This window comes from Lutjanus erythropterus, chromosome 10 (genome assembly GCF_056507025.1).
Source record: "Lutjanus erythropterus isolate fLutEry1 chromosome 10, fLutEry1.hap2, whole genome shotgun sequence".
In the NCBI taxonomy this organism is placed as follows: domain Eukaryota; kingdom Metazoa; phylum Chordata; class Actinopteri; order Lutjaniformes; family Lutjanidae; genus Lutjanus; species Lutjanus erythropterus.
The window spans coordinates 6,619,203-6,763,381 of record NC_139326.1 but is presented as its reverse complement, the minus strand read 5'-3'; the positions used below and the strand labels follow the sequence as shown (position 1 = coordinate 6,763,381).

The window sequence follows — 144,179 nt, the reverse complement described above, 5'->3', positions numbered from 1 at the left end:
ATGCATACATACATACATACATACATACATACATACATACATACATACATACATACATATGAGCATACATACATACATACATACATACATACATATGACCATACATACATATGAGCATACATTCATATATATGGCCAAACATATGACCATGCATACAAACATACATACATATGACCATACATACATACATACATACATATGACCATACATACATATGACCATGCATACATACATACATACATATGACCATACATACATATGACCATACATACATACATACATACATACTTATGACCATACATGCATACATATGACCATACATACATACATACATACATACATACATACATATGACCATACATACATATGACCATGCATACATTCATATGACCATACATACATACACACATACATACATACATACATATGGTCATACATGTGACCATGCATACATACATACATACATATGAGCATACATGCATACATACATACATACATATGACCATGCATACATACATACATACATATGACCATGCATACATACATACATACATATGAGAATACATACATATACATATGACCATGCATACATACATATGAGCATACATACATACATATGACTATGCATACATACATATGAGCATACATACATACATATGACCATACATACATACATACATACATACATATATATATAAATTCTTTTAATAATTCTTTTTAATTTAAAATTTAAAATGAATTGTGACTTCTTGATGTTATTGAATATTTTTGCATATGTTTATGAAATAAACAATGTTCAAATTGGAAAAGGAACGTTCTTTTTCACTTACGCACCATTATGGTACAATGTTGCCTACAGGCAACGAACCCCAAAAACTTCCAAAATTAAAATTAAAATAAAAATAAAATTTCTTCACATTATGTTTATTTAGTCTATTTTGAGACATAAAAACAAATTTCCCTCACTGGCATCATAATGTGTACCATAGAGGGATATGACCATACATACATACATACATACATACATACATACATACATACATACATATGACCGTACATACATACATACACATACATACATATGAGCATACATACATACGTACATACATATGACCATACATACATACATACATACATACATACATAAATACATATGACCATACATACATATATACATATGAGCATACATTCATACATATGGCCAAACATATGACCATGCATACAAACATACATATAACCATACATACATATGACCATGCATACATACATACATATGACCATACATACATACATACATACATACATACATACATACATACATACAAACATACTTATGACCATAGATGCATACATATGACCATACATACATACATACATACATACATACATATGACCATGCATACATTCATATGACCATACATACATACACACATACATACATACATATGGTCATACATATGACCATGCATACATACATATGAGCATACATACATACATATGACTATGCATACATTCATATGACCACACATACATACACACATACATACATACATATGGTCATACATATGACCATGCATACATACACACATACATACATATGAGCATACATGCATACATACATACATACATATTACCATGCATACATACATACATGTGACCATACATACATACATACATACATACATACATACGTATGAGCATACATACATATGAGCATATATACATACATACATATGACCATACATACATACATACATACATACATATGAGAATACAGACATACACATGACCATGCATACATACATATGAGCATACATACATACATATGACCATGCATACATACATATGAGCATACATACATACATACATATATATGATCATACATACATACATACATATATACATATATATATAAATTATTTTTATAATTCTTTTTAATTTAAAATTTAAAATGAATTGTGACTTCTTGATGTTATTGAATATTTTTGCATATGTTTATGAAATAAACAATGTTCAAATTGGAAAAGGAACGCTCTTTTTCACTTATGCACCATTATGGTACAATGTTGCCTACAGGCAACGAACCCCAAAAACTTCCAAAAATAAAAATAAAAATAAAAACAAAATTTCTTCAGATTATCTTTATTTAGTCTATTTTGAGACATAAAAACACATTTCCCCCACTGGCATCATAATGTGTACCATAGAGGGATATGACCATACATACATATATACATACATACATACATACATATGACCATACATACATACATACATACACATACATACATATGAGCATACATACATATGAGCATACATACATACATACATACGTACATACATACATATGAGCATACATACATATGAGCATACATACATATGAGCATACATTCATACATGTGGCCAAACATATGACCATGCATACAAACATACATACATATGACCATACATACATACATATGACCATACATACATATATACATATGACCATACATACATACATACATACATACATACATACATACATACTTATGACCATACATGCATACATATGACTATACATACATACATACATACATACATACATACATACATATGACCATACATACATATTACCATGCATACATTCATATGACTATACATACATACACACATACATACATACATATGGTCATACATATGACCATGCATACATACATACATACATACATATGAGCATACATGCATACATGCATACATACATACATACATACATATGATCGTGCATACATACATACATGTGACCATACGTACATGCATACATACATACATACATACATATGACCATGCATACATAGATACATGTGACCATACATGCATACATACATACATATGACCATACATACATACATACATGCACACAGACATACATACATATGAGAATACATACATACATACATATGACCATGCATACATACATATGACCATACATACATACATATGACCATGCATACATACATATGACCATACATACATACATACATACATACATATGACCATACATACATACATATATATGACCATACATACATACATACATATATATAAAAAATCTTTTTATATTATTATATAAATAAACAATGTTCAAATTGGAAAAGGAAGGTTCTTTTTCACTTAAGCACCATTATGGTACAATGTTGCCTACAGGCAACGAACCCCAAAAACTTCCAAAAATAAAAATAAAATTTCTTCAGATTATGTTTATTTAGTCAATTTTGAGACATAAAAAAACATTTCCCTCACTGGCATCATAATGTGCACCATAGAGGGATATGACCATACATGCATACATACATGCATATGACCATACATACATACATACATACATACTTATGACCATACATGCATACATATGACCATACATACATACATACATACATACATACATACATACCTACATACATATGACCATACATACATACATGCATACATGCATACATACATATGACCATACATACATACATACCTACATACATATGACCATACATACATATATGCATACATGCATACATACATATGACCATACATACATACATACATACACACATACATACATACATACATACATATGACCATACATACATACATACATGCATACATCCATATGACCATACATACATACACACATACATACATACATACATATGGTCATACATATGACCATGCATACATACATACATACATACATACATACACACATACATACATACATACATACATATGACCATACATACATACATACATGCATACATCCATATGACCATACATACATACACACATACATACATACATACATATGGTCATACATATGACCATGCATACATACATACATACATACATACATACATGTGACCATACATACATACATACATACATACATACATACATATGAGCATACATAGATATGAGCATAAATACATACACACATATGACCATACATACATACATACATACATACATACATACATACATACATATGAGAATACATACATACATATGACCATGCATACATACATATGAGCATACATACATACATATGACCATGCATACATACGTATGACCATACATACATACATATGACCATACATACATACATACATACATACATACATACATACATACATACATACATACATGCATACATATATACACATGACCATACATGCATGCATACATACATACATGTGACCATGCATACATATATATGAGCATACATACATACATACATACATACATACATACATACATATGACCATACATACATACATAGATACATATAACTATACATACATATGACCATGCATACATACATACATATGACCATACATACATACATACATACATACATACTTATGACCATACCTGCATACATATGACCATATATACATATGACCATGCATACATTCATATGACCATACATACATATACACATACATACATACATATGGTCATACATATGAGCATACATGCATACATACATACATAAATATGACCATGCATACATACATACATACATACATATATACATATGAGCATATATACATACATACATATGACCATACATACATACATACATACATACATACATACATACATACATATGACCATACCTACATACATACATACATACATACATACATACATACATATGAGAATACATACATACATATGACCATGCATACATACATATGAGCATACATACATACATATGACCATGCATACATACATATGACCATACATACATACATATGACCATACATACATACATACATACATATATATATAAATTGTTTTTATAATTCTTTTTAATTTAAAATTTAAAATGGATTGTGACTTTATGATGTTATTGAATATTTTTGCATATGTTTATGAAATAAACAATGTTCAAATTGGAAAAGGAATGTTCTTTTTCACTTATGCACCCTTATGGTACAATGTTGCTTACAGGCAACGAACCCCAAAAACTTCCAAAAATAAAAATAAAAATAAAATTTCTTCAGATTATGTTTATTTAGTCTATTTTGAGACATAAAAACACATTTCCCTCACTGGCATCATAATGTGTACCATAGAGGGATATGACCATACATACATACATACATACATATGACCGTACATACATACATACACATACATACATACATACATACATATGAGCATACATACATACATACATATGAGCATACATGCATGCATACATACATACATACATACATACATACATATGAGCATACATACATACATACATATGAGCATAAATACATACATACATACATACATACATACATACATACTTATGACCATACCTGCATACATATGACCATATATACATATGACCATGCATACATTCATATGACCATACATACATATACACATACATACATACATATGGTCATACATATGACCATGCATACATACATACATACATACATATGAGCATACATGCATACATACATACATAAATATGACCATGCATACATACATACATACATACATACATACATACATACATATGAGCATACATACATATGAGCATATATACATACATACATATGACCATACATACATACATATGACCATGCATACATACATATGACCATACATACATACATATGACCATACATACATACATACATACATACATATATAAATTCTTTTTATAATTCTTTTTAATTTAAAATTTAAAATGGATTGTGACTTCTTGATGTTATTGAATATTTTTGCATATGTTTATGAAATAAACAATGTTCAAATTGGAAAAGGAACGTTCTTTTTCACTTATGCACCATTATGGTACAATGTTGCTTACAGGCAACGAACCCCAAAAACTTCCAAAAATAAAAATAAAAATAAAATTTCTTCAGTTTATATTTATTTAGTCTATTTTGAGACATAAAAACACATTTCCCTCACTGGCATCATAATGTGTACCATAGAGGGATATGACCATACATACATACATACATATGACCGTACATACATACATACACATACATATGTACATACATACATACATATGAGCATACATACATACATACATATGACCATACATGCATGCATACATACATACATACATACATACATACATACATATGAGCATACATACATACATACATATGAGCATAAATACATACATACATACATACATACATACATACATATGAGCATACATACATACATACATATGAGCATACATACATATGAGCATACATACATACATACATACGTACATACATATGTAGCTCAGCGTAAGTTCAGTCAGGAAGACCTTCTATTACGCTGCCTTCATTCACAACTTTCCTTTACTCCGCCTCTCTCCTCCTATTCCCTGTAATCAGCTGTTTGTGGGCGTTCACCTTCGTCTTTACCATCCATTCAGATTTTGCCACGGTCGCAATAGCCAGTCAATTTGCTGCTGCCAAATCTTTAAATCGCCTCTGTCTTTGCTCCATCAGTTGTCATTCAGTCAATCACGCGACCCTCCTCCACCCCTCTCTCCTCCAGTCACTGGACCCAGGTAGCAGAAGATGTTCACCTCGATCCTCCCTGACGCCCTCTCCTCCAGCCTTCAGGTCCAGGCAGCAGGAGTCCAGAGCCACTTCACCTCACCAGTCTCTGCTTTGGATCTCATCATCACCACCACCACCAGTGTCTAGACCCCGGGGGGTTTCTCTTCACTACAGCTTCATCACCCCTATTTATATATATATATTGTTTCACCTCATTGGGGTCTAACCGCCAAAGACTGTTCATGTTTCATATATCATGCATGTGCCAATAAACCATTTCTCTTTTACTCTTAGTCTCTCCTGATTGAAATGAGCATACATACATATAAGCATACATTCATACATATGGCCAAACATATGACCATGCATACAAACATACATACATATGACCATACATACATACATATGACCATACATACACATATACATATGGCCATACATACATACATACATACATACATACATACATACTTATGACCATACATGCATACATATGACCATACATACATACATAAATACATACATACATACATACATATGACCATACATACATATTACCATGCATACATTCATATGACTATACATACATACACACATACATACATACATATGGTCATACATATGACCATGCATACATACATACATACATACATATGAGCATACATGCATACATGCATACATACATACATACATACATATGATCGTGCATACATACATACATGTGACCATACATACATACATACATACATACATACATACATACATATGACCATGCATACATAGATACATTTGACCATACATGCATACATACATACATATGACCATACATACATACATACATGCACACATACATACATACATATGAGAATACATACATACATACATATGACCATGCATACATACATATGAGCATACATACATAAATATGACCATGCATACATACATATGACCATACATACATACATACATACATACATATATATATAAAAAAAAATTTTATATTATTATATCAATGAACAATGTTCAAATTTCTTCAGATTATGTTTATTTAGTCAATTTTGAGACATAAAAACACATTTCCCTCACTGGCATCATAATGTGCACCATAGAAGGATATGACCATACATGCATACACACATGCATATGACCATACATACATACGTACATACATACATACATACTTATGACCATACATGCATACATATGACCATACATACATACATACATACATATGACCATACATACATACATGCATGCATACATTCATATGACCATACATACATACACACATACATACATACATACATACATATGGTCATACATATGACCATGCATACATACATACATACATACATACATACATGTGACCATACATACATACATACATACATACATATGAGCATACATAGATATGAGCATAAATACATACACACATTTAACCATACATACATACATACATACATACATACATACATATGAGAATACATACATACATATGACCATGCATACATACATATGAGCATACATACATACATACATATGACCATGCATACATACATATGACCATACATACATACATATGACCATACATACATACATACATACATACATACATACATACATATGACCATACATACATACATACATACATACATACATACATATATACACATGACCATACATGCATACATACATACATACATACATACATGTGACCATGCATACATACATATGAGCATACATACATACATACATACATACATACATATGAGCATACATACATACATACATACATATGACCATACATACATATGACCATGCATCCATACATACATATGACCATACATACATACATACATACATACATACATACATACTTATGACCATACCTGCATACATATGAACATATATACATATGACCATGCATACATACATACATACATACATACATACATACATATGAGCATACATGCATACATACATACATAAATATGACCATGCATACATACATACATACATACATACATACATACATACATACATACATACATACATACATATGAGCATACATACATATGAGCATATATACATACATACATATGACCATACATACATACATACATACATACATACATATGAGAAAACATACATACATATGACCATGCATACATACATATGAGCATACATACATACATATGACCATGCATACATACATATGACCATACATACATACATACATACATATATATATAAATTCTTTTTATAATTCTTTTTAACTTAAAATTTAAAATGGATTGTGACTTCTTGATGTTATTGAATATTTTTGCATATGTTTATGAAATAAACAATGTTCAAATTGGAAAAGGAACGTTCTTTTTCACTTATGCACCATTATGGTACAATGTTGCTTACAGGCAACGAACCCCAAAAACTTCCAAAAATAAAAATAAAAATAAAATTTCTTCAGATTATGTTTATTTAGTCTATTTTGAGACATAAAAACACATTTCCCTCACTGGCATCATAATGTGTACCATAGAGGGATATGACCATACATACATACATACATACATATGACCGTACATACATACATACACATACATACGTACATACATACATACATATGAGCATACATACATACATACATATGACCATACATGCATGCATACATACATACATACATACATACATATGAGCATACATACATACATACATATGAGCATAAATACATACATAAATACATACATACATACATATGAGCATACATACATACATACATATGAGCATACATACATATGAGCATACATACATACATACATACGTACATACATATGTAGCTCAGCGTAAGTTCAATCAGGAAGACCTTCTATTACGCTGCCTTCATTCACAACTTTCCTTTACTCCGCCTCTCTCCTCCTATTCCCTGTAATCAGCTGTTTGTGGGCGTTCACCTTCGTCTTTACCATCCATTCAGATTTTGCCACGGTCGCGATAGCCACTCAATTTGCTGCTGCCAAATCTTTAAATCGCCTCTGTCTTTGCTCCATCAGTTGTCATTCAGTCAATCGCGCGACCCTCCTCCACCCCTCTCTCCTCCAGTCACTGGACCCAGGTAGCAGAAGATGTTCACCTCGATCCTCCCTGACGCCCTCTCCTCCAGCCTTCAGGTCCAGGCAGCAGGAGTCCAGAGCCACTTCACCTCACCAGTCTCTGCTTTGGATCTCATCATCACCACCACCACCAGTGTCTAGACCCCGGGGGGTTTCTCTTCACTACAGCTTCATCACCCCTATTTATATATATATATTGTTTCACCTCATTGGGGTCTAACCGCCAAAGACTGTTCATGTTTCATATATCATGCATGTGCCAATAAACCATTTCTCTTTTACTCTTAGTCTCTCCTGATTGAAATGAGCATACATACATATAAGCATACATTCATACATATGGCCAAACATATGACCATGCATACAAACATACATACATATGACCATACATACATACATATGACCATACATACACATATACATATGGCCATACATACATACATACATACATACATACATACATACTTATGACCATACATGCATACATATGACCATACATACATACATAAATACATACATACATACATACATATGACCATACATACATATTACCATGCATACATTCATATGACTATACATACATACACACATACATACATACATATGGTCATACATATGACCATGCATACATACATACATACATACATATGAGCATACATGCATACATGCATACATACATACATACATACATACATATGATCGTGCATACATACATACATGTGACCATACATACATACATACATACATACATATGACCATGCATACATAGATACATTTGACCATACATGCATACATACATACATATGACCATACATACATACATACATGCACACATACATACATACATATGAGAATACATACATACATACATATGACCATGCATACATACATATGAGCATACATACATACATATGACCATGCATACATACATATGACCATACATACATACATACATACATATGACCATACATACATACATATATATGACCATACATACATACATACATACATACATATATATATATAAAAAAAAATTATATTATTATATCAATGAACAATGTTCAAATTTCTTCAGATTATGTTTATTTAGTCAATTTTGAGGCATAAAAACACATTTCCCTCACTGGCATCATAATGTGCACCATAGAAGGATATGACCATACATGCATACATACATGCATATGACCATACATACATACGTACATACATACATACATACTTATGACCATACATGCATACATATGACCATACATACATACATACATACATATGACCATACATACATACATGCATGCATACATTCATATGACCATACATACATACACACATACATACATACATACATACATATGGTCATACATATGACCATGCATACATACATACATACATACATACATACATACATGTGACCATACATACATACATACATACATACATACATATGAGCATACATAGATATGAGCATAAATACATACACACATTTAACCATACATACATACATACATACATACATACATACATACATACATATGAGAATACATACATACATATGACCATGCATACATACATATGAGCATACATACATACATACATATGACCATGCATACATACATATGACCATACATACATACATATGACCATACATACATACATACATACATACATACATACATACATATGACCATACATACATACATACATACATATATACACATGACCATACATGCATACATACATACATACATACATGTGACCATGCATACATACATATGAGCATACATACATACATACATACATACATACATATGAGCATACATACATACATACATACATACATATGACCATACATACATATGACCATGCATCCATACATACATATGACCATACATACATACATACATACATACATACATACATACATACATACTTATGACCATACCTGCATACATATGACCATATATACATATGACCATGCATACATACATACATACATACATACATACATACATACATATGAGCATACATGCATACATACATACATAAATATGACCATGCATACATACATACATACATACATACATACATACATATGAGCATACATACATATGAGCATATATACATACATACATATGACCATACATACATACATACATACATACATACATATGAGAAAACATACATACATATGACCATGCATACATACATATGAGCATACATACATACATATGACCATGCATACATACATATGACCATACATACATACATACATACATATATATATAAATTCTTTTTATAATTCTTTTTAACTTAAAATTTAAAATGGATTGTGACTTCTTGATGTTATTGAATATTTTTGCATATGTTTATGAAATAAACAATGTTCAAATTGGAAAAGGAACGTTCTTTTTCACTTATGCACCATTATGGTACAATGTTGCTTACAGGCAACGAACCCCAAAAACTTCCAAAAATAAAAATAAAAATAAAATTTCTTCAGATTATGTTTATTTAGTCTATTTTGAGACATAAAAACACATTTCCCTCACTGGCATCATAATGTGTACCATAGAGGGATATGACCATACATACATACATACATACATATGACCGTACATACATACATACACATACATACGTACATACATACATACATATGAGCATACATACATACATACATATGACCATACATGCATGCATACATACATACATACATACATACATATGAGCATACATAGTACATACATACATATGAGCATAAATACATACATAAATACATACATACTGTACATACATATGAGCATACAGACATACATACATACATATGAGCATACATACATATGAGCATACATACATACATACATACGTACATACATATGTAGCTCAGCGTAAGTTCAATCAGGAAGACCTTCTATTACGCTGCCTTCATTCACAACTTTCCTTTACTCCGCCTCTCTCCTCCTATTCCCTGTAATCAGCTGTTTGTGGGCGTTCACCTTCGTCTTTACCATCCATTCAGATTTTGCCACGGTCGCGATAGCCAGTCAATTTGCTGCTGCCAAATCTTTAAATCGCCTCTGTCTTTGCTCCATCAGTTGTCATTCAGTCAATCGCGCGACCCTCCTCCACCCCTCTCTCCTCCAGTCACTGGACCCAGGTAGCAGAAGATGTTCACCTCGATCCTCCCTGACGCCCTCTCCTCCAGCCTTCAGGTCCAGGCAGCAGGAGTCCAGAGCCACTTCACCTCACCAGTCTCTGCTTTGGATCTCATCATCACCACCACCACCAGTGTCTAGACCCCGGGGGGTTTCTCTTCACTACAGCTTCATCACCCCTATTTATATATATATATTGTTTCACCTCATTGGGGTCTAACCGCCAAAGACTGTTCATGTTTCATATATCATGCATGTGCCAATAAACCATTTCTCTTTTACTCTTAGTCTCTCCTGATTGAAATGAGCATACATACATATAAGTATACATTCATACATATGGCCAAACATATGACCATGCATACAAACATACATACATATGACCATACATACATACATACATACATTCATACATACATACATATGACCATATATACATATAACCATGCATACATACATACATATGACCATACATACATACATACATACATACATACATATGACCATACATACATATGACCATGCATACATTCATATGAGCATACATACATACCCACATACATACATACATATGAGCATACATGCATAAATGCATACATACATATGACCATACATACATACATACATATGATCATACATACATATGAGCATACATACATATGAGCATACATACATACATATGACCATACATACATACATACATACATACATACATACATACATACATATATATATAAATTCTTTTTATAATTCTTTTTAATTTAAAATTTAAAATGAATTGTGACTTTTTGATGTTATTGAATATTTTTGCATATGTTTATGAAATAAACAATGTTCAAATTGGAAAAGGAACGTTCTTTTTCACTTATGCACCATTATGGTACAATGTTGCCTATAGGCAACGAACCCCAAAAACTTCTAAAAATAAAAATAAAAATAAAATTTCTTCACATTATGTTTATTTAGTCTATTTTGAGACATAAAAACACATTTCCCTCACTGGCATCATAATGTGTACCATAGAGGGATATGACCATACATACATACATACATACATACATGCATACATATGACCGTACGTACATACATACACATATATACATATGAGCATACATACATACATACATACATATGAGCATACATACATACATATATACATACATACATACATACATACATAGATATGAGCATACATACATACATACACATGAGCATAAATACATACATACATACATATGACCATACATACATATGACCATACATTCATCCATATGGCCAAACATATGACCATGCATACAAACATACATACATATGACCATACATACATACAGACATACATATGACCATGCATACATACATACATATGACCATACATACATACATACATACATACATACATACTTATGACCATACATGCTTACATATGACCATACATACATACATACATACATACATACATACATACATACATACATATGACCATACATACATATGACCATGCATAAATTCATATGACCATACATACATACACACATACATACATACATATGGTCATACATATGACCATGCATACATACATACATACATACATATGAGCATATATACATACATACATATGACCATGCATACATACATACATGTGACCATACATACATACATACATATGAGCATACATACATATGAGCATATATACATACATACATATGACCATACATACATTCATACATACATACATACATATGACTATACATACATACATACATACATATATATGACCATACATACATACATACATACATACATGTGACCATGCATACATACATACATATGAGCATACATACATACATACATACATACATACATACATACATACATACATACATATGACCATACATACATACATACATACAAACATACATACATACATATGACCATACATACATACATACATACATACATACATACATACATATGAGCATACATGCATACATACATACATACATACATATGACCATGCATACATACATACATGTGACCATACATACATACATACATATGTGCATACATACATATGAGCATATATACATACATACATATGACCATACATACATACATACATACATACATATGAGAATACATACATACGTATGACCATGCATACATACATATGAGCTTACATACATACATATGACCATGCATACATACATATGAGCATACATACATTCATATGACCATACATACATACATACATACATACGACCATACATACATACATACATACATACATACATACATATATATATAAATTCTTTTCATAATTCTTTTTAATTTAAAATTTAAAATGAATTGTGACTTCTTGATGTTATTGAATATTTTTGCATATGTTTATGAAATAAACAATGTTCAAATTGGAAAGGGAACGTTCTTTTTCACTTATGCACCATTATGGTACAATGTTGCCTACAGGCAACGAACCCCAAAAACTTCCAAAAATAAAAATAAAAATAAAATTTCTTCACATTATGTTTATTTAGTCTATTTTGAGACATAAAAACACATTTCCCTCACTGGCATCATAATGTGTACCATAGAGGGATATGACCATACATACATACATACATACGTACATACATACATACATACATACATATGACCGTACATACATACATACACATACATACATATGAGCATACTTACATACATACATACATACATATGAGCATACATACATACATACATACATACATACATACATATGAGCATACATACATACATACATACATATGACCATACATACATATGACCATGCATACATACATACATATGACCATACATATATACATACATAATTATGACCATACATGCATACATATGACCATACATACATACATACATACATACATATGACCATACATACATATGACCATGCATACATTCATATGACCATACATACATACATACACACATACATACATACATATGGTCATACATATGACCATGCATGCATGCATACATACATACATACATACATATGAGCATGCATACATACATATGAGCATACATACATTCATATGACCATACATACATACATACATACATACGACCATACATACATACATACATACATACATACATACATACATATATATATAAATTCTTTTTATAATTCTTTTTAATTTAAAATTTAAAATGAATTGTGACTTCTTGATGTTATTGAATATTTTGCATATGTTTATGAAATAAACAATGTTCAAATTGGAAAGGGAACGTTCTTTTTCACTTATGCACCATTATGGTACAATGTTGCCTACAGGCAACGAACCCCAAAAACTTCCAAAAATAAAAATAAAAATAAAATTTCTTCACATTATGTTTATTTAGTCTATTTTGAGACATAAAAACACATTTCCCTCACTGGCATCATAATGTGTACCATAGAGGGATATGACCATACATACATACATACATACATACATACATACATACATACATACATATGACCGTACATACATACATACATACACATACATACATATGAGCATACATACATACATCCATACATACATATGAGCATACATACATACATACATACATACATACATACATACATATGAGCATACATACATACATACATACATATGACCATACATACATATGACCATGCATACATACATACATATGACCATACATACATACATACATAATTATGACCATACATGCATACATATGACCATACATACATACATACATACATACATACATATGACCATACATACATATGACCATGCATACATTCATATGACCATACATACATACATACACACATACATACATACATATGGTCATACATATGACCATGCATGCATACATACATACATACATACATACATATGAGCATACATGCATACCTACATATGACCATGCATACATAGATACATGTGACCATACATACATACATACATACATACATACATACATACATACATATGAGCATACATACATACATATAAGCATACATACATACATACACATGAGCATAAATACATACATACATACATATGAGCATACATACATAAGAGCATACATTCATCCATATGGCCAAACCTATGACCATGCATACAAACATATGAACATACATACATACATACATGACCATACATACAAATGACCATACATACATACATACGTACATACATATATACCTATGACCATGCATACATACATACATATGAGTATAAATACATACATATATACTTATGACCATATATACATACATATGACCATACATACATACATACATATGACCATACATACCTATGACCATACATACATATGACCATACATACATATGACCATGCATACATACATACATATGAACATGCATACATACATACTTATGACCATACATACATACATACATATGACCATACATACATATGAGTATACATACATATATATGGCCATACATATGACCATACATACATACATACGTACATATGAGCATATTAACTTGCTCTGGAAGTAGGAAAAATAATGATAAGCAGACATGTGTACAACTTTTATGCAAAGTAAAACCATGTGTAGCCTTGGTGTTACATGCAAAATGTATATTTGCTTAAAAATAAAATGCAGACATTTTGCTTGGCTAATGCTATCAGTATTACAACCTCTCAGTGTAAGTGCCACTGCTGAACATGGCCATGATTTTGAGATGATATCTAGCGTATACTGACATGTAACAACAAGACACTGTCAGTGCAGGATGTATTCTGGGACATGTAGTTTGTGGACACCATACTTAATTCCAATGTGGAATTGTATTGCACAAAGCATTTTCTTTGCAAACTCTTGCAGGCCGCATAAAATGTGGTGGCCCCAGGCCTTGAGTTTGACACATGCAGGCTAACCTAACTGGCTGCTGGCTGTAGCGTCATATTGAGCAGAAAAAAAATGAGAGTGGTATCAACCCTCTCATCTAATTCTCTGCAAGGAGCTAAAAGTGTATTTCCCAAATGTCAAACTATCCCTTTAATATGGCAGAGTATTAAATAAATGGACTAAAAGCCTTAATGGAGACACGGGATGACAGCAGTTCCCACAGGCCTGGAGAAGTGAGTAGTTCTGAAACTAAATATCACATTCATTAGTAAAGCCATCAGAAATTGTGAATGCTATGATGTGATGCATGTGTAATAGCCTATTAGTGTTAAATGCAAACCTGTGGGAACTCTAAAAGTGTTAAACTATGTGAACCTGTGCAGAAACTCATTCAGGAGTGTTTTAGTTTCTAAATGAAGTATTTCATATTTCCACAGTGCTAATGACAGTGCAACTAATTCTCTCCATTTCCATCTCATCAGTGCACGGTATCACTTATCAATGAGTTTGTGTAAATTGCAGTGTGTGGGAGCAAAAGTGGTGCAGCCCAACTATTCATCCTCAGAAGAGTTTCTCCCATCCTCCCCCTCTCTCCCTCTCCTCTCGCTCTCATATTGTGTCTCTAACGAGTCACGTCCATCTAGCAATTATTATGAAATTAAAGCTATTTTCCATGGCCGATGTTTGCCCCGGTAATAACCACACCGAGATAGGCTTCATTCATTTAGCATTTTAGTTCAGCTCAATTCCTGTCGCATTAGCAAGAGGAGCAAAATCAGAGTGTCACTCAGATATTCTGCTTAATGGTTTGGCGATGGCCTGGCCTTTTTTTTCTCTCCTTTTCCTCTTGCGATCCTCCTAACCCTATCTCCCTGCCAATTACGCTGTTTAATCTATATGTAGATAATGGTGTCCAGGACCTCCCTGTTGAAATGTCAGGTGTGAAGAGGTTATTAGCTAACTTTTAATTACTGTCCATCATTCACCAGCCAGCAGGACAGATTGGCCCTCGCCGACTGTCCACTTATCTAGTCTCTGAATGTTGGCTGCAGGCGGGGGAAAAGAAAGACATTTAGGAAGCACCAGGTCTCTGACTTAATATCACCATTTTCACACTATTAACAGGGACGTAGTGTTTGGAAGAAAGGCGTGCAGAAAGAGAGGAGGAAATGGTGTGACCAAGTAGATCATGTGTCAAATAGTTTAATGGAAGCAGATCATGTGTCAAATAGTTAAATGGAAGCAGATCATGTGTCGAATAGTTTAATGGAGGATGATTTAAAAGTTTAGAAGCAGAAAGAGGAGGAAGTTGAAAGAAAATAGGCAAAGAAGAAAGTGATTGTGGGATAACACTGCAGAAAACTCTGCTGGAAGAATGTAAGGCATTTTGCGTCAACATAAACCAGAACAAGAATCTCTCAGATTTTCCAAAATACTTGAACCACAATATGTTTTGTGGTTCTCAGACGTTGAGTCATGTCAGTCCTCAGATGCTTTGTTGATCTGAAGAACCTGCAGCCTGGTCAAAGCAGACATTGCCCTGTTCATAGCGATTAGCTGGATTTTCCTCTTGTTCAAATATTTAAAAAGTCTGCAAACCATTTTCGTGAACTCCCCCTGCCCTTGTGTTAAAGCCCCTATTGTACATTTAAAGACCTGCGACCCCTGACCCAAATTCTGCTGCTCTCCACTTCCATTCTCGCTCTCCAGTACTTGTACTGGGGCCCAAAATAATATGAGCGGCGGCCATGAGCTCTGAGCTCAGCTTGTGTCTGCTGTGCAGCAGATTGCAAAGACTAATTTCATGATACATAAAGAAATATGCAGCTATTCAAAATAAGACAAATGTGGTAACTATGTGGTCATGTCTATAATGCAGGGGTCTTCAACAGGAGGTCCGGGACTCCTTGGGGAACCACAGAGTTGCTGCAGAGGGTAAGTCATATGTGACTCTGTACTGTGTAACTTGTGGAACTGAAACTTCACACCGTCACTCCACACCCAGAGCAGACGGTGTGTGTGTACACATGGAAGTGGCTCCAAGCTAAAGATCTACAGTGAAGATTCGGGCTAAAAACATGATGTAAATAACATTTTTCACATCAATGTTGGGGCTTCAGGAGACTTGGATTAAACCAGACCAGCAGTATGGAAGCATTTTATGTTTTTTTCTGTTGTTTTTTTTACGTTTCAAAGCTGGTCACCATTCACTTCCATTGTTCGGGAGATTCTGGAATGCTGTTTTCCTGTGAAATTCCAGCATGAGGATGAGCAGAAGATGACTGAATTTTCTTTTTTTGGGTGAACTATCTGGTCCCGTGGGATCTAAACTGGCTTCCTTCATCAGCGGTTAAGCGCACACAATTTTGTACAGATCTGGTACAACCTCAAAGGTCAGGGAGTAGTCGATGATGGTCACTGGAACAGGGCCGATTGATTCCATTGATTTACTTAACAGCTTTGTTGGAATAACGTCAAGAGGACTCAGTGAGGCTCTCATGAGCGACACTTCCTAACATCCTGCAATGATATCCGTCCAAGGCAATTTAACACATCCAATGAGGGACAACCCTCATGATAAGAAAAACTATTTAATACACAGAATCTACACAAAACCCACTAGTTTCGCTATTTGATTACTACTGAGATGTGTGGCAAACTAGTTGTAATTTGTGTAGTAATTTCAGTAGTAATAAGCACAGTTTTGGTGCGTATGCCTACTGATGATTACTACATGATGTCTATTTAAATCACCACATGATTATTACTTAATTACTTCTGTCTCACTATTAGCTTCTGGGAAATTGCTCATATTCACTCCCTCACACTTATTACTGAATTATTACACAATGCCTACACATTTACTGCAGGACGCCTTCACAACCCCTGATGAATAACTGCTTCCTTCTGTATGTGTAGTGTTGCATCACTACTGATCACCTTTGAATTTCTTTTCATTTCTGCAAAAAACCTCTTAAATTTCTATTGAAAACAGCAACATTTACTACTATTTACCTTGTCAGTATCAGCTATAGTGTATGTTTATAGAAACAGAATCTCACCACGAAATTTCACTGAATTATGTGTATTTTGCAAACATGGGCAGTGTGGATTGTTTAAGCTTGAATAACACAGTCAATAACCGTGAACACAGAGCAGGCCTAAATAAGACTTGTACTCTAAAAATAGAAAACTTCAACATGATAACCAGATTCACACGTCTTCATTCGCAGAGACACACAGACATATAAACACACATACCTGCAGGGAGAGCAATCTATATTCAGCCCTTGAACTGTCTTTGAGCGGATTTACTATTTTAAACTCTGCAGGGTCGAGCGCTGCTGATTACAGCGCCACAGAGAGAAATACTTCCCCAGCTCACTTTTTCTCCTTCCTCCTCTCCCTCCTCGCCATCTTTTACAGCTTACAGACAAATTCCGTTGGAGGCAGTGAGCTGTTATTTCAGCAGACATCCTCCCTGTGATGGAGGCTCTGGTTACAGAGAGCTGCTTCTGGATCACACGCACGCACACACACACACACACACACACACACACACACACACACACACACGCACTGTGCACAGACATTCCTCCTTTTACTCAGGGAAAAAGAGTAAAACGGAAATAGATGATTGGTAAAACCTCCAGAAATTCTGAAACGATGAGATAATTCTGGAATTATTTCTCGCCAGCTCGCACTGTTTCTTCTCCATGACTCTCTCTGGGCCACAGATGCCTCCGTGGCCTCCAAGTCCCTGTAAACTGGAGCATTAAGTGTGTTTTCCCTCAAGACTGGCAAAACTAACCATTCGCTAGAGAACATCATTAAGCCGATTAATGTTTTTCATCCCAACATACCTGCCTTTGAACTGCAGTTTGTGTGATATTTAAGACTTTAAGTGGAGCCTCGCTGTTCTGCGAGGGGTTTTGTGTGTGTTCAGACTCTGCTCTCGGAGCTCTGTGGTGAATTACGGCTGACCCATGAAGACCCCGGGCCCCGCTGCTCCTACCTTTTGGAAAACCCCGTCATCTGGATCACATCGGGCTCAAATGGGGGGCAGAGCGGAGCAGAGCCCCCTCTGTCTGAAAGAAGTGAAGGAAGAGGACAATGGAATGAAGGTCCACTGAGGTGTGTGTTTGTGAGCCAGAGATGAGATGTAACTAAATACATTTACTCAAGTACCAAAGATACATGCTCATGTACATGTTCTTCACTCAAGCAGAAGTACTGGTGTAAAAGATGCCAGTAAAAGTACTGATTCAACTTCTTCACTCAAGTAAAAGTGAAAAAGTACAGTACAAGTACAACACTCAGCCTCTGAAGGACATTTCTACTAACTGAACCTCACCTTTTCTCTACAGTCACGTCGCCTTCGTTTGTCGCTCTCATCTTGTTACAGCTGTTTCATCTTGTTCGATATGCACAAAGTATTTTCCACCACCGTCAACTACTATATTTAAGTACAAATATGAAGTACTTGTACTTAAGGCTTTATACTTCTACTCCACTACATCTCAGAGGGATATATTGTTAAGGATTTTTTGCAAACCAAACAATCACTCAATTAATTAAGAATATAATCACCAGATTAATCCATAACTAAAATAATTAGTTGGAGTTCTTGTTCAAAATGAGTTCCACACCGACGACCTACAACAGTCAAATGTTTACTTTTCTGCTTGAGTAATAATCATCTAATGATAGAATAACAGTTATAGAGGCCTGTGGTTTGTGTTGTTATGAATATATGAATAAAAATAAATAAACTGATTACACTGATCATGGATGTTCACATTGAGTCGGATATAGAGAGGGGTGACCTTTGACCTTTGTATCCTGACCAACAAGAAATCTGACAGAATTTGATTTTGCCTGTCTCACAAGGGCAATTTCTGTCCTCCACATCACGCAGTAGAAAAGCAGTTTGATAACAGTCACAATATAAACATCTGTCACATGTATCAGAGAGAAGTCTTACATATTTAGAGCAGGAATCCAGGGTTGGGTACTAATGGATGGTTTACATTGTAATTGGGACTAGTAATCTTTGATTCTGATTCGCTGTGTTGTTTAACCAAAATACTACAGTAAACACACAGTGTATCATCAAAATAAAAGCCACTGCACCATCACGAACATTTGTCCAGTAGCTGCAAATATAAGCAGAACATCCAGTAAGCTGATGGTGGAACTTTGACACTGCAGCAAAAACCATCAAATCCTCTAAAGTGAGGAGCTGCTGCCCCCTGCTGTAACATTGCAGTCATGAACGTCTTGAAACCAAAGTGTGGCAACATGAAGCAGGACAACATTATGCATGTATTAATTCAGGAGTGACACATGGTCATGTAAGTCTAAGTCTTAAATCCAAACTCATACAGGATTGAAGCTAAGAAAAACATGAAACCCTCTCATCTATTGGTAAATTACACAGAGTCTATGGACTTTTTAAAATAAAACGGATACTTCAGGATGTGCTGAACATACTGCAGCAGTAAGCATGCTTCAGTATGATTATAGCAATCAAAAGAGCAATATGTTATTTCAGGTAATGGCACTCCTGGAGCTGGCACTCCAAATCACCATAGAAATAAAAATACCTTGTCATTTCCTCATTGCTGTACCTTTTATTGTTGTTTTTCTTGTTGTGGACAATTTGAAGACTTGTCTGAATGGGATCATTTGTATTAGACTCAGTAGACATGACATTTTTTTTCATATAAATAGTTGAGAAAAGAGCCAAAACATGTTTAATTTATGAGTGGAAATTGTTTATTACAAAAATATGCAACTGATCTATTAGCAATAAAGTACAAAAATAGTTTTAATATCTACATTTAATGTATTTTTCTTCACATGCATGATACTTTTACACAGTGTATTGTGTGATGTTCAAGGCTGATAGCTGTGTTTTATAGTAACCTGGTGCTCTGCTCGGCTGAAAGAGCGACTGTGGGTACATTTGGATTCCTCTGCTCTAATGAATATAATCTGCATTAATGTTTTAGAGAATAAAATCAGGCTTGTTTTGCTTGCATTTGCACACATTCTTACCAAACACACACACACACACACGCTGTGCTCTCTCTCACATACACATACACAGACAGGCACATTTGAATCACGTCCGTAACTCTTCAGAAATATCTGTTAGTACGTTCGATACGTGATGCAACGCCTCAAAATCAGGGTGCTTCACCAGTTCTGCCACTCAGCACACAGTTAGTGATTCTTAGTTAGTTTTGTTAGATTATTAGTTTATTAGTAGGTTAGTTTGTTAGTTTGCGCAGAGCTCTTTGGTCAGTCTGTTAATTTAACTTTAGGAGATGTTAGTAGCTTGTTTAGCAAACGAATGTGTCGAGTATCAGCGACACAGCTGGAGTTTAGATCCAGGTCAAGGTACTGCGAGCACTGCATGAGTAATATCTTGAAACAGCTCCAGTATGACATACCAGTCAGTGGGGTCAAAACAGTCACTTAAAGGACCAGTGTGTAGAGTTTAGTTGCATCAGCGGTGAGCTTCCAGATTATAAACACCCATGCCTGCCAACCATCCCGATTTTCACAGGAGACTGATGTTTTTCATTGTCCTCGCTCTATATTCTCCTGTATTTCTCCCAATTTCTGACAAATAATTTTAATTATCACAACCTGTTTCTGGCACAGTACAGTGTGTAAAAGCCCAATGACTTTAAAGGAAAGAGACACTTTGTAAAATCAAATTTCTCTTAGGGGCAGGGGGCAAAAAAAATAATAATAATGAAAGAAATCCTTCCTATTTTTGAGGTCTCAAGTTTGCCAAAAATGCAAAAGTCTGCATCTTGAGCCAGTGTTTGGTTTGTCTGTTCTGGGCTACTGTAGAAACATGGCAGTGTGACATGGTGACCTCTGTGGAAGAAGACCTGTGCACTCTGTAGATATAAACGGCTCACTTTTAGGTAACAAAAACACAACAATTATTATTTTTAGGTAATAATACACTAATGAAAACGAAAATATTACAAATAATTTCTGCCATATTCTGCCAATTACACCCTCTAAATCTTACACACTGGACCTTTAAGGCAGTGGTCGCCTCCCTGATCCTGTAATTGAATTCCATAAGAACTAAATAAGGACTGATCATCACTAAAAAGCATATACTCTTGGCACTGGAAAATGTTTTGGATAAACGCTTACATGTAAAGTCATTTAATAAACATCTCTAGTGCCACAAGGCATGCTTTGATTCAATTAAGATTAACAAAGAGACGGAATAATTTGATTTCAGACCACAGGATTGATATTCAGTCGGAAAGAGCAGAGATGTTAGTAAGAGCAACATGTGGAGCTTCACAGCGTCACCACTGTTAGTATCAGCACCAGAATAAGTTAGTAGTGGAGTTGAGGTTTGCTTGGCTGGTGAGAACAAGTCAGGCACTCACCTGCGAAGGTTGACCACACAGTGAACACGGCCAGAGAGACAGAGACACTGAAGATGTGAATTTAGCCTGTGAAGTGCAACACAGACAGTATGTGAATATCATTTGGAATCGGATCGGAATCGGTTTTGTGAGGGTTCTTCCAAAGTATGTGGTCAACCCAGTTTGGTATCAGCAGCTCCTCTTTTCATCAAGGGATTAATAACGTTTCCCTTCCCAAGTCCTGACACCCTTCATCACTTGCTTACATTTGATTTTTGTCTTTAAAGGAGAAATATGTAAGACCCTAGCGTTCAAAAATGAGTGCTGCAGTCCAAGTAGTGACTGCATCCAAATTAAGACGGTATATTTCCATTAAAAAGCTCACTGCAACCGAATCACAGGACATTACAATTAAAGATGAGCAGCAATATTTGGAGATAATTTTAGATGCTCTGTTAAATTTTGTAAGTCACGCTTAAAAGATCTGTGAAAGCTGACCTGTGCAAAACTTTAAAGCGATACAAAATTATCTGTCATTTTGCTGTTTCTAAATTCAGTGGTATTCACATATTTGTCCACCTGATCACTTGAAATCTGCTGCAGACTTTGCCACTTTTAGGAAAGCTACCAAATACAGCAACAAACATGCACTCATGTCTAGTTTATAATGTCTTTAAATGTGTGCTTTATTGCTTTTTCCTATATTCAGCATGTTTTTATCTCAATGTTCCAATCTCTTTCTTTTCATAAAACTTCTTCTAGTGTTGCAAATTAGCATTCACAGTAAACACTATGATGGCTTTTTTCAGTTTGTGTAAATATACTGTATCTATTTCTGTCAAATCAACCATAAATAAACAGGATGAAATCATATTTAATATGCAATCTGTGGTTGAGGTCAGTTGATGCTGCAGAGGACTGATAGCCTCAGTAAATGGGGCGCCTTCTAAAAGGTTATTTAGGATTTCTTATTACTCATAAACAGACTCTTACTTATTTGGTGAACATTCAGCAATAATTTTAATTCTAATAACTGTAAAATGGGGCAAACAACGATAGATTTTCTGGACCAGAATGGAAATTTCAAAGAGAACATGCTGGCATTGTTGTGTGTTTTCTTAATCTCTTATTAAATGTCATGGTCATTTTATGACTTAGCACAGCGAAAATATTACATATTTCTCCTTTAATAATCAATCCAAAGTTGGTCATTTCTAGAAGAAGGATTGCAGGATCATGAGAGAGGAGTGTGTGCATCAGACTGCGGGCATAAAGCAGAGGGGTTAGTCAGTGGGTTAGAAAGAACAAGGCCAGCCATCAGCATTCAGAGGACAGGTTAGTAATCGTCCGACTGTTAGCAGACATTAGTATTGTTAGATATTAGTGAGATACTGTTAGTAGAATCCAGACCTGGGCGAAAAGCTATTTGCACATAATTATTAGCATTTGCTGTAATTTGCTTAAGTATCAGATGGTGGGGCTGTAGGCATCATGACAGTTTAATTAATGCCAGCAGGCATCATTTAGAAAACTACACACCGTTAATTTCCAGCGACATTCCTGTGATTATCTAAATCACAAGAATCCCCACCTAACTGGTACTTCAGAGAGGTCGAAACAAATGCTAAGAATCATTTGTAAATAATTTTTAACCCTTTCTCTGGTACATCCAGTGGCTAAAAGAAAAGCTTCAGGCAGTTTTTTTAAATTTTGCAGCTATGAGAAAATCACTGAAAAGCAGCTAGTAGCTTCGGGACCATTACACGTGTCTGTTTTATCAGACAGATGTGACACACATGCACAAACACACACACAAACAGAGCACATGCACACAAACACATGCACTCAGACACACGGGCGCCCACACGCCTCAGTGACGATACACAGAGTTTGCACTGTACATTAAAAAATAGGTGGTATCACATCCAAATTAAGACAAACAAAGAACATACTGTGTGAATTACACATTGTCATAATGTGAGAAATCTAGTCATTCTCACACATTTAAGCAGATTTTTTTTTTTTTTTTTTTTTTTTTAACATTTGCAGGATTAAAATATCAGAGCTCTCCAGTTCTGGAAATACTAGCCTTGGTGAGATTTCGACACACAGGACACCATCATTAAAATGCTGCTTCTGGTGAATTTGAAGTGTCGTGTACAGAGAGAAGTGACCGAATGCTAAACAGAGTAACCAAGGTAACGGACAGAGGAGGTCACTGCACACAGCAGCTGAAATAAACAAGCGTGAGAGGTGCGATGGCTGCAGTGTCAGTGTTCTTTATCAGCCAAAAAAAAAAAAGAAGAGAGTGTGGGCAGGTGAAGCTGTATTAAGATAACTCACAGCCAGGAAAACACACACATTTGAAGAAAATGTCAGGAAAGAACTCTGCAGCGGATTATTTTGGAACTCTAAACACCACCCGAGAAATACCCTCCTGCTAAATCTGATCGTGCAAAGCAGAGGTGGCATTTTTAACTCTTAAAAGCCCTTTTCGGGGAGACACAAAAGCAGCAGAAATCGTCTCTCAGTGGGGAAGCATTTGATCACGAGTCGTCTTCTTCTGAAGGAATGGGACAGCAGCGATGGCACCGTGCCTCCAACCCTGCAGGAGAAGTGATATGACAGCTGTTACAGTCAAAAAGTGAATGCTGATGTGCACCGTAAAAAGAATCGGAATCAACTTATGTTTTCATATTTACTTAAAACTACTACAAAGAGTTTTTAACTGGTTATGGTCTTAAACGTTGTTGATGAGACCATCCACAAGAAGACTGCTTGTTTCTATATAGTTATTCTTAATGGCTGCAGATTCTGCTTGAAATTAGACAAAACTACGGAGTTAAGGGCCGTCCACACCAAGGACTACAACTATAACTATAAATGTAGGGACGCCTGCGAGCTGCACTGCAATCACACGTGACACGCCTCACACTCCAATCTGGCGGTCTATTTAAACTTCTAAAACCTCCCATCTCTCCCTCTGCCTGTCAATGCCATCACTGCCCTGCATCAGCATAACTGCCTGTTCATTCAGCCCCACCACCGCCCCAGCATCCACCTGCAGGCTCCGACAGGGCATCCAAGATACGTGTTCATCACTCCTCTATACCTCTGTGTAAACATACTCTTTTACTATGTTCTGCTGCTGCAATAAACATTCTTAAACGTGGGCTGTATGACTGAACTTAACTATAAAAAATATAGTTTTAAAATTGTTCTAACTCAAGTAGACAGGGGGATCCGGACCACCACTTTATCGTTGTGTTGTATAACTATAGTTGTAGTTATAGTTGGTGTGGACGACCCTGGAGAATTGTGTGATTTACTCCAAAGAAAAACCTTCCTCTTGACCCTGTTTTCTGGCATATAAAGCAAACAATTCAAGGTCAAACATTAAAACAAATAGTTAAAAGTTAAGTTAAATGATTTGGGGGGTTTTTTACAGTGTAATTTTCTGATTTTTCTGCTTCCTAACAAAATTAACACATTCCTGCTGGCCTCTTTTACATGACATGCTTTTAAAGACATATTTGTGTCCTGGTCTAACAAACATTTTTCTCCAGGATAATCCTGCATAATGTTGAATAATGAATGTGAAAAGCTGATTATACTAATCTGATTTGGTCGTGGTCTCCACTTTCAGGTTGGTTTATCTCCTCTCTTAACCATAATCCTGGAAAGGATAGTAGCATATAGTGGGAAATATGGCAGCGATTTAACACATAACTAATCTCCCATGTTCTATCTGTTCCACATTTATCTGCACTCTCAGCCAGCGCTGAGGCTTAGCAGGGACACATCCTGTATGTGGGCAAAAAGCAAGATAGAAGAATTGGCTCTGCAGTTTATATTCATCTAGACCTATATAACAAGTCACAGAGGAGAGTGTAAAGCGAATATGAGGGAAATAAACGTCACCGTGGTGTAAATCTACTGACGGGTCCTGTACCCGTCTGTGAGGCAGTGGCACAGCAGAGGGCGACGGAGCGATGTGGGGTCCTGTGCGAGCCGCAACCTGCTTTTCCATCAGTGTAACTGGAGAGGAAACACACAACACAAAGCAGTAGAAAAGTGGGACGCCACCCAGCTGTCCACCCAAGATACCCAAGAGATCACTTCTTCTTCGGTTTTATTGTTTCTCATGACTGCAAATGAAATACACCCACTGCTAAAAGATATATGTCATTTGAGATAGGCTGTGACTGGTATTGTGTGCCAGTGAAAATAAACCTCCTTCATATCTTTAGCAAAGATAAACCAGCCGGTACACATAACCTGTCCTGTTGCTGATGGTTCCCAGTTGGATCCTCCTCCTCCCAGCGTCCTGACTGGTGACACATGAGCAGCTCTGTAGATGAATCCAGTACAACACTGACCACAAGATCACCTACAAAATAAAAGCATAAGGGTGTGTAATATAGTTGATCTTACAGCAGATGATTGTGATGACCCGTGTCATCTAGAGGATAATTACAAATACCAATATGAAACTTTATTGTCCACAATGTGGAGATTTGCTTCAGTTTCACTATAAAACATGCCATAAAACCACAGTCATTAAAAATAATAATTCCCACATCATCTCAGCATACATATTCATAAAAATACAACTCACAGTACACGCATTTACACTATACACCATACCACATTATCCACTGCAGCAAAGTCACCCTGTGTCCTAGTCCACCAAATCCTAATTTCATTAATTAGGTGATTGGGAACACGGTTTTATATTCTATTTCTGATGCTAAGAGCTCCTCTTCCCATGCAACTGGGGATGACAACAAATGATCGACGAACGATTAATCAGTCTTTAAGAATTTGATGGATCAAGTAAAATTTAATCAATCTACTATCAAATAAAAATCTATAACAGAGATTATTATGAGTGTGATCTGCATGTTACCTGATATTCAATTTAATGTTTTTCATATGCAGGCTTTTACATCTTTATATGTTTGATAGGGTAAGTATCACTGTCAGAAAATACACAATATGTTGTGAGGAGGATTGTTCGGTATAAGCCAAATTTTATGTTTTTTTTAATAATGATTAATCGATTAATTGATCATTAATCTTACCAATAATTTATTAAGGTAAGTGATAATAATTTGCAACCATATTAGCAACAAAATTTTATTAATAATTTAACCTATCTTTCGCTCAGCCTCCACAGGCACCCCTTGGCTTGGTTTTGGTTTATGTACCCACCACTGTTAACTCATTCACACCACTGATTTACACACCTAACACCTAACACAATTATTTAACTGGGGGCTCGTCCAGGAAATACCCCCACCTTTCTTTGTCTGCCCCTGTCCTCCCTCTTCATACGCATTTCTCCAGGGTCCTGGTTGCAGAGGGTGGCCTGGGGGCAGACCAGGAAGCTGTGGAGATTTTCATTTGGGTCGGTATGATTTTTGTTTTCTTGTCATTTTTATGGTGGTCCTACCTGGGCAGCGTGCTTTTGTTGCAGACTCAACAAGAACATAAATGCAACACTTTTGTTTTTGCTCCCATTTTTCATAAGTTGAAGTAAAAGATTGAAGACGTTGTCAGTGCACCCAAAAGGTTTATGTCTTTCAAATTTTGCTCCCAAATCTGTATTATGAGAACTTCTCCTTTGCCAAGACAATCCATCCATCTGACAGGTGTGGCAGAGAAAGATGCTGATTATTGCACAGGAGTGTCACAATAAAAGTCCAGTCTAAAATGTGCAGTTTTATCCTGAAAAGGGGCTTTTATTTGGTGCAGAACAATGACTATTTCACATAGGGCCACAGATACCAAATTATTTTCCCTGGAGGGCAAAGTCATGATCTGCCCTGCTTGGCCTCTTGGTTAATATTCAATGCCAGTGTTGATTGGATTGGTTACGTTTAGGCATGAAGAGTGATTGGTTAGGGTTAGAGTATGAATATCACGGTAAGCCAATCAGAGGCAGGGTAGAGCAGGTCATGATTTTGCCCTCTTGGGAAAAAGTTTGGCATCCATATCCCTATGAAACACCCATAGTTCAGTGACTAATAAACATAATTTTTCAAGATAAAACTGTATTTTAGCATGAGCTTTTATTGTGACCAGTCTAAAGCTCTCCTGCTGCTTAATCAGCATCTCTATATGCCACATATGTCACATGGATGGATTGTCTTGCTCACTAACATGGATTTTAACAAATATGTGCTAAAAATTTGACACGTAAAGCTTTTGTGTGCACAGAAGAAGTTAGCTAAGACTAAAGTTAAATTTGTTGAGTTGAGTTTGTTTATACTCATGGCCACAGTCGACGTTTGCATTAAAGTAGAATTTTACATTTAAAAATAGAAATATCTATACTTGATGTCGGGCCTGTACATACACGTTTAAAAATACAGCTGTGGGCCAAAGTGGCTGCAGCTCGTGTTCTAGATACTTGAGCTACAACAATTACTTGAATAATTGATTTGTGGTCAACTTAATCGCCAACTATTTTGATAGTCAATTAATCAGTTTGAGTCTTTCTTTAAAGAAAAGAAAAGAAAATTCTCTGATTCTAGCTTCTTAAATGTGAATGTTTTATGGTTTCCTTCTCTCTCCAAGACAATACATTGAATATACTTAGGTTGTGGACAAAACAAGACAGTTGAGGACACCATCTTGACCTTTCGGAAAGAGTGATCGACATTTTTTACCATTTTCTGACATTTTTGGGACCAAGCAACAAATGGATTAATTGAGAAAATAATCAACAGTTTAATTGACCATGAAAATAAATGTTGGTTGCAGCCCAATAGGTTATACTGTATATACTGTACTTACCTACAGTAACATATTGCACAAGATTAAATAAACTTGCTAAAATGCTAATCTGGCATTTGTCCACCAGAAACAGCATGTGTGTACAAGTATTGTCATTATACTGTGTTTTTGTTGAGTACATTTAAAGGCCCACTTTGCTCTATATCTACCAAAACCTAAAGAAATACTTACAGCCATAACTTCATCATAGTTCAGGTTTCACTTAAATTTGTTTAACGTTTGCTCATACATACACATTTACAAAAACAGCCATACACTTACATACAAACAATGCATACGCTGCATTTCTGTTGGTCAATCCAAAATACTGTATAGTGGCTGCAGCTCATGCAATGTCTAAAATCATGTAGACTGTACTGTATGCTGTGTCCATAGCAACCAAGAGGTTAAAAAAACTGAAATCTAATTTGGCATTTCTCCACCAGAAATATCTTTTCTATAAATAACCAATAAATATTCATGAACCCTGAAGGATGTCAGATCAGAGACAGACTAGGCCCTCCTCTGCAGGAAATTAAACGAGTCAGTGTTTATCTTATCAAACAGATAAACAGATTAAACCAATTTAACCTGTTTGATTAGTGCAATAAAAACGTTTACTGTAAAACAAGAGCAGAATAATGGGAAGTACATTGTCTTTTTTTCTTACCGGTGATTTCCAGGTTCCACATGCACCTGCCCCACAGCGTCAAACGGTGCGAAAAGATCACATCTTCCTCCTCTTCTTCCTCTTCTTCTTCCTCTTTTTTCCATGTTGAGGGCGGCCGCATAACCTCCAAACCCTCGCCGTGTGTGTGCGCAGCGATCCTGCCTGCAGTGAACGGCTGCTCGCCCTCTAGACCTACATTACGCACCAACATGAGCCGCGTCGGAGCGTCGGTTATATGGCTGCCGAGCCGAGCAGAGGCGAGCAGATGTGGGAGTGCCGAGAACAGCTGCGCACTGACGGGAGACCAGTCCGGAGGAGAAACCGGAGAAAAGTGGAGACGGAAGCCCCGGGACAAAGGAGATGGATGGAGGCATTGTAGAGAACAGCGACGTCTTTGACTGGAGCAGGACTGCACAGGCGTGAATTAATCAGCGGTCTCGGTCTCCAGCTGCTGCCACAGGTTTATGGTCTTTTGTATGCGCGCCCTTCATCCACCATCTGTGTTTCCCGGGCAACCGAGGAGGAGGACTGGCTGCAGGCTCCAGCAGCTAATACAGTACCACACATCAACCACCTCCAACCAAACAACACTACTGTATCATGCTATGCTTAAACGTACAAATACATGACTTAATTATTAACAGATTTCTGCACGTGCACAAGGATAAACACATTTATTTTAAAGGGACAGTTGACCTCAAATTCAAAGCTACATATTTTTTCTCTCACCTGTTGTGCTTTTTATCCATTTAGATTGTTTTGGTGTGGGCTGCCGAGTTTTCGAGATATCGGCAGTGTTAGAAAAATTAATGAAAATCTGTACTCAAGCAGAAGTACTGTTGCCACATGTTAAACAAGTGCCCTTGTGGATGCTCCTGTGATAGATAAAACATGAAAACTGTCCATGTCAGTGTGATAAAGTGCCCTCTAAGGTGCCTTTACAGTGGACAAAACATGACAAAGTGTCCTTTAAGATGCCTTTCCATTGGTCAAAACATGATAAAGTGCCCACTAGGTGTCCTTCCAGCGGACAAAACATGATAAAGCGCCCTCAAGAGTGCCTTTACAGTGGAAAAGACATGATAATGTGCCCTCTAGGTATCCTTTCATTGGACAAAATATGATAAAAGTGCCCCCTAGGTGTCCTTCCAGTGGACAAAAGATGACGAAGTGCTCTCTAGGATGCCTTCACAGTGGGCATAACATGACAAAGTGTCCTCTGAGATGCCTTTTCATTTGACAAAACATGATAAAGTCCCCTCTAGTTGTCCGTCCAGTGGACAAAATGTGATAAAGTGAAGAGCAAATGCTAATCGAAAAGATCTCTTTTCTGGTGAGTTTGAAATGAGATTTGAATGGTGCACTTTTGGACCTGAGGGTGGTGCTAGAGGGCCACTGCAAAGAGATACTCGTGATTTTTGGGGAACATAAAAATAAAGACATGGAGGTACAAATGATTTCAAAATATACTAAATTAGATTCCTCATCAAAGCTGAGAAACTGTGAGGCTACTGACTTTTGACATAGATCATCATGTTCTGTATTAATTCATATCTGCACTGACAACTGAATTGAGAGTTTGCAGTACATAGTGAGGCTCCTGGATCCTGTTCGCGTGCCATCAGTCTCCATCATCACCTCTCTCAGCCACACCTGCCGTCATTATCACCTCTCCTACATATCAGCCCATGTTCTCGGTTGCTGTGCTAGTTCCACATAGCAAATCCAGCTTAGTCAGTTTTCTCTACCGACTATTCCCTGTGCTTTGTTTGTATTTGTGATTAATGTGTTTGTTTCCTGTGCCACGGGATCATCACCAGCCTGTCTGTCTCATCTGCAGTCCTCACACCTGGCTGCAACTTATCATCTCCTCGCCTTCATTCCCCAGGTTCTTATTATGAAACTTCATAATTTCACCTGAAGAAATATCCTTTTCCACTGCATTATTTGTGCTTTCCTGAATAGTAAATTCAGATTCAGGTGCATTCCTACTACCTCCCAATAATCATCTCTTGTCTTTAGCTCTTTTAAAAGGAGAAGTTTATAGATGTAGATTTATATAATAGTCTAGAGTGTGTATTTTCAGAGCAGAGGGCCTGTTTTTATAAAGCTGATCAATGTACAGTGGAGGACTTGTACTTGCTTGTTATTGTCAATTTATTGTTATATTGCACTTGTCTTGCACTCCTGCAGTGTTCCTGCAGCCCGCCTGAGCTTCCCTGACTCTGGGCTTCAACCATAGATTTTATGTTATTTAACCTATTTAATATAGAGTATATACCTCCAACTCACTAACTGGACTACTGTACTAATTTTTGCACATGCAATTTCTACGTATTGCTCCTTTAAATATTTTTCTATATCTTTGTTTTTCATTTTATAGCTAAAAAATAATATTGCTTAAGTTTATTTGCAGTTAAGTACTGAAAAATCACATTTGTTAAACATTAAAATAGGAATTAAGCAAAAGTAATATCTAAAAATATTTTCATTTGTGGGTTAACTATCCCTTTAATAAGTTAGATTAAATAGGTCAGTTAATTTGAAATTTTAGATTTTCAAAGAAAGATGAGTTATGGGTCTTTTAATGTTTATTAATGTCACCTGATAAATTATTAATGTTTTTTTATTAACTGTCATCTGGTCATTTTGCAAAAGTGGCCCCGGGCAAGGCAAGTTGAGTTTCCCTGGACGAGGGTAAATTGGTTTATAATTAAAATAAATAAGAAATGAAAAGGACTGTATGTGTGTTATGTGTGCTTCATGAAAACTCCATCCAGCTGGGGGCGACAGCGTTCTTGTTCATACATATTTGGCCCTCCTGAGTTGCCTTACAATTTGCAGCGACTGTCCCGCGGTGGATGAGCAACCCTGATATTTGCAGCGTCTTTGGTCAGAATCGAATTTTGGTGCGACGGGAAATTCAACGCCGTTTATGCATCCGTCAGCTCCTGCAGGTCTCTCAGGCCTGTGCCGAGTCACCGACCATCTTTACATCAGCAATGGCAGAGCAGCTGGTGACTCCTCTCAGCTGATTCGCTGCAACATAAACTGCATCATCAACGTTAGTGAGACCAGGAGCAGCCTCCTTCCTCCTCCCGGGGTGGAGTACATCCACATCCCGGTGACCGACTCCCCGCTGACTCCCCTCTGCGATCACTTCGAGGGGGTGGCGGATAAAATAGAGCTGACCGCAGAGCGCGGAGGACGCACGCTGGTGCACTGTAACGCCGGGGTGAGCCGCTCCGCCACCCTGTGCATCGCTTACCTGATGAAGCACCGCGGGGTGAACCTGCTGGACGCCCACAGGTGGGTGAAGACCCGCCGGCCCATCGTGAGGCCGAACACGGGCTTCTGGAAGCAGCTCATCCGGTACGAGATGACGCTTCGTGGGAGCAACTCGGTCCGCATGGTGTCCTCCTCCATGGGAGAGATCCCTGATATTTATGAGCAGGAGGCCACAAATATGATGCCACTATGAGGAGAAGAAATCACTGCATTAATCTGTGAGGACATGACAATGAAAGCATGTTTGGGCATTTATATACTGCACTGTGTGTCACATACCTACACAGATAAAATATGTAAAGAAAAGTCACAACACATTTATCTGACTGATGTACTTTCCAATAACTTGTTTCAGATAAATATTTTAGCTTGCATTAAACAGGAAACATGCATGGAGTCATAGGGTAAGTGATACATATGTTAAATATTAAGAAAATGTGGAAATATAAAGACAAATAACAAAATACAAAAGAATAACCATAAACATTTTTGATTTATTTGTTCTTTTAAGGGCCGACCGATGCTTGAGTTTTGGGGCTAATATGTTGATATTGGCTGATATTCTTTATGCAAAATATAGAATATATGAATAAACACACATTTCTTTGCAATATCTCTCAAATGTGAATATTAGTTTAACAAAAAGACTTTAGTAATACTCAAGTTTAACAATAAACTTTATTGCCTCGGATGATATCAGGGCACTGACACTGTAAACTTTCACTGGTATTTTTTAAATAATGATAAATAAATATAAATAGAACAAAATATCTGTATCTGTAAAACCTGAATTAAGAAAAAGGAAATACATAGATAAAACTGCTGCATATAAAGCTAATAAAAGTAAACAAATTTGAGTAATTCATATGGAAAAAATAAACATAAAAAAATATATAAATAAATATACACAGGAATAAATGAGCAAAATAAATGACAATGTTGATAATTCTTTTATACTTAACACTCATTTTTTCATGTCTCTTCATATTTCCAAATTTTAAGCTATTTTATTCTTGTGTATATCTTTTTATATTTCCACATTTATTTTCTTATTGTGTTACATATTTATAATTTATTTATAATTTCCTGTGACTCCATACATAAGAGCTTGTATTCATGATGCGGTGTTAAAGTTTGTACCAGTGGTTCACAACTTTTTTAGTCACATTTCTGAGTCTGAATTGTTCTACCAAAGAGTTATTTCCACTCTTGGTGGTTTGAAGGAGCTAAAATAATACAATATTTCACCTAAAAGCACAAGTAGAGAAAAATGAATGTTTCTGCCTTAATTATCTCATGACCCTTTGAATTAATCTTGTGACCCTTTCCCTACAGCCCCAGAGGTTGGGAACCACTGGATTAAACAACCTAACTGCATGTAAAGTAGATCAACTTAGCTCCGTGTGCACCAGCTACAGCAGTTAAATGGCATGTACACATTGTTGCATTAATGTAAACTATTATAGCTTTAAAGGGACATTTCACCACAAAATCAAAAATAAAAATGTTTCCTCTTGGGAAATGGACGAGAGTTCACAGCTTAGCTCATCTGGACAAGATAAACGTTTACGCCCCCACTGTCACAAGCACAAGTCTCTGGTCCACGAGTAGATGCACGCTTCCTTCTGTGTGGCGTCACGGTTGGTGGGTGTATTTCTGTAGGAAGAAAATAGTTCCTACGTGAAGCTATTCACAACAAGGTTTGTGGATTGTTTTGAGTAATCAGGCCGTCTAGTTCCATTACATTAGAGAGAAGTCAGACATCTCTACTTCTCCCAAACTCTGCAACTTGGACCAAAACAAGCTAGACGGAATAAATAGCACCGTAGATAAAAGGAAAAAGCACACTTCCGATTTTTGAGGTGAACTCTCCCTTTAACCGTTACATAAATCTATATATCAGTCGTGGTTGCCTTTTTTCTGCCCAACAAGAACTTATACTTTTGATACTAAAGATTTTGACGTTCACTCTGTAGTATTTTGAATGCAGGACTTTTTACCTTGTTGTGTTGGCGCTTGTACGTATGTAAATAGAAAGTACTTATAAGGCTTGAATATGACAAGCCCTTACTCACTACAGTGGGGGTGTCAAACACATGACCCGCTGGCCAGAGCCGGCTCGCCAAAGACTCTAATCTGACCTTCTGGATGACTTTTCAAAGCATTAAAAAAAAAATACAGAAAAAGACATCGAATACTTGTCGTGGTCATATTAAAGTTATTGAACATTGTGCAAAATATCATCAATCAGCAGCTCCAGTAGAAAATAATGTAAGACGTCTGTCTTAAAAAATACTGTTGAAACCTGCTGCAAAGGCACCGCTAAAACTTTTGATTTGTAGATATTTGTAAGGCGGTGGAGAAAATAACCTTGCTCCTCATTGACTTCCACTTTAATGTGGCGGTGTGTGGTGATGCAGCATTACTACACAGGAGTACATATTGATAAGATGTTTGAATCATAAAAAAGTAAAATGCTATATTATTGTTCAGTTCCTAAGGACATAAATGTGTTGTGCATTTGACATTGCAATGCACATAACATTCATGAGAGTAGACTAACTGAATGTCGAAGAAAGTGAAACATTCTTTCCTGTGATGTCTCAGGTTGTTTGTCGCTAAAAGTTTGAAAAATTTGGAGGCGCAGTGGTTTTGTTGGTCTGGCCCACTTCAGGTCAGGGACATTTTTTTGTTTGCAGAGCTAGAGCATGCAGCTGTGACAGTGAATGCAGTCAATCCAACTCATCTGAGGCTAGAAGGTACAAAAAGCTTTTATTTTAGAATCACTCTTCTTCATTGGTTCAGTACACACATTTACGCAGTCATACATCTGAAGGATAGCAGGATGTTTTTTATGGACAGCCATTCCTAACAAAGTCAAATAAATATCTTATACGCTACTCAATAATTTAGTTAGATGATTGTTAAACATCTAAAAACATGCTGATCTCATGCTAATTTCAGCCTCACTGTATGACAAACTGACTCCCGGTGTTTTCTGACTCTTACCCATGAAAAGAGAGCTGTTGTAAACTAATTTGCTTATAAAAAATTCTTCATTTTCTTTGCAGATTTCACAATAAAAATATACTTTCTGGAACATAATATGGACTTTGATTCTGCCAAGAAACAATTGGGTTAGATTTCTTTTCATTTTTACAGAAAGTGCTTTCCATGTATTTCGACCACGGCCCAGTAGAAACAGAGTGTTAATTCAGAAGACAGGCACAACACAAGAATCACACATTGAATCACAGTAATATCATGACACTCACAATTTGGCACAAGTCTGTCATATCTGAACATAAACACATCTACTGTAGAGGAAGGGTTTAATCTAATGTACTAGTGGTCAAACTGTCCCCAGAAACACATTTAATCCAATATTGCAGCCCCAACAGTCAAAACAATGCCGCTGCTGGCCAGTTTCCTCTTACAAAACATTAAAATATCCATATTTCAGGCCAGAGTTTGAATGCAACACAACAAGTTTCACAAGCTAGAAATGTTTAACCTAAAAGAGGAATAGTGTAACTAGCCACAGAGGTGTTAGGCCACCGTACATAAACCAGAAACTGACAGTTTTCAGATAACAACATACACCACACAGATTGTTTTGCATTGACATTGAGTCTGGATAAGTACAAAGTAATTTACACGTGTACCCAACACCCTGACAGCAGGTATTCAGTGTTTTAGTTGTAATTTGAAGGATTAGTTCCACATTTTGGGAAATATTCACAGTCTTTCTTGCTGAGGGTAAGATAACAAGACTGATGCCATTGTCATGCCTGTATGCTAAATATGAAGCTAGTTAGTTTAGCTTGGCATAAAACTCTCCTGCTGTAGAAATAAAATGGAAACATATCATTTTTATTAGCAGCTTCCCTCTCTTTTTTCTGCTAGGCTAGGCTAACCGGCAGCTACCTGCAGCCTTAAAGGCGTAATATTAGCCACTGCATGTGCAGAAATGAGTACTGCAGTCCAAATAGTGAGCTGGCGCCAAAGACTATACATGAAATAGGTTGTAAAACTGGTTAATATAAGATCTATGGTCAAAATGAGTTGTTTACCCAGACAGAATTTTCAAGAGCAGGACACAGCGGCTGTAGTGTGTCAGAGAATCAAGAATTTCAACTGAACACGTTTCCTTGATCTCTGATGACACATCATGGACATTTTATGATTTATTACAGTAAACACGTTTATCCTTTATTGAAATATCTACCAGAAAGATATGAGGGTGATCTTGATCGTCTCATCTAACTCTCAGCAAGAAAGCAAATAACTGTATTTTCCAAAATTCCAAACCATTTCTTTGAAAGACTTTATCTGTTCAGCCCAGTGACTGTATGTAAAGATGAACGATGAGTCTGTACTTCCTCCCACTGTACAAATATAAATCCAGAATATCCTGAATACAAGCCAGTTGGAATCAGAGTCTGAGCAGTATTGATCGGGGTCAAATTCCCGCCGATACACCCGTCCAAGACAAGGCACCTCTCCATCTTTATATACAGTCAGTATTCAGCTTTTTGAAACCTTAGCCTTCAACAGGTGAAAGTGGATGACCACTGTGCGAATTCCTCATTTGGAAAAGGCTGCCATTACATTCATTTGGACAACACTATATTGTTGTGAACACACGCAGAAATCCCACACATCTAAATGGACTCATGACACATTTTATCCAACGGACATTTTAAACAACCTCAAAGAAATTGTACATAGCCTGCTGGCTCTTTACAAAGATTCATATGGCTTATTTTGTACACAGTGCAATCACTAGTACACCGTACAAACAAGACTGTAATCCACACAGCTGACATTGTCATTGCTACTGAAATATCCTGAGTCAGAACCTTAGATTGCTTCAAAAGTGGAATAACAACACAAGTGCAAAAACAGCATGCTTATTTCACCTTCACTGCATTTCACTAATTTCCTCAATAAGGCAACAGTGTCATCTGCATAGTCATACAATAAGCATCTAAAAGTTACGTAATAGCGGAAAGTCCATTTTACACATGGTGAAATCAATGCAGAGTACACCAGGAAATAATCTAACACCACTATCCACTTGCCTGCTTCTCAAACAAAACCCAGTGTATTCACCTGTTCGAGGCAATGGCTTCAGTGGCTTCACATCTGAAAGAAAAGAGAGAAGTTAAACACTCACAAATGATTTTTTTTTTTTTTTTTTTTTTTTAAAAAAGCAAGGGTGTGTATTTCTGTATATTAACAACTTACCTGCTGTTCCAGCTTCTGGTATTCTGTGGATTTAGGTCGGCGTGTGGATCTGGTTTTCTTTCCTTCCAAAACAAAAGCAATTATCTGGGGAAACAAGAGAAAGAGATGTTGGAGAGTTTCCAACCGACTTCAACTGATGTATGAAGGCATAATTCAACCAGCAGCCTTTAAAAGGCATATGGTAGAACTGAGAGAAATCACAGAGGATTAATCTTTCTGTTGTTGTGTTTCTACCACATGGTACAGCTTGGCTCGATTCTGTCTTTTCTGGTTTTCCATGGTCAATGCCAAATTATTCCTATAACATTGTTCATTTCAGTTCTCATTTGCCTGTCAGGAAAAAGAAATGTCTGCATTTACAAGCTAGCTACATATTCATCTGTGAGCAAATAACGTTGAGTGAATTGTTTCCAACACAGCCATGAGTACACAGACAGTCAGTTAAACTGAGCAACAAATATTCACCCGAATTAAACTATGGTGGAATTATTGCACTGCATATAGTGGAGACCTGGATGAGTATAAAGTAAAGGTAAGAACTAGCTGAGTAATTTCTGGCTTACAAAAAATTCCATTTCCATCTTCATATGTTGCAACAAGAACTGAGACTGAATCTACAGCTAAAATCTGGGTCAGTACAAACACAGGAGGGAAGCCACAGAGAAGTCTGAGTGGGAAAGAAAATACCCAGGTACCTTGCGCTTGTTATGGTAAGTGATGTAAAGCACTGCCACCAGCACAGCTGTACAGACAAGGTAGGCGAAGAAATGACTGCTTTCTGCCTCATCCTTTACACCAGATGGAATATACTGAGTTTCCTTTTCCAGGCTGGTGTCCTTTCCGTCCTCCTTTTCCAGGCTGGTGTCCTTTCCGTCCTCCTTTGCCTCACCGGTGCCCTTTCCGTCCTCCTTTGCCTCACCGGAGCCCTTTCCGTCCTCCTTTGCCTCACCGGTGCTTTTTCCGTCCTCCTTTGCCTCACCAGTGCTTTTTCCATCCCCCTTTGCCTCACCGGTGACCTTTCCGTCTGTCTTTGCCTCACCGGAGCCCTTTCCATCCTCCTTTGCCTCACCGGTGCTTTTTCCGTCCTCCTTTGCCTCACCGGTGCCCTTTCCGTCCTCCTTTGCCTTACCGGTGCCCTCTCCGACCGTCTTTGCCTCACCAGAGCCCTTGCTGTCCATCTTTGCCTCACCGGTGCCCTTTGTGTCCTCCTTTGCCTCACCGGTGCTTTTTCCGTCCTCCTTTGCCTCACCGGTGACCTTTCCATCTGTCTTTGCCTCACCGGAGCCCTTTCCGTCCTCCTTTGCCTCACCGGTGCTTTTTCCATCCTCCTTTGCCTCACCGGTGCTTTTTCCATCCCCCTTTGCCTCACCGGTGACCTTTCCGTCCCCCTTTGCCTCACCGGTGACCTTTCCGTCCCCCTTTGCCTCACCGGTGACCTTTCCATCCCCCTTTGCCTTACCGGTGCCCGTTTCGTCCTCCTTTGCCTCACCAGTGCCAGAGTCCTCTCCTTTCGGCTTTCCCTCATTGCCATTCTGCGCATGCTCATTTCCCGGGCTGTCTTCAGGTTCTTGTCCTTGCTTTTTCCCATTTTGTTTGTTTGTTTCGTCTCCTTGCGATGCACTGTCCTGTTCCCCCTGATTTGTCTTGGTCTTGGACTGTTCCTTTTCTTGGTCCTTTCCTGACTCTCCATGGGTTACGTCTACCACAAGCTTTCCACCATTTCCTATTGCTTGGTCATTATTTGCTGCTTCGGCAGTACTTTGTTCACCTCCTCCTTCTTTAGTAACAGATGTGCTTGGGTCGCTCCCAGGTGCACTGGATTGTGGCTTTGTTTTGCTCTCCTCTGTAAGCCCTGGAGGTTTTCCTGCGGGGGCCCCTGTAAATAAGGAAAAAAAAAGAAAATACAGTTTTGATAGCAATGGTGACAGTAACAGAAAACAGAGAATGCCATCTAATAACAACCTAAATGCCATGAATGCTGCCATTCTGAGTTCTCCAATAGTGACCTTGGCACATCTGCTTGCTTGTCCTTATTACTTTTCCATCTTTTCCACCGCACGCTTTTGAATATTTGTACCTTGTTAGTAATGTCCACTGTCTTCTTCTTGTCAGCTTTTCCAGCCTGAATTAAGATGGTTTTATTATGCTTGATGATTAGATTATATGCTGTTAAAAGCGTAGCAGAAAGGCCACAACATTATGATTGAGGAAGCAGCCTCTGCACACTGGAAAATGACTTGGAAACATGAGAACTAATTTAGTTTACAGGATGAAGAAGAACAAATGAAAGATGAATCATCATCATATCACTCATCAATTTTTATGTTTACATTAACTGCTATGCATGTATAAGAGAGAAAATGGCTTAAACTGATGTTACAAACTGTTCATACAGTCTGCAATTGTTTCAGTTTTTTTCCTTGGCCCACACTGATGCAAAAATACATTTGCCAGTGGTGATCTTAACTTAATATGACTATGCAATAAGCAGAAAATATCGATTCTCTAGCTCTAAGGAAAGGGCTACTATGACATACAATGATTTAATTAATCTTTGTGTCTGAGGCATCCTGGTAATATACTTGGTAGAACATGTTGTTCCCGCTCCGTCTCCTCCTCTTCCTGTCTACTTTTGCCTGTATTATCAAATAAAGGCACAATAAGCACCCAAACAAAATAATATATTGTTTTTAAACTACAGCAATCCTCCTTTTTCTGATAACATTTCTGACAAATAGGTCCTGTTATTACTATCATCGTCGTCATTATAATTGTTATTATTATTAATACTACTGCTACCATCATAACACAACAGTGGTGTGGAAATTAGATGATGATTAGGTGATTAAAATAAAATGCTGACATATTAACATTGATTCTGGGTTATTCATTTTTATCCCATATTAGTGAAGTAATTAAAAATAATCTCTAGAATAATCAAGAAATTAGTCAATAGATTATTCAACAATTTAAAAAAAAATTAAGAGTAGTTAGATTAATCAAAAAAAGTTAGGTACAGCCCTCGACTTAATACCCAGAGGCATGTAGAGGGAGGGTTAGAGTTAACCCTCTCTCTCAACAGTGCTGTTTATTAGGAGCTAATCCAAGTTTTAATATTAATGCTCTGATAACGTTACACAGTCAGTGTCGAGTGTGAAGTGTTTGGATGAGCGATGAGCTATACCAGAGGCCAAGCAATCGTCAGGTTCTAAATGGACACGTTCTGAACCGGCCTTGCACCAGTTAAAAATCCTACGAGTCCTAACAGAACCAGGATAAGAGTGCTGATTGCCTGGGTGATTAATTAATTAAGTTGCTATATATAGTCTCTTGAGTAAAGTGTATCTTGGTGACGGGGGCCATAAACAACAGATGGAGAGAAATAACTGATGTGGGATGAGGTTTGGCTGTCAACATCAGTGTGGGGGAGTAGTTAACTACATGTAATTAATTTAGCTACTTTTTACAGTAGTTTGCCAGGAATTCAACTACATTCATATTTGTATATTGATTTGAACAGTTAAATTACTTTTCAAAAGATTTTTGTGTAGTAAATTGAAAAAATTTGGGTTACAAGAGAAAACGAATGATTTTTTATTGTTATTTTATTATTGCTTCTCTACCGACTAATAGAAATTGTATACAAAACTAAAGCTGACATCATTTGCACTTTCTAAAAGTGTGCATCTTTGCAAAAAAAAAAAACAATGAGGGATCCCTTTGCTGCAGTCTTTACACCAATGACTATATAAGCCATCACAGGGACAGACGCATCCTGAAACTCGCTGACACTTGTCATGATATCATCAGCTTGCTAAGATAAATCTAAGCGTGAGCCAGCGGTTGATGAGTGTGTCAAATGGTGTGATGATGCCTTCTTCTAATTCATCAATATCATCACTGCTCTCAGACGAAAATCATCTCACCCACCATGTCAGAGCTTCATCAAAGGAGTTGGCATTATATTCGTAGAATTCGATGACCGAGATAGCTGAGATCTTCTGCTGCAAAACCTGCCCTGCGATAAGTAGTTTCACTACGCCTCACCAACTTACTCAGCTGCTGGCATGATGTAACAGGACACACCGCACAGAGGCTACTTGGAGAGCAGGGGGAAAGTGAGCAGGGCAGGAGTGGTGGATTTTAACAGAACACACTTCCCCTTGTATACTTTAAGCCCTACCTATCATGGATCAACCGCCAGTTGTAGGCATTTAGTGCTATACTGCTTTTTAAAAATGATTAAAATACCATTTAAATGAGGCACAAGCATCTCCTGCACTTGGTAATGAGCTGCATTAGTCACTGATTTAGAAATATCTGTTCAAAACTATTATTTATGCGATTATGTTATCTTGAAAAACAGCATTTTTCCCCCATACATTTCCAAATAATGTTGAGAATAAAATAGAAGGAATAATGCCTTGTTTGACATTCTCTGTCGGGTGGAGCCATTGGTTGAATAAGGAAACTTGAAATGAGAAAGAAAAAAAATGTGTTCTGTATCTTATATATAATAATTAAGTGATTGATAGCATTTTCACCTACTAGTAAAGGAAAATGCACAAAATTTGAAACCCTAGGCCTAATTGTTGTCTTTTACTGGTTTTAAAAGCTGCAATACAGTGAAATGATGCAATGTCCTGAAAAAACAGACTGTTCTATCAGTTGTCTTTACCCGTTTAGGAATTAACTTGTATTACTCACATACCTGACAATGACTCATGAAGCATCAGGCACCAATAGTCATCCTTTGAATATTGTTGCAATATTAATGGAGTTTTAGTCGAAAATATTGTGATATTTGGTTTCAAATGTTCAAATATCCATCAAATTTTGTCACAAAGTCCCGCTATCCGATTTTCATTCAATCCAACAATGACACTCAGAAACTGGTCGAAGTGATCAATTCTCCTTGTCTCAGCTATAACAAGTTATACTTGTCAGGCTGTCTACACGTATCATCAAGTTTAATGTAAAACTTTTAAATGCCACCATTTGATTAAATTTAGGCCCAATTTTGCAATAAAAATAAGCACCAAATGTGTAGATTTTGGCGTACTCTCCTCAGTAAATAGATATATTGTCAGATCATAAAGGACTCATCCTAGAGGCATTCAAATTCAACTCTTGCGCTTGGAGTGAACTTTAGACCTTTTCATCATTCAGTAATTCAGAGGCAAGACTGTGTAGCACTTTTTAAGGCCTTTTATTAGTTAAGGCGATTTTAAGACATTTTAATGGCCTGTAGCCACCTTGTTTGTGATTTAACAGTGGCACAAACAACTAGCTTAATTGGCTGACAGGGATCATGTGTGACGCTAACATTTTTTGGCACTGCTCTCTGAATGGGTTTCGTAGCAAAACGAAACAAAAGTCCACTCACCTCTGACCGAGCAGCAGCACACAAACACCGCGAGTACGAGGAGAGACGTCCTCATTGTGTCCACACGACGACGAAAAGACGAAGAAAGTCTGTCTGTTAATCTGTCTCTCCTCCTGTGTCGCACCAGAATCCGCGTTGACAAATACAAGTCGACAGTTTGGGGGGGTTGATGTGTCCTGTTCCTGCTTCCGTGTACAAACGAGCCTGTTGTTCTTCTTCTACGGTTTTAAACACAGAGGAGGAGTTTGCTGCCATCTACAGGCGGACTGCTGCCACGACAGAGAACAGCACTCAGCATGGTTACATTTACCATCAGCGGAGTTATCATAGTTTTGTATTTTTCAACAGTTTTTAATTTTTTATCTCATTTAAAATTATATATTTTGAACTCAGTTTAGGTTCAGAGTGGGGTTGCTTGTTTCCATTTAGTTTTTTTTTTTTGTTTAAAAATGTTTAGTTTTTATTTTCAGTGTTTAATTTCAGTATTAGTTTTTAGTTTTGCAACTTTTTCAGTTAGTTTTAGTCTTTTATTATAATGAGGAAGATTCAAGAAGTTCTAATATGCTAAGACATTTTTTCCCTGATTTTTGTTTGTTTGTTTTAATTCAGTGAACATTTTTTTCACACCTGTTTTCTAGTTTTAACTTAAACTATAATAACATTGGTGGAAAGTAACTAAGTACCTCTACTCAAGTACTGTATTTGAGTACATTTTGAGGTCTTTGTACACCCATTTCCAATGGTGAAATGTAACTGTTAGTAAGTATATTTACCCCAGTATTGATTTTGAGGTACTTGTAGTCTGCTTTACTTCAGGCTTTTCTTGTCAATTACTTCAATCCACTACATTTCAGGGGCGAATATTGTACTTTTTATCACAGTTACTACAATTGTTTGATATCTTTAGCTACTCAGGCAAGTTAAGATTTCTGCATACAAAACATAGGCTACAAAGAGTTTATAAAATGGGTATGTTATATTTTATATAAGTACAGCTGGAAAAAAGTCAATAATCAATTAGTCTATTGACAGAAAATTATTTGACAACAATTTTGATAATAGTTAAGTTCACTTAATTCATTGACAGGGCTTTTTAGATGGTTTGATTTAAATAAGTTTTCAGATCCCAGAAAGATCCATCCAATATGTCACTAAAAACATTATTTCTTTCCTGCAGTATTTATCATCTCATGACCTCACAGATATACTTTGTGACACTTTGGAACTTCCAAATTGTATAAAGTAGTTCAAACTGGCTCCACTGGAAACAACTTGCACAATACTTTATCAGCATTAACAATCAAACACTGTAAAATATAATAATATATAATTTCCATAATCATGTTTTTAATATAATACTTATGTAATTTTACTTAAGATTTTAAATGCACGACTTTTACCTGTAAGAGAGTACTTTTATATGGTATTGTTTCTTTTACTTTGGTGAAAGATCTGAGTACTTCTTCTACCACTGTTAAACAAATGCAGTTTCATTCTCAGGAGTTACCATATTGTCACTCCCGCTGTCTTACACAATAAATATGGACTATCACCTTTCTTTGCAGGCATCTGTTTGCTTGCTGAAGGCATAGCAATCTATTCATCACACCTTTGTTTTCTGTAAATGTGTGATGTTTCACTGAGAACAATGGTATAAGTAGGTAAATGTATTGCTGCATAAAAAAAGATGCTTGTGTGTCTTTTACAGTAAAAGGAAACTTCACATTTTTTTGCTTAAACAGACATTTGTCCTTTCAACTTGTTTTTTTTAAGCAGTTTTCAGTTCATGATGAAATTTAATTTAAGTACCAATATTCACTGTCATTTATCACACTTAAGTACATTCAAATTCAGTCGTTTGGTGGTGCAGCTCTCGAATCTAAATCTGGAAAATCGGGTGTAACAAGTTGAACTCCCTGGATCTGAAACTCTGCAGGATCAACCTGTTGAGCAACAAGATTTATTCTGACCACACACAACTAAACCAGTCACAGTCCTTTATGTGAAAACCTCATCTCATGTTGAAACACTTTTTCTGAAAATCTGGAAAACATTGGATTCACATTAATAAATGAGCAAAGTTTTTTTTTTATTGTTTAATGTACTTTATTTATACTTTATTTAGTATTTATATGTCTGGTATTGTGTATTTCGGTTTATATACTGTTCAACTGATATAAGATAGGGTGTAAAATGCACTGATAAATATTTTACTTTATTTTATTTTACTTATAATCAGTGAGCCAAAGATGGCAGCAACACAACAACTGGTTGTAACATTGTGAATGTCAAGAGACTCAGGAGACTGAAAACAAGAATTTAAATGTAACACAAATGATCAAACACTGAAATGTGACTCACTGTCTTGTTATGAGGAGGGTTATGATAGTTTGGTGCAATAAACTGTTGATATAAAGCTTGCTGAAATATGCTGAGTGCCAAGAGAATATTTCCATGACTACTTAAATACGTTTTAGTCAGATTTTAAGCAGTAACTCTCTTTTTTTATTCCTTATCATTATGGTACATGTTGCTTTAAGGTAACACACCGTAAAGTGAGCTCTTGGTAGTTGTTAGGGACCAATTAAAAAGGCAAAGGTGTAAAGAAAAAGCAAAATTTATTGTGATGAAGTCAAAAAATGTTGATTAAAAAACGACTGGGTCCTAAATGCAACTTAACACAAAGTAGCAACAGAAAAATAAGACCCAAAACTGAAAGGAGGTCAAGTAACCAACAAGGAAACTAAAGCGTCAACATCACTGAACAGGCCTGACCTACAAACGACACATGAGGGGGGGTTTATACAATCAGACGTGTCCTTAAACACACACACAGGGGCAGACTGACAAAGACTAACATTAAACAAATGTCAAACTTAAAGACAAAAGGAGACTTTCTTCAGTCTTTCGTCCAGTGAAGACCATCTTTTTCAGGCTTCAGGCCTTTTGCCAGTGAAGCTCAGGAACAAAAAGGAAAGGTAAGCATTACTACAAACTAGAAGGCCATGTGTCAAACTAAACTAAACTAAACTAAACTAAACTAAACTAAACTAAACTAAACTAAACTAAACTAAATTGTGTGCATCCAATATAGAAAACAAACTGTCCTAAATAAAGTGTGCAATGTGAAAACAAAAGACTATGTGTTGTGGCATTCAGTCAAAGAAAAAAAAATGTATGGGTGTAAAACAAACGTAATTATATTTACTTAGTCTATTTTATGACAAACAAATATGACAGTTTTTTTTAAATAACTGGCATCATAATGTGTATCCTCATAATCCAAAACAGATTAAACCTGTAACGCCATTTGCATAATATTTGAGTCAATCAATATGATCAAAACTTGTTTTATTCAGTCTAAGACATGTCTTCTGCCCTCTGGTGGATTATCAATGAACTGCAGGCAGCAGCCAACCTGTGAGAGCAAGATCCAACATGGCTGCCTCCATGTTTGACAGTGAAGTCTTTGCTGATTTTGAAAAAGTTACTAATATTTCAATATTTACTTCAGTGAAACAATCAATATTGATATTTTGTACTTTATTTCAGAGCAAACTTGTGTTGAAAATATGTATAATATAATGCAGCCATTTGTGAATCCTGCAATCATCATTCTATTGAATTTCATGCTGCTGTCTGCATTATTTCACCCACAATCACAATAATCTTTTCAACAAACTAATTTAAGACTAAAATGTCATCGAAAGATAAATTTAGAGTGGAAATTTAGATATTCATGTGTGTTTTTTACATATGTAACTTGCTCTGATCATAATTACTGCTGTGTTACAAACAGTTATGAGAAAATGAGCACTTACTAATAATTAATAATTATATTTTTAATTGATTTTCACTACAACAATTTCTGGGCTATTGTAATTTTATGAAATATTGACCAATTCACTTTATGTGAATGTGTCAGGCTTTACTGGGTTAAAAATATATTGATTCAACAATTCTATTTATTATAACACAAGATTTTTTTCCTAATGATCCACCACATGAGGAGTGGAGGAGGTAAAACTTGTGTTATTGCTGCCACCCAAAGGTTAGGTGCTGACATGATGTGGATGTTCACTCCACATGAGACGGCTGTGTCAGTATTTGACCTAATCAGCAGATGGCAGTATTGACATACCGTGCAAAAAGAAAAAGTGACAAAAGCACACCATGACACCAGATTACTTGACGTGTGTGCGTGATTAAATTACTCCCTAATAACTTTGACAGGTAATAAAATAATGTTAATTCAATAATAATTCAAATAAAGTCACTAAACATGACTTTATGTGGCGCATTTCAGCACCGCAGGTACTCTGCAACAATATTACAGGGTTTACAAATGAAGGTGTGCAGCAGCTTTGGAGATGAGATAATCATCAAAATGTTAATTGGAGGTGTTTTACATCTCAGCTGGGTGTGGGGGACCTGTGGGTTCTTGTAATGAATATGTCTTAATTGTGGCAGGCTGTTTGACATTTGAAAAGTCCGATGATCCCTCTCATTCTTGACACTCATTTGCATTTCCATCTTTAAGGTCAAATGGGTATGAATAATACATTAAGGAGCTTCTTAAGCTCACAGCCAGCCATACCTACCTTCACAAAGGCACCAGCTGAGTCTGGCTAAGCTCGGTGAATGTTACCGAAACAATCAATTAATATCACTTTAGGGGCATCCTGTTATTAATGGGAATATAAGGTCAGGAGTCAATAGAAGATATAGGATCAGTCTTTTGTGATTAGTTTTATGTAATCTATGTCTTCATCTGACATGATATGATATTATCAGGGTCAGTTATTGTGTGCGTTCAGACTGCACGGTGCCATTGTGTGTGTGTTTCTGTGGTTTTATTTAAAGTGATGCATTTTAAAAATGATTTTTTGTGACTTTCCTCTCGGTGTAATATTATTACGCGTGATGTGAACTATCAAAGGGTTAACCTGGAATAATTTCAAGATCAAAGGAAGGCCCAAAAAAGAACCTTGGCAGGAGATTGGAAGAATTTAATGAGCAAAAATTAACATGTATTAAATCTGACCTCGTGCTTACATGGCAGATGTTGAGCGGAGCAGCAACCAGATACGTTATTAGAGATAAACAGTGGCGTGTTACATTTGGAGTGGAGCATGGGAATTTTTACAATCACACACCATTTATTCTATTTCAAATGGATATTTTGTTTGAGGCTGAGCAAAATACCTTTGCTTTAAAATCCTACGTGTTCATGTTAAATTTATCTGTCAAAATTTGTTGTAGTAATCATATTTTAATAGATTTAATAGGATTTCCTCCAATATAATAAAACTAGAAGATAAAAATGAGTGGTACTTCTTCAAGCCTGTAATTTTACTTGTACCTAAGTGTGCGTCACACTATTTAATCTACTTACTTTTAAAATCATAATTAAGTATTTAGTACAAACTGAATATGAGAAGGCAATTTCTGAAGAAAATATGTGTGAATGCTGGCTGTTGAAAAGCTGACACTGATGCATTGCTGGTTTTAAAAGGTACCGGGTTACTTCTTCTCATCCCTACAAAATCTGCTGCAACTACGTTCTCTGCCGTACATCCTGTGTGTTGTCTATTTGTCGTAAACTTTCAGAGTGGCAGAGACACCATCATAAGACAGAAAAAAACGTGAGTCTCCTGCCTGAGGTGCGGTGCGAGGGGAAACCGAAGAGAGACGCTGTGCAGCTGCCAGAGGAGAGCTGACTAAGATTACGGCATGCACGGGAATAAACTACAAAATAATAGATTTGTATATGTTACTCTCTGTCCCACTGTAATACAGATGAAAAAAAATTATGCTGAAGCAGGTTTGTAGAGGTGAGCATCACCACTGAGCAGAACACAGCAGGAGTTGGGAGTAATTTAGACTGCAGATTTGGAGAAACAGAAACATTTTTGAGTGAATGTTGCAACTGATAATATATTAAAAACCAACAGTCAGGAAGAACGTATCACTCTGAGTAGTGTTTGAGAAGAATTTGAGAGGTATTTTTAACACCAGTAGTTTTACTTGTAGTTGAGTAATATTTCAGTAGTGTAACAGTACTTGTAGTTGAGTCTAGATTTTCAGTGCTCTATAGAGAAATGTGATCAGAATTGGGGAGTAATGGATTTGGGATTACACAATTAGGATACCAAAAATAAGTTAATTGTAATCCTTTACAGTTACAAATAAATGAGACAGATTACAGATACATTATTAAAAATGTACATTTTTGGCAGAATTACAATTTTAAAATGGATTTAAAATGGACAGTACACCGACTGCTCTGCCTTCAGCTGTGAAAATACTGTCATGATCCAAAATCTCAGCATCTAATTTAAGGACACATTTACAGGTTAGACGAAACCACAAACATTAGCTACACAGACCAACCACTGATGTTAGCTGCAGAGAAATAGTACACTTAAAAGGGTATAATTACCACTACTAATCTAAACGTGCATTTGCGCCTGAGAAACAATGAATAAACCTACAACAAACATTGAACATTATATTAGGATAAAAAGAATTTGTAAAGTAACAGAAAGTAATGAAGTTACATTACTTTAATATTGATTTCTAACAGGTAATTAGTAACTGTATCAGAATTCATTTTTAAAATAACCGTCCCATCCCTGTATGTAACACAAGAACAACCTGGTATAAGCAGCACATTTGAAGTCGTTCACTTTGGGACTGAGTTTCATAATAAGGCTACTGTCTTAGGAGAATTGAACATTGCACTGGATGTATGGCCTTGAGGAGACAGATTTGCTGGCTGTTTTGACAACTCATTACCTGTAATTTCACTGACGGATCGGTGAGGTGGCTCGGAGCAGGCAGGCGGCCATGGCACAGGAGACTGTGTGGTGGTTTGTGCCTGGAATGATGTAAGATAGAACGGCAAACAAGCAAAGACTTATTATGGCTAATGATTGCTTAAAACATAGCGCGTGGGGGGGTGGGGGTGGGGGGGCTTGACAGCTTTTTCTCACCCGGGGGGGAGGAAACACATCTATTGTCCAGCTTGTTTGAAATAAAAAAAGATCTGTCTTATGATGCTGGTTTGATTCAATCAGACAATTAGCAGTAAATTGATGATAAATAATATACATCTGCTGAGTAAATCTCTAACATTCTAGATATTTCTAGAAATGTTAAAGGGACAGTTCACCTCACACTTAGAAACACATTTTCCTCTTATCTCTAATGATTTATCCATCTAGATATTTTGGGTGTGATCTGCCGAATTCAGGAGATTCTCTCAAACATAATGGACCTTGATGGCACTTACCTGTATCACTGTGAAGTCTGAAGAAGTGTGCATCTACTCATGGATGAGAAGCTTGTGTTTGTGACAGTGTGGGATGTAAACATTAATGGCATCTTCCTCAGCTGAGCTGTAACATTGAGCTGGGTAGCACAGCGATACAGTTTGGGGGGGGGTGTACTTTAGTGGAAAGAAAATCAGAAATAAATATTTTTCCTCTTACCTGTAGTGACATTTATCTGTTTAGACTGTTTTGTTGAGAGGTGCAGAGTTTTGGAGATATCAGCCACAGAGATGTCTGCATTCTGTTGGATACAATTACAACAACAATTAATGTAATAACTGCCAATAACATAACAATTTTGCCATTCCTATTGTAACAAAAGTCGATAATGCAATAACTGGCCAATAATGTAATAAGATTTCTAAACCAGTAACTTTTTGCACATAATGTGATGCTGGTAGGTATTACATTATTAGCTAGGGTCAACAAAATGACTTTTGTGATATATTATTGTCAATGGTAATCATACGAAAACACAATATTCTGCCAATACTGGTTTAATAAATTCCACATTATGTCACACAGTGAAGGCCTTTTACTTTGAATATTAAAGTGTAAATTAACAGCAGACCAGTTCTGTGAGTTTTTTAAGATTAAAAAATCAAATCAGATTCTGCTTAGGTCCCCATAAAGGCTTGGGTCCGCCCGGCACTTAACCCTTACTGTTGCTTCTTTCAAATAAGCTTGCTGCTCAGAAACTAGTCAATGATGTAACAATTTATTACATTATGTGCAAAAATTATTATTTTATTAGTTCATAAATTTTATTATTGACTATTATTTTGGCAGTTAATATATTAATGGTAGCTATTACACGTTTACACCCAGTGCTGCCATGAGCACAAGCCTCTCATCCATGAGTAGATGCACTCCTCCTTCTGTGTTGTGACGTCAAGCAAAGCCAGACATCTCCACGGCTGATATCTCAAAAACTCTGCGCCATATATCAAAAGAGTCTAGATGGATAAATAGCACCACAGGTAAGAGGAAAAATATGTATATTAGATTTTGGGGTGTCCCTTTCAGATGCATCATTGCATCATGTGGAAACTGATCTTTATTGGTAAAATGCACCTGCCGAATGGTCCAGTGGTTGTGTGGATCTCTCTCTGTAGGTAAGATCTTGATTAAGTCTCTGAGTCAGTAGGTGGTGGTTGGTGGGAGGGGGGCGTCAGTGGGCTCGTCCAAGCCAGTCCTTCCTCTCTCTGCCCCCCCTCAGCTCCAACATAATTGGTCCATCCCTGGCATTACTCCTCATCTCCAAAGCCACCAAAAACTGTAACCTACCTTGTGTATTTTTCACTAATTGAAATGCCTAATGAGGTCCCAGGGGCTCCATCCCATTACCTCTGAGTTAATTAAAGCCTAAGCAGCGTGCCAAACGGTGAATAAAGATGCAGTAAAAGTGCACGAGGAACAGGGAACCCGAGCAGGGTTCGTTGTGCTGGGATGGAGCTGACCTGCTTTTCTGTCATTGTTGTGGGACGCTGTACGCCGAGAAGGAGCAGATGTCTATTATTTTTTTATTTGTATTTTATTTCAGGCTCCAAATTTTGTTACCCTGGTTCAGGCACTCATTTTCCAGTGTGGTTAGCCTAATTCTGCTTTATTAAACATTAAAATCCATGCCAGCATCAGTGAGCTTTTTATGAAGATGTTCCCTGTTTAGAACTAAAGCGAAACACCAAAAAAAAAGTGACAGGTGTGTTAATTCCATTCGTGTGGCTGTAATAAAATTATACTGCTCATTAAATCTACATTCTCCACACCTACAAGAGGCAGTTATCAGCTTGTTATGTACTGTGGTCGCTATTATGAGAATATTAATCTAAACCACATAACATTGTTAAAGAAACTTCTCCATATTAAACAATATGTAGCAAACGGCATGTGCTAAAATGTGTACAGCAGACTGAGTAGCGAGTTGGAGCCACAGACTGTGTATGAAATCCTATTTATTATACAATTTATGGTTGAAGCGAGTTGTTTCTCCCAACCCCCTCCTGCCCAGACTCAGGGAATCTCGTGCTGGCTGCAGAGACACTGCAGGAGCTCAAGAAGCACGAGACATCGTAAATTAACAACAACAACTGAGGAGGAGTCCTCCACTGTAAGCTGATCAGCTGTTTATAACTGTCAGTTGTCTGTCAATGTAAAGCTAAGCCCATTATCCTGAAAACAAAAGCCCACTGCTCTGAAAATACACACTCTAGACTTAAGTTAGACTTAAGCCTGGAGTTAAGCGACTGCCTGCCAGACTCCACTAACATATTGCTCAATTTAACCATTATAAACATCTACGCCTTCTACAAGATTATTAATGATTTCTCATGACTCATAAACAGACATTTACTCATTCGGCAAACATTCTGCAGTAATCTGAACTCTATTTAACAAATTATTCTATTTAACAGTTCGTCTGGCCCTGAGTAGAAATTTTTAAAGGGGCACAGAGAGTCTGTTTTCCATTGCTCTGTCCTGGTTTCCTCCTGGGGTCAAAATTCTCTTGTATTTCTCCCAATTTAAATTTACGACAAAATTTTTACCTCTTTTCCCCTTTTTCGTTCAATTCTTGCACCATAATGCAAGTATAAGCCCTTTTATAATACAGTTACACCAAATGTCCATTAGTGATGCAGAAGAAATCTGCTTGCGCCCGCCGTTACTGTCCGGTTCTCCTTAATGCGTCAGTGGTTGCGCCTTAGTCCGTTTGTTAGCTTTAACAAGAGAAGAGAACACTTCAGTCCAGTTTTAGCATCTTGTAACATTTATAATTGATTTTAAGGTCCTCCTTCTTACATACAGAGCCCTTAATGAGCTAGCAACAAGCTACATTGCTAACGTCCATGTCCCCCACTTGTCTTCAAGAACGCTTTGATCGTCTGCTGCTGGTTTGTTGGAGGTTTTCCAGAAACGGCTGAAAGAAAATCAAGGATGCAGCCTTTGTCAGTTAAACCCCAAAGCTCTGCAACACACTACCAATAGATGTCAGAGGAGCCAGATCGCTAAATGTTTTTAAACGAAAGCTAAAAACTGATCTCTTCACTTCAGCATTTAACTATGATCATGCTTTGCTTTGCATTTTCTCACTGCTGCATTTCTTTTATTTTTCTTGTTTTGATGTATTCTATATGCTCTATTTTAACTTGAATTTTGTTATTGATATCTCAAAGCGTTTTATTTCTCATCTTGTGTTATGCATTCCATGCATTCTCATCTTATTTTATTTTTACGTGTCTTCCATTTTCATCTTATTTTACATTAATTATTGCATTATATTCCTTTTTAATTCAATGCCTTTTAATGTGAGGCACTTGGTGCACTTAATTTCTTTGCTGTGAAACACTTTTGGCTGCATTTCTTGTATGAAAGGATCTATACAAACTCAGTAGTTAAAATCTGAGTAGGTTTAGGGAGAAAAAACACTTGGTTAGGATTAGAATAAGATCATGGTTTTGCAGTCTCAGCATTGGCAAGTTTCCTTGAGCTCTGATCATGGTCATTTCAAACTTTCTTACAGTAAATATATTCCTCCCTTAAATGACAAAAAAGAATGTGCAAACACAAAACAGACATTTCTTTTAAGAAACAATTTCAAATGTTTATTTAACATGTCAAAGAAGGGGCACACACTCGTGAATTGAAAAGGGGGGGCTGCAATTATTGGCCAGTACTATGACTTAAACTTAATACTAACATTAATCAGGTTTTGGCTAAAAAGAAAACATGTTTTTTGTTCCTTTTTGTTTTTATAAAGAAACTTTATGTACATTGGTTCTTTTATACAAGAAGTTCATTGGATAAATGCATCAAAAAAGAAACCAGTTCTGCAGTAAACTTTACAAAAAATACATTTTGTTTTCATTGAGAGATGTAGAAAAGGAGACAGTCAAATATTGACCAATAATATTTCTTCCTTTTCATTATTTAGAAAAAAAGTTGTTCTAATAACTATTTAAAAGAAAAGCAATATACAGCACAATAAATGAGAGAAAATTGCCTTTGTGGATTCATTCAGTTGGTTTGGTGACCAAGGAGAGAGGCTGTGACTGGAACAAGGCATGATGGGAGTGAAGGGCTGCCTGATGGAAAGGAGAAGGAGGGGAGAGCATGGAGTGGTGCAGAGAGGTGAAGGGGATTGGCCGGCTGAGGATGGGTGTGGTCGGCTGGCTACCTGAAGTACCAATTGGGATGGAGATGGGTTGGGAGGTGGAGGAGGAAGAAGAGGAGGAGGAAGAAGAGGATGTGGATCCAGAGGCCTTCCCAGGTAGGGAGAAGTGGTGGTGCATGCGTCCCTCCGGTTTTGTAGTGAGCGATAGCGGCTGGGCCTGCTCCGAGTGGGTGGCGGCGGGAGCGGCCGGGGATGCCAAGGCAGCGGAGGGGGTGGCGGGGGAGTCCAGCATGCTGCCGTGGGACGACGCGGGGCTGTCGCACATCTTCTCCGAGGGCAGGTACTGCACACACTGCTTCTTGTTTCTTATCGAGAAGTCTGGGGGAAGAAAAGGAGAAGAGGAGGAGCTGAATTATGGATCCGCTGCTGGCTTCAAATCTGGTTCATGTCCCACAATGCCGCCGGTGACGGAGTGAACGAGTGATTATTAAAACAGTGGAGATGGTGGCAGTGAAGCTCTGAAACATGACACATTCAAATCAACTTGGAAAATATTATAATGGAGTGAGTGAAACTGGGGATGCACGATAAATATCAGGGCAGATAATGGGAAACTGTGGCATCAGTAACAATAAATACTGGCTGCAGATTTTGTCCAAGCATTTAATTTGAATTCTTAGACAATCTGCTCTATAAAAGCTGTATATTTCAAAAGATTTTTGATGATCCTTACTAGAGAAACAAATGAACATTTTAAGAGTCAGAACTGTTCTTTGTTTTTGTTGTAACAATGTCAGTTCAATGTCAGAGCTGTGAAATATTAAATCATCCATCTTTGCTCACTATTACAGCCTGACTGATTAATCTGTTGGCCGATATTATCAGCCCGACATCACAGCTATATCAGTCTATATGGGTATCAGCATATATGTTAACTTAATGCAGATTGTTTTTATTTTTTAGTTTCATAAGAAGCATTTTATGTTTCTTTGAGCCTTTTTCTTAATTCAGGTGTAATATGTAAGGGATAATGTGTAGCACTTTAGGATGATTATATGCAATTATGACCTGCTCATAGTACATTATCCTGCTTATTACAAAAACAAATAAGTTGACACAAAATATGATTTTTTAAAATAACTGTATTAAAAATTATTTTATTATTTTAGTACAGCCATAGCAACAGTTTGTTCTTCATAGTGGCATCTACAATGCTGTAACTGACCAATGGGAATTCATACTTATAATTATTAAAAATACTGTTGAAAGTTCACAGTGTTTGTGCCTGGATATCACTGGATAATAAAGATTATTGTTAAACTGTAAAATATATCCTGTATTTTATATTCAGCATCGCTGAATATAATATCAGCTGGAATATTAAATCCTCCATCTTTGCTCACTACGTCTGAGACTTTCTTACCGTCTGGTGTGCAGTTACACATACCTCTTTTAAAAATACAAAAGAAAGTTATCTTTTCTGTATCGGCACTGAGCAGCAGGTAATATTTAAAAAAAAAAAAAGATTACCGTGCATCCCTGAGTGAAACAGGATGTTAAACATTCAGATGGTATGTTTATGATGCAAAGAAAGAACACGACACACTACATTAAAATGTGCACTGAAGTGTGGAAAGCATTCTTATTTTGGGCAAAATACAGCGATCACTTGGTTGCACAACAGCAGACATACCTGCCACTATTAGCACTGAACCTCATAAGCTGCTTGTCAAAGTACAGAGGCAGGGAAAGAAGTTAGTAAGTGTTAGTGAAGATAAGAGTCCATGCAACAAAAAAATTAATAAAAATAACAGAATAAAGGTGCTTGAAAATAAATAGTTGTTTCTTTCTTAGTCTGGTTTCTGAAGAAAAAAGAACAAACGGAGGCGATCAGGAGGAAGAGGCCTCTTACCTTCTGGTTTTGAGTCAGGTTTGTTGTCTCTCTTCCTCTTTTTCCGCTTTCCCTGCACAGATAAAAGAAAACCGTTAAAAACTGCTTTTCATAGTGAGAGTAAACCACTTCAGCCAACTTTGGTTTGTAAGGACAAAAGTGTGGTTTTTATTCTCCAGCATCTAGACCCGCAACAAATAATCTATTATTAAATCAAGTACCAAATATTCTGATAATTTCAGCTTCTGAAATGTGAATATTTTGTGGTTTCTTTACTGTGACAGTAAACTGAATATCTTTGGGTTGTGGACAAATCAAGACATTTGAGGGCGTCATCTTGGGCAAACAGTGATCAACATTTTTCACCATTTTCTTACATTTTATGGACCAAACAACTGATCGATTAATCAAGAAAACAAAATAACTGTTAGCTGTAGCCCTGCTAACATCTCTTCCTCATTAACATAAGAGCTGATGATGTCGCTCACGTAGTTATCTCGTGCTGACCATCCTGGATAGAGCTGCGAGTGGAGTTGCCTCTCTTTTCTGGCCAGCTCGTAGTATTTGGCTTGTTCCTCTCTTGACAGGGAATGCCACTGTGAACAAAGACAGAAGATATCAAAGGACCGCTCTAAACACACACAAACACACACACACACACACACACACAGACATACATAGTTATAAACTCACACACAAGCCTGTGTCGGTACTACTTACCCGTCTTCCAAGGATCTGGTTGATGGCAGCGCTCTCTTTCAGAGTGCACTCTGCCACTACTTTGGCTCTCATCTCCTTCATATAAAGCATGAAAGCATTCAGAGGTTTCTTGATATGAGGCCTCTTGTCCTCTTCTTTCTTGGGAGGAACGGGGGATTTCCTGCTAATCCGAAACATTAAAAAAGATGCCGTTAATAAAGCGTGAATGACGAAGAGGTGCTGGTGAATTACAGCAAACAAGAGGATATATTGTGCGGGGACAAAAGCAAGTTTTGATACAGTTAAAAGACTATTTGTGCTTACGCATGCATGGAGGGGCTGATGTTGTCACCGCTGGGCTCCTGCTTGATGGCCGGAGAGACGATGGCCGGATGGGGAATGCCGGTCTGGTGGAGGCTGTGCGGAGGCGGAGTCACCATGTGAGGGGAGAAACGGCTGGACACCAAGCTGAGAGGGCAGAGGACGGCAAAATTTTAACAGTCGGGTTTAACAGCGAACCTCTGTCAACCTGGCTCGAAAAGGCTGCGCTAACTTGGCACATAAGTGCCCTGCCTTAGCCTGCGGGTGAAATCCACTGTGCCTACTGCGCCTGTCTAGACTAAATTCATACACACAATGAGTGAAATGCTTGCTTTCTGTCCAAATAAAGACTTTTTCAAAAGCCCCTTTATTCTGCGATGGCTGGAGAAAAGTGGAGTGTGTTGTTACCATGGTGACAGCATGGCCGTGACACCTGAAACCACTTTCCTTACCATGTTCCAGACCATGGAGAGTGTCCTGACAGCCGTCCACACGAACACCTTTACAAAGTGTCTCTCTCAATTACCAATTGTTCATACAATGGAGGATTGTAATGAACAACTGGGGAAATTAAGCTCCATATCCCCGTATCACTCTTTCTGGTTCATATTAGAGTGGAAAGTACCACCATTTTAACTCTTTTAAAGGGTGATTCCTGTATTTTTAAACATGGGGCCCTAACTTTATTTCCCCTTCACTGGGGTGTAAATGACTAATAGGTATAAAAAGTTTTGGAATTGGTCCAGTAGATCAAAACGGGCTGCAACTTAATCCTTGGGGACAAAGTGCCTGTCACAGTCGCTCCAGAAAAAGTTGCTCAGATAAGAATATAATAAATAATAAGATAATAAGAATAATAAACCTTTTTTGTTCAGCCAGAAATAGCTGTTAGGTGGCTCTTTTCAAAACCACAAAACTCCATTAACAAAAACAAAAACAAAAACACCACAATTCAAACTCTTTTAAAGGGTAATTCCAGTATTTTTAATCCTGAGCCCTATTTTTGTATTGTATTTTGGGGTTTAGATGACTAAAAGGTACAAAAAGGTTTGGAACTGGTCCAGTAGGTCAACTCAGCCACAAATTGGGCTGCAACATAATAACTGGGGAGACAAATGAGTACATCCACCAGAAGTGTTTTTGTTAAAGAATAAAAAAATGTTTTTTATTTAGAGTTGCTGGTCTGTCTCCTGGACCAATTCCAAACCTTTTTGTCCCCTATTTTTACATGTTTTTAGACCCCAAAATATGTAAAAAAACAAAATGTGGCCCTGGTTTAAAAATACCAGGATTAACTTTTAGTCATACACTTGCATAAAGTGAGCCTAGAGTCTCCATTACCTTATGATCCACTCAGCCCAGTGTTAACTCTGCTTTTCTAACTATTTCTAACCATCAAACACAACAACATTTGAGTCCAGGTTACAAATACTCACACAGAAACTTAAGTTAAAAGCTTGTTTTGACTCCTCGATCAATATTCACTATCTGACTGAATATAAAATATGAGCAAAAAAAAAAAAGTACATGAAGTCTAATAAAATATCTGTGATTAAGGACTGATATTTTGCTTTATTTTCTATTTTTCCTTTGAAACGCTTAATAATTTATGCTGTATAAACAAGGAGGTGCCATATCATTCCCTCAGCAATAAACCTATACTGAGTATCTCTGTAAACATCCCAGTTAGTCCCAGATGAATAACTCGATGCTCGATGCTCCAAGTGATGGCACGCAGTCAAGCTCCGCATTTTGAAAATAATGCTCCCATTAGCATTCACGTACTGAAGTCGTATTTATGTAAGCTGTTGCCATAAGCTTTCACTTGAACTTTAACTGTTGCTTACCAAAAGGGATGATTTGTATAATTTGAAGTAGGGTTGTATGATGTACTGTACTTCTCCATAGTCAGCATATAGAAATTTTTCACAGCAGCCATTTGTGACATGAAACTTTGGTGTACTAATGAAGATTCTGTTACATGCAGGTCAAACAGAGTCAAGGTGCTGCTATTCTGCATGCTGGCTGCTACACTATACAGAACAGGACCTTAATTAGTATCACTGGTAACACCTGTGTTTACCCTACTATTTCAGCTATATTCAAATATCAATATGGCTGCCATCTATTACTACAGTAGATGCCCCAAGCTGGAAGAACCAGAGAGGAGCACCAGCAGTGAAGCTAAGACATGTACTGCTGTGGAAAGTTGCAGCAACAAAAACATGTTAGCCGCCTAAAAGTTAAAAAATCAATTTCAGTTTAAGTGTACGCTATGTTTAGAACATTTTCAACGCTTTCAGACAGCCTTTTCCTACAGGAAACCTTTATTATGTGAGACAAATATTGCTCAGCCAGAGTCCATTTGCAAAAACAGTCATTTTTACCTTCCAGGGCATATGAGTTAAGATGAGCTAAGATCAATTAGTGGTAGACCAGAAACTCCTGTTTTCTGCAAGGTGAAATTATTGTTTTTGCCAGCAGAGTTTGGTTAGTTTGGAGAAAGTGATATTTGACTTATTGAACGGCAGTTTTACTGGCGGAAAAGGCTGTCTGCCAGCAAAGTAAAGCTGTAAAAATATTCTAAATATAGTGTACATTTAAACTGAGATGGATTTTTTTAGTTGCCTAAAATGTTTTACTGCTGACCCTGTAGCTTCCTACACCTGTACTCCTGCTGCCTTCCTAACCTGGGGAAGAATCTGAGGCATCCCTTCAATTTTTAGTTCATAGTCACAACTTTTAACAAATAATGTCAAAAATATTACACGTTATGAGATTCACTCCAAAACTTCTGGATTTGGCCATAGTAAGCCATGAAATCGTGCAGACTGGTGCAATATTTGGCATGACCAACATGTGGTGCATCAAGCGGTACAAAAAGTTGCGTGAGGTACGTTCTGATCGTTGAGTCCATCTCAGGTCGGAGCTGCACATGCTATTGATCACAGAGACCCTTCTGAATATTTCCTCTCATACTAACACCGGAAGGCTCGCTACAAATCTGTCCAATTTTGAGAGAAGGTGAGAGAGTTAAGTCTGATGGGACGTGTAGGTTCAGATGAGCTTTGATTTGTCCTAATCGATTCTCAGCCCTTTCATCTCCGCTGCATGTGTGTGTGTGTGTGCTGTGGAGGGGCTCAGAACATTGGCCTGACCACAGAAGTTTAGCTCTGAGAGAAAAGACAGGAGAGGAGCTCTGAATGCTAATAATGCCTCCACTCTGTTTAAGAAGCTGAACTTGTCTGTGATGGACTTAGACCTCACATCCCTTTGTAGTCCTGACACTGCTGCCCGTCTGTGATCTGACCATGTTTGTCAGAAGTGGAAAGCATGTTAGTCAAAGTAAGATTTCTGCTGTTTCTGTAAAACGTTGCCTAAACATTGCAAACAATGGAAGTTTAAACCTGCACACCAGGCATTTGTTTGACCGAGTGTTTAAAAAACTGGCAAAGAAAGCAGCAGAAATGTGATTACAGCATGTCAGAGAAGCAGCAGATATTAGGTGTCTCCCTTTGGGAGGGTTAGGGGTGTTTCTGAACTTGATCCGCTCACCTGGACATGGATGCATTCATTGCTAGCGCTGGATAGGGGTGACGGAATCCCCCCGGAGGGATGGAGTACATGGGCTGGCCCTGCCTGAGAGACAGAGGGAGACAGAGGGAGACAGAGAGAGACAGAGGGAGACGGAGTGAGCGAAAGCTCCAGTGTGAGGTGGATCAAACACAGCTGACAGCTAACCCACCAGCACTAATCCTCTACTCATCAACTCAAATCCCCTGCTTGTGGAACAGCACCGTTGCAATTGATTAGGAGAGCCGTAGCAAAACCCATAAATGTTCATAAATTCCTCCTGGTAAACTCGAATGTTTTCATTTATTATTATGCTGACTTGGTGCACCTGCATGTAGACAACAGAGCATAAAAATATGATGAAAATTTAAACAAATGTTGCAAAAAATGTAACTTTTTTTGCTTTTTGCGTCTTAACTCATCAAAAACAACTTGTTGTGTCTCTGTATTCTGGTCAGTTCACCCCCAAATCAGAAATACATATTTTTAGGGGTGGGAGAAAAAAAAGATCAATTCTCTTGAAGGACCGGTGTGTAGGATTTAGCGGCATCTAGCAGTGAGCTTGCAGATTGCAAACACCTCACCTCACCCTCTCCTTCCAATCATTTTTGATAAAATACCACGAAACACTCTATCTAGAGCCGGTGTTTGGTTTGTCTATTCTGGGCTCCAGTAGAGACATGAAGGTGAAGGTGAAAACATGATTCTTATTTTCAGACAACTATACACCAAATAAAACATACTTATTACCATATACACTCCATTTCTGCAACATTATTCCCATAAACCCCCCAGATCACACACTGGACCTTAAAGTATCATGATTCTTTTTTTTTCTTGTTTTTATTCCTGAATTGATTTTATAAATACAATCATCTGTTAACTCAATGCTAACACATAATGGTAATTACTATGGCCATGCTAATGAAAATGTGCATCACAATCTCTGTAATATTATCTCCACAAACTGATTCATTTTACTCTACATGCTTAACATGTGCACCTGCACTCAGACAACAGCAACAACAGCAATATTGCAAAATCACCTTTTTTCACATGTTGTGCTTTCTTAAATCTCAGTTCACCAAAAGTAGTTGGTTGGATTTAGCCAATGAATCAGTCAGTACCTGTACAATTGTAGTGTGTTAACATGCAGGCAAAGTTTCAAGTTTTGTATCTGTTCAGAACAAAATAAGTCTATCTGTGTGCACAGCTGAAAATAAAACTTACTGTGGCATGAGCCAGCCCAGGGGGTGCGCGATCGAACCGACAGCCCCGGGAGAGAGCGGGTAGTATGGAGAGAGCTCTGATGGGTGAGGCGTCCGAGGAATACCTGCAGGTGGCACAGAGAAGAGAAAGACAAGAAACAAGCTTTTAAAACGCAGCAAATACTTGCCGAGGTGACATGTCACTGTCATAGAGTATTTCTTCAAAACAACATTTACCATCTCTTAAAACATCTGCTATTGACACTCCACCCGAAATCGATCTTTTGAGGTAGCTGCAGTTTCGTCCTTCAGAGACTACAGCAGCTGCAGCTTCACTTAGGTGATTCCAAAGTTTTCAAGGTGGAAAAAAATGGACCAAAATGTCCAAAGAAACTTGCTCAGTACATTCCAAACAGAAACAGTTTGGCCAAAATGTGTCTGAACACACTGTTTCAATTTCAGACTTCATGACCCTGTCAAGTTCACTGGTGTGCATTCGTCTGTGCACATTAGAGCCCCTGCCTCCTGGTTTCTGTGGATGATTCAATACTTTTTTCCCCTCTGTGACAATCGATCACTCGTGTTGCAAACATTGTGCATTTTTTTTTCTCATTTTAACTGTTTTCTTGTTTCAATTTTTGTGCCAGATTACTCCAAAAACTACAGTAACACAAGAATAACAACAATATAACATTAAATATGAAGTGAACTGCCCTAGTGGCCACTATTTGAATAATATTATATATCAGTATTGGAATATCCCTTTAATCCGCATCTCCAGCGTTCGTCCATGAGACTTTACCTGTCTTTGGGTCGAGGATCTCTGGAGAGAGGTGTGATGGCGGCGTGCCAGGGGAGAAGTGTTCATTGCTGTATGTGATGAGGGGCGTCAGTGGGTGGACGTGGTGGGCGTGCTGCACCACAGGGACTTTATTGGACTGTTGACGAAGACAGAAACAAGAGAAAAAGATACACAAATGGTTAATAAGCAGGATGCAACAAGTGTCTGACACTTAGCATCCAAAACAGAGTGAATCCATCAGAGGTTGTATCTAAAACAAGATGATTACGATCCCATACTGTCTACATGCACATGATTTGTGTTGGCCATTGTTCAAAACAAATGCACTGTAAAGAGGCCATCATGTGTGAATGCCCTCCATGGTAAACATCACAGTCTGTGCGTGTGACCGGTCCTGTGATGCAATCTGGACCAGCACCAGGAAACACTAAAAAGGCTCGCAGACACATGCCAAGACCATTACGGTCATTTAGCTGAGGAGAGAACTGTTTGTTCAGTCCAACAAGAAAAACAACGGTGCCACCGAGTCCAAAAGTCACACCAGCAAGCCACAAACAAACACAATCAGGCGAAGGTAAACTCAACACCCATAAACAAGTGAAGACATCATCCCCCACTCTGTCTGACAGCAGCCACTTGATTGGACTTAAGCACACACCCATGGGTGGATTACACTGCCATGTTATGCTACAGATGGAGCTAATGTTAGAAAAACACTTCAAATTCTCGATAACTTAAAGGGACAGTTCACCTCTAAAGTTGTGTTTTTTAGTGGTGGGAGAAAAACAAATCAATTTTCTTAATGCACCAGTCTATAGGATTTATTGGCATCGAGTGGTGTGCTTGCAGAATTCAAACACCTTACCTCGCCTTCCCCTTCCAAGCCTGAGGGAGAGCCTACGGTTAATAATGAAAATATACCTATGAATATTACACTTACGTTTCTGTTCATTTCATTCTTAAGAATTGTGATTCTTTTTTTTTATGATTCCTACAAACACTTAGCCTGTTAGCTTGATGCTAACACATAATGGGAATTGCCATTAAGGCGCTAAAGGAATTCAGCATCTCGATCGAGGTAATAATATCTTTACAAACGGATCCTTTTTAGAGGTATATATTTCCAGTTTTGTACGGAAGCAAACTAACAGCTGCTGACTTCACATTCTAACTCAGTCTGTTCCTCTGGCTTCAACAGTCTGCACTGACCAGCTACACAAACCTCCAAAGGTCAACTCAGTCTCAGATTTTCTTGCGTTGTTAGTTTGACGAGTGGCAACAGTCAAATGCAGCCATTTACTTCAAAAACTATTTTATTTCTTCCTTTTTAAGCAGTATAGCAATGACACTACTGAAATAAAACTGACTGACATGTGATCTGCGTGGTTTTTGGTAATAAGACTCATGATAAACAGTCTCTACAAGTGTATGATTCAACTTTTTTCCAGTGGACTAGTGTTAAGAAGCAAACAAAATCAATAAATCATAATACGCAATTGCAATATGTGCAGAATCACAAAATATCACATCAGCAACTGTATATCATGATTGTATTAAATTGGAAGGTAAGCATATTGTCCCAGGCCTACTGAATGATGATTTCTGGAAAGAGCTGCTGCTGTTGAGTTTTTCAAAATATTTTTTTGGCACTCTGGGCATCAGAGGCTGTGGGCCGTCTAGTTCCATTATACTGAAGAGAAGGCAGACATCTCTACAGCCAATATCTCAAAACTCTGAAACTCACTCCAGAACAACTTAGATGGATAAACAGCACAACAGGCCAGAGGAAAAATATATATTTTTTGATTCTGGATAAGATAATTTAAGAACAGAAAGTCTGGAGATGAAACTTCCTTCTTTTAGCTCTCTTAACAACACTTCACACACGTTGAGAAAGTGCAGATCCTTCGGCCGAGGCCTGACCGGCGTTACGTCTGTGACGAGGATGAAGAAGACAATAATAATAACCAGCGTCTCTACTTTCATTAGGCATCGCTCAGCCTCGCAGTCATTTCCCCTGGCTGCCTGGCTGAATAGAGCACTTGTTGGCTCAACTTGTCACATGGGAGGGTCAAGGGGTGGGTGGGGTGGGGGTAGCGGGAGAGGGTGGGGGGAGAAAGGAGTCTTGTTCCTCCAGGCTAACCTTTCTTCAATATCCCTCCCCACCCCCCTCCTCAACCTCTCGTCTCTCTCCAACGTGGTCTGCGAGGGAACAAGGTTTGCATTGAGACTTCTGTACACTCTCCTGCTTCACGCTGCTTTGGATTGTTCCAAATCGTAGCTTTTTTTTTCTCCCCCCCTCTCTCTCTCTCCACTTTTATTTAAAGGAAGGTCCAACCTTTTCCTCCTTTTAAATCTTTAGCAAATTGGTTTCTGCCTCGTCTAAAGCACGCTTTGATTCTGGTAATGCCAGATGGAGTGAGGAAAATATTTACTGGTGTTAAACATGGCTATATTAAGATCACTTTGCTTGGGGTTGGTTTCTCCACAGTTGGAGCATATAAGGTCAATGCATATGATGATATGCAGAGGACACGAGTTGACACAACACACAGAAGGCTTTGATAAAGCTTCATGGCAGAAATAGTGTTGACTTGCTGGGTTGAAACCCCAGGTCCCACATGTCATGTATATTTGAGTTGTGCTTTGTTGTTCTACTTCATGTACAATATGCCTGAATTTTCCCTATATTGTGAGGGCTGTTCGAGACCTCTAGACCTGGGTGCCAACACATTTTGGGAAGCACTTCAGTGAGAATTCGAAATGATGCCCATTAATTATTCATATCCTGGAATACACCAATCGTGTGCTCTAAACATATTTCTAAGTTTGAAGGCACTAGTTTCAACTCCAGCGCTGCTTTTCAGCTCAGAAAAATGTGGAGAAAAATGGAGTGTGCAGGACGCACACATGCAAAACTATTCTGACCTGCGTCCTACCTGCCAGAGCTTCTCCTTTGAGAATAAAGATTGCTACTTCATCGTGCAAATTCCTCTCTTTAAATCAGGATCTTTTTTAATCAAATCGATAAAAATCAATACTGCTAAATATTCCCTCCTTTCCTTTCCTTCCCTTTCCTCTGGAATTAAGACAGCTACTTTATCAAGCCTCTCTTAAAATCAGGATATTTTTGAATTACTGTAAATCGATCAAAATCAACATATTGTATATTTCTTGAACTAATTTAAATCTCCTCCTCTGCTCGTCTAGGAGCATAACATGTGGTTTCATGAAATTGAAAAACCAGACTAATGGCTCAATCGTGACTTAAAACCAAACACTAATGTATCAATGCCTTCTTTCACTTGCTTTATGTGCAGTGGTAATATTCCACAGCTTTATACGTCTGGCTGCGTGGTCCACAAGCAAAGCGTAATAAGGAAACCACAAGGAACATGAGCCGTGTTTTAAATATAAACAACATCTACGTGATAGGACAGATAGAGAGCAACCTGGAACCAGATGGTATCTGCATCGACAGGCAGACATCATGCTCTTTACATAGACGAGCTCGCTGCAAACAGGTCTTGAGTGGCGCATATCTCTCAGCGAGCGAGCAAAAACACACAGAGCTGGTCTGAGAGTGATCGGACATAGTAACAGGAAGGTTTAGAGGAAAGTAAAAACACAGCAGAAAGTTGCTGAGCCGGTGCAGAGAAAAGATGTCTGTCTCTTAAGAGGGTTTGAAACTAAAAAGGCCGAGGTGGCAGTACCTCGCTTGGCTGTCCAACTTGGAACGGCGCTAAGAAAAGCATAGTCCTTGGTCAATGTGGGTGGAGGGGTGGATTTCATTCAAGCAAACATGTTTTTGGATCCTGCACATCTGAATTGAATTACTAGGCAAACAGCCGATGGGGAAGAGAGCTTAGAACAAACTGAATAACCCCGCAGCTTTGTGTGTCTTTATGCTCGGTGATTCTGGGTGGGAGGCTCAGAGGCCTTTCAAAACTCCAGGAAAGACAGGGTGAAAAGAATGCCTGGCATGCTGAGAAATCCAAGCCTTGTTTGTCAACGCCAACAGGAAGCGGACGTGAGAGGGGACTGACCGTGTCATATGTCTTTAAAATCAACTATGCCAAAACTATGCCATTCATCACAGACAACGTGTGCGTTTACGTCTGGTCATCGCCTCTGAAAAGGTCAATGGCAGTAATATTCTAGCTTAAAATAATATGGCGCGGAGTGGCGTCATATTGCTGGAGTTTATATCCCCAGCGGTCATTAAATAAATTGACGGAGCTCTAACAAAACACAGCGTATATGGACACAAACATGGACAAATCTTTGGGGATCATGAGAGGTAATAAATATTTATATATTGACAGATAAACAGATAAATCTGCTGCTAATAAACAGCATCAGAGCTGCAACAATTAATGAATCAAGTTAGCTGTCACATATTTAATTAATCGCCAACAATTTTGATAATCCACAGCTTAAAGATATTCAATTTACTATCTTGGAGGACTAAAGAAACCATAAAATATTCACATTTGAGAAGTTTAAATCAGAGAATTTGGACAGTTTTTCCCACAAAATGGCCTAAAACAATTAGAGCAACTATTTTTATAATCCACAACCCAAAGATATTCAGTTAACTGTCATTTAGGACTACAGAAACCAGAAAATATTCACATTTGAGAAGCTGAAATCAGAGAATTGAAGACGTAATCTTGGGCTTTGGGGCAGTTCTGCTATGGCTGAGCTTTGCATACAGATTCTACGGCCAGTAGCTCCTTCAAACTTTGCTGCTTCTCTCTTTTAATCTTTTACTTTTTTTTGGCTTTATTGCTGAAACACTAATCACCTACGTATCTATACAGAAATGCATTGGATGATTGATTGAGACAATTAACAATGCATCAGCTGGATGCAACACCGCAAACCACCCCAGGAGGGGAGGAAGAGAGCAGGGATAAGAGCCATGCTAACCCAGCTTGGATTTAAGGCTGCTCCTGACTAATGTCCAATCAGGAAAATGAAACAGACAAAAAAGGACACAGAACAGCTAGACAACAGGAAATCAGACTTTTTGGCCACATCTTACAGAGACCTTCTCCTCAACATCTTGACAGGCGGACTGTCCTTACAGTGATGATGTTTCATGCACAAACACAATCAAAGTTTATGGACAACGTTTCCCAGATGTCGTAACTTTTCATGTGAAGTAGGGCTGCAACTAACAAGTACCAACCCAACCCAACGTGACGTTGAGTTAAATAAAACAGAAATTATTCACCTTTGAGAAGCTGAAATCAGAGAATTTGGACATTTTTTATTAAAAAATAACTTGATTAATCGTTGCAGCTCCAATATGAAGATCCATGTTGCTGCTGTTTATTTTCAACATAAAATGTACTACAGAATTATTTCCTAGGTGTACACATGTACACGTACATATATATGTAAATAACTGCATATATTATATTTTATTTTGCTTTAATCCTATTCTAATCTGAACTGAATTTATTATATATATGTGTTGTATTGTTGTGTTGCATGAAGGAACTACAACTTTTATTTTGCTGGACAACCCTGTGTTGTGTAATGACAATAAATGACCTCGATACCTTAATGGACAAGACAACTAGTCGATTAATTGAGAAAATTATCAAAAACCAGTAAGTAAAGTAGTGCTATCATGTGTAGTTCCACTCATTCTGTATTCCTAAATCTGACTTTGACTGGAATCAAAGCGCCGGTTCCTTATTCCATTTCTGAAGAGGATCTCGTCTCTGCAGTGGCCCAGCAGGACTGCAGACCTTTAGATCAGTATTCAGTTCAGTCCTCCCAAAGCCTTTGATTTCATGATGGATCCCGGTTGTTCACTGCCTAATGCAAAACGAGAAAATCTCCCCGGACTCCCAGTCAAAGGTCTGTTGAAAGAATATGGGTCGAAAGCAAGTATATGTATCGCTCTGAGAGACAGAGAAAAAACCAGCACATTTTCAGTTAATATCTTTACTTAAACTGTCGTACAGCCCCGAGGGTTGAAGATTGCACCGGACACATGCAGGGAGACAAAAGGCATCTCTGGAATGCTGCTCTAGACCTTGCCACTTCAATTCACTTAAACAATTCGGTGACTAAGTGACTTATGACACGCTGACAGGACCAGGTCCCTCCATGCCTCGATTGCTCTGGACACTAATACAATATTGAAACAAAGGGGACGATTCTTGCACCGCTGTCAAGTGGAGATCAGCCCATATTTGAGCACTGAGTGTGCCGTGAGCTGGTAACTGACGGACAGGCACTGTGGTCAGTTCCGCCTCATTAGAGAGTCACCGCTCCGTCTAATCCGGAATAACAGGACTAGTCGGTGTAGTCGGTAAATGACACGGAGAATCGTCCTTATGGACAAATTACTGCGAGTGACTGAATGACCTCAGAGGGGGAAGCGAGCAGCCTTGACATCATTATCAGTAGAGTGTTAATGACTGTGAATCAGTATGTTGTGAGCAGGAGACGTACATGATTCATACAGCAGTGACAACTCTACTTCCTTTCCTTTCTTTTCCTCATTTTTCCTTTCATTTCATTTGCTTATCTTTCCTGTCTCTTCCGCATTTCTTTTTGTGTCCTTTCCTTTGTTTGTTTCCTTACATTTCCTTTTCTTTCTTCATCTATCCTTTCCTCTCCTTTACTTATCTTTCCTGTCTTTCTCTTTCACTTTCCTTTCATTTAATTTCCTTCCTCTCCTTTCTCTTCAGTTTATTTTCCTATTTATCTCCTCTCCTCTCCTCTCCTCTCCTCTCCTCTCCTCTCCTCTCCTCTCCTCTCTGGTCACTGCTGATGGGCTGACAGGTTCCTGTACAGCATCACCTGGCCCTGCAGCTCCTTTGATGTATAATTCATGAAGAGGCAGCCCTCTGAACACAGTAGCTTATATGGGGGTTTCGGGGTGCTGGACGTATGTGTGTGTGTGTGTGTGTGTATATGCATGATGGGGCGCGGTATGTTCATGGAAAAAAGCTTGTTCCCTTCTTCCCAGTCCTCCCACGGCACCCCTGACCCCCCCACAACCACCATCACCAGCACCATTACTACCAAAAGCAATACCAACTGAATGCTAAACAAACCTGTGTGTTGAATAATTGAGGATCTCAGGCCAGAGCAGCCTCCGATTAGCATACAGGCCTTATGGACCCAATCTGCACAGTGACAGGACGGTCTTTCCCTGGACTTCCATACCAACTGAATGCTCTGATTTCCTCTCATCTTGTTCCACATCACCAGAATTAGCAGAAATGTCAAAGCAATTTCAGTTCGAGCAACAATAATTGCATTGATCTCTGCAGGAATGTGAGATGATATCATTCACAAAAAATCCAGATATCAACGTTCTGAGTCTGATGTCGATATTAGACAGTAATAAATTCTGATATCAATATATCAGACGTTCTTTACTTTTTTACATATATCTATATGTGTGTGTGTATATGATCCAAAATGATATCAGGGCAAAAAAGTAAACTTTCACTTGCATGTTTAATAATTAAAAATAACTATATTTTTTAAAACACACAAATAGAGGATCTTGAGTTAAGAAAAAGTATCAAATATACATAAATTGCTGCCTACACTGTAAATGCAAACCTGTCCTTACTTCAATTAAATAGTGCCTTTAACTTAATATACACTAATCTTTTAATTTTTCTGACTTACTTATCTTTCCAGTACTTTTTGCCCTCATGCTCAACTTGACACTTAACTTTTTCCAAGGTAATCGGTTTCTTATTTTTTTAAAATGTTCTATACTTGCTTTTCCTGCTTTTTAAAGGCTGTGATGTAATTTTCCGAACTTAGATTGTTCTAGCTGTTCTATTTTTTGTCTTTTGTGATATTAGATCTTGTCCATTTTTCCCAGCATTAACAGTATCTTCTTTTAGCGAAAATGTATATACCATATATATTAGAGATGAAACAATTTTAATATTAAATCTAAAATCAATTTAAAATAACTAATTTGAATTGAAATTAAAGGCAGAATTGCAACTCAATTTGATCTTTTTCTATCTTATTGTCTCTTTTGCTTTGTGCTTATTTTACCTCAGTTTTAGCAGCTTTTTTCCATTAAAGCACTAAAACTCTGTTTTTAAAGGTGCTGGATAAATAAAGTTAAATATAAAATTATTATCGTGGCCTCCGCCACATCTCTAGAGGAAAATAACAACACTTAAAAGACAGCGTAGCATATTTTACCAGACATTATATCACACACATCACACACTATCCTCTTAAAGAAGAATCTGGAAATGTTAAACCGTGATCTGAAAATCAAGAAATCTCTGCTGTATATATCGAAAATATTGAGATATTATTTATAAGCCATGTAGCCCAGCTCTACTGCAAAGACTGAGTAGACTTCTCAACTGATAGACTGTATAAGCCCTCTCAGTAAAACTGAAATTATGCATGAATGACATGCATTTAAAATATGATGTATACACCTACAGGCAGATGTTGACAGATATTCTGATCCATGCAAAAACACAACAACACTGTCAGATTTAACACATGCTTGCAGTATGACTGCAGGAGTCCCTGCTGGTGTCTCCTCACCTCCTCTCCTCAGGTCTCTTTCTCTGGCTCCTCTTGGCCCTGGGCAGTAATCCCTGGCCCCCCATGTGTGCCCATCCGCTCCCCCTGCTCTCATTAGTGCAGTGTTGGGGCCTGGGGAGCCTGCAGGCCTGGGGAGCCAGCCTGCTGCTCCCCTCCCACTCTCCGTCTCTCTCCTCGGCTGGAGTAATGAGCACATAATCAGCCTGGCTCCCTGTCAGCAGCAGCACACCAGAGGGGCATGTGGGCTCCTGGCCCAGAGTGGGGGGTAAGGCCACAGCGGGGTGTTTCACTTTCTCTCGTCAGTGCCCAGGGTACGCCGTACCCGGTTTCAGAGCTTCCCACACACCGCACATCAAATGACCCTCTGGTCGCAGGTCACCAGATCAAGCATGGCGACTTCCTCTTTTAGCTCACATACTGAAAGCTGTTAGACTTTCAATGAACTTCCCCACCTTTTACTCTGCTTTAAAATGAAACTGTTCTAAGACAGTAAGTTTATCTCTTGTGCCTTTTCTTCTGATTTAATGTTTTATTTGATGTGTTTGGACTTGGACTTCCCATTCATTAGAGCTGAGCCATTCAACTGCAATAGAAATAGTAAAAATCATCATGATAAATTTAAGTCTTTTCTCCCTTAAAAGGTCAGAGTATCGATTTTAAATTAAAAACAAGAGAGAAAGAAACATCTCAGCAATGTAGGACATTTAGTAGGAATCAACCAATGTTTAGGGCCAATAACGATTAATAGTAATAAAGATAATTGATATCTGGAACCGATATAGACCTACATGTGAAGTAAAATGAAAATCTTAGTGTCAAAATTTAGGCTGCATTTATTTGATAACTTTATACTTAGCAACTTTGCAGATTCAGATAATAATACAAAATATATACCAACTATTATGAACAATTATGCTGAACTAAATATTACGAAAGAAGAAGCAACCTAGCAATATATAAAGTAGCCTAATTAAAGGAGCAATACGCAGCAATTGCACATGCAAAAATGAGTACAGCAGTCCAAATAATGAGTTGGAGCCATAGATGGTATATTAAATAGGCTGAAATTCTATTTAACATATGATCTATGGTTGAGGCGAGTCGTTTGCACCTGCAACCTCCTCCCAAGACTCGAGGAAGCTCAGGCAGGCTGCAGGATCACACATGGCAAATTTACAATAACAAGCAAGGATGAGACCAACACTGTAAGGTGATCAGCTGTTTATAGCTGTCAACAGTCTGTCAATGTAAAATTAAGCCCGTCAACCTGAAAACAAAAGCCCACCGCTCTGAAAATGCACACTCTGGACTTTGAGCTCACTACCTGCCAGACTCCATTAACATATTGCTCAATTTTACTGTTATAAACATCTACGCCCTCTACAAGATTATTAATGATTTCTTATGACTCATAAACAGACATTTAAGTCATTCAGCGAACATTCGGCATTAATTTGAACTCCGATTAACATGAAACATGCAGGATAGAATTGTCAAATTTCAAAGGAGACGCCACGGCTGTAGGGTCGTTGTCATGTTTTCTTCATCTCTGATGAATTATGAGTCACAGTTTTTACAGTCAGATTGTACTGTAGGAAGGACACTGAGCAAGACTAGAGTGGACTACAGACAGAGAGGCGGCTGCATCGTCATGCTGAATATCGGAGCAGGTAGATAATCTGTCGACAAGCGTTTCACTAAAGTTTGAATGCAATCGGCAGAAGGACAAACGTCACAAACTTATGGAAAGTAAATATTTCCATACACAGAGTGATGGATACTTATTACTCAGACAATGACGTTCAAAGAGACAAAGGCCAGACTAAAAGAAAAAAGCACCAATACGGAGCCACATGAAAAGTAACAGCAACCGCTGAAGGACAGAACAGAAACAAACAGAGCAGAGAACTCAACCTCACTCAAAGCGCTTTCATTTCCTTTAAGCTCAGTTGCTATCATCGGTCTCATTGTTTTGACCTTTTGTCTTAATTCTGTCCCCCCCTCGTACGCTTTATGACGTTACATGCTGGCTACATTGCTTGGAAACAGTTTGCCGCAACAAAACCTCACACAGTAGCTGCTGTGTTCTAAGAAAAATCAACAGGGTCACTGAGAGGTCATCATTTATTCTAATAAAATATCTTTAATTGGTTTCTATTGAGACTTAAGTCAGTCCTGGATTCCCATGAGCAAACTCAGCCCCCGTCCAACAATTTCCCATTGACTGCTCTCAAAGAGGACTTTGTCATGCGCATCACTGCGATTATGGGATGCAGCGAATCAACCACAAACTCAGCAAGCACGTCTAGTCAGGATATGTAAGGTCAAGGGGCTGAGTCACAACGGCTCTATTTACTAAAGTATGTGTGACAGTGGTTTTCTGCTCCATGCACTGCTTAACACGACTTCCCGGAGCAGAAAACGCCCAGATGCAATCAAACAGGTGAGATGTTAGATAGATGTTCATGTTATCTAATGTTTTCTGTGCCAAACACACACACACAGAAACACACACCCCACATCGGAGCCACAAACCAAACAGGTCTGCTGGGGCCCCGCATTGTCTAACCAGAGTGAGACACCGTGATGACTAGTTCACACCTGTTTGAGAAAGTTCAGGAACGGCAGGGAGGTTCAGACTTTAGAGATTTATGGTGGATGCTGAGTTATTGTAGAGACAGACAGGCCTGCGGGGGCTCTACTGGAGGTGTTGTGGGGGAGAGAAACTGCACACAGATTGATGGGAACCATTAGATTTACACGCGTACAATAACTTAATTATTGTGAATAACCGCATTATAGTGATAGTTTGGTTAAATCATTTATATGGTTGGCAGTAAACTCAATAAGTTTACATGATTTGTTTGATAATTAGGTTAATGTCTTGTAGGATGTAACTCAGAGGAAACATCTTATTAGTGTCATGAAATTGGTGGGACTCATGAAATAGTGTGTGAAATTTTACTGAAGAAAATGTTTTTTTTTCCCCTGCTCCTCCAGCCAACCAAGTAATCTGAAATATTGATGAATATAAAGATAATATATTGATGAATCCTGACTCCACATTTGATCTCAGCTCTGATTCTCTGAGTTTTTGGCTCGGTCTCGTCATAATAGCACAACAGTTGCTGAGTTTCGTGAGATTCTACTTACTAAATGCCCCGGTGTTGGAGAACGGGAATCTTTTAGTCCTGCGGATCCAGGGACGTCCAAAAGAGGCCATTTCATCTGCAGGTACTGTGGAAATGTCAAAGGAAAAGGAGGAGAATTATACAACAGAACCAGACACACTGCAAGGGAAAATCTACAGTCATAAAAACTTATACAATATGCAGGTTGTAACAAAGTGCAGGGCAAAACCTAGAAGGCTACATCTTCAGCATTCCTGCACCTTTTCCAGTGTCGCATCATTTTCAAGGTTTTGCAGCACCTAACAGCTACATATTTATATACATGCATTCAAACTGATTATTTTACTCCTTTTGCACGTTAACTCTTATCTATTGCAGGCCTCAAAAATAAGGACTGCCCACTGCCCAGGGTAAGTCAAACACCATGTCAGTCAAGAAAATCTAGCAAATCACTTGCCACCAACTAGGCAAGTAATAAAAAAGAATTTAACTATTAAACTATGTTGATAATTGATTGAGTAATTTTTCACGCAAAAGGGCAAAAACTGCTATTTTCAGTCTCTCAGATATGGAGATCTCCTGCTTATCTTTGTTTATTATCATATTTAACTAAATATATTCAGATTTTGGACCAACAAAATGAGACATTTAAAGACATCGCCATGGTCCTGGGACTTTGAAAAACCGTGATGGACATTTTTCAGCGTTTTCGGACATTTTAAATAAAACAAATTAAAAAGAAACACAACAGAGGTTCCTGCTTCAGAACGTGTCACCTGTCTGCAGTAGAGCCAAAATCAGACTTATTTTATTTCTTTATCTAAAAAGCAAACTATTCAGAGATGCATTGATTTATTATGAAAATAATGTTTTTACAATTTCATGCATTTCATCCAAAGCACTTGTCAAACCTTGACAACACAACATCACAATATGAGTGTTTTCAAGGATTCAAGGACCTTTTATTTTGCACATTTACAGAAACATACAGGGTTCCCAGACTGCAGTGCTACCTATAGTCAAATTATTTTTCTTTTACTTATCTAATAAATAGCATTATACTGTTGTTCTGCCCATATTCTTTGTTGTCTCTTTTATAAATAAGAACCAAATAGAACCAAACCATGTCTGTCAGTCACACTCTGCATGTATGATCATTTTATGACCTTGAATTAAAAAAAAAAAAAGAATAGGGGCAATTGTCTGGAAACAAATATTTTTCCAAACGTTCCTTCCTTTTTTCCACACTCATCCAGACCTGAAAATGACTAACATCATTTTCCATACATTTCCATACTGTGTAGGAACCTTGAACATAGGGAACAAATCTTTTCCTAGAGCGTGCAAAAGTTTTATGAATGGTGTGAAGCCCGCAGAGACCTCCAGCAGACACCTGTACGGGACCCACATTGCTGCTGGAGTTGCAGACAGTGAGTTCTGGCACGGGGGAGAGCAGGCAGAGCGATGTGAACACAGCGGACTGGTGGAGGACTGTGAAATTGCCGTTTGTCAAGGAAAAACAAGAGGCCAGCTGTGGGCGCCCATCGCTGAGCGGGTGGGAAGAGACAGCTGGAAGGAAGCCCCATGTACAGACAGAGCTGCGGATTCGGAGCTGACTCCTGTCTGTCCGTCTCGATTGGTTTGGCCTTTTGACCTGAGCGTGGCCCCTCCTCTTTTTCAGTATCACCATTTTTCACACGTGTATCAAAGTTATCATAAAGGCTTGCGCAAGTGTTTGCTTTTCCTCTTTTTGTCACTGGTGCCCGGTGCCATGGAGTAAGAGCTGAGGTTTTTGTGATTTACTGCTCGATGCAACAAGCTGAGCAGTTTTTTTTTTTTTTTTTTCCCTCAGTCCTCCAGCAGTGGAGATAGCACGAAGCCAGAGCTGCAAGAGCACGGCTCAACCATCTGGTTTATGAATCAGTTTAAATACCGGACACAGCAGCTTGTCATGCATGCGGATTCTCTCCCTGGTACAATTTCAAATTAATTAAAAGGGTTTTATATGATAGGTTATGTTTGGCTCATCCAGGTCCATGTAGTGCAGAGACATAAACGTATCGCAGGTGATTTTTTTAAGCTGCCTTTTGGACATGGAAGTGAATTATGGAATATGCATTCCATCTCTAAGAGGCGATTACACAATCTCATGCATCTCTTGTTATCATTCGACAATGTATAGTGACGTTTTTATTTATATAACATTATGCCTATGAATTCAGTTTGACGTCCACTGAGAGCAAACATCTGACAAGAAATGTGGGTCTCTGCCACTTTAAAGGAGCAATATGTAATAACTGTACATGCAAAAATTATATAGAAAGCATATTAAATAGACTGAAGTGAGTAGTTTCCCCCCTCCAGGCTGACTGCAGGAGTGCTGCAGAAATGCAGGACGCAAGCAACATTTTAAATTGACAATAACAAACAACATCAAGTCCTACACTGTAAGCTGATCTGTTTATAACTGTCAGCTGTCTGTCTGTCACAACTCTGAAAATACATTCCATACAATCTGCATTCATTTGAACTCTAATTAACGTGAAACTATCAAACAATAACACATTATTAGAATTATTATATACTATTAGTGTCGCTGTCTTTCTCATTATTGCTGCTATAATACATATTTTGTTACTATAAGTTTTCCATTACTGATATTATTTCTGTATTGTTCTGTATTTTGTGTTCTTAATAAGTTTGTGAAATTTTTTATTTAGGTGGACGTTTCAAATAAGTCATCTGTGTTAATTATTATTAATCATTTTAAAAATTAAGTAATCCAGTATTGTGACAACACTAGTGCAAAATAACTAAAACTAAAGAGGACACTGCAGTCGTGTTTTTGTCAAAGAAGAGAGTATTTCAACATAACATGTTTCCTTAATCTCTGATGACATATCATGCTCATTTTAAGATTCTTTACAGTAAATATATGACAGACTTCCCCTTTAAAAATGACTGACAAAGCCAGTTCAAGAATTTATGCAGAGCTTTGTCCACTTTTCCAAAGTTGGTGCAGGATAAATGATGACAAACAAGCAAACTGCAGGAGTCATGCATTCAGGTTGTGATTTTTAAAACTTCATTCATCAGTCAGGGTTTGTAAGGAGGAAGGAAGCTTGGATGGCTGCGGGTTAAAAATGGAAAAGACATTATAGCAGGAGGGGGAAAAGCAAGAGGAGGGAGAAAGAGGAAAAAAAAAAAAAAACATTTTCAGGAATGAGTTTGTCGGAGCAGGCAGAGGGTATTGTTTCCTGACAGCTGGGGTCCAACAGAGCGCCGAGGCAGGGGGAAGGGGACCCTTTTTCCCTTCGAAAAAGGAGGGGAAATTCTTGGAGTTGACATCAGCCCTCTTCATTTTCACTATACTGCTCAAGGCTGAATCGTAGGTTCCAACTAATGGGCCCAAGTCCATACAACTGTCAGGAGGCAGTTGCTTTTAGAGGCTGCGAGCTCCCTATTGAAACTTTACTCTGCTGTGTGCATGGTGCCTAATGAATGCTTCTCTCCGGAGAGAAAATCCAAAACAATGCAGTTTTCTCTGTCTAATCTATGTCAATCATGAGTCCTTCCACAAATGAAACAAGCGCTATTGTGAGCGTTTGGTCTTGCCCGGGCCGTGCCCACCCCGGCTCTCCCACCCAATCCATCCCTTATTTGACAGCTTCTGCCAGGACCGAGGAACATGCCCCCAGGCGCTTTTTTCTGAGCGCCTACTTTTCTTTTAATTGCCAGTGTGCCCTATGGAACGACTGTTCACACACTCCCCGAAACATCCAGCCAGGTAATGCCAGCCGCACACTGTCACATTAGCTCCAGTCCTCCAGACTTACAGCAGCAGCAGCACTAACACATGAGAGGCAGAGCGGAGAGGGGAGGGTGTTTGGGTCTATGAGTTGTTTCAGGAAACAAAAGGCGAGGAATTGTGGGCCGTGCTGCTCAGCAAAAACTTTCTCAGTGAAAAAAAAAAAGAAGCACAAGGGAAGTGTAAGAAAAAAAAGTTATGAGAGGCAGCACTTAAAATGGATGATTCAAACCATTATTACCAGGGTTGGGTTGTAAAATGTATTGTGATACAGTCACTAATTACCTGTTAAAAATGTAGTCAGTAACCTAATCCATGTTAAAGTAATGTAACTTGATTACTTTCTTTTACTTTTGGATTACTTTAATACCAAATATGGGTAAACTGTTCAGCCTGATAGAGACCAAATCACCGTGACGTCACGCCAACAACAACAGACACTTCCGGGTAGAAAACTGGCAGTTTGTTTGATGATGCAAAATTGTCAAACTTCTTACTTTCCGCTTCTATTTTCAGCTGTAACTGTAACATTTAACGATATAGTTAAACACAGTCACCAGCATCACCAAACATATTTTTCATTAGTAGTAGTGCCAGTTTTGACAGTTTAGCTAGCTAAATGGATTTCTTTGTACGTAATGTTAGCGGTTGGTCTGTGCAGTTAAAGTTAGCTGTTGTTCTTACAAGTAAATGTGTCTTTAAACTTGAATGTTGAGTTCTTGGATGATGACAGTCTTTTGACTCCTGAAGGCAGAGCTGTCACTGGACTATGATGTTCCTCTTTTCTGCCTTTTACATCTCTTTTATCTGTAAATTTAGCGGAACACAGGTACCTTTAATTATGGAATCCTGTTACATGTAATCTGTTACTCTGCAAGCCTGGTTATGACATGGTTTAAGCAATATTCAATGTTAGGAAAAGACTGAAACAGGAGATTAACTAATATCTGTGTAAGTGCAAGACATTTAGTAATGCTTTATACGTGCCCTTATTTTATTGGAAACAAATACAGACATATGGTCGGGGCCCATAGCAATGTCTGTTTCAGCATGGGAGCTGGACGTGCTGGTAAATCGACTCGGACGGAGTACTGAAAGAAATGTAACTAAAGCGAAGTTTAGCTGATCCATTTTCATAGCTCTCTAATTGTCTTCCAGCCTTCCCCGCTGCCTCCAACACTCAGAATAGACATCAGTAGAATGTGCTACTTTTACAGGACCCAGATGCGACAAAGGTGGCAGTGATGCTGCTGAATTTTTCCAAAAAGCTACACTGGAGCCCTTTGGTTTTTTGAACACAGAGAATGCAACATATGCTCTGGGGCATGTGGCCTGCCAGAGCTGGGTTCTAATTGTTACATTGCTCTCACAGAGCGCAGGAAAACACAGCCAAGAGTCTTTGTCATCTCTGAAGTGTGTGGTGCCATACTGCAGGCCAACATCAGAGCACGGAGAAGAGACAGATGTCTGGACATTTGCTGTCAAACTAAGTCAGACTCTCTGCCAAAGGGACAGAAAAAAAAATCCCAAACTTTGCTACCAACTATCTGCAGACTTCAGGGCTGCGGTGGGAAGTCATAATGGCTGTCAATCAGACCAAAAGTTAAGTCAAAAGTAATATTTATCTGGAATAATATCTATATTTATATGAAGTTTGCAAAATAGGGCTGCCACTAACGATTATTTCCATTGTTGAACAATTTCTCAAATAACCGATTAGCTGTTTGGTCTATAAAAGGTCAGAAAATGGCCAAAAATGTCAATCACTGCTTCCTATAGTCCAAGATGACGTCCTCAAATGTCTTGTTTTGTCCACAATTCAAAGATATTCGGTTTACTGCCATAGAAGACTAAAGAAACCAGAAAATATTAACATTTCAGTAGCTGGAATCGGAGACTTTCTTCTTTTAAAAATGACTAATCCATTATCAAAATAGTTGCCGAATCGATTAGTCAATTAATCGTTGCAGCTCTAATGAAAAACTAAATGTCTACATATGGCTGCTGCATAGTTTTCGTTTTCCAGTTGTACAAACATAATTCAAACCTACATTCCCAAAAACAATTAATGCATTTTTTTTGCACGTGATTAGGTCATGGCTCTTTATTTTGTTTTATTCAACAAGAAAAAAAGAAACACTGTAATTTAAAATAAAAAAAATTACTTTGTATAAGCACAAAAGCTGTGCACATCATATTTATTATTTAATGAAAGATGTTTATTCGAGTTTTCCTTCTGACTTTTTATGGCAGTATTATTGTTACATTCCTACTAATTACTATTATTACCTAAAACAGATTGAATGTTAATGCTTGTTCTGCTGAATTGCACTAACTCGATCAATCAGACAAAGTCAAACAACAAATAAAGGAGTGAATATGCATGAAGTGGCAGCTCAGACGCTTGTGAAATGGCTTCGCCCAACTTGAGTTGAATGGCGGAGCAGCAGGAATGCCTCGACGGATCGCTCCAGCAGATAATGTCAATCACCTACTGTGTGGAGAACCCCTCCCCATTGTTTTCTTTTACCCCCCAACAGAAAACAAATGGGCCGCACAGCTTGCTGTTTGGCTGAGGTGTTAATTACCGTCCCCTGCCCATATGAACAGCAACTTCAGACAATAGGCCCCTGTCAGGCCCCCTGCGCGACGGGCCCTCCCCGGTTTGCTCTGCTGAGATCACCTGCTCATGCGGGGCCATTGACACCTCAACCTGATCTATGCATGAAACATAATTTGACAAAGACAATGTGATAAGTAGCCCCCGCCTTGTTTCAGAGTTTGCATTAAGGCTCATTGTTTGCCAACATTAGAGGCAATTACACTGACAATTCTTAAGCAAACCTCAGCAGTCATTGTGCTAATTAGTGTGTAATTGATGGGGAAACGACAAGCAGCTCAGCTGGTCAGATCCACAATGCACTACTGGGCCACTGCAAATTTTTCTGAATGGGGACCATGTCCTATTATCCGGTCCACTATGAAGTAAGTAGATTAGTCAAGGAGGAAGTTATTAATTAAAGCTATCTTAAAGGAACAGCTAACCCCAAAATCAAAAATACAGTAAGTGTGGCCTATGGAGCCATTTGTCCATCAAGATTTTTTGTTGTGAGTTTCAGCTTTGGAGACATCAGCCATGGAGATATCTGTTTTCTCTCCAATATAATGGGACTAAATGGCACTCGGTTTGCGGTGCTCAAAGCTCCAAAAAATATATATTTGAAAAATTCAAAACAAGTGTCTCTATCCAAGAAATCATGTCCCAGTTACTCAAGATTATCTGTAGACCTTATTGTGAGCAGAGCTACTGTCTTTATAGCAGAAAAGAAAGTGGTTCCTACATGAAAACTGCTCACAAAAGGGTCTGTGGATTATCTTGAGTAACCATGTCATGATTTCTGGAACACCTCTACATGCCAGGGGAAAAATAAGTATTTTTGGTTTATGGGGATCCCTTCAAAGGAGGGTACAAAAAGAAAGAAACTACAAAAATATTTCAGCATTGGAGAAATCTGTCTGGATTTCTGACCCTGCTGGATACAAATCGGCCACATCAAGCACCCGTAAAAACTACAGGAACTACTTTTTTCCCTTTTTTGGCTCCTCAATCGAATCTTTGGGTTTACGTTATATTAACCAGTGCTGGAAATAGCCTCCTGCTAATGGCGACCACATTTGAAGTGTCCATTAGCCCATAGAGGAATGAAGTTAAGTGACTATGACAGGGGCACTCCCTCAGTTTGCCGGGCCTCCATTGTGACCCGGTTGGTCGTCCCGCACTCTTATTCACAGCCAGTAAAAAAAACTGGGTCAAAGGTCACACATCCAGAGTGCTGCGGTTTCTATGGTAACGTGGCCTATTAAGGCCAGGCTCATTGCCCTCTTAACATGCTCTTGTACACAAAAGAACTATTAGTGCAAAGAGGGAGAGAGGAGAGTGAAGAGGGGAGGCAGCAGAGCGAGGGAGGTCCTAACAACACGGCGGCAAGGTTTTTCCAAGATTTCCAAGATGGTTTACACACACTCCGACGCCCGCGGCTCCAACCACCTCTATATGTGGCAGACATGTAACTTAAAGGGATAGTTTGCCCCGAAATCAAATACATACTTTCCCTGTTTTCTACATGGAACTACTCACATCAGTGTCTCTAGATTATCTTGAGTAACCAGGTCATGAATTCTGGACATCTAGTTCTGTTTTAGCCAAGACATCTCTATGCTCGATATCTCCTGCAACTCCAGGGTTCACCATTGCCCGGGGCAGGTAAAATACCATGTTGGGCTAGTAAATCTAGCACTGGACTGGACAAATGGTGAAAAAAAAGTTTATTTATTACGTTATTTTCATGCAAAAACTGCAGAAAATGCTGTTTCCTGCATCTCAACTACATCTACGGAGATATCTTTTATCAATTTATTATAGTATTAAATGGAATAACTTTGGTTTTTGGACTGACAAAACAATCAATCAATAACTTTATTTGACCCCAGTGGGGCAGTTGGCTGTGCAGCAGTGGAATGCATAAATAAAACACAAAGCACTTGAAAAGACTGAAATAACATTTTCACTATATTCTGACATTTTATAGACCCTGCAGCCCAGATTAAACATAACAATTAACTCAAGACTTGGTTGTTATTTGATAACCTGCTAATAAATCATCCAATTAGTATAGGGGCAAGTAAAAATTGAATTTCTGTCCCACTTGCCAAATTGGGCAAGTGAACAAAAACTATCTAGACGGATAAATAGCACTAAAGGTCAGAATAAAACTGTGAAATTTTGATTTTGGGGTGAACCATCCCTTTAAGGAGTTTAGAGGACACACAGAAGAAACTTCTGTGTTATTCGTTATTCCAAAATCAGAAAAAAATCCAGTCCACATTTCGTGCAAGGAATTTCCAAGATCCAGCTTTAACAAAAAAATCAATGAGCAGGGGCGTCATGTGACCACCTCATGCATATTCTGCACAAGGCCAAACTGGCCAGCAAACTGGGTTTATTTGAAAAGTCCTGGGAGTGAATTTACTGCTGTTTCAGTAATAAAACAGCATTAACAGAACACAAGGCCAAAATAAACCCCCCCTTAAAAAGCTTCTTTAACATTCTGTCCCAGTGAGTGAGCTGCGACTTCAGCAGCAGTTTGCATTTTTGCAACTCAAGCAATTATTTGTATCAGTGTTTATTTTTTTTCTTCCTTCTACATGACACGATCCTGAGTTACAGCTTCCTGCATCCACACAGCTTTTAGACTGTTACCATGCAGCTCATATGAGTCTTTAAATCGCTCTTATTCTGTCTCATTGACTCTTTTTATCGGGGTTAGTTAAAGGAAAAACTTCTCCAGTCAGTCACTCTGAGGTTAAAGTTAGGAATAAGTGAGTAATTCTGTTACAGCAGGTCATATAAAACTCACTGTATAATTAGACACACAAGAAAATAATTATGCATCTGGTAAGAGCAAGGCCATCTCATAAAGACAGAGTGGAGGAGGGCGTGAAGCTATTCAAGTCAATTATGTGAAGTCAGTTATGTGGTTTCCCGTACCTGGGAGATCTGCTTATAGACTCTCCGCCGCTTAATGTCAGCGTGATCTGATGTCAAGACGGGCTACACCTCAAATGTCAAAGATGTCCTTTTCCATGTCCTGTGGCATTGTTTGTCCAGTCAGGCAGGAACACAACTTTTTTTTATTGTTTTGGGGAGTAGCCTCGTTTCATTGAAATTCACGGCCGTAAACGTCTGTATAATTAACTCCAGAACACGAGGTGGTTACCAGCGGTTGGCTGGATGTTTACAGTAAAGCTCGACTTAGAAATCAAATGTGTGTGTGTGTGTGTGTGCGCGTCGGAGTCTAGGTGTTTGTGCGCCAATGACACACAAGTGAGAGCTGAATATTTCATTTATGACCAAACACAAATTGACTGGAGACAGCATGGGTTACCAATATAATACAGCGTTTCCTGCCAAGGCATTTAGGAGGCAATAATAAGTCCAGCATGCACCCCTCACGCTGAACGGGGCAAATACCACAGCACGGTAATCACTCCAAACTCTTGGTGAGGACATAAAAATAATCCTTTTCTCTTCTTTTTCCAGATAAATATTTACCCCCACCCTCCAAGAGTAAATTTGAGCACGTCTGCTAAAAGTGTGGCGTTTTTTTTTCTTACAGGGCACACTGGGTGATTGTTTCGTTTTTTGTTTTTTTTTGTGAAGCTTTTCTTGGCTCCTTTTTTTCAAACTTCCTAAAAGCAGCTGACAGTGGCAGGAGAGGCAGCATCTTGAAGGAGAAACGTCAGTTCTGAAAAACTGAGGTGGGCATAAGTGGGTGTAGTGGAGAAGGCAAGAGCGAGCGAAAAAAAAAAAAAGGGCCTAAATTAAACACATTTGTTTCTGCTCTCACATACCACAAGTCTTATGAAAACAGAGGGCTGATTGTGTTCACTCTGCAAGTCCACCCCCCCCTCTCTCTCTTCACCACCACCCAACACCACCACCCAGCTCCACACCCCCACCCCCCTGTCCTAAGCAGCAGCAGCAGCAGCGGCGGTAGCCCCCCCCTCCACACACACACACACACACACACACACACACACACACACACACAGCTGCCTGCAGATGCCTCCTGTGTTTGCTCTCTGAGTGCAGGCGCAAATCTCCAGGCCCCGCAGACTTGTGGGCCCTGCCTCATCTCACATTTTACTACCTGACATCCCTATCACCCCACTGCTAACCCCGCTCACTCCACTCTCCGTCTCCGCTCCGCCTGCCCCGCCAGCACCGCCGCCTGCCTGCCTGCCTTTCCAGCTCTGCTCAAACACACAGACACATTCACACGCCACAGGTATGCTTAGACACTCAGTCCTGTTGCACAGGGCCACAGAGACTGACTGTTAGAAGAGAAAACCATACCGTCTAGGATCATTAAATTAGATATAACAAAAAGGGTGTCATCTGCATATCAGAAAACCAAAAAAAATTAATTAAATTAATCAAAATACTTCTCTTATCTGCTATTTTCTGAACAAACTACAACCAAAAATAATAATTTGGGGACTGTAAATAATCTGATTTGACATATAATGCTCCATATGTTACACAGGATCTAACTGAATAAAAAACAATTTCTAAAACTTGGTTCAAACTTCCACAGAGTGCGACAAAGCTCACAACTTACTACCATGACATTCCCCAGGATTAGTTATGCGTATTGTCAGCGGACTGCCGGGGAGGTCTGGAACGTGGCCAAGGTATTTTTATACCTGCAACATTTGTAAAAGTCATTCCCCTGCAATCTACAGGCTTCATTTTCATCACGCTGCGCGTAGTCATATTGAGTGCTAAATCACGAGCTACTGAAAGGTTTGGCTGTAAATTCAAATCACATTCACATCCAGGGATCCTCTTACATGTCTGAAACTTTGTAAAGAATAAATTTTCCAGTACGAACGTGTAGGTTTTCAGGAGGGTTGGGGGAAAAAGCCTTTTGCAGGAGTCACAAGGCGGGATGAGGTTGGGTCATGAGGTCTCCCTACCTCTTCAAGGTTCATCAGGTCTCTTGAAAGCAAAACAATGGAGTAGAAACACAAGCAAAGGGCTGCCAACCTCCTGACAATGTCATTTTTTGTTCTGTCTAGGGCTGAGATAAACGACTATTTTCACCGTCGATTAATCTGTCGATCATTTCCTCGATTAATCGATTAGTTGTCAGGTCCACAAATTGTTGATCATTTGGCATCTCAAAGCCTGAGGCGTCAAAGAGGACTGAAGAAACCAAATTAGTCAATTTATGTTTGGTTGATTGAAAGAAAATTTGTTGTAAAATGTTGCCAATAATCATCTTGATAATTGTTTATTCATCTCAGTCATTTTTTAAAGCAAAAACGTCAAACATTTGCTAGTTCAAGCTTCTAAAATGTGATTTAATAATAATAATAATCCGTTGTAGAGCTGCAATGATTAGTCAATTATTAGTCAACATCAAAATCATTGCCAATTATTGTGATATATTAACTGTTTTGAGTCATTTTTAAATGATAAAATATCCAAAATTTCAAGTTCAGACTCTCAAATGTAAATATTTTTTGATTTCTTTACTTTTCTCTGACAGTTAAGTTTGAGGACGTCATCTTCAGGTTTGGAAAACAGTGATCAACATTTTTCTGACACGTTATGAACCAAACAACTAATCCATTAATCCAGAAAATAAGCTGCAGATTAATCGATGATGAAAATAATTATTAGCTGCAACCCTCTCAGAAAATATTAACATTTGAGGAGCTGAATTCAAAGAACTAGGACATTTTTTTTCTTTAAAAAAGACTAAAAACTTAATCATATTATCAAAAAAGTTGGTGATTAATAAATTAATTGGCATCTAATCAATTTATAGATTACTTGTAGCAGCTGTGGTTCTCTACATATTGAATAAATTACTTTTTACACATTTTGAGAGGAGACTAACTACCATTGATTTAAACAAGATGTTCCATTTTCCAAGTTGCTGAAAAACGTCTCCATAACGTTAACCAGACCACTGCGAGCTCAAGGCTGGACATGCTATTTAAAACAACATATACAGCTGTTGCTATCTTTCAGTTTCAATACAATCTAACGAGAACGGCGAGGTGATTACGATCAGGGGCTGCTGTAAATATCAAATTCCCAGGGACGGAGTTTAGGAGAGGCCCCTCACAATTACACAGTATTCAGGAATGCAGAGCATGAACCGCAGCAACATGGAGCTGAAGACAAAACGCTCACGTCCCATTTTGGACGTTTAGCTCACACCACGTGACAGAAGGAGTTTACGGACAGCGTTAAAAAAAAAAAAAAAAAAATAGGAAAGTTTATCTTTCATGAAGAGCTGTTTTCTGTGAGCCCCAAATCTGCACCACAATGCAACAAACTTCTCCTCAATCCAAACTGCACACTTCTGCAAACAATTAGTGTTAACCCCAGAACTGTAAGCTGCTCACAGAGAGAAAGAGAAGGAGAGAAAGAACGAAGGGGGAGTGACTGGAGAAAGAGAGGGCTGCTTGTGCACAATTACAGCAGGGATTTATGGCCTGAGAAACAATTTATAAATCACAGCGCCTGAGCTAATGTGCTCCAGATTGTTCTCCATGCAGCTGCAATTTTGGTCTGCGTGAAACAGCATAATAAACCTGGCTGGGGGACATGTTTGGGTGGTGGTGGGGCAGGGAGAAAAAGTTGAGGTTGTGGGTGGTGGCTGATGTGGGTGAAGTTGTGGGCTCACAAAGTTTCTGAGGTGTTTCGAACAAAGAAACTGAGAAGTTGTTTTTTTTTTTTTTCCCAGCAGGCTGATGTGAGATTTTGCTGAGGTGCAATTCTTGATTGTTAACGTTGAGAGAGAAAGAGAGAATAAGGAGATTTTTGCAGGAATATAAACTCTCAAAACATGCAAATAATACCAATTAAAGGAAGTTTTCTTTGGCAATAGCGGGCTTAAACAGAAGCTGGACAGCACATGTAGAAACAAAGAACAAAACAAGACCTGTGACTGAATTATTACACAAGTTTCCACTGAGAAACAATTAAGGTTTCAAGACAAAAACCTAAGCCAGTTTTATGACCTCATTGTGAAACTGCAAGTGCGAACTCTACCCTTATAATTCCTGAGTGAAAATTAATTTTAGGTTATAATAAGAAAAGACAAATGTTGCAAACTGATCCCTTCATTGTGGCTGCAGGCCGGTGTGGAAGAAGGGATCGGATGTGCTGAGGGGAACCCTGGGCTTTTGTGGCCACTCAGCCAACTGGCCCTGAACCTTGACCTCTAACCCTTCACCCTGGGGGGCAAACAAAGCTCTGAGTGACATCTGAAACTAGACACTCTGTGGGGAGAGAGTGTCTGGACAGGACTCAAATAACCCCATTAACTCTTGCAGAAAAGATTTATGGCTTTTTATTCCGCTCCCTGCAAATCTCGACGCTGAAGAGTCGCGCAGATCTGTCAAAAATAATCAAGCAATTAGGAGGTGTGCACCTAGTTTTCGTCTTGTTTACTTGCCAACATCTCCATCTTGCATGAAGATAAGCAAAAATGTTCCATAATTAACGACTCCGAGTAGTGATTAGCAGTGATGCACACATATGCCAACAGTTAGTCTGCATCCAAATAAATTCTGCTTAATACGAACAACATGAAGCTTATCTTCAGGCGGTTTTAAGAGAGTCACTGATGCATATTCACCAGCACCTCTGATGTATTCTATGCAATGGATTACGTAAACAGCCCTGGCATTAGCAGACTGTAAACAAAAACAGAGAGAAAAGTTGATGGTAAATGTGCGGCGGTGAATGCGAGCCTCCGTCGCCAGAATGCTGAAAGCCACTGTAGTATTTAAATCAGGCAAGGAGGGAGGAAGACTCGGCCAAGCATTCTGTAGCTCAGCTGTGAGGCTCTAAGCCGTTGCCCTAGGGTCTTTGTCCTGCCTTTCAGGGCAAGTCTGAGGTAGTCAAAGACCCTATTCATGACCGGCGCTCCCCCTGCCAACACACCCATACAGCCCCAGTCAAGTCAGCCGAGAGCTATAGAGCCTTCCCATTTCACACGAGAATCAGACCTGCCCCTAAAGCCTGCTTCAGGGATTTCCAATAGCCAGCCCCTCCAAGCCATGTACAAATCAAACAAAAGGGCTCCTCGGCCTACTCCATGTCATATAGGGCTGATTAGATCTTTTTTTTTCCCCTAATGTAGCTACTCTAAATTTGAAGCAAATAAGTCAGTCACATTTGCAGGGGTTTTGGTATGGAGCCATAGGAATGGATGAGGGATTATGTCAGCAGAAGTGTTGAGCTGCCATCCAACCCTCCTACGTCCGCTGTTATCATCCAGTACAAGAGTCAACTCATACTTATCAGGGCTCGGACAGTAAACTCACCTCCAGAGTCAATACTGTACTTGGGTACAGATTCGATAAGTATTGCAATTCGATATTACAATTTATTGCAAATTTTGTTTCCTGGGCCGCGGGAAAAAGCTGAATCATACTCTTCTAATGACTGTATATACATGTACATATACATGTTGGTCAGTTTTTCTGAGTTTTTTTCTGGAATTCTGAGTTTGAGCTTTGACCCTTTGAGGCTGCTGTAGCAGCTCAGAGTAGACTGAATAGTTTGAGCTAACAACACAAAGTCAGCAGCTATTAGTTTGTTTTCAAAGAGCAGAGGAAACAAAAGCTTGTAAGCATGAGCTGACGTGTTGTTTTGTGTTAAGCATGTGAAAGTAAAATGGAGGCATACGGTAGAATAATATTACTGCGATTCCAGCGTGTTAATTGTAATTCCCTTCATGTGTTAGCATCGAGCTAGCAGGCTAAACACTAGTTTAATGAAAACTAAATTTTCATATTTTGTTGATTTCAGAAGCTGCTAAGCGCAAAGCGAGCACATTTAACAAAAAGAAGGCAGTCAGAAGACAAACCTGAGTTTATCAGATGATAAATCACACAGAGAGACCTAATGATCATCTGAGGAAGTCACAACAAGGGGAATCCCCGCCATCGCTAAAGACTGCCTTATGTCTGAAGAGCACAGGGCTCTGGACGGCAGCCATTAATCATAACTAATAGAGAACATTTTTTTTCAGAATTTTTAATTTGGTAATCGAGGTCAGGAAAGAGTGAGAATCTGTGGCCTCGAGATCACCGTAAAAATGTCAGCCCATCAGACGTTTCTGCTGTTTGTTCTAACAGGATCCACAAGTCTGAATGCAGATAAGGAGGCCACACATTTGAGATGACTTGTGCCTTTGCTCGGCTTTAATTGAATTTGCTGCACCGCAGAACATTGTGACTTCTTAATAAGTACAATTGGTTTATGAGGGTAACTGAGGGAAGCAGGGGGCACCCAAAGGTTACGTTATTATCAATATTAGGAAAGCCTGATCTTGTGGGAAAACTGGGAATGGGGAAAGAACTTGTATTTATGATATCTGGCAAACAATTACAGACGATATGGACTTCTGCAGACTGTTTTTCACATTCCCTATCCCACGCTTTAACCAAAACAGTTTTACCTAACCTTAAAAAATGTTAAGCAATTCCAGAATTATTTGACAAATAAAAATATGAATGTTTTGCAGAATATAATATATAAGATATACTTTCTGAATCAGGGTTTGAACATCCTTTTATGAGTAAAATTCATCCACTTTCAGGGGACCGAAACCAAAAATTTCCAGACTCTTTAAGCCTTTATTATCACCTATAAAATGTTAATATAAATGCAACTGCAAATCCTCTCTAGAGCTATCAATTATAATGTCATTTTGTTTATTTAACCAGCTGTTCATTTTGATCATAATTAATTTGCAGAGTTTGGGGTCAGCAGAGGACTTATGAATGACAAATAAGAAGTAGAGATGATATAACGGGACCAAATGGCACTCAGTGCAAAAAAAAAAAAAAAAACATTGGAAAAGCTGAACAGCAATGCCAGAAATCATGACCCAGATACTCAAGATAATCTACACACCTTGTTGTGAGCAGATTCATGTAAGACCTACTTTGTTTTTGATGGAAAGGAAGTAGATTCGACTGCAGAAAGAAATTGCTGGAGCACCACAAGCTGATGCCATGTTTTTGAACTGTCCCTTTAACTTAAAACAATGTAAGCAGTTTCATAGTTATTTGACAAATAATGGCCGTTTTGTAGCATAAAATTAAAACACATACTTTCTGCATTAAAATCAGGATCATTCTGATACCTATACATGTGTTGAAATGCTGGATCGGGTATCGGCGAGTACAGAAGTGGATGAAGGCCACACAACAATGGCAGCAATCATACCTCATCCATACAGCGTTAATAGGAGTTGTTAAAAAAAATAACAGGCAAAGTTCAGGTAGCAGAATCACTATCAGGAAGAAAAAAGTGGTACTGGAGTTAAAAATGTTTTACTTATTTTACTTCCCTAACTACTTGTAAGACAAACCCATTACGAGCTGTATGTGCATTATCTTATACAAATTTTATTTTAACAACCTTTATTTTGAAAAAAAAAATGGCTATCTTCCCCCTTGTATTTAGACAAGCTTATTGAAGTAACCACATAGTAATGTCTCCTGCCTATATAAATATATTAAACATGGAAAATTCCCTTTGGCTCCCTTTAAGATTTATGTAGCCAAACATACGATCCATTACACACACTACTGGAGTTTTTAGAGCTGGAGCTAAATTCAGATTACAGATGGCGCCTCAGTCTCATCAGTTACATCATCAGTTACAGCTGTACATTTATTGCATGTGTAAGTTTTAATGTTTATTTTTTGAAAGGTATCATGAAGTGAAACAGATCCACGCTGCAACATAAAACATATAAAAGAGGAAGAGGAACAGCGACCCGCTATTCGTCAAGTAATAATCTACGTCGATCCGATCAGCCATAAACTGTCTGTGTGCAGCAGGTCGCACGTGTTTGCAGGTGCAATGTGTTGACGTGACATGTGTCCGTCAGGGGACATGAGGCGCTCCATTACAGGACAAACTCAGTGGGGAAGCAGCCAAACTGATTTATAACTCCTGCAAGAAGAACAGCTGCTCCGCTCGCTGTCAACTAACCTCATCCTGGACGGATATCCATCCACTTCTTAATTTAGTATGACCACTACAACCTCGCTGATACTACACACATACTTGTACGACATGGCCTTTAACTGAGCCAGAGCAGGGAGAACGCATTTCTATGGCCTGCATGTGAACTGAAGCGAAGCCCGATACAAATCTCAGTAGTACTGATGCAACATGTGAATGATCTGATAGCCTCCCGCTGTTTGCTGATTGGGCCGCGACTGTGAGGGAATGGCAAAGCATTGTGGTCCGCGCTGGAGAAACGGCGCTCTGTGGGAGACAGAATCCCTCAGATAAGTGAGTGCCTCAAGGTCTGGAAGCCGGCCCACCTCGGGATAACAGGCGAAGGAATAGCAGGACCCGTATCTGCCCCAGTTTATGCTCCCACCACCACATCTCATCAACAATCTCTCCTCCTGCCTGCTCTGCCTCTCTGCTGCTGCCTGCAGTGCTTAAACTGAAAACAGCTGCTTGGAATACCAGACTGATGAAACCCTGTTTAGAGCTTTTGCTTTTTCTTCCTGCTGTACAATCACGTTTTATTAGCATGGAGTGAAGCGTTTAAGGTACAATTATAGAGGGAAAACATTTCTTTATGTGAGCTAAACAGTAGTGGTTATGGCTACGAAAGGGCCGCATGCACTTACATGAGACAGTCCAACAATACAGTTTACTGTCACCTGGAATCTGTTGCTACATTTACATGGACAGTGTTCCTTCGATCCAATTTAGAGCTGCAATGATTCAACTGGTTGTCAATCATTTTTACTAATTTTCCAGAATAAAAATGTCCAATTTCTTTGACTTCAGCTTTTCAGATATGAATAATTTCTGGATAATTTTGTTCCCTGTGACAGAAAACTGAATATCTTTGGGTTGTGAACACAACAAGACACGTGAGGGCGTCATCTTGGGCTTTAAGAAAAATCATCAACATTTTTCGCCATTTTCTGACATTTTACGGACCAAACAACTGATCAGTCAATTGAGACAATGATCAACAGATTAGACAATAATGAAAATAATAATTAGTTGCAGCTCTAACCCCCCCTTCTGATTAGAAATTCCAACCAAATTAAGTGATCCGATAAAACACGTTAAATGAAGAAGCAGAGGAAGTGTTTCCGCCTGTAAAACACTGGCATCTTTAAATCTTTTAAGGCGTCTAAAAGGGGAGTTGTATCCACTACTGACTGGTTTTGTTTCGCTCCCTCCAGGAAACTCGTTTGTGACACGTCACCAACCAGCGAGAAACAACTGAAATAAGTGTTTATCTGATTATCAAAGGTTTACACTGCCTCTCTCATGCCGACTGAAAATTCCCTCTGATCCAACTTTGCTCTGATTGGGCTATTATTCCGATTATTTGTGGAACAGTGGGCTCCAATTTAAACACAGTGGCTGTTTCTTAAATTTGATTGTCGATAAGATAAATTAATTCAAAAATGAACTACCTCGGCTCTGATGCAGTCACCTCTGAATGTTTAAAAGTTTTGCGCTGGAATTTGTGTTATTCTAAATTTTGACACCAAGACTTCATTTACTGCAAATGTATATCGGTTCCAAATATTGTTTATCGGTTTCTTTAATTAATAATAATCGATATTCACTGCTTCCAGCTTTTTAACTGTGACGATCTGTTGGTTTGTGAGCTGTTAGTTGCAGCCATGTCTTGCTACATGCCTGTGACAAAAAAAAGAAGGAAAGAAGCTGCTGAAGATTTAAGCCAAGATCAGAAATAGTTTCGGGACACCTGGGAGTGAGTCTGACTTCCCTCATGATAAACCCAGGGGGGGCCACCCTCCCCCTCCTGCAGCAGGACTCCAGGTTAATACCACAGAACAGACATGACTAAGCTGGTATTCACATGACACATGATACGTGTCTCCACCTCCCATATCTCCATATCCAAAAACACTTCTTTTACTTTTTTTTTGGAGACTTAGCAGCTGTTGAGGACAAGAGATAGCAAGCTTTGGGTGTCTATTTCTTCACCTTCAATTCCTCTGTCTTTGAGTTTCACAATGACTCAATTCACCGCACGAGGATTGCAATTGTTCAAAAGCAGGGACAGAACATGTGTAGAGCAGCAGTTTTATCTGTAAATAGCTGCAGATTTTCTGTTCATTGGAACGCTTCGATATCTAACTCTTTAACAGGATTTTTTGTTGTTGGATGTTGAACACATGGTCAGCAACACATGTTTAAAGCGCCTCAGAGATTTTGGAGTGAATTCAGGTGTTCACCTTTAGCTAAATGTCTCTGAACTCAAACGCCCAATTTTTTCACAGCAATGTACCGAAGTACGCCGCATCTCTGGCCAAACATAGCAAATGAGAAAAACACATTAATTGATAAAAACACATTTGCACACATATTCATCTTGGCACTTCAAAGGGATTCATTGATGTCACTGAACATGGGGAGTCTGCGGCTGGAGAGGGGAGATGTTGGTTATCCTTTCCTCAAAGGGTGCTGAGATGCTCCTGATGGGCCCCGCGCTCGAGAAGCCAGAGAGCGCTATAAACAGAATTTCTAATGTCAGGCGGGCGAGTGGGTGGGTTAGGTAGTGAACTAGCGGGGCTATGGGGTAGCAGGAGGAATTGACGCCAGCTCATGCTTTCCACAGAGACCAAAGAGGGAAGGATACAGACCGGGACTGACACCATTTCACACAGTTCTGTACAAGCGATGTTCAGGAGCGAGTGCGAGAACGAAACACACTGCATGCTCCTGTAAAACTCCAGAAGAAAGCTTGTATGTGAAGCTACAAACTAGAAAAAGTGCATCCAGTATCCGGTTATGACATCTACTGATTTAGACAAGTGATTTATACATGTTGCGCCATGTTACAGCAATATAATCACCTCCATAAACTGCTTTGGTTCGTGCTGCACTCATCAGACCTGACAGCGATTACCCCTGTGTAACATAAAAGTAATTACTGAGACATACAGCTGTTGAAACATGCAGGTTTAGTTTAGCTTTTCCAGCACTTTCCTGGTACCTAAACCAAAACTTTTCCAGATTCTTGAAGTCTTTGCAGGCTTCAATGTGCAGATTGTTCAATTTATTAGTGGGTATCAAATAACAACAGAGACTAAAGTTAGCAATATCTATAAAATGTCAGAAAATAAAAGAAATGTCCATCCCAGTTTTTCAAAGCCCAAAGTGACTTCTTAAAATGTCTTGCTTTGTCTAAAATCCAAACATAGTCTGAAGATAGCAATTTCTGCATGAAACATTACAAATTACTACTTAATTAATTCTTAAATTATCTTTTACTACTTGCTCAGCATGACATGTTATTTGATGTTTGATGTCACAATTATTTAATATTTTTTCTAATTTATCTAGGAAATACGACAATTGTTTAATGTATAAAGGTTTGTGGTTTACATAAATGATTGTGCAGACAAAACATCACATTATATCGAAAATCAAGTGAAACTGAGGATTTTTCCAATTTTAACTTACAAACCTCGAAACAAATAGAAACTGTACACACTCATCCAGGCTGTTACATTGATCATCTATCAAAAACTACTCTGTCCTATCCTAATCAATTATTCATCACTTATTAAATGAATTGCCAGCTATTTTGATCATTAACTAAGTACTTTTTTTGTTAAGAAAAAAGGCTAAATTCTCTGATTTCAGCTTCTGAAATGTGAATATATGCTGTTTTATTTACTACTGTGTTTGGGCTGAGGACAAAAAAGACATTTGAGAATGTTATTTTCAGCTTTGGGAAACACTAGTTGACATTTTCCACAATTTTCTGACAATTTAACCGATTAATCAAGAACATAATCAATAGATTAATCGATGATGAAAGCCCTAATCCTATTCCTTCCTTAACTTTAACCAAAACAATATCAAATTCATGAACATTCCTTGACAGCAGAATCTTGAAAACCAGTCAAAATAAAGCATTTTCCAAACTTTCAAGACTTTGTATGAACCCTGAATATGCAACAAACTGACAGTGTAATCAATTAAAAATCCTTCTGTTTTCATGTAAAAGTGCAAAACATCTCCTCCAGTCCTTCTCTCACTAAATCATGATTAATTTCATATTTCAAGACATTTTTTCTCCTTTGCCAAATTTAATTTAATTTCCTCGAGCCACAGCAATGAGTTCATTATCAGAATTAATCACTCCAGGCATGAGCCCTCCGCCAGCCAGCGATGGCGTTTCTGCGGTCGCTGGCGATCTGTTTTTAATTGAACAGAGCCACTAAATTGATGTAGATGTGTTTGCCTTTGAAGAAAAAATCTTTTAAAAACTATCAGGCTAGTCAAAAAACGTTAGCTCTGTTGACACAGCGCTTGGTTGAAAAAATATTTGTGCGCTAGCGTTCAGGAATACAACACTGAGGGTTGTCAGAATGTGAGCCCTGTACACTGTTCCCTCTGTTGCAAAGTAGCCTCACCTGAACACCCTCCTCCTCCTCCTCCCCCGCCTCCCTCAACTCACAGACTTTACACACACAAGCGTGCAGCACGCATGGCCGCATGTGTGCACATTCACACACACACATACACACACAGCAAGGTGAGTGAAATGCCAAGTGAGCCACCTGATGAAAAGACACCTCCACACACACAAACAGCGTTTGCTTATGCAGGGAGAGGCCCTTTTATTCGGTGGGACAATGTCTGTGTTGACTTTTCTTTGTCTGCACATTTTTAAGCACCAAAAGCAACAGAAAGAATGGAAAAAAAAAGAAGTCAGACAGGCATGCAGTCACAGCCACTGACATGTTCAGACTTATACAAGCTCTCCATTCATATCTCAACCTCAAACAATTTTCTATTCAACAATCATGCTCGGGAGTTCGAGTGACCCGCTGCGTATATTTGATGAAGATATATCCGAGCGGCTAACCTCGCTCTCGCTTACTCGCCACCTCTCACACACAAGAGGCATTTCGCCCTTTAGTGACGATGATGATGTACCAGCGGAGTTATCTAAAAGTGCTGATGAAGCTGACAAGTGGTGGCGTCAAGCAGAGTGTGTGTGTGTGTGTGTGTTCGCCAATTAAATGTGGCAATAGTTCGTCACTACAGGAACAATGCAGCGATAATCACATCAATGAATCGCCAAACAATAAGCTGGATTTGTCAGGCTGACTTCGTATAGAGGGGAAGGAAAAAAAAAACAGCCCACAGCAGGCTGCAGAAGTCTGGTGGAACATCTCTGCAAACATAAAACCTCCTCCTCTGCTCTCAGTGGATTACAGCAGAATGTCAGCTCTGAGCAGGCTTTAAATCAGTTATGCTTGGCCCTCAGGGGAACTCTGTGCTGATCCCATGTAGGCCTGTCTCTCATTGCTCATGATAGGGTTGCCACATCCAAATTTAAAAGTTCGAGGCCTCAAATCTTTCACCGTGTAGCACATTTGCGGAGTGAAATCACTGCACGATGACTCTTGAGCAACATCTTGTATCTGTTATTCAGCTGTGCAGGCTTTTAAATACTGAATATACGCTCAACAAAAACAAACAACACTGAAGTTTTTGCTCCTATTTTTCATGCGTTCAAGTCAAAGATCTCAGAATTTTTCTGTGCACACAAAAGGTTTATTTCTCTCAAATTTTGTTTGAGCTTGTTAAAATCTGTGCCAGTGGGTGACACATAAACATGCAGATTAAACAGCATGATTATCGCATGTGTGCCTGGGCACAATAAAAGGACACTAAATTAGAGATCTACCCATTAGGGCCGGATATTGTTTAAAGAATTGTGATGCGAGTACCCTTAAAGTGATACCGATACCAATAGAGTACTCATTTTGATACCTTAATACCAAATAATAACCTTTTTTCTAGATTTGGGTACAAAAGAAGCATCAAATGCAGGTAGAGAATGTGTCTGATTGGGGAAGGCTACATATTACATGGTACTGGGTTATTTAAATCAATACCTGAAAAGGTTATTAGTAGTAATAGTAATAGCGGTTAGTAGGATTACATGAGGTTGGAACTGAACTTCAGTCTGAAAAGCTTGTGTAGTTTGTGTAATGTAAGTTGTGTAAAAAAGAGTTAAAGTTAGCTATTTTATGTTGCATAATGCAAATGTTACTTTGTGTTAGTATTTGCAATGTGTTTGTTCAGAATATTTTTCAGATTTTGTCTATAAAACTACACATTTTAGAGCAACCTTCTATTATGACAGTCCAAGACACACCTGTGCAATAATCACGCTGTTTAATCATGATTTCTATGTGCCACACCTGTAGAACTGGGTATCAGTATTCCATACCTTTAAGTTATTGATCGGAATAACCCAGCACATAGTATCAGAACTTCTCCAGTCAAACAATACCTGCATTCAGTCTTTTTAGTACCCATATTTAGGACAAAATGATACGATATTTGTATGGCTATATTACATGCCTGTGGTGTCGGATAAAAATAAATGCATAAAATGTGGAAGGATTATTTCAGGAAAAACTGTGACTAACATGATGAAGCAACTAATAAGGCATGAAGAAAACATCATGGTGGACAGCTGCACTGTGTAAAAAAGGTATTTAATAAAGTACTCTACTGATATCTGTATAACTTTAAGGGTACTGGTGCTGGTACTAGTATTGTAATGTTTTAAACGATACCTGGCCCTACACAGCTGTCAGGTGGATGAAATATCTTGGTAAAAGAAAAGTGCTCACTAACATAGATTTCAACAAATTTGTGAACAAAATTTGAGAATAATTAACCTTTTGTGTGCACAGAAGTCCGAATTTTTTTACTTCAACTCAAAAATCAGAGCAAGAAGGAAAGTGTTGAGTTTATATTTCTGGTGAGCATATACGCATTTTACAGCTCTTTTATGACACAAAAATACCAAGATGTCAGGCCGGAAGGTGGAGTTGTAAATAGATGCATGCAGGAAATGTAAAAATGCCTCACATACACATACACACATGCACACATTGTTCTGTCTGTAATTGTAAAAATATTTACATTGCACTCAAAACCATGAAACTGCAGCTCTGCACCTGGAAATGTGGATTCTGTTGCCTCATATTAATCCCATGATCTGTCTAAGAGACATAACTTTAATATGTCTCATGCAGCACAAGCACAACCACATACCACACCACGCTTATAAAACAAATCTGTCAGTCTCAGCAGGGCTTTCCAAGACACACACACACTAATAAACTGTTTGCAGGCACCAGGAATTGTTTGTATCTCAACACCACAAGAGGTGACAACACAAATGAGGTTACCCTGTGGGCAAATGTTATCTCACGAGCCAATCAGCATATTTCCACACAGTGATTATGCACCACAAATGTAACTGTGGAGCTCATTAGTTAAACTAAGTTGTTGGCCAGACGTGGGTGCAGTATCATCCAGTAAATTTGACCGCGTTGAACTTTATCCACAGGTGCAAACAAGCCAAAACTCCGGAGCGCGACAAACCTCTCATCATCGATCAAAATCCACTGCATTCACACTGAGCCATGAGCAATATGGGGGACCTTCAGACGTCTGCTAAGTATGCCAGCTATTGTCTGGCTGCATGTTTTCTGCCACGCTGATGATTGACAGTGTCAGCTCACTCTGTCCCATTGACCTCATTCTTTTTTCTTTTTTTTCCCCTAATGTGAAGGATTATACCTCTGAATTTTAAATCCTCTCCAATTGTTTGCCACTTTGCCTCAAGCAACAGCCGTTTTAATTTTCAACTTTGTTTTCCTGGACAAAAACACAAGGAAGTGGGAGGCTTTCATATCGCAGACACAAGACAAAACAAAGCACAGACTAGATAATAAACTGCTAAGAAAAAAAAGTACTACTTTAGACTGTCAGGTTTGTTTCTTAATTACACCAAAAACATCTTTTAAAGTTTCCTACAAAAATCCAATCCTCCAGAATAGCACAAAATACTACAATGCATTTAAATTCCAGCATGTTTATCTCTTGACGTTATTCCTACGAAACTCAGAAGCAACCAGATAAGATGATCTACACGGTGGTATGTATCACCTAGTCTGGGCAGAGTAGCCATTTAGTTAATGAGCCCCAATGGAGACCTCCAATGAAGCCATCAAGACTGCTCAGAATAACAATGGTCAACTAACGCCTTTCTAATTGAATGGAAGGTAGAGAGGGAGGCGAGGGGAGTGGGCCTGGAACAGTGAAAAGGAGACAGAAAAAAAGGGGGAGGGGTGGGGGGGTGCCTTTTCAGTCAGATGCCTGCCAGGCCTTAACGAAAGTACTTGTTTTTTGGGGGGGATGTGACATGGGTTGGGGGATGGACGGGCTGTGAGGAACACAGCTCTCCAGCAGGGATTATTTCAAGGAAGTTTGCATAGTCCCATTGAAACTGCATTTAATATTCCAAACAGTTTTGGTTAAATTGCTTCAAATCTTTGTGTGTTTGTTTAGAATCGGTATTCACTGTCGCTAACACATTCTTTACCTTAAAGTGGGATTTTATTAATTAACTTTATTGTGTAGCTTCATTAGTCTTGTTTGCATCATTGCTATCTGGTGTGAAATCACTTCACTGTAAGGTCCCCGTGATTAATTTACCTGTTGTATATGTGACAGAGCTTCGAGGATTAGTCGACTGATCAGTAAGTCGAGTGAAAGAAATTAGGTTACCAATTATTTAGATAATTAATTCATCGTTTCAGTCATTCTCCAAGAAAAAATGTCAAACATTTACTGGTTTCTGGCTTCTTAATGTAAAGATTTGCTGCTTCTTTTTGTCATGTGTAGAGCTGAAGAAGGTTGGATTCAGAGATTACAACCACCAGCTATTTTGACAATCAATTAATCATTTCACCCCCCCCCCCCTTTTTTTTTTTTTTTAGAAAAAAGTCGATTTGCTGTGGTTTCAGTATTGAAAATAACCGTCAGTTGCAGCCCTCGTCAATTATGTCGGTAAATGAGGCGTCTAACTAAGTTTTGGACTGTTGTCTGGAGAAAGAAGCAACTTCAAGACGCCACTCTGAGCTCTGAGAAATTGTGATTTCTTAAACATTTTATGGACTAAACCGTCAGTTGCGAAACTAATAATTATCTGCATTTGTAATATATTACATTAATGGCTTATGTGGAAGACATGAGAATAAAATACCAGCAAACAAACGAGAGCAACAACTGCTAAAAAAAAAAAAGCCCTTTGCAGCTTCACTGACAATTGACATGATGCAACAAGTAAATGAATGATTGCAAACTCTGCATCAACAACACTTACTTAAGACTGTCAACCTTATCTAGACTTTAAAAGCCTCTGGACAACAGCTGTCATGGACACTGAAGTGAAATGCCTCCCATGTGTGTCAAAGCGAGGCATTACATTGTTGTTACTGTAGGATTTGAGTTCAGGAACTGCTCTTTTTTTAATTTCTGCAGGGAATGTGTGCAAAACGACTAAAATACACAGAGGTGATGGTTAAAACAGAGAAATGTCTCCATTAAAACACACGAAAAGGGAAACAATCTAGTGGGAGTAGTCCAACTTTAAAAATCTTACATTTTAGAAGAATACAAGCCTCTACTCTGCAAAATCCTACAAGGAAACTAGTCGTGAAAGCACATAAGATTATTAAGTGCACTATAAAGAATATAATCAAGACCCAGTGTGCGTGTTGCAGGGTATTTTCGACAAGCATGCTGCCATAAATCACTCAAAACACAAAAGAATGACTAATGTGTCTGAACTTTGAGCCGAATTATAAGTTGTCAAACGCAAGCCCTGTCGAGGAGGGTGGTTGGGTTGCAGAAGGAGAAATGTATATCCTCAAAAAAAAAAAAAAGAACAAAGAAGTAGTTAGTACTCCTTGAGAGGCCACTCGGAGGGAATATGGCGGTCTGGCAGAGAGTGCACAAGGAACTTTTACGCACGGCCAAAGTTTTTTTTTCTTTTTTTTTTTTTTTTTGCAGAGTGCGACAAAAGGAAGAAAATGCGGAGGGTACACAAGCGTGTGACTCTCCACAGCGGGATACTTACTGTTCTTGCACTCGGAGACAGTGAACCGTTGGATAGGTAGGGGTTGGTGAGGTCTGGGATCATGAGAAACGGGTAGCCAGGATAGTGAGGACTCTTAAAAAAGCCACCATCTTGCTGCCTTCTCAGTGCTGCAGAAATTAAGAAGAAAGTACGGGTTATTAAAGGGAAATAACGCCACACAATTAGCATTTAATGCACACAAATAGGAAGCACTTTTGTGTTTCTTTACCTTCACTGAAGTAGTCTCTTGCTTTCTCATAACTTTCTGAGTCGGGTCTGGTTTGGGGGCGCCTCTCTGCTTGCTGACAAGGGAAGAATAAACTATTGAAACTTTCAGCAGCATTAAATCTCGTTTTCTTTATGCTTTCATATTTCAGTGTCCTTACCTCTGAGTCTGACGAGCTCTCCGACTCGTTCACTAAGGAGGATTTCACATCATCCAAATCCCTTTCCGCCGATACATTTTCGGATATCTTTTCCTCCTGCTCCCCTTCGTCTTTAAAGGATATCATTTCATCATTAGCCCCCAAATCGTCCCCACCACCTCCGTTCAACTGTGGCATTTTTGCAGAACAGTGAAGTATCGAGGAGACGAGAAACAATCGCAAGAATTTGCTTTAAAAAAAAAAACAAAAAATCAGATTAGAGTAGTCCAAATGCGTCGCTGGAGGAGTGAACTAACTACAAGAAAGTGTTCATGTTCCAAAACTCCTTTCTCATCCTCTGATCCCGTGCTCCATGATAATAATCCACAGTTTAAAGTCGCTGCAGAGTGAAAATATCGGTGGGTATTTTGGCGTCAGCGGCCGGATGCGCAGCAACTTGGCAAAGTTTCGCCTCCTTCGCAGCTTGTGGACAACTTGTGGCCCCTGTGTGTGTGTCTCCTTGTTGTGCTGCTGCTGCTGCTGAGGAATGGGACTCTTCTTCTTCTTCTCCTCCTCCTACAGAGCCCGGGGACCACATAAACTACCAGCCCAACAAGCAAGCGAGAGGGTTACTCAAGAAGCAGAGCAAGATACACGTCCGATTTCATCTCCTAATATCCATGTGTGAGAAAACAATGGCTCGAGTAGAAAAAAACAGAAGAAAAAAAAAACACGAGACGGTCTGTCTACTGTTTTCTTCACTTCTAACTCGCTCGTTTTCCTCCCACAGACGCGACGATTATCCCCTAACACACGCAAAGTTTTTAAAGTAGAAAAGAGGAATAAAAACACGGTGTAAAAGTGTAAAAAATTTCAGCTGGACTCGCTCGCCCTTTCCCTCCACATTGCTGCCGGGGAATGCGCCCTGAAAACTACTTGGTTGTTCAAGTGGAAGAAAAAGCGCAGCCCGTCCGTCCGTAGGGGAGGAGTTAGCACTGAAAACCGACACTTCATTCACCAACATGTACATCAGCTATTCTTCACTCTCGAGCCACCAGCATGAAGTGATCCAGGGCATTTGAACAGAAGGGCACGGAGAAATTAATTTAATTCATTATAATTATGAATTAAAAACTGGAGCGATCTGTGCCACGGTTGCCTGTGTTGGCCTGCTGCAAATGAGCACAAGATACGTGTTTCCCTAATTATGTTTTATTAGAGCTGAAGAAAACTTAAACAGCAGTCTATCATATAGGGCTGTCACTATTATCAGATTACAATATTATCACGATATTTAGAGAAAATTCATCAGTCAAATTCATCTTTAACTTTACAAATTGTGCATTTTGCCTCCTTTTTTGGCAAACGAATTACACTGTAAACTGATCTAAGAGCACAATTTTATCATATGTGTTATTAACATGGTATTAATATTTCATTTTGTTACAGTATTATAGTTAAAGCATTTATTGCCACATGCACAGTTAAAACAAGTTTCCCTGTACAATGAAATTTGTCTTTTGCCTCTGCACTCTGAATGCCATTAAACAATGAAACACACATTAAAAAGCAAAGAAAATATTAAATATAAAGAACAAAAACACACCCAGCACCCCTACTATCAACCCTCACTATATCACAACACATCTGTTATTAGTACAACCAGACCAACAGGGGTCCTGGAGTGGTTAGTTGGGGGTCCTCAGCAAAAGAAGGAGCAGAATATTTTAAACTTGTCATAGGGGTCCCTCTCACATTAAAACAATAACAAAAGATGGAGCTTAATGACATTGTGAAGTGGCATGGGACCATGAGAGTTGTTGTCTTTACATTTAAACACGCACCATAGCTGATGAAAATCTACCTGACATGACAGAAATCATGTTCATGAATGAGGTTCTGTTGAGAGTTTATTCACATCATGTTTAGTCACGCTCGCTAACTTACTTCCTCACTTTCTGGCGTATCCCTGTGCCGTGTTTTCCTGGAAGATATAGCAGCTAGCAATGAGCTAGCCGTGGTTAGCAGGAAATGCACTGTTACCTTAAACAAATTATGGATTTCTCTGCATTTGAACATTGTTGGGAACGTTTGAGATATTGTTAATACACAACTCAACAAAATAACATTTTAATGCAGATGTGTTACATTTTCTAACTTTAACTTTTAGCACATTGTTTGGAAGCTGAAACAACAGAAGTAGAAATAAGCACGTCTGCAAAGGTCTGCTAGGGTCCGTGCATTTACATGTAGGCTCAGTCCTGATATCCACATGCTATCAATTTGTTGTGACGGCTCCGACTTGTCTTTGCATCGTGTTTTAAACAAATTTAAGTGGTGAGCACGCCGTGAGATGTGTTCAAAGTGTGTGTATGTAAATTCCCAAAGCCATCAGAAACAGGTTCGCATTTGCATCGAGGTTTGCAGTGATGCACAGATAGAGATAAGAAACAGTAAGAAATGACAAAATCAAAAAAAAAAAACTAATGTTGGCCAAACACTTGGGGTGATTTTAATTTTTAATTCACATGCAAGTCCAGGGAAACGCTAGCAGAACTTCTACGGTGTACCAGTGTGAATACATGAAGTGATGCAAGTTACTGAAAAAAAAGTTTTTAAACTTTATTTATTATGTAGAATGAAAAAAAAAACAACTTCCAGTGGTTGTTAAGTCTGGGACAGTTGAAAGAGTGGAGCCCTGGAGCCTTTACTGTAGGACATTTGATTGATTGTTTTGAATTGTATAGTGATCGTATGATCATTTATTGAATAACTTCAAATGTAAAATTAAAAACTCAGAGTGGATTGCTTATGACAAAATCGTCTCAAACCCAGGGTCAGTGGTCTATTGTGCATCTATTTTGGGGGGGGGGTGGTCCTTGACATGAATAAGTTGGGAATCCCCTGATCTAGTGTTATCAAGGCAAGCAGCAGAGACCACACTGCCGCCATGTGTGTGAAAATGACAGGCCAGGCTGCAGCGAGAAAGTCATAATTACACACTGCCATGTAAATTGCATGTCTGTGTGTCCTGAAACAATACGCTGGGAAAAAGACAATAACACCTGGGATAAGCAGGGTCCATTATGGCACAAATAAAGGCATGACAGAGTGAGGCAGCAAGCACTAAACACCCAGGCCTCCAGTGACATTAGAAGACCAGCTCACTTCTCTCTCGGCTGAAGGACATGCCCCCTTTGTTGATTTGAGGAACAGGATTGGAGGCCCGGTTTTGCAAGCACTCCTGGAAGAACAAGGGAAGTGGTCACAGCTTTTTTCTTTGTTCCTGCACATAAATCTTAATCATGACTCAAAGATGTGTTTTACATGCATGACAGAGAAGTGCAGTGTTGGCTCAGGAAGCACTCAAAGTTTCAAAGTTTTACTCATATAGCACACAAAAGTTAGCTGTTAAAGGGACAGTTCGCTCCAATATCAAACATACCTATTATTCCTCTTTTTTGTATCGGTATTTAGCTCGGTAGCTTTGGAGATATTTTCCATCTCTCAAATATAATTGAACTTCATGTCACTCAGCTTATTGTGCTCAAAGCGCCAAAAAATACATTTAAAAAACTGAGCGGCAACATCTCTTTTCAGGAATCATGACCTGGTTACTCAAGATAATCCACAGATCTTGTTGCTTTCTTTCTAGTAAGCTACACCCACCAACCATTTCACAGTGCTAGCGAGTCCAGTGGTGCTAATGTTACAGCTCAGCTGAGTAAGATGCCAGTAAGGGATGTGTTACCAAACTGTTTTCCTGAGGTCAGTCTATTTTTTGAATTGTTTCCAGAAAACCAGAGGCGGTTGCCTGCGGTCGCCTGCGATGAGGCACTGAACGTCTATTCTGCGCTATTTTTCCTGGTCTAAGAGAGTTGGAAAATGTTTCACTTTGGTTAAAACACTGTGCTAATCACTGTCACTTGTTCACTCTGCCGTCCAATCACAGTGGAGGAGGCGCAGAACAAGAGTCCACAAACCACAAACTGCGTCCTGCTCGTACTCCTTGAACCACGCTCCATCTAACTTCAGCTTGTGAACCAAACAATGGTGCTCACTGAAATGTTTCCTCATCCACAAAATCTCATGCGCCCACGCAGACCGGCAGGTCCGTCCTCTCTGCCTACGTGGTTCAGGCTTCCCTCCATTCAGAGAAAGGACCAGACTGAACACTATGTGGGAAATGAGGTACTTGCAGAACATAAACTAACTGTTACTTCTGCAGATATTCCAGATCATAGCAACCAGAACGTCACAGCTGAAATAATGCTGGGCCTCCAAAATGCTCTCATGCGCTCCCAGCTGAGTGTTTTTAGAAGAGCGTTGGCATTTTCAGCTGGAAAAAAAAACACTTTGGTGGACACAGGATCTTAAGGTTAACATCCCACGCTGTCACGAGAATGAGCCTCTCGCCCATGAATAGATGCACACTTCCTTCTTCCCAGTGAAACAGTTGGCGGGTGTAGTTTCTATGGAAAGAAAATTGTTCCTACCTGACACGTCTCACAACAGCATCTGTGGATTATCTTGAGTATTCGGGTTGTGATTTCTGCAAAAGAGACATTGTTGTTGAGCTTTTCAAATTTATTTTTTTGGCATTTTGTGCACCAGAAGCCAAGTGCCATCTAGCTTCATTATATTTGAGAGAAGGCAGACATCTCCACAGCCGATATCTCCAAAACCATCCTGCTCACATCAAAACTATCTAGACGGTCTAATACCACTACAGGTAAGATTAAAAAAAAAAAAGTATTTTTGATTTTAGGATGAACTGTTCCTTTAAAATCTTTCAGAGCATTTCCTTAGCACACCTTTTTTCCACCTTTCTCAGTCCAAGTCCAATGGACCTCAGACTTCTCTTTACTTCTGATGCAATTCGACAGGCTTCCCCTGTTTGAGAAAAGAAGTCATTGATGTTGTCGGCCGCGTGTCAGCAAGCTGAGGGTTGACTGACAATTCAGCGGTGTCTCCACGGGCCTCATTAGATCCTCACTCCTCCTGGGTGTTTTGTGTGTGTGCGTGCACATCAGTGTGTGTATTTGTATTCCGTTAAAAGCAACATATACGGTTGCATACCGCATCCTCTATGAATTGCACGCGGGCTAGTTATGGATAGTGGGTTTCTTGTACACACAAATACACATGTTTGCACTTGCTTGCACACACGCAGGTGAATATTCGCCCTCAGGGTACATATCATTGTTTTTCTAGGCAACAGTATGCGGAGAATGCGAGAGAATGCATTTTCCAAATGATGCTCAGAGAAGACATTCATTGTGTTCATCCAGATTTATGATGCAACTCTTATTTTTGACACTGACCTACAGTATATTCGTCTATACCCAAAAACAACACGAAACATTATTTTTTTTTCTAAACACACCACATGTCAAAGATGTAATGGACTGTGCATGTCCCAGCAGGTGTAATTACAAATATTCAGTGCACATGCACCGTAGCCTCATGAATGATTAATAAAGAAATCAAATATTAAAACAAGTCAACACAGAAAAATAATAATGACATGCATAAGCAGTTGCAGAACAGGAATATCTCTTAAATAGTGACACTTCTCACACACGCATAAGTTTCAGCAGGGTGCTATTGAGCACCGTTGGCATGCAGTAAGCAGACTGTTGTTCGCAGTGAGCTGTAACAGCACGGTGAGATATAACACTAATGTGATAAATTACAAAAAAAAAAAAAATACTGTGTGTCTGAAATGTTTTATTCCAAAGTGAGAAAGCCACCATTTCAAAAATAAAAGGATGCCTATTGTTACAAAATGGTTGCTGGCGTGAAAATAAAGCAAAATCATTGATTGCTTTTAGCTTTGCTTGAAAAACAATTATTTTGTGAGGAGAATCACGCATAATTACTGAGTGATACATTTCAGCTATCTTTTTTTATTTGTGTTTTTCACATCGATTTATTCATCAAAGCATCAAGTATTGAATGGAAACTAATTTCCTCACACTTGCAACATGTAAAAGTGGATTTCACCTCCTTTATATTTACCTATGTCTTCTTCCCTTCTCTCTATGACTGCCTTGTTAGAGTGGGATTGGTTTTAACTGGAAGCTGATGAGGGGTCAGGAGAGATGCGAACAGCCACAATCTTAGCCTGGGGGCAGATCGACTGGTGGCCAGAAAATTTATTCAGAGGGTGCTGTCCCTGCATCTGCCTTACTTTGAAGTTGCTCTCTCAACTCTGGCTTGTCGTACGTGACTGTGTGTTCATTTTTTTTCCCCCTGCACCCCCCTCCTCTCCTCCTCTCGCTAAAGAGAGTGCGAAAAAGCAGAGATGGAGCACTCATGTGTGTCGATACCCATGTATGTGTTCCTCCCTGTGATGTGTGTTCCTATCAGTGTGTTTGATACTTGTGCGCGCTCGTGTGTGTGTGTGTGTGTGTTTGAGAGTAAAAGCAGGAGAGGGAGGAGAGAGGGGAGAGATGCTGTGTGCCAATCCATACTCGCTTTGGAGAATTCAAGGTCATTCTTTCATGTTTTGCCAACCATCGGTCAATCAGTTTCCAATCAAAGTGGTGCTTAATTCAGCAGTAATTCCCAGCCCCTCGTCACGTTTTCGCCTCAGTGTTTCAGAGGTGTTAAAGCATTTCCCTTGTCCTCCCTCTGATCTGCTGCAGTGTGTCCAACATGTCTTGCCAGGCCAATCCCGCCCTGTCAAGCTCTCTAATGATACTAGTTAAAGTGTGCGGAGGACATGTCAGATCACACAATATGCTACTGCTGCTTCCATCTATCTCACTTCAGGAGATTTAGGTCTCACTTGATTGTCTTTGAAGCGTACCCAAGTCATGTTCTTTTATTAATCCGACGGGCCCTCCAGAATGTCTCCATCCGCTTTTGTGGAATTTAGATTTTGTGAGATGGAGCAAAAAAAAAAAAAAAAAACCAAGGTTGCTGATTTTGAGTGTCTTTATTTATTTATTTTTTAAAAATACAGATTTAAAGGTTTAAATTCTTTACTATAGATGCCAATTTGCTCACTCAGTTTAAAATTTATTGTAAATAGCCCACGCACAAAACTATTAATGTGCACTGTAAAAAGATTTGAGATGTTTCAAATGTAAGTTAACTGAATTTAGGTTAAATAATTAGCTTTAACTATTATTTGAGTTTTGTAAAACCAATTGAATTAACTGAGAAAAACATGTTCAATAAAATTAAAGATCGTGTAAAGCAACAATAAATGTGTCTTCTAAGTTCGTCACATCACAGAAATATGTGTTATTGACCACCCAGCCAAACTGATTAAAAAATTGCTCAGTATTTAAAATTAGGTCTCTCATGAGGGGGTGTGTCCGCTCCGCTGTCTCAGAGTTAAACTCCACTACTACCTGAAAACAACCTGAAACATGGACTCTCTGTCCAGCAGCTTTATAAGACATGTTGTGACGTGTTTAAGCCACCAGAGCCAGAGAACGGTGACAGGATGTGTGTTTTTCTTTTGAACTGCTGTGTTAGGACCATGGCTCCGGCACATCACCATGTTTCAGGTCCACCCAAACGTCTTGAACACAGACAGGGTGAGCAACAGTTTAACAGTCTAACTCGGTGTTTTCACATGTTTTTAGCAACTATTTTGTATAACGTGTACAATGTGTTTAGAAGAAAAACTCCCCCTTTCCTTTACGAGACTTCAAGTTGAACCAACAGCTCCTCAGTCATACTGATGAATACTACAAACAAATTTGATTTCCTTTTACATCTTTTCAGTTTGAGGACTCAGTACTTCCCTCCACAGAAAGAAGACAAAATGTGAAACTGCTCCCAGTGAATATATTAAATCGCAAGTTTAGGGACTGAATTCAATACATCATGGTTTGCAATGTTTTAATTACTATGATAAGCAACATGCAACATATTTTAAAATGTATTAGTCACACAGCCTTTTCTATCATATATGTTCTTGAGACTATAAAAAAGAAGGGTCCCAGGAGGGTTTTAACTCTCACACAATGCATGCTGGGAAGTCTGCTAATATGCTGCACCTGCACTCTAAAAATAAGAAAATAATACGTTGGTTAAAAAAAAAAAAAAAAAAAAAAAAAAAAAAACACGGGGAAGTGCTGCAGTTTTTAATGTTAAGAAAGCAAAATATTTCAGTGTTCAGCATTACTCTGCAACTCTTGTAATAAAGTGTTTTTGTTATGTTATGTTAAGTGAAAAGAAATTATTTGTTTTTCTGAACAAGAAATTAACCACTTGTCATATGAACATAAAAACACTGAGTGCATATTTTTATGCCAAGCACACATGTGCGTGTTGTGAATGTGTCTTGAAGTAATTAGGCTGTATCTGCTTTATAATTTCAGTAAAACGACTTAAAAAAATGTGTCAATCTAGTAAGGGATGAGTGTTTGTGTGAAGTAAACATAAAACTTTCATGTCAGTTTTGTGCCATGGATGAATTGGAGTTCAATATCTGTCACTGGTGTTAATTTATCAATGATATCAATACATTTTTACACATTAAGAAAAGCTTTCTCCCTCATATGACCCCAGTTTACAAACATCAAGCGTGTGCCAACTTAATTTCAGAAGGTACAGAAGGATCAACAGACTTAAACATTTGTATTTTCAACCAAAGGGCAGGATCCCTTTTCAGATGAACTTACACAACCCGTTTGCATCACCGCTGTGCCATATTAGCTCACCTCCTCAGTCATCGCACTAAGTCTGGGATGGGAGTGCCTCATGCAATCATGGATCTCACAAAAATAACCTCATATCCGTTTTAATCCACAGAAAGGTCCCCTTTCCAGGCTGGTATGGGCGTATATGGCATTTAAGACTGTGAGGATATGATTAGATGACAGTTTTTACTGCCTAAAGGGTGTAACTGAAACACTAAACTGCGCAGAGTAGGGTGAGGAAAAGAGAAAAGAAAGTCTGATTCCTGCTTTTCTTCTTCTCTCTGGTGTTTTGTTGCATTTGTTGTATCCTTTTCCAGAAGAGTCTTGTTTTTTAAAGCCAAGAGAGTGTTTGTGTGCAGAAAAAACAGTGAATGAAGGCATCAGACATACATATATACTTTTATTCTGGCTTGTAGTGGTATTTTTACCTCTCAATAGTTTTGGTGTGAGCTGCAGACTTTTTGAGATATCAGTTGTAGGGACGTCTGCCTTCTCTAGAATATAATGGAACTAAATGGCGCTCCACTCCAATACTTTCTGAAAAACTCAACGGCAGTGTCTCTTTACAGAAATCATGACCTGGTTACTCAAAATCCAGGGTGGATATTATGGGAGGGACAGGGGGGTCCGGACCCCACTTTTCTGGGAAAAGTAGACAGTTGTCTTGGGCCTAATGCATGTATGCTTATGGAGGCAGGACGTCTGTCCTTAATTAAAATCATCATAACTCACTGAATTTTCAACTGATTTTGAAGTAGTTTGTTTTGTTACAAACATCAGATATGTATTGATGATGCAAGGTACTTGGTTAAATAAATAACGCTGGTTTTCATACCAAAATACTTTGGTAACAGTAATATTTCTATAATATAATATTTAAGATGAACTTACTTATGAAATTAGGTTCTAATTATGTTCTTTTTTTTCTTACTACATGTAAAATAGCTGTCATGTTGTAATTTCATTTACAATTTTGGTTATAAATGGAGACCTAATTCATAAAAAATACATGATTATGTTAAAATATTTTTTATAGTTCCCCCAAACAGTAAAATGAAATATCAAACCTTGTTGTGAACAGTTTCATCTAGGAACTATTTTCTTTCTAGGGCACAGAAAGTAGTGTATACTTCTAGACTACTACGAGACTTCTAGCGTACTACTACTACTAGATTCATCTGCAGAAAGAAAGTAGTTCATATTGGTATATTACATATTCACATTGCTCTTGAGTTTTTAAAATGTATATTTTTGGCGCTGTGAGCATCACAAGCCAAGTGCCATTTCTCATTATTTTCTAGAAATGGCATCTTTATAGCTGACATCTCCAAAACTCTGCAACTCACACCAAAACTATCTAGATCGACAAATAGCACTACAGGTCAGAGGAAAAATATATAATTTTGATTTTGGGGCGAACTGTCCCTTTAGTGAAATAAGTATTGACTCTGTTTAATTCTATATGATCAAATTAGAACATGCAATTCAGTGAGATACAGATTTCCGGTGCCTCGGGGAGACTAGAAATAATGAATGAACGAGTGAATGAATGAATATTGCCTCAGCAAAGCCTAATCAATGCTGCTCATGCAAAGGGTGTAACATTATACGACTTGAAAGACATCAAACATGTCCTGGTCCTCCAGCGCAGATTTACATGGTTGCTAAGAAATGCTCACTCGGCCTCTTTACTGAAATACACGTTCATGTTTTTCTGTATCGCAGAGGATGCTTTTAAGGAGCATTATTTCTGAGAACTTCAAAGCCTGCCAAAAGCACTCTCTTTTTGGAGCATGCAGCGGCTTGAAAATGTACTTATATTTTCCAAATGGACAGGAAGAGGCCCTCACTTGTATTGAGGTGATGCTAATGCAGCGTGGCGCTGGGTTTTTCAGTGTAACTCAGTTTACGGCACAAAAATACAGCCTGTATTAAATACTATTAAGCTTTTACAGGCTTGAATTTATATTAACTTTAATTTCCTGCAATTTTAATTACAAGAAGACAAATATACTCTTTATTTTGCTGTGTCTATATGGAAATCTTTTATGGTTTAAGGAAAAAAACAAGCACAGCCAACAATGCCAACAGGTCCTCATGGACACTATTTACTATTCACAGCTCTGCGAGTGCCATAATTGTCCACACAGTCGGAGTCAGACTCCATCCAGATGCTGCATTCAGGCTTTCTGCTATCGCCTGGTTTTATTGATCCAGTTAACATTATCACTCGCAAGGTCACAGTCTTCAACTGTCTGTGTTTTCTCAGCTGAGGACGCGCTGCTCTGCGCCGCTCCTCGGAGGATTGGAGATTCTTTCCTGTGATGTAAAACCCTGCCCAAGTGAGAGGCTGTTGACTTTATTTAATATGTCCGCCAGATTTTTATGAGCATTACGCAAATGAAATGGTTTGCATTATGCGTGAACCATACATTCCGCAGAGGCATGCATGGCTGCAGACAGCTGGAAGTAACTTGAGCCTCTCGGTCACTTATCAGCCCTGGCATCCCTGCCATTTCCCATAGCCATCTTCAAGCCAGAAGAATCCAGCCATTGTTTTCATCTCTGTGGGCCCTGTGTTAACTCAGCAGTGCCTCGCTGATTGTTGCAGAGATATTAAAGAAAATGGTAGATTTGTCTTTGTCCATATAACCCTGTCTTGTGACATCCAAGCTCTGTATATGTGTGTGTGTGTGTGTGTGTGTGAGCAGCCTGCAGCCTGTGTGTGTGTGTGTGTGTGTGTGTGTGTGTGTGTGTGTGTGTGTGTGTGTGTGTGTGTGTGTGTGTGTGTGTGTTGGGGGGGTTCTACTTGATGCAGTTGGAGAGAGCAGCTGCACCTGCCCTGTATGTCAACAACAGGGTCTGGAGCAGACACTCAAGAAGAAGAGAGGTGGCTTTCACACCACTGGCCTCACTGAAGCTGCTTACTTTCCAAAGACAACAATGACCACGCTGCTCTGCTGCGCCGCCGAGCTTTTAGGCTCTATAGGCTTGGCGCCTGGTCTGTGTGGCCTCGAGATTATCTCCCAACTGAGCCCCGTGCATACAAGCTTATTGGACTTCCTCATGTCCCCTTGTTTTCGTGGCTCTAAAGTTTCCAGGATGCTTTTTGACTGTCTGTTTTACACATAGAGACAGGATCCCCCGTGGGGGTTGTTAGGAGGTTACAGGGGGGTAGTAAAGAGGTCAGGGAGAAACTGTCAGTCTATTTCCTTTCTCTGGCCTTGGGAAACTGCACCACAAGTCTTCTGCATATTTTTAGCGTCCTTGCTGGCTTTTGTCTGCGCGTATCCACAGGAGATGATTAAGTTATTCCCAGTCCATGAGGACTTTTATTTTTCACATGGATCACTTATTATAAGTGGTGTCCTTTTGGCAGAGGTGGCAAAAGTACACACATTCTTTATTCTAGTAGAGGTACAAATAGTTTTGTTTAAAAAGAAGGACTCTGGTAAAAGTAGAAGTACTGATTCAACTTTAAGTAAAAGTGGAAAAAGTACAAGATCTGAAATGTACTCAAAATATAAAAGTAAAAAGAGGCCCTCTAAAGGACATTTTTACCAGCTATTTCTGCACAAAATGTTTCATTGTGTTGCATCTGTTGTACATGATGTGCACTGATGGATACACTGAGGTATCATCTTTCCTATGTTTTATTGTCCCATCTATTATGTTGAAATCAGTCTTGATGTTGGGAAGGTGGTGTGCGATGATGCAAAATAAAAGCTATCTGTAATTCCCCTCGAATGCATTGAAACTAAAGTAACATGCCCATTTTGAACATGAGTAGAAATTACAGATATTTGTGTTAAAATGTAGGAAGTAAAAGAAAACATGAAGTACAGATAACATAGAAGCTCTATTTAGGTACATTAAGTAAGTATTCGTACTTAGTTACATCCCACCGCTGCCTTTTGGTTCTGTTCTTTTACCCTCTCAAGCTCTAGAGTGACCATGTCCAGCACACAATCAGAATAATGCACAGGGTCTGGAAACCATCATCTTTATGTGTGGGTGCGTAAATCTTTCTCCCATAGAATTACTGCTGGTGGATGCCTCGTACTTGAACGTCTACAGCTGGTAGCGTGTGCACAATCACTGGAGAAAAAGACGTGTATGTGTTCCATTTCTTGTGTCCACACACTTTAACTTTAATGTTTGGACATAATAAGCAGACACCTCTGCAGATTTTCCACAGATTTTAAATAAATAGAGATGCTGCTTGTAAAACTCAAAATGTTATCAAGCACCTTACCAGTTATTAACCCTGGAGGGGATCATGCAATCGCTTCAGAGTGTGCGTGTGTGTGATCGCTGGACACACAGCTTGTCCGCAGTTCATCTTGAATACTACTGGACCAATCAGCCTAATTATTTTTGTGCACAGTCATGGACTTCTGTGACTCACAAAAACTTTTTTTTAAAATTACTTTTCTATCTTTATGTTTTTATGGCCACAGGCTTTATGTTTTCAGGTCATCCTATTCTTATTAACGCAATATCTCAAGAACGCCTCGAGGGAAGTTTTCCAAACAAATGTTCAGTTGCACTCCGGAATGAATTGATTAGATGTTTTTTTTCGTCAAAGGTCAAAGGTCACTGTGATCTCACTAATCAAATTTTTGGCTATAACACAATAATTCATACACTAATTAAGACAAAATTACACACAAATATCTAATAGGAGGGATTAATGAGGTGATGACATTTTATATCCAGAAGGTCAAAGGTCAGATTCACTGTGACATCATAATGTTCAGCTCTCTATCAGTCCTCTGTCCTCCTCTGTAAAAATAGTCTCTAAGTGAAGACAGCATGTTTCTCACTAGATAGACATGGATGTAAACTGTAACTTGACTGGTCGGTGGAGACGTACAGCTGTGAGGCAGTAATTTTAGTTTTTGACCGCTCTGTTTTATTCGACCATTGACAGCTGATTTCTCACTCCTCTTAGCTGGCCGCAAGTGATCTTGTTTCAGCTCGGCTCGACAGTGTATGTGGGGCTCATTTTAATTAGTGCAGGAACTTTGCAAATTGGCAGTGCAGTAGGTGCTTCACCATCTGTTGCCTGGCAGGAATTTGCACTCTACTGAGTGACCTCTTCTAGTCAGCGTTATGTTTAGTCATGTGTGCTTACTTCCTTCACTTTCGGACGTGTCTGACATGTCCTCTTGGAAGTTATAGCAACTAGCGGCTAGCTAGCAACAGCTAGCAGGAAACGCATGTTTACCTTGAATAAATAGCAGATTAAAATGAAAGTACACAAGTCATCAAAATATATAACATATTTCTAGCATTTTTAGACATTTTAATGAGGAATTGTTACAGCTTTAAACTGTATTGCATGTGTATTTTTGCTCAAAAACAATTGTCATCTATCAGTTGGGTTCATTTGGGATAAAAAAAAGCGTCCTTTTTTCTTCTGTTAAGAAGTAGATATCCTCTATTTTCCTGGTATTTTGAATGCTGTTATTAATTCAGAGGGTGAAATAGGTGCCATGTTTTGCTTTTAGTAAATTGATGTACTGGCAGTGTACTCTTCACAGGGAACTGCATAATTCTGATCATCTGGACTCTAAGAACTGAAAATGGACATGATTGTAGAGGACTGTTTGTGCACAAAAAAGCAAAAGAAATTCCAAGAAATGGCATGAGAGGAGTCAGATAATTAAGAAAAATACAAAAGTCAGCTGGCTCTTCTCCTTCAGTGAACCTTGCTTTAAGGTGTAGGCAGATTTCTTGTAATTGCATTCAGGCAGTGGTGGGATGTAACTAAGTACAAATACTTAATTACAGTAATCACTATTTAGTTATTTTTCTGACAACTTTTTGCTTTTACTCCCTATTTAACACAAATATCTGTACTTTCTACTCCTTATATTTTCAAAACAGGCTTGCTACTTTAGATTTAATGCATTTGAGGGGAATTATTGATTATTTTTATTTTGCATCATCGCACACCGCCAACCAAACATCAAGGCACACTTCTACGTAAATGGATGGGGCAATAACACATAGAAAAGATTATTCTTTAGTGTATCCATCGGTGCATATCACACACGACATACGTAACAAGACCAAACAACATAACAAGACAAGAAAGAAATAACGAAATGAAAAATTATGCAACAAGATGAAAGCAGAGGTAACATGGCGAAAAACATGGAACACGACAAAAAAGAACATAAAAAGATGTAGCAAAAAGAAAAAGACATAACAAGACAAATAATTATGTAATAAGATGAAACAAATGGAACAAGACGACAAATGATATAACAAGATGAAAAATGTGGAACTCAACAAAAAAGTATTTGGAAAACGTAACAAAGAGAAAAAGACATAACAATATGGAAAATGAAATAGCAAGAGGGAAGAGATGTAATAAGATACAAAATGCCATTATAGGATGAAAAACTTGAAACAAAACAAAAAAGACAGAACCCAACAGAAACAATTTAGAAGACGTAACAAGGAGAAAAAGACAAGACAAAGAAGTTGAATCAGTACTTCTACTTCTGCCGGTGCTTTTTCTTACACAGGTTTTTTTTGTACCTCCACTTGAGTAAAGAATGTGTGCACTTTTGCCACCTCTGGATTCAGCTCTCATAAACCTGCCGAGCAGTCATGCTCATTTACATCCAGACATTATTTACAGAGAATCACCTGAATGGTGCCAGAGCCCAGATAATATTGCTCACAGACACGTCTTACCTGCTGCACCACATTTCTTCCTGTGTTATCTCTGGGTGGATCAACACCTCTCTCTGTCTGTCTCTGCAGCTCATTCCTCCGTGTTTGTGCGACTGACTATCTGCTCATTTGCGGTTGTTAAAATAACTCCTGTACAGTGTGTCTGTTAAATAATAGCAGCCTTTTTTGGACACAACTGTGCATGTCGCTCTGCAGTTTACATCAGCTTTAAGCCATCTTGGCTATGTTCAAGCGACGGTCGCTATTTGTGTTGCCGTGTGCTTCAACATCATACAGTAAGCGCTGCTCGTACAGTGTGTCTTCTGAAATAGGCTGTGGTGAGAATGAAGTTGTGAGAAAAAGAGCTACTGTAAAAATCGTCAGAGTGAGGAAAACCACCTCGAAGATATTACACATAAGCGTGTTTGACCACATTAAAATTATCTTAACCAGACTGTTGTTCTTGCTTTCTAATTCCACAATACAATTATCACTCAGTGAATGAGAAGCTACGTGCCAATAAAAATAAGTCATTTCTGTTTTGCTCTGGCCCACCTCTCTATAATGCTCGACTCTGCAGCTGCACCGTGCTGTGGAAAACAAACAGTGCAGTGCAACTGGGCTCCTCAAGACAGCGAAAGGGGAATTTTAATCCCATTTTTTTTTTCTTTGGCACCGGTCAGATTTATTTGGTCATAAAGAAAGGAAAAGCACCCCACCATCTGAGAAGGATTGGGAAGTGAGAACGCAAATTATGCCAGAACCCTACCACCTCGCAGACTTAGAAACACAACAGGCCAGGAAATGAATCCCCAACAGGTCAAAGTGCTCAACGCACAGAGGAGTCTAATTAACTCAGATAGTGACACATTACTGGGATACCTGGACAGCTCCGATCAGCCTGTCAGATTGAGAGGGAGAACACTAAGGGCAGACTAAATATGCTGCAGTGCAGATTTTTACAGTGATATCATTCACAGTAACAGTTTTATCACCATGAGGCACATAAGCACTACAGCCAAAGGCTAAGCTACACGTGTCTCTCATCCATTCCCTGCAGCGTGGTCTGAAAACAAACTATCCGGAGAGCCTCAAACCATTTCCAGCTGTCACGTCCCGGCTTGAGTACAACTCCTAACCTGATATGACGGGGCGAGACGAGGTGAGGGTCAGGCCTCGAGGAAGATTCATAACACGTAACTCAAACTAGGAGCATTATATTCATAATTGCCTGTGGTTGAAAAGTGAAGATGGCCATGTGCTGCACCTATAGTCTCATGTTACCTTTATTAACTTCTCACCTTACGTCAGACACTGCAAGTCTTCATACACGTACAATGACAAGACTAAGAACAATGAAAAACCACAACTATGCAGCGGTGGAATTTACTAAAGTACACAAGTACAAATTGGATGTAGTTTCCACTTGAGCGTTTCCATTTTATTCTGTTATTTTATACTTTTACTCCACCACCTTTAAGAGGTCAATATTGTTAATTTACTCCATTACATTACATTTATTTGGCAGTTGTGATCCCTTTGCTTATTAAAAACTATAAATTTGCAAAACAGTAAATGCTACTTCCACAGCAATGAACCAAAATTCTAACATATGACAATTTAAAAACCCCTAACATCTGTTTTTCTGCTCACCCTAGTAACGCAAAGTCACTGCAGGAACATCTACTGACAACGTTTGCGAACATTGACATATTATCACCGTTTTAGCTGATATTGAGCAGCAGTTGCTTGTTTGAACATTCGGCAGTTATGGATTTATTTGGAGGCAGGTCTCTGGCCACCTGCTGTCCAATATTTACCTTCTTTTAGCTCTCTTTTGGTCTCCACCAAGTCCAGGGGGACTCCACCATGTTCACACAATTGTTGTTAACAACTGTATTTGCCTATCATATCATTTAATCTTTTATCTTTTTTGTGAAGTATGTTGTAACGTTGTTAGTAAAAAGGAAACGATATAAATAAAGTTCATTATCATTCTTACAGTGTTTTTTAGAGTTATAAGAGTTATAAGAGCTGTGAGAGTGAAGAAAAGGTTGCAGTCAGATAGTCATATGTAATTTCCCTAAAAAGGTCTGTAAAGCTGAAGGGAACTCCAGATTAAGGTGATGTTCTCTGGATTGTGGGTTTGTCACCAATTCTCAATTTTAATTCATCTGGAATGCATCTGGACTCAATTGGATATACCCACAACCAACCATTTAACATGTGACTTAGCATATTGATAAATTAAACTTAACAAATCCTGTCAGAAGTACAGCAACCAAGTCTTTCTAATCAACAAAAGTTTTAAGTGCAGTTGTTTGTTATGATGTAACCACAGATTCAACAGAAACACTTCCATATCAGGGGCAGAGATCTTGGTTGTGTACCAGCAACCTCAACAGCCAGTAAGGTGGGGCACCTCTGTACAGTTATCATATCAAACCCACGCAATATTAGATAAATGATTGTAGCCCAACCAGATCCAGGACGTGTGGAAAACTGCCTGAATGGGAGGGGGTCAGACATGTTTGCCAGACCAAATGAAACCTGAGCTTGCAGATTCATAATTCATAATAATACTTGTAATGGAGTATTTTCACACTGTTGCTGCTACAGTACTTTTGCTAAAGCAAAAGATTTCCTCCATTGCTTCACCTTCCACCTTTAAAAATACGCAACAGTTAAAGATCCCCTCCCCTCTTAAATATGTTTTTCTTCTGTTTATGTCCCCAAAAATGTCCATGACCATGACTATAATGACTTGTCACTCTGGAGGGGGACGTGTCTGTGCACTTCCCTAAAATCTGACATTCAAACGAACATCAGGCAAAAAGCCAATCACTGTCTAATATGCAAAAGCAGGCAAAAACACCCTGAAACCTCCAGCATATAGTATCAGCACAGAGACCGGGAGTTAGCATTAACCGTGTCAGACACTGCCAGTTACAAGCTAACAAGCTAACAAACAAACAAAAAGATGCTAAATGCATTTAGTATTCTGATATGTCTGTATCAATTTTATCAGTTTTGGGGCAACACAGACTCTTCATCTGAGTCTGGGTCTGACTGGGCTCAGATATACCTGGCTAAGTTGCTAACGCTAGCCACACTGCTCTTTCACTGGTCAACCAAGCACAAGCAGTGAGGCCAGATCCAGAATTTCTCAGTGAGGAAGACAAAGTATGTGCCTTTTTTTTTACCTTTCAAGTGGGAAAACCATGTTAAACAAACTATTAATCATAGTAGAGTATTTTTACATACTTTAAAACATATCAGGAGGGGAACTTCAAGTTTTGAAATACTGGATACAAACAAAAAGGATCATGGTATTTTTGTTGTTGTCGAGGTGCTGTGGATAGCGATCCATTAGCGTTAGGCTGATAAAATGCTGTGCAACAAGCATCTGGAATATTGTTCAAAGCTCCAGTTAGCTTAGCTCCATAAAAAAGATAAATGTGTCCCTGTGAATGTCCAGAGAATAGCATGTCTACTCATTCCGTTCCTCCGGTACACTGAGGCACAGGACCGGCTGCAGGCCCTAAAGCTCTTCAGTTCAGGTGCAATAATAAAAAAAAAAAAAAAAAAAAAAAAAAAAGTATTGCTCAAAAGCCTTAAAAAATTAACTTCACAGGAAATATTGCACGGATGCCGTTTTGCACAGACACAAAAACTCAAAGCGAGCTTTTATGTTGTCTCAAGAGACGTGCAAGAAGTTTCCATTATGGCAGTGTGGTGTCTGTGTTCAGCTATCATAAACGTCTGCTGTTATGAGGCGACATATTTAATCGGGCTGCAAAAACAGCATTTATATGGGTGTTTATGTGCTATGCTGTTTAAAAGGTCACTGCAATCAGAAGCATGCATCTGCTGCATAGTCTGAGTCGGTGTTTAAGCCCCGTCTGTGGTTAAAGTATAACATTTGTGTGGTGAAAACGGTACAATACAACCACTCCTTTCTTGGCTGTTTTTTTTCTTTAATGATACGTCTTACCCTCTGTTAGCTGCTCAGATTGAATTTCCCATTTTTTTGTATGGGAAAGCTTGTGCACTAAGAAGTCCTCCATTAAAGATATGCAAAGAACGCACACAAGGAACAGAGCTCTACAGATAAAGAACGTACTAAAGCCAATCAGGATGTTCAATATGAAATAGTCAGAGCATTGTCCTGCTTTCATTTCCTGAGACTCTTGATAGTGACTGGGATCTTCAAATAAAAGACGACGTGGCAGAAAAAAAAGAAGCAATTTTAATGTTTTGTTTTATAAGGGGTGCTTGCATGGAGGAGGATGGGGGGGTTAGCTCTTTATCGTGCCTCCACTATCCAGCCTCTTACCTCCCCTTTTGGGCCTTTAGGAGCATCCTGTGACCCCCGACCTCCCGGACAATAGAGGCCAGGACGTTTCCCAGTGAGCAGCGATGAAGCCAACAACAGGAACATGAGGGGTGCTCCTGGGAAACAAACTGTTTATTGTGCAGCAGGATGGACAGCCCCCCTAATGTCCCAGTCACTTACTTTCACACACAATCACAGACACTAGCTGCACACCTCTGCAGCGTAAAATCCTGTCAAGCAACAGGTGGCAGCTTTAATAACTCTGACCCGAGCAGCACCATTATATTCAGATCTCCCATACACTGTAAAAAATTCAAGTTTTATTTGTTCAAGTCAACTAAACTTAAAACTTCTAGTATTTATTTTCAGTGCACTTCAGAACTTGTAAAGATGACTTTTTCTATCTGTAATCTTTTGACTTTAAGTCTCCAATGAAACTAGCAGCAGGCTTAGGTACAGATGTAATAGTTTACATGCAATGGGATTATGTAATCAGGATACAAAAAAAAGGTAACTGTAAATGCACAACTTCACAAGTCTCACAGCATCATTCTGGTGTCAGAGAAACCAGCTAATTTACAGTTTCCAATTCATTATCATGGCCTCTAGTGAGAAAATGCTTCACTAAATTTTTTTTTTTTTTTTTGTCTTTAAATCAGAAACGAGGAACAACATCACACTAGAGTGACAGTTTTGCCTTCAGAACTTTTTACTTATTTTATAGTTATTATTATTTTTTTATGGTTTGACTCTTTGTACCCAGGACACAGTCTCTAGAAAATATGCACACAACTGTTACTTTCTCCCTCGTTTCTGCACTGACTCAGGCTGCAGATGATAAGTTTATATTTAGTCCAACTTTCTATTTGATAACAGTACCAAGCGGTTTGTTGGTGCTGCCACTGCCTGTCTGTTTCAGAGGAAATCCCTCCTTTGTCTCTCAAGGAAGCTCAGCAAACTGGGAAAACCTGAAATTGTCATCAGAACTCAAACAGCTGGAACGCATTTGATTACGGAGAGTCACCGCTAAATGTATTAGTCAACACTCCAGACTAGTTATTACCTAGGCTCGGGAGACTACTCATTGCAGGAGCAGCACAGTAAAACTGTTTCCAGAGCTGTCAATCACCGTGCCAGAACTGTGGTGCAACACAGAGACTCAGAGGGCTCTGGGGATTGCTCTTTAAGTGCTTAACCCCGAAGGATTACTGGTTCTTTATGACTATATGTGTGGTTTGTGCCTGTGCTCCACATGATGCACATCTGATAAGGGTGGATCAGAGGTGGCAGACACAGGGGACTGGATCTGAGCTCATTCTTTTTGCTCTCCCCAGAGAGACATTAAACCCTGATAATCAGAGAAGAATTTGAAAGAAAGAACCCAGAAGTTATTCTGAAGATGATGAATCCATAACTCATGTGCTAAGTGCTAATAATGATTTGATTTAGATTTTAGACTTTTCGAGCTCAAGTACAAAGTGCTTTCCACATTAAAAAACATTACAGACAAAAGTTCAGTTTATTTATTTATTCATTTTTGTTTTGTTTTTGTTTGTTTGGTTTCTTTTTTGTATTTTGAAATACAAAACAAATAATAAATATTAGAGCACATAATGAAGCAGCACTGAGACTGTACATAGTCAAAGTGCAAAATGAAAGAAAGAAATTTATCAATAAATGAAATTTGGATAAAGAAGATCTACTGTATAATCATAAGGCAGATAGAATATTGATAAAGGACATTTAAATGAGCATTTAAAGCAGATAAAAGTGCAAAGTATATGGATGTGCATATAAAATAGGAATAAAAAAAATAGTAATACATGATTTGATATATGAAAACATTGTGTATGCCATTGAATAAAAGTGCAGTGGAGTCTGTTTATCTCACACTGAGGGGAAGACTCAAATATATTTGTTGGACAAACATTAGCAAAACTGTACTGTGCAAACTAAAAGAGTGCACTCAGTAAAGTTAAGTAAATTCCTGCCAGGCAACAGATGGTGAAGCACCTTCTGCAATGCCACCACAACTGCCATAATTAGCTAGATTCTTGAGTTATGGCCAAAAACCTCTTTATAGAGTTCACAGTGACCTTTGACCACAAACATTTAATCAGTTCATCCTTGAATCCAAGTTAACATTTGTGCCAAGTTTGGAGAAATTCTCTTAAGGCGTTCTTGTCTGTTGATCACGCACAAACTCAGTCACTCATGCACACATGCAATGTTTATATGACTTATCTGAAACTGGTTCATAATATTTCTCTGCAAGATCCTCAGTAAATCTGTGTAATATGAAACTGCATCTAAATCTGTATACAATACCTTAAGTGAATATGTCTAATATCAAACATAGTGAAACCGAAATCTGTCAAGTACTGTATGAAAATGTCACAATTTTTTAATTCTTTAATTCTTAAAATTGGGTTTTATGAGAAAAATGTGAAAATGTCCACTTTCATGAGTAAAACATAATATGACACATCAAAATCTTATAAGACATACATTACACGGAAAGAATAAACTTTTTTTTTTTTTTGCCTCTTCCTGTATTTTTTAATTCAACTTTATTTGATTCATTTTCTTTCCTTATGTTACACTTTGCCAAACCAAAACATCAGTATCTGACATCCTGGGAATGAGAGTCAACAATCAACAATCTTTCTGATGTTTAAATCTTACTGCCTTTAAAAGTACCTCATATAAACAACAAGGTGAAGACTCTGAAGGAAGCTATTCTTCAAAATTAGGTTTTGTATTTTTGATACTTGTTGAAAATGAGTCTAAAAACTTTTATTCAGCAAACAAGTAATTTAAAGTCACTTTAAACAGTTTTGGTCTCTGAAAACGTTAAAATGAAGTATTATTGTTGTTCTAGGACCCCTGCTTGTAAATGAGACATCCCGTAACCAGCCGTGCAATTACGCCAAAATAAAACCTGCAGAGTTCTCTGCAGCCACAGTTAAAGCACATAATGCCTTTTAATAAGCACATCCTTGAAGCCATAAATGTTTATATGCCTGCATCATTTAAACCTTGTAAGCCAAAAGAAACATGCAGTCACCAGCTTGTTTTATTGCCCAAAACACGAGAGGACGACAAGGAGAAGCTGCAGAAAGCTCTTATGGACTTTTAGATATTGATCCAAGTATTAAAACTCACCAACACTGAAAGAAGAAAGCAACAGGAAGATTTGAGGAATAATTCACAGATTTTCTAGGTCAAAGGCCACCTTAACACTGACAAGCAAAATCAAATCACAGCCAAGGAAATGAGCCATGAAACACTGATTGCTCCATACATAATGACCCTTTTTCCAGTTGCTTAGCTCAAGAATTATTTGATTGTGCAGAGTGCTGACTTCACTGCAAACATGAGCACTGCTTGCACATATTGCCTGAGTGTATAATCAAATCAAGACCATTGATACAAGGGGTGAACAAATATCTCTTAGTATGTTGGAACAATGGATCTTTGTTCCATAAGAGAGCCCTCAGAAAGCTAATACACTGACCGAAGGTAGAACACCTCTGGGGACTGTGAGCCCGGCTTGTGCTCGGCATTAATTGGTTGTGCTTTTATTGGATAATACAGACATTAGCGAGATCCATTTAAGTTAATTTCCAAAATGACAGTGAGCATATGTGCTTTGTCGTGGCAGCCATGGGAAAAGTGCCACAGAGAGGAGTGTGCTTAAGCTCAGACGTAGCTTTGGCATAATTGCCACAATAAGTGGAATACTTTCTGCGATACAATAAAACTTCTGGTGATGATGATTCATGTGACCAGAAAGACGGATCGCTGGAGTCTGCTGAGTCCGTGGTTTCAAATAACAGCACTATAGGCTATATTCCTCATGAGACAGGTCAACTAAGCTGCTGCCCCCACCCATATCATCCACGTTCACACCTCGGCTCATACATCAACTCAGAACTCGGGGCACCAGTCATGTAACTAAAAACTCAACTTGTGGATGTAGGTGGGAAATTCCCCACACAGGTCAGTGATGTGTCGCCTAATAGAAACAAAGACATTACAGCTTATTGCTTTGAACGTTTACAAGGTGGCATCACCCTGAAACTCAAGTGTGTCTCTCAACTACAAACCCTACACTCTTACAAATAAGGGTTCTAGGAGAGTTCTTCATGAGGGGCCGAGGTTCCATCTGCTTCTGAAGAACAAGGATTCTTTGTAAGACTGAGGGTTCCAGTGAGAACCCTTTTCATCCATTCATTCAAGCATTGTTGAAATCCTTGAAGAACCCTTTTGTCGAGTATTCTTTGTACTGTAATATAAAAATCATCTCTGTAGAACCCCTTAAGTGTGTTCTATAAAATTCATGGAATAGAAAAGGGTTGTCAGTAATAAAGAATGCCCAGAAAGGATGCTGGGTGGAACCATTAAAGCGTAGAAGGGTTCTCTGTAGAACTTCTTATAGAGGGTTTGGGGTGAAACCTTTCACAGACAGTTCTAACCCTGTGTTTTGAGTTCTAGGTAGAACTCTCTGATAGAGTGGAGCCTTTATAAAAAGTTCTATGAGGAAAAACGAAGCATTCTTCCACAGGGAAAATCCGAAGAACCCATAATGATTTTAGTTAGCAGCTTTATGTCTCAGAGTGTATAGGTTTAAAGCTCACAGTAGCAGACAAACCAATGTGATTTGAGATTTGAGAGGAAACTACAGTCGGTGGCTGTGGGAGGCTTTGTGAACTGAGGCTTCAAGCCAACAAAGTGTGGGCTTGACTGTGTCTGAAAACCTCATGCTGATAAATGGCCTCTCCAAGTAGACAAACTCGGAACACAAGGCCCCTGCTGCACAAGACCCAAACTGCTACCTCTGCTGCTGCTGGCTGAATCTGATTACAGGCAGGCCCTGAGGACAGGCAGGTCATTGAGAGCGCAGAGATGAGCAAACAATAAGATATTATCTGAAGGAATCTTCAGCTTTCCAAAGGAAAATGGTCCCTCTCAGTGTCACATTGACGATAGGATCCTCAACCTGACACTGAATCAGCCATTTAAGAAGAATGAACACTGCGGCCCATTCATACACACTCACTAAAATAATGAGAGCTCTTTTTTCACCCTTGTTTAAGACATATAAAGGGAAGCTCATGAGGCTTTGCGAGACAAGGCTGTGCAGAAACCGGAGCATGCAGCTGACTCACATGAATATGCCTTTACAATGTTTGGGTATTGAATGAACAATTCTATAGTCTTTTTCTTTATTCTTATGTTGGTGTAAATAATACAAGCGTTTGGCTTCATTGTACTTTGCTGCTCCATTGTCATGCACTTTTGCACTTGAACAAATTGATTTGAAAACAAAAATTAATACATTCTTAGCATGGAAGACGCAATTTGATAGATGACCCCTTCAAATCCTGGAAAAACAGTTTCCGGTTGAAGCTGTTTATAATCTATTCTGGCCATCATGTCTCTCCTGAGTGTTTTTGCTCTTTTCAAATAGTGACATCTTGTGGACACCTGGCTTCACTCATTGTGTGAAGAGTGAAAGCTATGAGTTGCCCATTGTTACAACAATACCTTCCTATCTCTATATTTAGTGTTGTGAAACTGATGATCAGGATGATGATTGCATTGATGAAGATGAAGATTTAATTAATTTAATACCTTAATGCATTTTTTAAAAAAAACAGTGATATCATATTGATATTATATTGTGATAAAGTTTAATTTTGATCAAAAAGGTCATGTGCTGTTATTTTGTTGAAATAATAGTTATCAGAATCAGAAATACTTTCTTGATTCAAAGGGAAAACTGGGTTTCATTACAGTGTACTTTTAAAATGTTATTTTAGCTTTATTTTACCACAAGTCCCACTGAGATAGAACATCTCTTTTACAAGAGAGACCTGGCCAAAGTATAAGTCATACAAAATCACAACGTATTTAAATGCAACAGATACAACAAGATATACAAAAATCCACAATTAAACAAGAACAACTATTCAAACACAGTGGACTCAAAAGAAAAACAAGCCCATGTCTCCATCATCACATTCTTTAGGATGCTCATAAATCCATCAATGGATATAAGTGTATATAATTTTAGATCTTTTAGTAAATTATTCCATGCCCATGGTGCACAGTAGGTTAATACAATTTTCCCCAGATCTGTCAAATGCCGGGGTACATTGAAAAGCATACATTATATTACAATAGATACTTTTACATAAAGAAAAAGTGGAAAATAAGATGTTAAAAGTATGTATAGTCTTCAATAGCATACATAAACAATGAACATAAAAGAATAATGCTGTTATAAATGTGTTAAAATACACAAATATTATAAATAAGAGCATTGGCTGTTGAAATGTACAGTATAAATAAATAAACACAATATTGAAACCAGTGTAAACCAGTATTTGAACAGTTGAATTATTATTTAACAAAATTACTGTATTGTTTGGTCAATACTGCACAGTTTAAGATATAAATAATAAACAGTGTTGTGCTAGTTACTGAAAACCAGTAACTAGTTACCGTTACTAGTTACTTTATTTCAAAAGTAACTCAGTTACTTTACTGATTACTTACACCAAAAGGTAACGCAGTGCTGTGAAAAGTAACTTTTTAGTTACTATGAAAAAAAGGTCTCCCATTAAGCTTTGAGTTAAGTTTTCTTTAGCTCGGTTTCCATTTTTGCGGATTCGCGCTCCAGGTACTTAGAAAAACTGTTTCGTCCCATTTGCCGTGTGTCGCCCGGTATCATGCTAACTAGCTTCCTGAAAGCGGGCGACTCCACAATAGAAATTGGCTGCATGTCTTCTACAACATACCTTGCAGTGGCTTTATCAACTTTTTCGTGGTTAGCAGGAGCAGTCAGTCCCTCGGTTCAAATCCAGCCGCTGTTGCTGAGGTGGTGGAGGTGAAGCGGCATCACATTCTGTCTCTGGACTCTTAGCTACTAGCTTCGTCGCAGCATGTTGTTTCTGTAGGTGTTTCAACAGGTTTGAATCGCTATTTTGGGCAGTGGATAAGATCTTTGATACAAGACACAACTTACATTTAACTAAAACGTTCTTGTCTTTGTGCTCGACAAAGGTAAAGTAGTGAGAATATCTCCATGTGAAGAAACTTGACTTGGGCTCCGCCGCCGACGCCATGATGATACCAGTCTTGTAAACAGACACGCCCACACGGCGTGTCTTCTCCCATCTCCTCGCTGATACACACACACACACACACACACACACACACACACACAGGAAGACACGGCTCTGGCTGCAGCTCAGTCTCTAGACTACAAAAAAAATAACGTAAAATAACGGAGTAACGCATCATGTAGTAACGTTAACTGAGTTACTGAATTTAAAAAATAATGCGTTAGATTTCTAGTTACTGCAAAAAATAACGGCGTTAGTCCCAACACTGATAATAAGCAAATAATAATTAGCTGTGGACAGGGATTAAGGAGCCCATTTTCTACCAGAAAAACTTAGCTGATATCATTTTGACTTTTAAAATTAAAATGTGTTTTTATTCCATAGTTCAAGTTTTGATTAATCTCATAATTTCTATTTTTTAATCTCATATCTCTCGATTTTCTATCCCATAATTTTGACTTGACATGAGCTTTATTAATATTATTAAAATGATGTATAGTTTTCTTGTTATTATTATTATTATTATTATTATTATCATTATTATTATTATTATTATTATTATTATTATTATTATTATTATTATTATCATTGGCTTTCATAATAATATGTCCAAGGGCCAGTCTGCTAATAAAGTCATTCAATTTAGATTTTTGTTGAGTGGACTGTATCAAAACTGTCAAAATATGTGTACGTTTCTAGTATTTTGAACTACAAATATGGCAGTTGTAATTGTCAGGAATTCACGTTTTGTCAGAAAAGTCTCGCGATATTACCAAAAACCGATTGCCAGGCACGAAGAGGAGTAGGGATGAGAGGAGCGAGCAAAATATCTCGGTTGTTGTATAGCTAAACAAAAATCGAGCTTTAACATACAGTTTCTGGTATAGGTTGACATTTAAACCAAAACCTCCGAGCCTGTTGTATGTTAGACGTGATTTCCTGATCATACGTGAAGTGAGATTTGGAAGTACGCGGCCACAGAAGCCAAATTTTATGTGTGAAGTGCTAACTGTTAGCTGACAGGCTACCTAGCATAGCCATTGATGCAATGGCGTTGAAAAGAATTCAGAAGGTGAGTATGTTATTTTTCTTTGATGTATTAATCATACCTTGTTGCAGACATGTTTCTCTGAGAGTGGGGACCCTCTGTGGAGATGATAACAGCGCGTATCCTCGTCTGTATTTCGACGTAGCCCTGCTTGCTCGCTTTTTGTGCTCCCTGTTTAAAATAATTCACAGACAAAGACGAGCTAACCACTGGTGGCCCTGTTGGTGCATTGCTACAGTAACGTAAGCTATCAATAACAACTCACAAAGAGCGCCATTGTTTTGACAGCTAGGTTTTGTCTGTGTGTAATATTTCATGTTTCTTTCTGACACTTTGCACCAGCACTTCAGTAAATGATGCTAGCTTTAACTGGCAAGCTAAACAAGTCATTTTCGCAGTGCAGCGCTACATTAGCAACAAGCTAACGTTGCTTTGGTATGGTTCGTGGATATGTACAGGATTTGCTTATAAATCCTTAGCTTGTCACTCGTCTTTATCCTTGTGGTTGGTCACAAAGAGTATGGCCGATGATGTGTTTAGTCACTGAATGACAGCTGCTTGCTGGTTGCCAAAATTGAACCCTAGTGTCAGTGTTGCCATATATGGAATGGTAAATGGGGCACTGGAGCAGGCCACGGTGTGTATTTATATAACAGAATAGATACGCTTCCTTTCAAGAGATGTTAAATAACGAGCTTAGTTTCTATTTAACCATCTGTTGTTTTGCTGTCCGTGCTCAATATAGTATGTAATGGGGGTTTGGCCATAGCAGTGGTATTCATTGTTTATATAATTACTAGTTTCTACCTTGGAATACTTTTGTTTCTGTCTATTTAGTTTTGTTACCTTCGTTGTCAACATCCATGGGCTAAAATAAACCGATGACACGGTTGTTAATGAAGTCAACTGTCCTGTATCCATTATTTACTTATTAGCAGTCCTGGATCACGACTGTACAGCAAACATGGCTGCCACTCAAAATACTGGTAGTGATTACAAACTGTCAAAAAAAGTTCAGTTAGCTCACTTTAATTAAAGGACCGGTTTGTACCAGGGGTTATTGGCGCTATATGACACAAATGGAATATAATATTAGTAAATATGTTTGCATTAGTGTACAACCACCTTAAAATAAGAATCATTGTGTTTTTGTTATTTTAGAATGAGTCATTTATATCTACAGAGGGCGCAGGTCCTCCTCTGTGGAGGCTGCCATGTTCACAGTAGCCCGGAATGGACAAACCATTGGCATAAATAAGAGATGGACGCTGAAGTTCCTCTTCTTCCCACTGTGCAAAACTGAGGCCAAACTATCCCAGATACAAGCGCTGCCATCTTGCGCTGGTGATGTCATTTGGAGCCAGAGACTTTGCAGTATCAGAAACATGAACTCGTGAACAAACATCAGTGTGATAGAAACTACCTAAAATGACAAACCATCTTTGGGAAAAATTTGTTGGACGTGAGCTTTGATGTTTCAGTTTGGGCCATGTCCTATCGATTGACAATTGGGGGGCAGGATTTATGATTCGTACTGCAGCCAGCCACAAGGGGGCAACTGAAAGGCTTTGGCTTCACTTTTGGGGAGCTGTCATGTTGACCATTTCTACATACAGTCTCTGGGACAAACCAAACACTGGCTCTAGATGTGTCCTTTTGGAATTTTTACATATTTCGCAGCCACTGTAGGTTCTCCAACACACTTGGAAGGGGAAAGGGACACGAGTTGTTTGCAATCTACAAGCTCACTGCTAGAGTGCCCTAAATGCTACATACTGGTCCTTTAAAGCCAGACAGTATGGATTAAGCTCCAGTGAAGTTGCAAAGACGATGGTCTCTGTGGCAAAGCTACCTACTGCCTCTCAATCCCTCAGGATAAGTGAAAGTTACTTTAAATTATGCATATAATTCATTCACAATCCATATAATGCATTGCATTAATGTCGAGGTTCTAGCATCAGCATATTTTCCAGTGTAGCCACATGTACCCAATATAAATAATTAGGCCTGGACAATAAAAAGAGAATAATATGCATTAGCAATAGACATTTCATCATTAGCAATAAGAAGATTGTTCAATAGTTTCACTCGAATGCATTAAATGCAACCTGCCATGAAAGCACACAGTGAATACTCCCTGGTTCATAAGCAGTCTATCATATCCCTTGATACTGGAGTGTACTTTGAGTTTTTTCTCCTGGTATTAAATATATGTCATAATGATCTAGAATTATCAATATTAACTGAAATAAAGTTTTATTGTGATACATTTTTCAACTTTATCGCCTAGCCCTAGCTCAGTATATATTTATATAAATCCAGAAATGTTATGGATTAAGCCCCAGTGAAGTCTAAAAGAGAATGGTCTCCATTGCAAAGCTATATTTTCCAGTGCACATGTACCCAACATAAATAAATATAACATATAAACAATCCCTGCGTTCCCAAAACCAAATTAAAATGTGTGTAATTTCCTTGCAAAGAACACTGTTGCTGTAATACTGCAACTGACAAGTAAATTCAAGACTGACTGTGTGATTATCTTTCCTTTAGGAACTGTCAGACCTGCAGAGGGACCCACCTGCTCAGTGCTCTGCGGGACCAGTTGGAGATGATTGTAAGTACTTAGAAAATTGCTGCGTCGCATTTTTACATCATTAAATGACGTCAGTAGAGTTTGCCATTGTGTCAGGAGTTTGCATCTAAATGTTTATACATTATTAATCTTTTTCCTCCAGTGTTTCATTGGCAGGCAACAATAATGGGTCCGGTAAGTGAAACTGTATCCTAACCTAATTGATTGAAATAAGCAACAAAAAACAGTGAATGAAAAAACAGCGTCAACAAACTTATCTGGTTTCTATTCTTATTTCAATAGAGTGACAGCCCATATCAGAGTGGAGTGTTTTTCCTCACCATTCACTTCCCAACAGATTACCCCTTCAAACCACCCAAAGTGAGTGAGGGTCTGCCGTGTGTCGCATTATGAGTCAATTTAACACACTCCTCATTCATTTATTTTACTGGAAACCTGAAAGAAATCACAACATTGTTTTCCTTTTTTGTCACAGGTTGCATTCACAACAAAAATTTACCACCCTAATATCAACAGCAATGGAAGTATTTGTCTGGATATACTGAGATCACAATGGTCACCTGCACTTACAGTATCAAAAGGTAAGGGATGATACACAGAGTTACACTGGGGTTTTTACATTTTTATTAAGCAAAATAATTGTGAATGTTGACTCAGAATGCACAATATCAGGGCCTCGACTCTGTCACAGCTAAATGCAATGTAACCATGGTGCACTGTGTGATGGGCAGGTTAAAAAAAATAGTCCAAGAAGGTTTATCAGTGACTCTTATTTATTGCAAATGTAACACATGGCTCCTACCAATACTGGTAGTGGAGATAATGCAGTAATTAATCAATAGTTAGTAAAGATTACAGTTATCCTAGACCAAAATCAGAGGATACCAGGCTCCAATATTGCACTATTCAGCGACCATACAAGACAGAGCTTTTAATTAAAAAATAATCAAAATAAAACAAACATAGCTTCAGTATACATTAAACATTTCACAGATTATTTCTTTTGTCACTCTTTGTTTGGTTTTGAACCACTGAGTTCTTGTCAACTGCTTTTCTGTCTGATTATAGTTAATTTACAATCTCAATTCTCAATATTTGGTTCCAACATCAGATAGGTAACAGTTGTACAACAACACCAGTTCACTGTGACACAACAGGCCTATTAGACTGAATATCTGACCTATAAATTTTGGAATTTAAATGTGTAAAACAATGCACCTTTTTATATATTTGTAATCTGCTTTATTAGTGTTCTCAGTTCCCTTTTAATCCTAGATTAAAAGTAGCTTGTTATTTTCATAAAAACTGTGTTGCATTTAATCTTTTTTTCATTCAGTTTGACTAAGTTTCTTCTGCTTAAACAGCCTGAGTTAAAACTTTTTAAAATAATGTTTTTCTGCTAAATAACAGGCATAACCAATGAACGGCCTAATTAGCCTACTGATAAAGTGATGATCTTCTTCTGATAATAAACAATGTGAACACACATAAACTTAGAATGTCAGCAGGCTCTTTAGATAAAATCACAATGATCCAGTTTGTTTTCATATTAATAAATGATGAATGGGCTGGATTGAGGTCGTTAAAGGGATTTGGCCCACGGGCAGCTAGTTGAAAAGGCCAGTGATGGTTACGACACAATCCTTCCACAGGCACAGGGAATGTGTTTAAAGAAGAATGAAGAAGGTAAGTGTCTTTTCCATGCTGACTCAAAAAAGGGGTCAAGTCAGAGTTTGGGATTTGGCTTTGTAAAGTGGTGCTAAGAGTTGAGTCAAAAAAGCGGTGCTGGCCTTGGCAGTTTATGATATTTACCCTGCCACCGTGGCAGGAGAGGTAAGGTTGGCAGTTCTTGGCTCTGAGCTTTTCAAATCAGGGATCCTCTTCTCATACTCAATCAGGTGCTTCTGCTTGAGGTGGTGAAATTAGTTTGTTGTTTCCTTCTTTTTCCGTCTCCTTGCACTTCTTATATTTTACAATGGTTTATTGTACATCTGAGCTTTTGTAACCAAACCACTTCCACACCACTGAGGTCGCTCCCCTTTCTGAAACTACCTCCTCCAACATTGACATTATTTTTAGAGTTTATGATATTGTAATATTGCCATTATCAGGCCCCTAGTCAAAATTACCTTAATCACTGCCTTTCAGATGCTTTTCTGATTTGTCAGGAACTTTTTATGGCTTTACCTTCAACAGCTCTGCGGTTGGCTAATTGCAGCCTTCATCACATAATGCTAGTTTTGTCAGCTTGAGGCCCATTCACTTGAACTCCCTACCTAGAAAGATTTCAGTGAGCAGGGGCCCCCTCTCTCTTGCTCACACAAACACATCTATGTGGTTACAACAAAGTACAGGCTGTAAACCATTCTGATTTGACAGCTGTAACTATGTTGCATTTTACTACACTGATTTTAACATTCAACAGCAGTTGCTCTCCCTACAGTGTTACATGATAACAAATACATCCTAAGATAAATAACAGATCACAATCTTTGCTTATCTTCCAGGTAGAAAACCCCTGCATTATGTACATGTAATTTAATGTTAGCATGTTCAGTGTTTTTTTTTCATGATGTTAGTTTAAGTGTCTCATTCAGCACATTATTTACGCTGTCACTAATGTTTGGTTAGAGACAAAATCTGACTGTTGGGCCACAGACTAAAGAAAATGACAGCTTGAGTTTAAACACTCCAAAAATACAGACCGTATTCAGACCAAATTAGGTGTTACAGCGATTAGCACAGGGTTTCGCAGCTGCGTGGGGAGTGTTTATTTATGCTTAGAACAAAGCCGCTGTGAAACAATCAGAAAATAACGTCCTATTTCTCTGATTCAGTGTCTTTCTCACAACCCCAAAAAAGCAAACTTTGTGGCATTGCTATTTAGTTTAAACTACAGCCAGACCCAGAAGGTGGGTTCACAAAATAAACTGAGCTAGGACACAACTGGGAGAGTATCATTGTATGGTCCATAAAGTCTGCCTATTGATATTTCAGGCTGAGTTAGTCCATCCAGGTGATGAGATGTTGGGTGTTTGTCAAAGACGCAAGTAAAACAACACAGTACCTAAAATAAGCTAAGCAGAAATGTCAGACAACAATGTTCAACGAAATATATTTCTATATTTACAGCTGAAATTAACAGCAGAATTAAACAAATTTGCAGATTTGACATATCCCTGTAATTCAGTTTTCGACCTGAAAGTGAAGTCACAGTGATTCGGTCTGTTTGGTCATATGTGTCTTGATGTTCTCTTTTATCAGTATCGCTCAGCCCCACTGTGATGATAATCTAAAGATGTTAAAAACACACCTGGCTGTGTTTGTGTTAGGAGTACGTATGTATGAAAAAACATAAGTGGCCTGTACTCCTTAAGGCCTTAGCCAATAAATCGCCTCTCATTGTCACACTGAAATTCTAATCGAAATACTGTCTGATTCATTCTTCCACAGTATTATTGTCTATCTGCTCTCTTCTTTGTGACCCAAACCCGGACGACCCACTGGTACCAGAGATCGCCCATACGTACAAGGCTGACAGGGAAAAGTGAGTTTAAACTATGAATGAGATTTGCTCTTCTTTGCTCACTGGCATGCATCGCTGACTCATTAATTTTGGAGGTGAAGTTCTTAGTTTGTGAGTTTCACCTGAAACCTTTTCCAAACTTTTGCATGTGTTTTCCAGGTACAACAAACTAGCGAGAGATTGGACACAGAAGTATGCAATGTGAGAATGCCAGGGAGATCAAAATACAAATGAGAACAAAAGAAACACGTTTGATTTGTAACTTGAGGCAAATGAGCAGCAGCAGAGGAAAAAATAAACTAGACAACAGCCCATCTTTTTTGGAGGAGGAAGCGATACAATGAGGTACAGTGCCACCTGGCTTTCCATGTGCTGAGCTGCTACCATGTGCTGTCCTTCATGACTTGTATGGATCTGCTGAGCAGGACCTGATGGGCTCCTTTAAAGCACTCCCATATGGAATACCGGAAACTCTTCACAGTCCATACTACCGCCACACTCAGACTTAAAACTGTTACTCCTGCTATTGTGATCATCACTATCATTGTTGCTACTCATACGCATCATTCTCACTGTCCCATGATTCATATCGTCGTTGCTACTCAGAAGCAAAAGGTTTGATTTATTTAGGAGATTGGCTCTCCCTTCATTTCAGAGGTACTGTCTGTGTCCCACTGGATGTCTTGTTATTAATACTGTATTTCCATGTATTTAGTGGCCTTTCTGTGTTATTATTTTCGGTATATGTGCAATTGAGGCAGAATGTTCCCTGTCCAACACAAAATGGTGCAGTGCCATTACCAGCAGCTCATCTGTTGGCACATTACTGTCTCTACCCCGACACAATGTGAAAGATGTGAAGAATCATTGGTCTCGATCTTATCACCCACTGCATTTCAAATTCTAACAGTATTTTTGAAGACACTGGAGAGCTGCTGTTAGGAGCCAGTGGACCCTCACCCTCACTGTCGTGGGGCTCAATAGGGTGAATGTCAACTTCCATTTTTCTCACACATGCTGTCATTGCCCTTATATTCTGTATAAGGTACCACCCATGGCTGGTGTCCATAGTGCACAAACTACTACTGTTGTTTGACTTGTTATTTGTTGTGTAGCTGTGAACATAGCTACTCTCTGGCCTGTAGCTAAGCTATTTGCCGCCTCCTCAGTACAGTTACTCAGGTATCAAACCAAATCATCAGCCTTTCTAAGCAGTGACACATGGTGAGAAAAATGACCAGGGCTCATATCTTCTAAAAAATTAGTACTTATTTAAATTCACTGGTTTGTTCACATGAAAGAAAACACTCATGCTTCCTGAAGGAGACAGATCAGCACTCTTTATGTCCTTTATGCATATAGACCCTGATGTCCTGTGTTGCACAAAAATATGCTGTCCCAGAAGTACTGTCATTTTGTCACAGAGAGGGCTTTTTTTATTTAATAATCCCTCTCCAGGTTCCTCTCATCACCATTTGCATTTATTTTTGAACAACACTTGGATGTGAACAGCTTTTAAACAACGCTGTTAAAACATGTACATGTTGCTGTTTTTCTAAAAATGAAATGGCCTTTTGGTTACAGCTGTTGTCTCAAAATGGGAACTTAAAACAGACTTGACATTTTGCAGTACCTACTCATTTGAAGTCATGTGCATCCTGTTACTTGAGGTGGATAAATACAGTAACTTACCATGACAATTTAATCTGCTTTAAAGGGAAAGTTCATCCCAAAATCAAAAACGCATATTTTTCTCCTTGCGGGTAGTGCTATTTATCCATCTAGAACTTTTTGGTGTGATGTGCAGAGTTTTGGAGATACCAACCATACAGATGTGTGCCCAACCTTTGCAGAAATCATCACCTGGTTACTCAAGTTAATCAACAGACCTTTCTGGTAGAAAAGAAAGTAGGTCCAGTAGATCCTACTGCAGAAAGTCTGGATCAGGGGTGTCAAGCTCAGTTTCAACCAGAGCCACATCAGCATTATGGTTGTCCTTACAGGACTGGTTGTAAATGTATCTGCTTGTTTTCATATTACATAATACCCTCTGCGTTCAATTGTTATTGGTTTGAGTAATAATCACTTAGTAATTAATAATAAGCTTTGAAAGCAGAAGTTTAGGAAAATAAAGACAAGCAGATATTCAAGTATACAACTATTATAACATTTATTTAAAATAAATAAATATATACATATATATATATATATACACAAAGTAGGGCTTATTAGTTAACGATTATTAGTCTGTCTCTTGTTATTTTCTCAAATAATCAGTTAGTTGTTTGGTCTATTTGGTCTCGAATGTCTTGTTTTCTCCAAAGCTCAAAGATATTTAGCTTACTGTCATAAAGGAGTAAAGAAACCAGACAATATTTACATTTAAGAATCTGAAATCAGTGAACTTTGACTTTTTTTTTTTTATTAAAAAAATATTCATGATTAATCATTTAAAGAATATTTGGCAGTGAATGTCAGAATTGATTGATAATCAATTAATTGTTGCAGCTCTAATACAAAACAGTCTAAGGCAAAAAAGACACATTGGCTTGTCTTCATTAAGCACAAACGTGTTGGCTTTCCTATCTTTCATTAAATTGCCCTCCCTCTGCGTCAGCTTTTCTGTTTTTGACATTTTGCTAGTTTGCCACGATTAAAAAACACTAGCCACAACCACTTAACTACAGTTCCACTGCTGGAAAAGCAAATTGTATTCTTAAATAAAATAAATAAAATTAGTTGCTGGGTCAGATTTTGCCCGTAGGCCTTTAGTTTGACACGTGGTCTTGATGGATAAATAGCACTGCAAGCCTGGAGAAAAATATGTATTTTTGATTTTTGGGAGAAGTGACCTTTAAATATCAGGTGATTTGAAATTTGTCAGCACTTCTTTGTGTTCATATTCATGAGGGTTTGCAAACCTTTATTTTTCACACTGACAGTAAAGCAGTTTGTCCGGGTGATACATTTGTGACCTTTTGTAATGTATCTTTGAAAGCTTTAGTTTTAGGCAGTTTTTTTTTTTTCATTCATGTCACCAGAATTGAACATGATTGTGATGTGTCATAATGTAATATTAGTTTTAATATAATCCATTGTGACTGTTGGATAAAGTAGTTAGAAAATGCTATGATTTTTATTTCTATCTTGGCTCATAATGTGCTGATGCTGCCAACATAAAGGGAATTATTTGATGTTATAAAGGGGAAGAAATTTTTGCTGTTGAGGCATTATTGAATGGATTCATCCAGAAAGGTCCATAGTAAAGCATGAAAATTTTAGAAGCTTTGATTGTAGAATTAACACCACAGTTTAGGCGCCAAATATAGATTTTCATTTTTGTTAGCTGCTGTAGAGAAAATTGTCAAAACAAGATGTCTTGAAATACAGTATATACTAAAAGGTTTTGAAAATATATCCTCTAAATGCAGTGAAAGTCTTTCTTGCTGCCAGACCACAATTGAAAATTACTTGTGTGTAATAGTACTAGTTCAAACTTTGTGTGCATTGTTGTTTGTTCATCTGGCTATTTATTTATTTGAAAAGCTGAGTATCTTCCAACCGTACGATCGAATGCAGCCTCAATTCATCATGTGAGTGATGTGACATTGACTTCCTTTGTCCAGTGTGCTCAATAGAGTTTATATAGGCAGCTTGGCATGCTTTGCACTCTGGAGAACCTTCTCACAGCCATTTGCCAGATATCAGGGATTTCGTTACAATTCATCTGCCTAACACCTCTGACTAAAAATTTTAGCCTTAACCCTCATTTTGTGTGTGTATATATATAGAGAGAACGTTGTCATGAACTGTAAATTTGCTATCAGGGCTGTATCCCCCAAAAGGGTGATTTCATTTCATCGGTAGACATGAAATCCTGCTTGAACAGCACCGATATTTTGTTGAAATTTTTCAGCCTGGCTTTCTCTGAATGCAGGACCAGCCTTCATGCATCTTAAAAATTTGGAATATGTGTGCTTGAACTGCCACCATGAACATCCACATGTCCTCACATAGCCTACACAAGATAACTATTGACCATGTCATAACATATGAATAAAGCTCATCTTGGTTTACTGTTGTCTGCAGTCCATTCTTGTGTCTTTACGATTATGTAATAACCCATAGTGGTATGAGCCAGAATCAGCTGTGTATTGATGGAATTAAATCTAAATCAAAACTACATATTTTTCTTTTGGCCTGTAGTGCTTTTATCCATCTAGTTTTGGTGTAAGTTGCTGACTTTTGGAGATAACTGTAGAGATGTCTGCCTTTTCTGAAATATAATGGGATTAGATTGTATGCATCTTCTGTTGCTCAAAG

The 144,179-nt window shown here is 38.4% G+C and overlaps 4 protein-coding genes and 1 long non-coding RNA gene across 6 annotated transcripts; 2 read left to right on the top strand and 3 right to left on the bottom strand.

The window, feature by feature from the left end:
- Positions 1-27,392: 27,392 nt before the first annotated feature.
- LOC146319958 (uncharacterized) lies at positions 27,393-33,144 on the bottom strand. The gene is made up of 3 exons (XR_014771493.1): positions 32,548-33,144; positions 29,019-29,487; positions 27,393-27,702 (listed from the first exon to the last, which is right to left on the bottom strand). It is a non-coding gene; the product is annotated as an uncharacterized LOC146319958 (long non-coding RNA).
- Positions 33,145-35,393: 2,249 nt separating this feature from the next.
- LOC146319957 (dual specificity protein phosphatase 18) lies at positions 35,394-36,113 on the top strand. The gene has a single exon (XM_084729448.1). It carries the CDS (start codon positions 35,483-35,485, stop codon positions 36,026-36,028), a length of 546 nt encoding a protein of 181 aa, XP_084585574.1. The 5' UTR covers positions 35,394-35,482; the 3' UTR covers positions 36,029-36,113.
- Positions 36,114-38,582: 2,469 nt separating this feature from the next.
- On the bottom strand, positions 38,583-46,694 carry tgoln2 (trans-golgi network protein 2). Its single transcript, XM_084728985.1, has 5 exons — positions 46,472-46,694; positions 42,231-42,961; positions 41,781-41,930; positions 41,086-41,169; positions 38,583-40,983 (listed from the first exon to the last, which is right to left on the bottom strand). The coding sequence occupies exons 1-5, from the start codon at positions 46,524-46,526 to the stop codon at positions 40,978-40,980; spliced, it is 1,026 nt and encodes a 341-aa protein (XP_084585111.1). The 5' UTR covers positions 46,527-46,694; the 3' UTR covers positions 38,583-40,977.
- Positions 46,695-57,380: 10,686 nt separating this feature from the next.
- On the bottom strand, positions 57,381-106,809 carry tcf7l1b (transcription factor 7 like 1b). 2 transcript variants are annotated; one of them, XM_084728074.1, is made up of 12 exons: positions 105,886-106,809; positions 105,729-105,801; positions 105,500-105,627; positions 78,129-78,212; positions 66,411-66,546; positions 65,631-65,733; positions 64,383-64,466; positions 60,831-60,974; positions 60,528-60,690; positions 60,296-60,403; positions 59,829-59,880; positions 57,381-58,294 (listed from the first exon to the last, which is right to left on the bottom strand). In XM_084728074.1, the coding sequence occupies exons 1-12, from the start codon at positions 106,060-106,062 to the stop codon at positions 57,816-57,818; spliced, it is 1,731 nt and encodes a 576-aa protein (XP_084584200.1). In that variant the 5' UTR covers positions 106,063-106,809; the 3' UTR covers positions 57,381-57,815. The 2 variants fall into 2 exon arrangements, with proteins under 2 accessions (XP_084584200.1, XP_084584201.1); XM_084728075.1 differs by having other exon boundaries at positions 60,528-60,687; positions 105,886-106,808.
- A 26,655-nt stretch (positions 106,810-133,464) lies between these two features.
- On the top strand, positions 133,465-143,937 carry ube2d4 (ubiquitin conjugating enzyme E2 D4). The gene is made up of 7 exons (XM_084728073.1): positions 133,465-133,758; positions 136,288-136,351; positions 136,473-136,504; positions 136,613-136,690; positions 136,806-136,911; positions 139,784-139,877; positions 140,016-143,937. Exons 1-7 carry the CDS (start codon positions 133,735-133,737, stop codon positions 140,059-140,061), a joined length of 444 nt encoding a protein of 147 aa, XP_084584199.1. The 5' UTR covers positions 133,465-133,734; the 3' UTR covers positions 140,062-143,937.
- The last annotated feature ends 242 nt before the right edge of the window (positions 143,938-144,179 follow it).

Excerpts from the sequence above, each read along its gene's own strand:
- tcf7l1b (XM_084728074.1), bottom strand. The coding sequence starts at position 106,062 with ATGCCACAGTTGAACGGAGGTGGTGGGGACGATTTGGGGGCTAATGAT. Across the intron at positions 60,691-60,830 it reads ATCAGCCCCTCCATGCATGC|CAGGAAATCCCCCGTTCCTC; the intron begins GTAAGCACAAAT and ends GTTTCGGATTAG. Across the intron at positions 59,881-60,295 it reads GGTCAGCACGAGATAACTAC|GGAAAGCGGAAAAAGAGGAA; the intron begins GTGAGCGACATC and ends TTATCTGTGCAG.
- ube2d4 (XM_084728073.1), top strand. The coding sequence starts at position 133,735 with ATGGCGTTGAAAAGAATTCAGAAG. Across the intron at positions 133,759-136,287 it reads CGTTGAAAAGAATTCAGAAG|GAACTGTCAGACCTGCAGAG; the intron begins GTGAGTATGTTA and ends TCTTTCCTTTAG. Across the intron at positions 136,691-136,805 it reads ACCCCTTCAAACCACCCAAA|GTTGCATTCACAACAAAAAT; the intron begins GTGAGTGAGGGT and ends TTTTTGTCACAG.
- tgoln2 (XM_084728985.1), bottom strand. The coding sequence starts at position 46,526 with ATGAGGACGTCTCTCCTCGTACTCGCGGTGTTTGTGTGCTGCTGCTCG. Across the intron at positions 41,931-42,230 it reads GCTCTGGTGAGGCAAAGACG|GACGGAAAGGACACCAGCCT; the intron begins GTCGGAGAGGGC and ends CTGGAAAAGGAG. Across the intron at positions 41,170-41,780 it reads CTTACCATAACAAGCGCAAG|ATAATTGCTTTTGTTTTGGA; the intron begins GTACCTGGGTAT and ends TTGTTTCCCCAG.
- LOC146319957 (XM_084729448.1), top strand. The coding sequence starts at position 35,483 with ATGCATCCGTCAGCTCCTGCAGGTCTCTCAGGCCTGTGCCGAGTCACC.